Raw genomic sequence first — 141,696 nt, forward strand, 5'->3', positions numbered from 1 at the left:
TTACCTCGAGGAAACGGCTGAGTTTTGGTCTTCACGTAGGTATAGAGAATGGCAGCATCAGCTCCCAACGCGGCCTTGGAAGCACCATGTTTTAGTAGAGAAAACCCCATTTCTTCCCAGAGCCAAGCCTACAGTTTCCACAGAGCCGTGAACAGTATGCCTCTCCGGGAAATTCAAGGCCCCGTGAATAGAACTTTCAAAATGGGAAACACGCCTTGTGCCATCAGCCCCGTATTTGCAGGCAGACACGCAGTACGCTTACCTGTAAATTTAAGATGCCCAAAGACACAGAAGGTTCACAATGGGCCCTGACGTGAATCGACTTCTTTCGGAGAGACTTCTGCGTGTAGCAAACTGCCTCCAACAAGACAGGCTCTAGTTAGGCCTATAAGCATTTCCTCTCGCAAAACACTGCAGTGTTACACGGAGAAGTCTCCTATAGTTGCAGGTGGAACACAAGCAGCCTTTCTCCCTCGAGGAACACAATGGGTCCTTCCCTGAATGAACTTCTATTCGCAGGGTGTCCTGCGTTTAGCGAACTGCGTCAACCAAGGCAGGCTCAAGTTAGGCCTATAATCATGTGCCGCTCCTAAACAGGCTACGGTAGCACCCTGTATATTTAGCGAAAATTCCTTTGTTCCCCGTGTGCTGCCTACACGTACTACAGGCCCGTTAGAAACCTGTACTTTAGGAAGGTTCCAGGCAGCATGAATGGACCTTTCAAAATGGGCAAGCGGGGTTTCCCTGGTGGCGCAGTGGTTGAGAGTCTGCCTGCCGAAGCGGGGTACACAGGTTCGTGGCCCGGTCCGGGAAGATCGCACAGGACGCAGAGCGGCTGGGCCCGTGAGCCATGGCCGCTGGGCCTGCACTTCTGGAGCCTGTGATCCGCAACGGGAGAGGCCACAACAGTTAGAGGCCCGCATACTCCAAAAAAAGCGGGAAAATAAAAGGGCAAGGAAGATTTCTGCGACCTGGCCTCCGTCTCCAGTGAACATGCAGCCTACATCCTTGTGTTTTCTCACAAGTCAAAGGAGGCTCTAGCTACACACTAGTACCCTCCCTGAATCAACTTTTCTTCACAGGGTGTTCAACATGCAGGGAACTCCCTCATCCCGGAACTCTCTAAGTAGGCTCTCGGTCCTTAGTCTCTTCTTAAATGCTGCAGTTTAAAGGAAGAGCTCTGCTTTAGTTACAGTAGGAATGCATGCCGGCTATGACCTCATCATATGGTGTCTTCGAGTACGAGTTCTTAGAAGGAATGCGAAGCAGATGGTTTTTCCAGGTGCAGCTCAGATGAGGGCAATGAGGAAGACTTCTATGGCATGTACGACGTGAGAGAACACAGTTCCTGGAGCTGTTGGCATGCTGACGAAATCTAGCTGTCCCAAGGAAGAGTGGAGTGTGTTTCCCTACGCTCGGCACACACGGAGTGGGAATGGCTTCCGGGCCTGGATGTTTCTGAGCAGAATAGTGGAGCCTGCCGCTACTCAGTGTCCTTGCAGGGGATAAGGTGCCCACGCGAGTGTTCTAAGTGTCCGGCAACGTGTGCTCACGTTAAAGAAATGCAGAACTTCGGGCTCCCCTGGTGACGCTGTGTTTGAGTCTGCCTGCCGAAGCCGGGTACACAGGTTCGTGGCCCGGTCCGGCAAGATCACACATGACGCAGAGCGGTGGGGCCCCTGAGCCATGGCCGCTGGGCCTGCGCTTCTGGAGCCTGTGATCTGCAACGGGAGAGGCCCCAACTGTTAGAGGCCCGCATATTGCAAAAAAAGGGGGGAAAATAATTGGGCAGGGAAGATTTCTGCGATCTGGCCTCCGTCTCCAGGGAACATGCATATCCTTGTGTTTTCTCACAAGTCAAAGGTGGCTCTAGCTACACGCTTCTCCCCTCCCTGAATCAACTTTTCTTCACAGGGTGTGCAACACGGAGGGAACTCCTTCATCCTGGAACGCTCCAGGTAGCCTCTCAGTCCTCAGTCTCTTCTTAAATGCTGCAGTTTAACAAGAAGAGCTCTGCTTGAATTACAGTAGGAATGCATGCCGGCTATGTCCTCATGGTATGGTGTCTTCGAGTATGAGTTCTTAGAGGGAATGCGAAGCAGCTTGTTTTTCCAGGTGCAGCTCAGATGAGGGCAATGAGGAAGACTTCTATGGCATATAGGACGTGAGAGAACAGACTTCCTGGAGCTGTTGGCATGCTGAGGAAATCAAGCTGTCCCAAGGAAGAGTGCAGTGTGTTGCCCTACACTCGGCATACACAGAGTGACTGGGAATGGCTTCCGGGCCTGGATGTTTCTGAGCAGAACAGTAGAGCCTGCCGCTACTCAGTGTCCTTGCGGTGTATAGGGTGCCCACGCGAGTGTTCTCTGTGTCCGGAAATGTGTGCTAACGTTAAAATAATGCAGAATTTCGGGCTTCCCTGTTGGCGCAGTGGTGGAGGGTCTGCCTGCCGATGCAGGAGACACGAGTTCGTGCCCCGGACCGGGAAGTTCCAACATGCCCCGGAGTGAATAGGCCCGAGAGCCCAGGCCGCTGAGCCTGCGCGTCTGTAGTCTCTGCTCCGGATCGGGAGAGGCCACGACAGTGAGAGCCCCGTGTACAAAGAAAACAATTTAAAAAAGCCTTCCTGCACTGCGACGAAGTCCATTTTGAAACTGCTGCATGCCTCCGCTTCAGCAGGGCATTTCAGGGACTTACCTCGAGGAAACGGCTGAGTTTTGGTCTTCACGTAGGTATAGAGAATGGCAGCATCAGCTCCCAACCCGGCCTTGGAAGCACCATGTTTTAGTAGAGAAAACCCCATTTCTTCCCAGAGCCAAGCCTACAGTTTCCACAGAGCCGTGAACAGTATGCCTCTCCGGGAAATTCAAGGCCCCGTGAATAGAACTTCCAAAATGGGAAACACGCCTTGGGCCATCAGCCCCGTATTTGCAGGCAGACACGCAGTACGCTTACCTGTAAATTTAAGATGCCCAAAGACACAGAAGGTTCACAATGGGCCCTGACGTGAATCGACTTCTTTCGGAGAGACTTCTGCGTGTAGCAAACTGCCTCCAACAAGACAGGCTCTAGTTAGGCCTATAAGCATTTCCTCTCGCAAAACACTGCAGTGTTACACGGAGAAGTCTCCTATAGTTGCAGGTGGAACACAAGCAGCCTTTCTCCCTCAAGGAACACAATGGGTCCTTCCCTGAATGAACTTCTATTCGCAGGGTGTCCTGCGTTTAGCGAACTGCGTCAACCAAGGCAGGCTCAAGTTAGGCCTATAATCATGTGCCGCTCCCAAACAGGCTACGGTAGCACCCTGTATATTTAGCGAAAATTCCTTTGTTCCCCGAGTGCTGCCTACACGTACTACAGGCCCGTTAGAAACCTGTACTTTAGGAAGGTTCCAGGCAGCATGAATGGACCTTTCAAAATGGGCAAGCGGGGTTTCCCTGGTGGCGCAGTGGTTGAGAGTCTGCCTGCCGAAGCGGGGTACACAGGTTCGTGGCCCGGTCCGGGAAGATCGCACAGGACGCAGAGCGGCTGGGCCCGTGAGCCATGGCCGCTGGGCCTGCACTTCTGGAGCCTGTGATCCGCAACGGGAGAGGCCACAACAGTTAGAGGCCCGCATACTCCAAAAAAAGCGGGAAAATAAAAGGGCAAGGAAGATTTCTGCGACCTGGCCTCCGTCTCCAGTGAACATGCAGCCTACATCCTTGTGTTTTCTCACAAGTCAAAGGAGGCTCTAGCTACACACTAGTACCCTCCCTGAATCAACTTTTCTTCACAGGGTGTTCAACATGCAGGGAACTCCCTCATCCCGGAACTCTCTAAGTAGGCTCTCGGTCCTTAGTCTCTTCTTAAATGCTGCAGTTTAAAGGAAGAGCTCTGCTTTAGTTACAGTAGGAATGCATGCCGGCTATGACCTCATCATATGGTGTCTTCGAGCACGAGTTCTTAGAAGGAATGCGAAGCAGCTTGTTTTTCCAGGTGCAGCTCAGATGAGGGCAATGAGGAAGACTTCTATGGCATGTAGGACGTGAGAGAACAGAGTTCCTGGAGCTGTTGGCGTGCTGACGAAATCTAGCTATCCCAAGGAAGAGTGCAGTGTGTTTCCCTACACTCGGCATACACGGAGTGGGAATGGCTTCCGGGCCTGGATGTTTCTGAGCAGAATAGTGGAGCCTGCCGCTACTCAGTGTCCTTGAAGGGGATAAGGTGCCCACGCGAGTGTTCTAAGTGTCCGGCAACGTGTGCTCACGTTAAAGAAATGCAGAACTTCGGGCTCCCCTGGTGACGCTGTGTTTGAGTCTGCCTGCCGAAGCCGGGTACACAGGTTCGTGGCCCAGTCCGGGAAGATCACACATGACGCAGAGCGGTGGGGCCCCTGAGCCATGGCCGCTGGGCCTGCGCTTCTGGAGCCTGTGATCTGCAACGGGAGAGGCCCCAACTGTTAGAGGCCCGCATATTGCAAAAAAAGGGGGGAAAATAATTGGGCAGGGAAGATTTCTGCGATCTGGCCTCCGTCTCCAGGGAACATGCATATCCTTGTGTTTTCTCACAAGTCAAAGGTGGCTCTAGCTACACGCTTCTCCCCTCCCTGAATCAACTTTTCTTCACAGGGTGTGCAACACGGAGGGAACTCCTTCATCCTGGAACGCTCCAGGTAGCCTCTCAGTCCTCAGTCTCTTCTTAAATGCTGCAGTTTAACAAGAAGAGCTCTGCTTGAATTACAGTAGGAATGCATGCCGGCTATGTCCTCATGGTATGGTGTCTTCGAGTATGAGTTCTTAGAGGGAATGCGAAGCAGCTTGTTTTTCCAGGTGCAGCTCAGATGAGGGCAATGAGGAAGACTTCTATGGCATATAGGACGTGAGAGAACAGACTTCCTGGAGCTGTTGGCATGCTGAGGAAATCAAGCTGTCCCAAGGAAGAGTGCAGTGTGTTGCCCTACACTCGGCATACACAGAGTGACTGGGAATGGCTTCCGGGCCTGGATGTTTCTGAGCAGAACAGTAGAGCCTGCCGCTACTCAGTGTCCTTGCGGTGTATAGGGTGCCCACGCGAGTGTTCTCTGTGTCCGGAAATGTGTGCTAACGTTAAAATAATGCAGAATTTCGGGCTTCCCTGTTGGCGCAGTGGTGGAGGGTCTGCCTGCCGATGCAGGAGACACGAGTTCGTGCCCCGGACCGGGAAGTTCCAACATGCCCCGGAGTGAATAGACCCGAGAGCCCAGGCCGCTGAGCCTGCGCGTCTGTAGTCTCTGCTCCGGATCGGGAGAGGCCACGACAGTGAGAGCCCCGTGTACAAAGAAAAAAATTTAGAAAAGCCTTCCTGCACTGCGACGAAGTCCATTTTGAAACTGCTGCATGCCTCCGCTTCAGCAGGGCATTTCAGGCACTTACCTCGAGGAAACGGCTGAGTTTTGGTCTTCACGTAGGTATAGAGAATGGCAGCATCAGCTCCCAACCCGGCCTTGGAAGCACCATGTTTTAGTAGAGAAAACCCCATTTCTTCCCAGAGCCAAGCCTACAGTTTCCACAGAGCCGTGAACAGTATGCCTCTCCGGGAAATTCAAGGCCCCGTGAATAGAACTTTCAAAATGGGAAACACGCCTTGTGCCATCAGCCCCGTATTTGCAGGCAGACACGCAGTACGCTTACCTGTAAATTTAAGATGCCCAAAGACACAGAAGGTTCACAATGGGCCCTGACGTGAATCGACTTCTTTCGGAGAGACTTCTGCGTGTAGCAAACTGCCTCCAACAAGACAGGCTCTAGTTAGGCCTATAAGCATTTCCTCTCGCAAAACACTGCAGTGTTACACGGAGAAGTCTCCTGTAGTTGCAGGTGGAACACAAGCAGCCTTTCTCCCTCAAGGAACACAATGGGTCCTTCCCTGAATGAACTTCTATTCGCAGGGTGTCCTGCGTTTAGCGAACTGCGTCAACCAAGGCAGGCTCAAGTTAGGCCTATAATCATGTGCCGCTCCTAAACAGGCTACGGTAGCACCCTGTATATTTAGCGAAAATTCCTTTGTTCCCCGAGTGCTGCCTACACGTACTACAGGCCCGTTAGAAACCTGTACTTTAGGAAGGTTCCAGGCAGCATGAATGGACCTTTCAAAATGGGCAAGCGGGGTTTCCCTGGTGGCGCAGTGGTTGAGAGTCTGCCTGCCGAAGCGGGGTACACAGGTTCGTGGCCCGGTCCGGGAAGATCGCACAGGACGCAGAGCGGCTGGGCCCGTGAGCCATGGACGCTGGGCCTGCATTTCTGGAGCCTGTGATCCGCAACGGGAGAGGCCACAACAGTTAGAGGCCCGCATACTCAAAAAAAAGGGGGAAAATAAAAGGGCAAGGAAGATTTCTGCGACCTGGCCTCCGTCTCCAGTGAACATGCAGCCTACATCCTTGTGTTTTCTCACAAGTCAAAGGAGGCTCTAGCTACACACTAGTACCCTCCCTGAATCAACTTTTCTTCACAGGGTGTTCAACATGCAGGGAACTCCCTCATCCCGGAATTCTCTAAGTAGGCTCTCGGTCCTTAGTCTCTTCTTAAATGCTGCAGTTTAAAGGAAGAACTCTGCTTTAGTTACAGTAGGAATGCATGCCGGCTATGACCTCATCATATGGTGTCTTCGAGCACTAGTTCTTAGAAGGAATGCGAAGCAGCTTGTTTTTCCAGGTGCAGCTCAGATGAGGGCAATGAGGAAGACTTCTATGGCATGTAGGACGTGAGAGAACAGACTTCCTGGAGCTGTTGGCATGCTGAGGAAATCAAGCTGTCCCAAGGAAGAGTGCAGTGTGTTGCCCTACACTCGGCATACACAGAGTGACTGGGAATGGCTTCCGGGCCTGGATGTTTCTGAGCAGAACAGTAGAGCCTGCCGCTACTCAGTGTCCTTGCGGTGTATAGGGTGCCCACGCGAGTGTTCTCTGTGTCCGGAAATGTGTGCTAACGTTAAAATAATGCAGAATTTCGGGCTTCCCTGTTGGCGCAGTGGTGGAGGGTCTGCCTGCCGATGCAGGAGACACGAGTTCGTGCCCCGGACCGGGAAGTTCCAACATGCCCCGGAGTGAATAGGCCCGAGAGCCCAGGCCGCTGAGCCTGCGCGTCTGTAGTCTCTGCTCCGGATCGGGAGAGGCCACGACAGTGAGAGCCCCGTGTACAAAGAAAACAATTTAGAAAAGCCTTCCTGCACTGCGACGAAGTCCATTTTGAAACTGCTGCATGCCTCCGCTTCAGCAGGGCATTTCAGGGACTTACCTCGAGGAAACGGCTGAGTTTTGGTCTTCACGTAGGTATAGAGAATGGCAGCATCAGCTCCCAACCCGGCCTTGGAAGCACCATGTTTTAGTAGAGAAAACCCCATTTCTTCCCAGAGCCAAGCCTACAGTTTCCACAGAGCCGTGAACAGTATGCCTCTCCGGGAAATTCAAGGCCCCGTGAATAGAACTTTCAAAATGGGAAACACGCCTTGTGCCATCAGCCCCGTATTTGCAGGCAGACACGCAGTACGCTTACCTGTAAATTTAAGATGCCCAAAGACACAGAAGGTTCACAATGGGCCCTGACGTGAATCGACTTCTTTCGGAGAGACTTCTGCGTGTAGCAAACTGCCTCCAACAAGACAGGCTCTAGTTAGGCCTATAAGCATTTCCTCTCGCAAAACACTGCAGTGTTACACGGAGAAGTCTCCTGTAGTTGCAGGTGGAACACAAGCAGCCTTTCTCCCTCAAGGAACACAATGGGTCCTTCCCTGAATGAACTTCTATTCGCAGGGTGTCCTGCGTTTAGCGAACTGCGTCAACCAAGGCAGGCTCAAGTTAGGCCTATAATCATGTGCCGCTCCTAAACAGGCTACGGTAGCACCCTGTATATTTAGCGAAAATTCCTTTGTTCCCCGAGTGCTGCCTACACGTACTACAGGCCCGTTAGAAACCTGTACTTTAGGAAGGTTCCAGGCAGCATGAATGGACCTTTCAAAATGGGCAAGCGGGGTTTCCCTGGTGGCGCAGTGGTTGAGAGTCTGCCTGCCGAAGCGGGGTACACAGGTTCGTGGCCCGGTCCGGGAAGATCGCACAGGACGCAGAGCGGCTGGGCCCGTGAGCCATGGACGCTGGGCCTGCATTTCTGGAGCCTGTGATCCGCAACGGGAGAGGCCACAACAGTTAGAGGCCCGCATACTCAAAAAAAAGGGGGAAAATAAAAGGGCAAGGAAGATTTCTGCGACCTGGCCTCCGTCTCCAGTGAACATGCAGCCTACATCCTTGTGTTTTCTCACAAGTCAAAGGAGGCTCTAGCTACACACTAGTACCCTCCCTGAATCAACTTTTCTTCACAGGGTGTTCAACATGCAGGGAACTCCCTCATCCCGGAACTCTCTAAGTAGGCTCTCGGTCCTTAGTCTCTTCTTAAATGCTGCAGTTTAAAGGAAGAACTCTGCTTTAGTTACAGTAGGAATGCATGCCGGCTATGACCTCATCATATGGTGTCTTCGAGCACGAGTTCTTAGAAGGAATGCGAAGCAGCTTGTTTTTCCAGGTGCAGCTCAGATGAGGGCAATGAGGAAGACTTCTATGGCATGTAGGACGTGAGAGAACAGACTTCCTGGAGCTGTTGGCATGCTGAGGAAATCAAGCTGTCCCAAGGAAGAGTGCAGTGTGTTGCCCTACACTCGGCATACACAGAGTGACTGGGAATGGCTTCCGGGCCTGGATGTTTCTGAGCAGAACAGTAGAGCCTGCCGCTACTCAGTGTCCTTGCGGTGTATAGGGTGCCCACGCGAGTGTTCTCTGTGTCCGGAAATGTGTGCTAACGTTAAAATAATGCAGAATTTCGGGCTTCCCTGTTGGCGCAGTGGTGGAGGGTCTGCCTGCCGATGCAGGAGACACGAGTTCGTGCCCCGGACCGGGAAGTTCCAACATGCCCCGGAGTGAATAGGCCCGAGAGCCCAGGCCGCTGAGCCTGCGCGTCTGTAGTCTCTGCTCCGGATCGGGAGAGGCCACGACAGTGAGAGCCCCGTGTACAAAGAAAACAATTTAAAAAAGCCTTCCTGCACTGCGACGAAGTCCATTTTGAAACTGCTGCATGCCTCCGCTTCAGCAGGGCATTTCAGGGACTTACCTCGAGGAAACGGCTGAGTTTTGGTCTTCACGTAGGTATAGAGAATGGCAGCATCAGCTCCCAACCCGGCCTTGGAAGCACCATGTTTTAGTAGAGAAAACCCCATTTCTTCCCAGAGCCAAGCCTACAGTTTCCACAGAGCCGTGAACAGTATGCCTCTCCGGGAAATTCAAGGCCCCGTGAATAGAACTTTCAAAATGGGAAACACGCCTTGTGCCATCAGCCCCGTATTTGCAGGCAGACACACAGTACGCTTACCTGTAAATTTAGGATGCCCAAAGACACAGAAGGTTCACAATGGGCCCTGACGTGAATCGACTTCTTTCGGAGAGACTTCTGCGTGTAGCAAACTGCCTCCAACAAGACAGGCTCTAGTTAGGCCTATAAGCATTTCCTCTCGCAAAACACTGCAGTGTTACACGGAGAAGTCTCCTGTAGTTGCAGGTGGAACACAAGCAGCCTTTCTCCCTCGAGGAACACAATGGGTCCTTCCCTGAATGAACTTCTATTCGCAGGGTGTCCTGCGTTTAGCGAACTGCGTCAACCAAGGCAGGCTCAAGTTAGGCCTATAATCATGTGCCGCTCCTAAACAGGCTACGGTAGCACCCTGTATATTTAGCGAAAATTCCTTTGTTCCCCGAGTGCTGCCTACACGTACTACAGGCCCGTTAGAAACCTGTACTTTAGGAAGGTTCCAGGCAGCATGAATGGACCTTTCAAAATGGGCAAGCGGGGTTTCCCTGGTGGCGCAGTGGTTGAGAGTCTGCCTGCCGAAGCGGGGTACACAGGTTCGTGGCCCGGTCCGGGAAGATCGCACAGGACGCAGAGCGGCTGGGCCCGTGAGCCATGGCCGCTGGGCCTGCACTTCTGGAGCCTGTGATCCGCAACGGGAGAGGCCACAACAGTTAGAGGCCCGCATACTCAAAAAAAAGCGGGAAAATAAAAGGGCAAGGAAGATTTCTGCGACCTGGCCTCCGTCTCCAGTGAACATGCAGCCTACATCCTTGTGTTTTCTCACAAGTCAAAGGAGGCTCTAGCTACACACTAGTACCCTCCCTGAATCAACTTTTCTTCACAGGGTGTTCAACATGCAGGGAACTCCCTCATCCCAGAACTCTCTAAGTAGGCTCTCGGTCCTTAGTCTCTTCTTAAATGCTGCAGTTTAAAGGAAGAACTCTGCTTTAGTTACAGTAGGAATGCATGCCGGCTATGACCTCATCATATGGTGTCTTCGAGCACGAGTTGTTAGAAGGAATGCAAAGCAGATGGTTTTTCCAGGTGCAGCTCAGATGAGGGCAATGACGAAGACTTCTATGACATGTAGGACATGAGAGAACAGAGTTCCTGGAGCTGTTGGCGTGCTGACGAAATCTAGCTGTCCCAAGGAAGAGTGCAGTGTGTTTCCCTACACTCGGCATACACGGAGTGGGAATGGCTTCCGGGCCTGGATGTTTCTGAGCAGAATATTGGAGCCTGCCGCTACTCAGTGTCCTTGAAGGGGATAAGGTGCCCACGCGAGTGTTCTAAGTGTCCGGCAACGTGTGTTCACGTTAAAGAAATGCAGAACTTCGGGCTCCCCTGGTGACGCTGTGTTTGAGTCTGCCTGCCGAAGCCGGGTACACAGGTTCGTGGCCCGGTCCGGGAAGATCACACATGACGCAGAGCGGTGGGGCCCCTGAGCCATGGCCGCTGGGCCTGCGCTTCTGGAGCCTGTGATCTGCAACGGGAGAGGCCCCAACTGTTAGAGGCCCGCATATTGCAAAAAAAGGGGGGAAAATAATTGGGCAGGGAAGATTTCTGCGATCTGGCCTCCGTCTCCAGGGAACATGCATATCCTTGTGTTTTCTCACAAGTCAAAGGTGGCTCTAGCTACACGCTTCTCCCCTCCCTGAATCAACTTTTCTTCACAGGGTGTGCAACACGGAGGGAACTCCTTCATCCTGGAACGCTCCAGGTAGCCTCTCAGTCCTCAGTCTCTTCTTAAATGCTGCAGTTTAACAAGAAGAGCTCTGCTTGAATTACAGTAGGAATGCATGCCGGCTATGTCCTCATGGTATGGTGTCTTCGAATATGAGTTCTTAGAGGGAATGCGAAGCAGCTTGTGTTTCCAGGTGCAGCTCAGATGAGGGCAATGAGGAAGTCTTCTATGGCATATAGGACGTGAGAGAACAGACTTCCTGGAGCTGTTGGCATGCTGAGGAAATCAAGCTGTCCCAAGGAAGAGTGCAGTGTGTTGCCCTACACTCGGCATACACAGAGTGACTGGGAATGGCTTCCGGGCCTGGATGTTTCTGAGCAGAACAGTAGAGCCTGCTGCTACTCAGTGTCCTTGCGGTGTATAGGGTGCCCACGCGAGTGTTCTCTGTGTCCGGAAATGTGTGCTAACGTTAAAATAATGCAGAATTTCGGGCTTCCCTGTTGGCGCAGTGGTGGGGGGTCTGCCTGCCGATGCAGGAGACACGAGTTCGTGCCCCGGACCGGGAAGTTCCAACATGCCCCGGAGTGAATAGGCCCGAGAGCCCAGGCCGCTGAGCCTGCGCGTCTGTAGTCTCTGCTCCGGATCGGGAGAGGCCACGACAGTGAGAGCCCCGTGTACAAAGAAAACAATTTAGAAAAGCCTTCCTGCACTGCGACGAAGTCCATTTTGAAACTGCTGCATGCCTCCGCTTCAGCAGGGCATTTCAGGGACTTACCTCGAGGAAACGGCTGAGTTTTGGTCTTCACGTAGGTATAGAGAATGGCAGCATCAGCTCCCAACCCGGCCTTGGAAGCACCATGTTTTAGTAGAGAAAACCCCATTTCTTCCCAGAGCCAAGCCTACAGTTTCCACAGAGCCGTGAACAGTATGCCTCTCCGGGAAATTCAAGGCCCCGTGAATAGAACTTTCAAAATGGGAAACACGCCTTGTGCCTTCAGCCCCTTATTTGCAGGCAGACACCCAGTACGCTTACCTGTAAATTTAAGATCCCCAAAGACACAGAAGGTTCACAATGGGCCCTGACGTGAATCGACTTCTTGCGGAGAGACTTCTGCGTGTAGCAAACTGCCTCCAACAAGACAGGCTCTAGTTAGGCCTATAAGCATTTCCTCTCGCAAAACACTGCAGTGTTACACGGAGAAGTCTCCTATAGTTGCAGGTGGAACACAAGCAGCCGTTCTCCCTCAAGGAACACAATGGGTCCTTCCCTGAATGAACTTGTATTCGCAGGGTGTCCTGCGTTTAGCGAACTGCGTCAACCAAGGCAGGCTCAAGTTAGGCCTATAATCATGTGCCGCTCCTAAACAGGCTACGGTAGCACCCTGTATATTTAGCGAAAATTCCTTTGTTCCCCGAGTGCTGCCTACACGTACTACAGGCCCGTTAGAAACCTGTACTTTAGGAAGGTTCCAGGCAGCATGAATGGACCTTTCAAACTGGGCAAGCGGGGTTTCCCTGGTGGCGCAGTGGTTGAGAGTCTGCCTGCCGAAGCGGGGTACACAGGTTCGTGGCCCGGTCCGGGAAGATCGCACAGGACGCAGAGCGGCTGGGCCCGTGAGCCATGGCCGCTGGGCCTGCACTTCTGGAGCCTGTGATCCGCAACGGGAGAGGCCACAACAGTTAGAGGCCCGCATACTCAAAAAAAAGCGGGAAAATAAAAGGGCAAGGAAGATTTCTGCGACCTGGCCTCCGTCTCCAGTGAACATGCAGCCTACATCCTTGTGTTTTCTCACAAGTCAAAGGAGGCTCTAGCTACACACTAGTACCCTCCCTGAATCAACTTTTCTTCACAGGGTGTTCAACATGCAGGGAACTCCCTCATCCCGGAACTCTCTAAGTAGGCTCTCGGTCCTTAGTCTCTTCTTAAATGCTGCAGTTTAAAGGAAGAGCTCTGCTTTAGTTACAGTAGGAATGCATGCCGGCTATGACCTCATCATATGGTGTCTTCGAGCACGAGTTCTTAGAAGGAATGCGAAGCAGCTTGTTTTTCCAGGTGCAGCTCAGATGAGGGCAATGAGGAAGACTTCTATGGCATGTAGGACGTGAGAGAACAGAGTTCCTGGAGCTGTTGGCGTGCTGACGAAATCTAGCTGTCCCAAGGAAGAGTACAGTGTGTTTCCCTACACTCGGCATACACGGAGTGGGAATGGCTTCTGGGCCTGGATGTTTCTGAGCAGAATAGTGGAGCCTGCCGCTACTCAGTGTCCTTGCAGGGGATAAGGTGCCCACGCGAGTGTTCTAAGTGTCCGGCAACGTGTGCTCACGTTAAAGAAATGCAGAACTTCGGGCTCCCCTGGTGACGCTGTGTTTGAGCCTGCCTGCCGAAGCCGGGTACACAGGTTCGTGGCCCGGTCCGGGAAGATCACACATGACGCAGAGCGGTGGGGCCCCTGAGCCATGGCCGCTGGGCCTGCGCTTCTGGAGCCTGTGATCTGCAACGGCAGAGGCCCCAACTGTTAGAGGCCCGCATATTGCAAAAAAAGGGGGGAAAATAATTGGGCAGGGAAGATTTCTGCGATCTGGCCTCCATCTCCAGGGAACATGCATATCCTTGTGTTTTCTCACAAGTCAAAGGTGGCTCTAGCTACACGCTTCTCCCCTCCCTGAATCAACTTTTCTTCACAGGGTGTGCAACACGGAGGGAACTCCTTCATCCTGGAATGCTCCAGGTAGCCTCTCAGTCCTCAGTCTCTTCTTAAATGCTGCAGTTTAACAAGAAGAACTCTGCTTGAATTACAGTAGGAATGCATGCCGGCAATGTCCTCATGGTATGGTGTCTTCGAGTATGAGTTCTTAGAGGGAATGCGAAGCAGCTTGTTTTTCCAGGTGCAGCTCAGATGAGGGCAATGAGGAAGACTTCTATGGCATATAGGACGTGAGAGAACAGACTTCCTGGAGCTGTTGGCATGCTGAGGAAATCAAGCTGTCCCAAGGAAGAGTGCAGTGTGTTGCCCTACACTCGGCATACACAGAGTGACTGGGAATGGCTTCCGGGCCTGGATGTTTCTGAGCAGAACAGTAGAGCCTGCCGCTACTCAGTGTCCTTGCGGTGTATAGGGTGCCCACGCGAGAGTTCTCTGTGTCCGGAAATGTGTGCTAACGTTAAAATAATGCAGAATTTCGGGCTTCCTTGTTGGCGCAGTGGTGGAGGGTCTGCCTGCCGATGCAGGAGACACGAGTTCGTGCCCCGGACCGGGAAGTTCCAACATGCCCCGGAGTGAATAGGCCCGAGAGCCCAGGCCGCTGAGCCTGCGCGTCTGTAGTCTCTGCTCCGGATCGGGAGAGGCCACGACAGTGAGAGCCCCGTGTACAAAGAAAAAAATTTTAAAAAGCCTTCCTGCACTGCGACGAAGTCCATTTTGAAACTGCTGCATGCCTCCGCTTCAGCAGGGCATTTCAGGCACTTACCTGGAGGAAACGGCTGAGTTTTGGTCTTCACGTAGGTATAGAGAATGGCAGCATCAGCTCCCAACCCGGCCTTGGAAGCACCATGTTTTAGTAGAGAAAAACCCATTTCTTCCCAGAGCCAAGCCTACAGTTTCCACAGAGCCGTGAACAGTATGCCTCTCCGGGAAATTCAAGGCCCCGTGAATAGAACTTTCAAAATGGGAAACACGCCTTGTGCCATCAGCCCCGTATTTGCAGGCAGACACACAGTACGCTTACCTGTAAATTTAGGATGCCCAAAGACACAGAAGGTTCACAATGGGCCCTGACGTGAATCGACTTCTTTCGGAGAGACTTCTGCGTGTAGCAAACTGCCTCCAACAAGACAGGCTCTAGTTAGGCCTATAAGCATTTCCTCTCGCAAAACACTGCAGTGTTACACGGAGAAGTCTCCTGTAGTTGCAGGTGGAACACAAGCAGCCTTTCTCCCTCGAGGAACACAATGGGTCCTTCCCTGAATGAACTTCTATTCGCAGGGTGTCCTGCGTTTAGCGAACTGCGTCAACCAAGGCAGGCTCAAGTTAGGCCTATAATCATGTGCCGCTCCTAAACAGGCTACGGTAGCACCCTGTATATTTAGCGAAAATTCCTTTGTTCCCCGAGTGCTGCCTACACGTACTACAGGCCCGTTAGAAACCTGTACTTTAGGAAGGTTCCAGGCAGCATGAATGGACCTTTCAAAATGGGCAAGCGGGGTTTCCCTGGTGGCGCAGTGGTTGAGAGTCTGCCTGCCGAAGCGGGGTACACAGGTTCGTGGCCCGGTCCGGGAAGATCGCACAGGACGCAGAGCGGCTGGGCCCGTGAGCCATGGCCGCTGGGCCTGCACTTCTGGAGCCTGTGATCCGCAACGGGAGAGGCCACAACAGTTAGAGGCCCGCATACTCAAAAAAAAGCGGGAAAATAAAAGGGCAAGGAAGATTTCTGCGACCTGGCCTCCGTCTCCAGTGAACATGCAGCCTACATCCTTGTGTTTTCTCACAAGTCAAAGGAGGCTCTAGCTACACACTAGTACCCTCCCTGAATCAACTTTTCTTCACAGGGTGTTCAACATGTAGGGAACTCCCTCATCCCGGAACTCTCTAAGTAGGCTCTCGGTCCTTAGTCTCTTCTTAAATGCTGCAGTTTAAAGGAAGAGCTCTGCTTTAGTTACAGTAGGAATGCATGCCGGCTATGACCTCATCATATGGTGTCTTCGAGCACGAGTTCTTAGAAGGAATGCGAAGCAGTTGATTTTTCCAGGTGCAGCTCAGATGAGGGCAATGAGGAAGACTTCTATGGCATGTAGGACGTGAGAGGACAGAGTTCCTGGAGCTGTTGGCGTGCTGACGAAATCTAGCTGTCCCAAGGAAGAGTGCAGTGTGTTTCCCTACGCTCGGCATACACGGAGTGGGAATGGCTTCCGGGCCTGGATGTTTCTGAGCAGAATAGTGGAGCCTGCCGCTACTCAGTGTCCTTGCAGGGGATAAGGTGCCCACGCGAGTGTTCTAAGTGTCCGGCAACGTGTGCTCACGTTAAAGAAATGCAGAACTTCGGGCTCCCCTGGTGACGCTGTGTTTGAGCCTGCCTGCCGAAGCCGGGTACACAGGTTCGTGGCCCGGTCCGGGAAGATCACACATGACGCAGAGCGGTGGGGCCCCTGAGCCATGGCCGCTGGGCCTGCGCTTCTGGAGCCTGTGATCTGCAACGGGAGAGGCCCCAACTGTTAGAGGCCCGCATATTGCAAAAAAAGGGGGGAAAATAATTGGACAGGGAAGATTTCTGCGATCTGGCCTCCGTCTCCAGGGAACATGCATATCCTTGTGTTTTCTCACAAGTCAAAGGTGGCTCTAGCTACACGCTTCTCCCCTCCCTGAATCAACTTTTCTTCACAGGGTGTGCAACACGGAGGGAACTCCTTCATCCTGGAACGCTCCAGGTAGCCTCTCAGTCCTCAGTCTCTTCTTAAATGCTGCAGTTTAACAAGAAGAGCTCTGCTTGAATTACAGTAGGAATGCATGCCGGCTATGTCCTCATGGTATGGTGTCTTCGAGTATGAGTTCTTAGAGGGAATGCGAAGCAGCTTGTTTTTCCAGGTGCAGCTCAGATGAGGGCAATGAGGAAGACTTCTATGGCATATAGGACGTGAGAGAACAGACTTCCTGGAGCTGTTGGCATGCTGAGGAAATCAAGCTGTCCCAAGGAAGAGTGCAGTGTGTTGCCCTACACTCGGCATACACAGAGTGACTGGGAATGGCTTCCGGGCCTGGATGTTTCTGAGCAGAACAGTAGAGCCTGCCGCTACTCAGTGTCCTTGCGGTGTATAGGGTGCCCACGCGAGTGTTCTCTGTGTCCGGAAATGTGTGCTAACGTTAAAATAATGCAGAATTTCGGGCTTCCCTGTTGGCGCAGTGGTGGAGGGTCTGCCTGCCGATGCAGGAGACACGAGTTCGTGCCCCGGACCGGGAAGTTCCAACATGCCCCGGAGTGAATAGGCCCGAGAGCCCAGGCCGCTGAGCCTGCGCGTCTGTAGTCTCTGCTCCGGATCGGGAGAGGCCACGACAGTGAGAGCCCCGTGTACAAAGAAAACAATTTAAAAAAGCCTTCCTGCACTGCGACGAAGTCCATTTTGAAACTGCTGCATGCCTCCGCTTCAGCAGGGCATTTCAGGGACTTACCTCGAGGAAACGGCTGAGTTTTGGTCTTCACGTAGGTATAGAGAATGGCAGCATCAGCTCCCAACCCGGCCTTGGAAGCACCATGTTTTAGTAGAGAAAACCCCATTTCTTCCCAGAGCCAAGCCTACAGTTTCCACAGAGCCGTGAACAGTATGCCTCTCCGGGAAATTCAAGGCCCCGTGAATAGAACTTTCAAAATGGGAAACACGCCTTGTGCCATCAGCCCCGTATTTGCAGGCAGACACGCAGTACGCTTACCTGTAAATTTAAGATGCCCAAAGACACAGAAGGTTCACAATGGGCCCTGACGTGAATCGACTTCTTTCGGAGAGACTTCTGCGTGTAGCAAACTGCCTCCAACAAGACAGGCTCTAGTTAGGCCTATAAGCATTTCCTCTCGCAAAACACTGCAGTGTTACACGGAGAAGTCTCCTGTAGTTGCAGGTGGAACACAAGCAGCCTTTCTCCCTCGAGGAACACAATGGGTCCTTCCCTGAATGAACTTCTATTCGCAGGGTGTCCTGCGTTTAGCGAACTGCGTCAACCAAGGCAGGCTCAAGTTAGGCCTATAATCATGTGCCGCTCCTAAACAGGCTACGGTAGCACCCTGTATATTTAGCGAAAATTCCTTTGTTCCCCGAGTGCTGCCTACACGTACTACAGGCCCGTTAGAAACCTGTACTTTAGGAAGGTTCCAGGCAGCATGAATGGACCTTTCAAAATGGGCAAGCGGGGTTTCCCTGGTGGCGCAGTGGTTGAGAGTCTGCCTGCCGAAGCGGGGTACACAGGTTCGTGGCCCGGTCCGGGAAGATCGCACAGGACGCAGAGCGGCTGGGCCCGTGAGCCATGGCCGCTGGGCCTGCACTTCTGGAGCCTGTGATCCGCAACGGGAGAGGCCACAACAGTTAGAGGCCCGCATACTCAAAAAAAAGGGGGAAAATAAAAGGGCAAGGAAGATTTCTGCGACCTGGCCTCCGTCTCCAGTGAACATGCAGCCTACATCCTTGTGTTTTCTCACAAGTCAAAGGAGGCTCTAGCTACACACTAGTACCCTCCCTGAATCAACTTTTCTTCACAGGGTGTTCAACATGCAGGGAACTCCCTCATCCCGGAACTCTCTAAGTAGGCTCTCGGTCCTTAGTCTCTTCTTAAATGCTGCAGTTTAAAGGAAGAGCTCTGCTTTAGTTACAGTAGGAATGCATGCCGGCTATGACCTCATCATATTGTGTCTTCGAGCACGAGTTCTTAGAAGGAATGCGAAGCAGATGGTTTTTCCAGGTGCAGCTCAGATGAGGGCAATGAGGAAGACTTCTATGGCATGTAGGACGTGAGAGAACAGAGTTCCTGGAGCTGTTGGCGTGCTGACGAAATCTAGCTGTCCCAAGGAAGAGTGCAGTGTGTTTCCCTACACTCGGCATACACGGAGTGGGAATGGCTTCCGGGCCTGGATGTTTCTGAGCAGAATAGTGGAGCCTGCCGCTACTCAGTGTCCTTGCAGGGGATAAGGTGCCCACGCGAGTGTTCTAAGTGTCCGGCAACGTGTGCTCACGTTAAAGAAATGCAGAACTTCGGGCTCCCCTGGTGACGCTGTGTTTGAGCCTGCCTGCCGAAGCCGGGTACACAGGTTCGTGGCCCGGTCCGGCAAGATCACACATGACGCAGAGCGGTGGGGCCCCTGAGCCATGGCCGCTGGGCCTGCGCTTCTGGAGCCTGTGATCTGCAACGGGAGAGGCCCCAACTGTTAGAGGCCCGCATATTGCAAAAAAAGGGGGGAAAATAATTGGGCAGGGAAGATTTCTGCGATCTGGCCTCCGTCTCCAGGGAACATGCATATCCTTGTGTTTTCTCACAAGTCAAAGGTGGCTCTAGCTACACGCTTCTCCCCTCCCTGAATCAACTTTTCTTCACAGGGTGTGCAACACGGAGGGAACTCCTTCATCCTGGAACGCTCCAGGTAGCCTCTCAGTCCTCAGTCTCTTCTTAAATGCTGCAGTTTAACAAGAAGAGCTCTGCTTGAATTACAGTAGGAATGCATGCCGGCTATGTCCTCATGGTATGGTGTCTTCGAGTATGAGTTCTTAGAGGGAATGCGAAGCAGCTTGTTTTTCCAGGTGCAGCTCAGATGAGGGCAATGAGGAAGACTTCTATGGCATATAGGACGTGAGAGAACAGACTTCCTGGAGCTGTTGGCATGCTGAGGAAATCAAGCTGTCCCAAGGAAGAGTGCAGTGTGTTGCCCTACACTCGGCATACACAGAGTGACTGGCAATGGCTTCCGGGCCTGGATGTTTCTGAGCAGAACAGTAGAGCCTGCCGCTACTCAGTGTCCTTGCGGTGTATAGGTGCCCACGCGAGTGTTCTCTGTGTCCGGAAATGTGTGCTAACGTTAAAATAATGCAGAATTTCGGGCTTCCCTGTTGGCACAGTGGTGGAGGGTCTGCCTGCCGATGCAGGAGACACGAGTTCGTGCCCCGGACCGGGAAGTTCCAACATGCCCCGGAGTGAATAGGCCCGAGAGCCCAGGCCGCTGAGCCTGCGCGTCTGTAGTCTCTGCTCCGGATCGGGAGAGGCCACGACAGTGAGAGCCCCGTGTACAAAGAAAACAATTTAAAAAAGCCTTCCTGCACTGCGACGAAGTCCATTTTGAAACTGCTGCATGCCTCCGCTTCAGCAGGGCATTTCAGGGACTTACCTCGAGGAAACGGCTGAGTTTTGGTCTTCACGTAGGTATAGAGAATGGCAGCATCAGCTCCCAACCCGGCCTTGGAAGCACCATGTTTTAGTAGAGAAAACCCCATTTCTTCCCAGAGCCAAGCCTACAGTTTCCACAGAGCCGTGAACAGTATGCCTCTCCGGGAAATTCAAGGCCCCGTGAATAGAACTTTCAAAATGGGAAACACGCCTTGTGCCATCAGCCCCGTATTTGCAGGCAGACACGCAGTACGCTTACCTGTAAATTTAAGATGCCCAAAGACACAGAAGGTTCACAATGGGCCCTGACGTGAATCGACTTCTTTCGGAGAGACTTCTGCGTGTAGCAAACTGCCTCCAACAAGACAGGCTCTAGTTAGGCCTATAAGCATTTCCTCTCGCAAAACACTGCAGTGTTACACGGAGAAGTCTCCTGTAGTTGCAGGTGGAACACAAGCAGCCTTTCTCCCTCGAGGAACACAATGGGTCCTTCCCTGAATGAACTTCTATTCGCAGGGTGTCCTGCGTTTAGCGAACTGCGTCAACCAAGGCAGGCTCAAGTTAGGCCTATAATCATGTGCCGCTCCTAAACAGGCTACGGTAGCACCCTGTATATTTAGCGAAAATTCCTTTGTTCCCCGAGTGCTGCCTACACGTACTACAGGCCCGTTAGAAACCTGTACTTTAGGAAGGTTCCAGGCAGCATGAATGGACCTTTCAAAATGGGCAAGCGGGGTTTCCCTGGTGGCGCAGTGGTTGAGAGTCTGCCTGCCGAAGCGGGGTACACAGGTTCGTGGCCCGGTCCGGGAAGATCGCACAGGACGCAGAGCGGCTGGGCCCGTGAGCCATGGCCGCTGGGCCTGCACTTCTGGAGCCTGTGATCCGCAACGGGAGAGGCCACAACAGTTAGAGGCCCGCATACTCAAAAAAAAGCGGGAAAATAAAAGGGCAAGGAAGATTTCTGCGACCTGGCCTCCGTCTCCAGTGAACATGCAGCCTACATCCTTGTGTTTTCTCACAAGTCAAAGGAGGCTCTAGCTACACACTAGTACCCTCCCTGAATCAACTTTTCTTCACAGGGTGTTCAACATGCAGGGAACTCCCTCATCCCGGAACTCTCTAAGTAGGCTCTCGGTCCTTAGTCTCTTCTTAAATGCTGCAGTTTAAAGGAAGAGCTCTGCTTTAGTTACAGTAGGAATGCATGCCGGCTATGACCTCATCATATGGTGTCTTCGAGCACGAGTTCTTAGAAGGAATGCGAAGCAGCTTGTTTTTCCAGGTGCAGCTCAGATGAGGGCAATGAGGAAGACTTCTATGGCATGTAGGACGTGAGAGAACAGAGTTCCTGGAGCTGTTGGCGTGCTGACGAAATCTAGCAGTCCCAAGGAAGAGTGCAGTGTGTTTCCCTACACTCGGCATACACGGAGTGGGAATGGCTTCCGGGCCTGGATGTTTCTGAGCAGAATAGTGGAGCCTGCCGCTACTCAGTGTCCTTGCAGGGGATAAGGTGCCCACGCGAGTGTTCTAAGTGTCCGGCAACGTGTGCTCACGTTAAAGAAATGCAGAACTTCGGGCTCCCCTGGTGACGCTGTGTTTGAGTCTGCCTGCCGAAGCCGGGTACACAGGTTCGTGGCCCGGTCCGGCAAGATCACACATGACGCAGAGCGGTGGGGCCCCTGAGCCATGGCCGCTGGGCCTGCGCTTCTGGAGCCTGTGATCTGCAACGGGAGAGGCCCCAACTGTTAGAGGCCCGCATATTGCAAAAAAAGGGGGGAAAATAATTGGGCAGGGAAGATTTCTGCGATCTGGCCTCCGTCTCCAGGGAACATGCATATCCTTGTGTTTTCTCACAAGTCAAAGGTGGCTCTAGCTACACGCTTCTCCCCTCCCTGAATCAACTTTTCTTCACAGGGTGTGCAACACGGAGGGAACTCCTTCATCCTGGAACGCTCCAGGTAGCCTCTCAGTCCTCAGTCTCTTCTTAAATGCTGCAGTTTAACAAGAAGAGCTCTGCTTGAATTACAGTAGGAATGCATGCCGGCTATGTCCTCATGGTATGGTGTCTTCGAGTATGAGTTCTTAGAGGGAATGCGAAGCAGCTTGTTTTTCCAGGTGCAGCTCAGATGAGGGCAATGAGGAAGACTTCTACGGCATATAGGACGTGAGAGAACAGACTTCCTGGAGCTGTTGGCATGCTGAGGAAATCAAGCTGTCCCAAGGAAGAGTGCAGTGTGTTGCCCTACACTCGGCATACACAGAGTGACTGGGAATGGCTTCCGGGCCTGGATGTTTCTGAGCAGAACAGTAGAGCCTGCCGCTACTCAGTGTCCTTGCGGTGTATAGGGTGCCCACGCGAGTGTTCTCTGTGTCCGGAAATGTGTGCTAACGTTAAAATAATGCAGAATTTCGGGCTTCCCTGTTGGCGCAGTGGTGGAGGGTCTGCCTGCCGATGCAGGAGACACGAGTTCGTGCCCCGGACCGGGAAGTTCCAACATGCCCCGGAGTGAATAGGCCCGAGAGCCCAGGCCGCTGAGCCTGCGCGTCTGTAGTCTCTGCTCCGGATCGGGAGAGGCCACGACAGTGAGAGCCCCGTGTACAAAGAAAAAAATTTTAAAAAGCCTTCCTGCACTGCGACGAAGTCCATTTTGAAACTGCTGCATGCCTCCGCTTCAGCAGGGCATTTCAGGGACTTACCTCGAGGAAACGGCTGAGTTTTGGTCTTCACGTAGGTATAGAGAATGGCAGCATCAGCTCCCAACCCGGCCTTGGAAGCACCATGTTTTAGTAGAGAAAACCCCATTTCTTCCCAGAGCCAAGCCTACAGTTTCCACAGAGCCGTGAACAGTATGCCTCTCCGGGAAATTCAAGGCCCCGTGAATAGAACTTTCAAAATGGGAAACACGCCTTGTGCCATCAGCCCCGTATTTGCAGGCAGACACGCAGTACGCTTACCTGTAAATTTAAGATGCCCAAAGACACAGAAGGTTCACAATGGGCCCTGACGTGAATCGACTTCTTTCGGAGAGACTTCTGCGTGTAGCAAACTGCCTCCAACAAGACAGGCTCTAGTTAGGCCTATAAGCATTTCCTCTCGCAAAACACTGCAGTGTTACACGGAGAAGTCTCCTGTAGTTGCAGGTGGAACACAAGCAGCCTTTCTCCCTCGAGGAACACAATGGGTCCTTCCCTGAATGAACTTCTATTCGCAGGGTGTCCTGCGTTTAGCGAACTGCGTCAACCAAGGCAGGCTCAAGTTAGGCCTATAATCATGTGCCGCTCCTAAACAGGCTACGGTAGCACCCTGTATATTTAGCGAAAATTCCTTTGTTCCCCGAGTGCTGCCTACACGTACTACAGGCCCGTTGGAAACCTGTACTTTAGGAAGGTTCCAGGCAGCATGAATGGACCTTTCAAAATGGGCAAGCGGGGTTTCCCTGGTGGCGCAGTGGTTGAGAGTCTGCCTGCCGAAGCGGGGTACACAGGTTCGTGGCCCGGTCCGGGAAGATCGCACAGGACGCAGAGCGGCTGGGCCCGTGAGCCATGGCCGCTGGGCCTGCACTTCTGGAGCCTGTGATCCGCAACGGGAGAGGCCACAACAGTTAGAGGCCCGCATACTCAAAAAAAAGCGGGAAAATAAAAGGGCAAGGAAGATTTCTGCGACCTGGCCTCCGTCTCCAGTGAACATGCAGCCTACATCCTTGTGTTTTCTCACAAGTCAAAGGAGGCTCTAGCTACACACTAGTACCCTCCCTGAATCAACTTTTCTTCACAGGGTGTTCAACATGCAGGGAACTCCCTCATCCCGGAACTCTCTAAGTAGGCTCTCGGTCCTTAGTCTCTTCTTAAATGCTGCAGTTTAAAGGAAGAGCTCTGCTTTAGTTACAGTAGGAATGCATGCCGGCTATGACCTCATCATATGGTGTCTTCGAGCACGAGTTCTTAGAAGGAATGCGAAGCAGATGGTTTTTCCAGGTGCAGCTCAGATGAGGGCAATGAGGAAGACTTCTATGGCATGTAGGACGTGAGAGAACAGAGTTCCTGGAGCTGTTGGCGTGCTGACGAAATCTAGCAGTCCCAAGGAAGAGTGCAGTGTGTTTCCCTACACTCGGCATACACGGAGTGGGAATGGCTTCCGGGCCTGGATGTTTCTGAGCAGAATAGTGGAGCCTGCCGCTACTCAGTGTCCTTGCAGGGGATAAGGTGCCCACGCGAGTGTTCTAAGTGTCCGGCAACGTGTGCTCACGTTAAAGAAATGCAGAACTTCGGGCTCCCCTGGTGACGCTGTGTTTGAGTCTGCCTGCCGAAGCCGGGTACACAGGTTCGTGGCCCGGTCCGGCAAGATCACACATGACGCAGAGCGGTGGGGCCCCTGAGCCATGGCCGCTGGGCCTGCGCTTCTGGAGCCTGTGATCTGCAACGGGAGAGGCCCCAACTGTTAGAGGCCCGCATATTGCAAAAAAAGGGGGGAAAATAATTGGGCAGGGAAGATTTCTGCGATCTGGCCTCCGTCTCCAGGGAACATGCATATCCTTGTGTTTTCTCACAAGTCAAAGGTGGCTCTAGCTACACGCTTCTCCCCTCCCTGAATCAACTTTTCTTCACAGGGTGTGCAACACGGAGGGAACTCCTTCATCCTGGAACGCTCCAGGTAGCCTCTCAGTCCTCAGTCTCTTCTTAAATGCTGCAGTTTAACAAGAAGAGCTCTGCTTGAATTACAGTAGGAATGCATGCCGGCTATGTCCTCATGGTATGGTGTCTTCGAGTATGAGTTCTTAGAGGGAATGCGAAGCAGCTTGTTTTTCCAGGTGCAGCTCAGATGAGGGCAATGAGGAAGACTTCTACGGCATATAGGACGTGAGAGAACAGACTTCCTGGAGCTGTTGGCATGCTGAGGAAATCAAGCTGTCCCAAGGAAGAGTGCAGTGTGTTGCCCTACACTCGGCATACACAGAGTGACTGGGAATGGCTTCCGGGCCTGGATGTTTCTGAGCAGAACAGTAGAGCCTGCCGCTACTCAGTGTCCTTGCGGTGTATAGGGTGCCCACGCGAGTGTTCTCTGTGTCCGGAAATGTGTGCTAACGTTAAAATAATGCAGAATTTCGGGCTTCCCTGTTGGCGCAGTGGTGGAGGGTCTGCCTGCCGATGCAGGAGACACAAGTTCGTGCCCCGGACCGGGAAGTTCCAACATGCCCCGGAGTGAATAGGCCCGAGAGCCCAGGCCGCTGAGCCTGCGCGTCTGTAGTCTCTGCTCCGGATCGGGAGAGGCCACGACAGTGAGAGCCCCGTGTACAAAGAAAAAAATTTTAAAAAGCCTTCCTGCACTGTGACGAAGTCCATTTTGAAACTGCTGCATGCCTCCGCTTCAGCAGGGCATTTCAGGGACTTACCTCGAGGAAACGGCTGAGTTTTGGTCTTCACGTAGGTATAGAGAATGGCAGCATCAGCTCCCAACCCGGCCTTGGAAGCACCATGTTTTAGTAGAGAAAACCCCATTTCTTCCCAGAGCCAAGCCTACAGTTTCCACAGAGCCGTGAACAGTATGCCTCTCCGGGAAATTCAAGGCCCCGTGAATAGAACTTTCAAAATGGGAAACACGCCTTGTGCCATCAGCCCCGTATTTGCAGGCAGACACGCAGTACGCTTACCTGTAAATTTAAGATGCCCAAAGACACAGAAGGTTCACAATGGGCCCTGACGTGAATCGACTTCTTTCGGAGAGACTTCTGCGTGTAGCAAACTGCCTCCAACAAGACAGGCTCTAGTTAGGCCTATAAGCATTTCCTCTCGCAAAACACTGCAGTGTTACACGGAGAAGTCTCCTGTAGTTGCAGGTGGAACACAAGCAGCCTTTCTCCCTCGAGGAACACAATGGGTCCTTCCCTGAATGAACTTCTATTCGCAGGGTGTCCTGCGTTTAGCGAACTGCGTCAACCAAGGCAGGCTCAAGTTAGGCCTATAATCATGTGCCGCTCCTAAACAGGCTACGGTAGCACCCTGTATATTTAGCGAAAATTCCTTTGTTCCCCGAGTGCTGCCTACACGTACTACAGGCCCGTTGGAAACCTGTACTTTAGGAAGGTTCCAGGCAGCATGAATGGACCTTTCAAAATGGGCAAGCGGGGTTTCCCTGGTGGCGCAGTGGTTGAGAGTCTGCCTGCCGAAGCGGGGTACACAGGTTCGTGGCCCGGTCCGGGAAGATCGCACAGGACGCAGAGCGGCTGGGCCCGTGAGCCATGGCCGCTGGGCCTGCACTTCTGGAGCCTGTGATCCGCAACGGGAGAGGCCACAACAGTTAGAGGCCCGCATACTCAAAAAAAAGCGGGAAAATAAAAGGGCAAGGAAGATTTCTGCGAACTGGCCTCCGTCTCCAGTGAACATGCAGCCTACATCCTTGTGTTTTCTCACAAGTCAAAGGAGGCTCTAGCTACACACTAGTACCCTCCCTGAATCAACTTTTCTTCACAGGGTGTTCAACATGCAGGGAACTCCCTCATGCCGGAACTCTCTAAGTAGGCTCTCGGTCCTTAGTCTCTTCTTAAATGCTGCATTTTAAAGGAAGAGCTCTGCTTTAGTTACAGTAGGAATGCATGCCGGCTATGACCTCATCATATGGTGTCTTCGAGCACGAGTTCTTAGAAGGAATGCGAAGCAGATGGTTTTTCCAGGTGCAGCTCAGATGAGGGCAATGAGGAAGACTTCTATGACATGTAGGACATGAGAGAACAGAGTTCCTGGAGCTGTTGGCGTGCTGACGAAATCTAGCTGTCCCAAGGAAGAGTGCAGTGTGTTTCCCTACACTCGGCATACACGGAGTGGGAATGGCTTCCGGGCCTGGATGTTTCTGAGCAGAATATTGGAGCCTGCCGCTACTCAGTGTCCTTGAAGGGGATAAGGTGCCCACGCGAGTGTTCTAAGTGTCCGGCAACGTGTGTTCACGTTAAAGAAATGCAGAACTTCGGGCTCCCCTGGTGACGCTGTGTTTGAGCCTGCCTGCCGAAGCCGGGTACACAGGTTCGTGGCCCGGTCCGGGAAGATCACACATGACGCAGAGCGGTGGGGCCCCTGAGCCATGGCCGCTGGGCCTGCGCTTCTGGAGCCTGTGATCTGCAACGGGAGAGGCCCCAACTGTTAGAGGCCCGCATATTGCAAAAAAAGGGGGGAAAATAATTGGGCAGGGAAGATTTCTGCGATCTGGCCTCCATCTCCAGGGAACATGCATATCCTTGTGTTTTCTCACAAGTCAAAGGTGGCTCTAGCTACACGCTTCTCCCCTCCCTGAATCAACTTTTCTTCACAGGGTGTGCAACACGGAGGGAACTCCTTCATCCTGGAATGCTCCAGGTAGCCTCTCAGTCCTCAGTCTCTTCTTAAATGCTGCAGTTTAACAAGAAGAACTCTGCTTGAATTACAGTAGGAATGCATGCCGGCTATGTCCTCATGGTATGGTGTCTTCGAGTATGAGTTCTTAGAGGGAATGCGAAGCAGCTTGTTTTTCCAGGTGCAGCTCAGATGAGGGCAATGAGGAAGACTTCTATGGCATATAGGACGTGAGAGAACAGACTTCCTGGAGCTGTTGGCATGCTGAGGAAATCAAGCTGTCCCAAGGAAGAGTGCAGTGTGTTGCCCTACACTCGGCATACACAGAGTGACTGGGAATGGCTTCCGGGCCTGGATGTTTCTGAGCAGAACAGTAGAGCCTGCCGCTACTCAGTGTCCTTGCGGTGTATAGGGTGCCCACGCGAGAGTTCTCTGTGTCCGGAAATGTGTGCTAACGTTAAAATAATGCAGAATTTCGGGCTTCCTTGTTGGCGCAGTGGTGGAGGGTCTGCCTGCCGATGCAGGAGACACGAGTTCGTGCCCCGGACCGGGAAGTTCCAACATGCCCCGGAGTGAATAGGCCCGAGAGCCCAGGCCGCTGAGCCTGCGCGTCTGTAGTCTCTGCTCCGGATCAGGAGAGGCCACGACAGTGAGAGCCCCGTGTACAAAGAAAAAAATTTTAAAAAGCCTTCCTGCACTGCGACGAAGTCCATTTTGAAACTGCTGCATGCCTCCGCTTCAGCAGGGCATTTCAGGCACTTACCTGGAGGAAACGGCTGAGTTTTGGTCTTCACGTAGGTATAGAGAATGGCAGCATCAGCTCCCAACCCGGCCTTGGAAGCACCATGTTTTAGTAGAGAAAACCCCATTTCTTCCCAGAGCCAAGCCTACAGTTTCCACAGAGCCGTGAACAGTATGCCTCTCCGGGAAATTCAAGGCCCCGTGAATAGAACTTTCAAAATGGGAAACACGCCTTGTGCCATCAGCCCCGTATTTGCAGGCAGACACACAGTACGCTTACCTGTAAATTTAGGATGCCCAAAGACACAGAAGGTTCACAATGGGCCCTGACGTGAATCGACTTCTTTCGGAGAGACTTCTGCGTGTAGCAAACTGCCTCCAACAAGACAGGCTCTAGTTAGGCCTATAAGCATTTCCTCTCGCAAAACACTGCAGTGTTACACGGAGAAGTCTCCTGTAGTTGCAGGTGGAACACAAGCAGCCTTTCTCCCTCGAGGAACACAATGGGTCCTTCCCTGAATGAACTTCTATTCGCAGGGTGTCCTGCGTTTAGCGAACTGCGTCAACCAAGGCAGGCTCAAGTTAGGCCTATAATCATGTGCCGCTCCTAAACAGGCTACGGTAGCACCCTGTATATTTAGCGAAAATTCCTTTGTTCCCCGAGTGCTGCCTACACGTACTACAGGCCCGTTAGAAACCTGTACTTTAGGAAGGTTCCAGGCAGCATGAATGGACCTTTCAAAATGGGCAAGCGGGGTTTCCCTGGTGGCGCAGTGGTTGAGAGTCTGCCTGCCGAAGCGGGGTACACAGGTTCGTGGCCCGGTCCGGGAAGATCGCACAGGACGCAGAGCGGCTGGGCCCGTGAGCCATGGCCGCTGGGCCTGCACTTCTGGAGCCTGTGATCCGCAACGGGAGAGGCCACAACAGTTAGAGGCCCGCATACTCAAAAAAAAGCGGGAAAATAAAAGGGCAAGGAAGATTTCTGCGAACTGGCCTCCATCTCCAGTGAACATGCAGCCTACATCCTTGTGTTTTCTCACAAGTCAAAGGAGGCTCTAGCTACACACTAGTACCCTCCCTGAATCAACTTTTCTTCACAGGGTGTTCAACATGTAGGGAACTCCCTCATCCCGGAACTCTCTAAGTAGGCTCTCGGTCCTTAGTCTCTTCTTAAATGCTGCAGTTTAAAGGAAGAGCTCTGCTTTAGTTACAGTAGGAATGCATGCCGGCTATGACCTCATCATATGGTGTCTTCGAGCACGAGTTCTTAGAAGGAATGCGAAGCAGATGGTTTTTCCAGGTGCAGCTCAGATGAGGGCAATGAGGAAGACTTCTATGGCATGTAGGACGTGAGAGAACAGAGTTCCTGGAGCTGTTGGCGTGCTGACGAAATCTAGCTGTCCCAAGTAAGAGTGCAGTGTGTTTCCCTACGCTCGGCATACACGGAGTGGGAATGGCTTCCGGGCCTGGATGTTTCTGAGCAGAATAGTGGAGCCTGCCGCTACTCAGTGTCCTTGCAGGGGATAAGGTGCCCACGCGAGTGTTCTAAGTGTCCGGCAACGTGTGCTCACGTTAAAGAAATGCAGAACTTCGGGCTCCCCTGGTGACGCTGTGTTTGAGCCTGCCTGCCGAAGCCGGGTACACAGGTTCGTGGCCCGGTCCGGGAAGATCACACATGACGCAGAGCGGTGGGGCCCCTGAGCCATGGCCGCTGGGCCTGCGCTTCTGGAGCCTGTGATCTGCAACGGGAGAGGCCCCAACTGTTAGAGGCCCGCATATTGCAAAAAAAGGGGGGAAAATAATTGGGCAGGGAAGATTTCTGCGATCTGGCCTCCGTCTCCAGGGAACATGCATATCCTTGTGTTTTCTCACAAGTCAAAGGTGGCTCTAGCTACACGCTTCTCCCCTCCCTGAATCAACTTTTCTTCACAGGGTGTGCAACACGGAGGGAACTCCTTCATCCTGGAACGCTCCAGGTAGCCTCTCAGTCCTCAGTCTCTTCTTAAATGCTGCAGTTTAACAAGAAGAGCTCTGCTTGAATTACAGTAGGAATGCATGCCGGCTATGTCCTCATGGTATGGTGTCTTCGAGTATGAGTTCTTAGAGGGAATGCGAAGCAGCTTGTTTTTCCAGGTGCAGCTCAGATGAGGGCAATGAGGAAGACTTCTATGGCATATAGGACGTGAGAGAACAGACTTCCTGGAGCTGTTGGCATGCTGAGGAAATCAAGCTGTCCCAAGGAAGAGTGCAGTGTGTTGCCCTACACTCGGCATACACAGAGTGACTGGGAATGGCTTCCGGGCCTGGATGTTTCTGAGCAGAACAGTAGAGCCTGCCGCTACTCAGTGTCCTTGCGGTGTATAGGGTGCCCACGCGAGTGTTCTCTGTGTCCGGAAATGTGTGCTAACGTTAAAATAATGCAGAATTTCGGGCTTCCCTGTTGGCGCAGTGGTGGAGGGTCTGCCTGCCGATGCAGGAGACACGAGTTCGTGCCCCGGACCGGGAAGTTCCAACATGCCCCGGAGTGAATAGGCCCGAGAGCCCAGGCCGCTGAGCCTGCGCGTCTGTAGTCTCTGCTCCGGATCGGGAGAGGCCACGACAGTGAGAGCCCCGTGTACAAAGAAAACAATTTAAAAAAGCCTTCCTGCACTGCGACGAAGTCCATTTTGAAACTGCTGCATGCCTCCGCTTCAGCAGGGCATTTCAGGGACTTACCTCGAGGAAACGGCTGAGTTTTGGTCTTCACGTAGGTATAGAGAATGGCAGCATCAGCTCCCAACCCGGCCTTGGAAGCACCATGTTTTAGTAGAGAAAACCCCATTTCTTCCCAGAGCCAAGCCTACAGTTTCCACAGAGCCGTGAACAGTATGCCTCTCCGGGAAATTCAAGGCCCCGTGAATAGAACTTTCAAAATGGGAAACACGCCTTGTGCCATCAGCCCCGTATTTGCAGGCAGACACGCAGTACGCTTACCTGTAAATTTAAGATGCCCAAAGACACAGAAGGTTCACAATGGGCCCTGACGTGAATCGAATTCTTTCGGAGAGACTTCTGCGTGTAGCAAACTGCCTCCAACAAGACAGGCTCTAGTTAGGCCTATAAGCATTTCCTCTCGCAAAACACTGCAGTGTTACACGGAGAAGTCTCCTGTAGTTGCAGGTGGAACACAAGCAGCCTTTCTCCCTCGAGGAACACAATGGGTCCTTCCCTGAATGAACTTCTATTCGCAGGGTGTCCTGCGTTTAGCGAACTGCGTCAACCAAGGCAGGCTCAAGTTAGGCCTATAATCATGTGCCGCTCCTAAACAGGCTACGGTAGCACCCTGTATATTTAGCGAAAATTCCTTTGTTCCCCGAGTGCTGCCTACACGTACTACAGGCCCGTTAGAAACCTGTACTTTAGGAAGGTTCCAGGCAGCATGAATGGACCTTTCAAAATGGGCAAGCGGGGTTTCCCTGGTGGCGCAGTGGTTGAGAGTCTGCCTGCCGAAGCGGGGTACACAGGTTCGTGGCCCGGTCCGGGAAGATCGCACAGGACGCAGAGCGGCTGGGCCCGTGAGCCATGGCCGCTGGGCCTGCACTTCTGGAGCCTGTGATCCGCAACGAGAGAGGCCACAACAGTTAGAGGCCCGCATACTCAAAAAAAAGCGGGAAAATAAAAGGGCAAGGAAGATTTCTGCGACCTGGCCTCCGTCTCCAGTGAACATGCAGCCTACATCCTTGTGTTTTCTCACAAGTCAAAGGAGGCTCTAGCTACACACTAGTACCCTCCCTGAATCAACTTTTCTTCACAGGGTGTTCAACATGCAGGGAACTCCCTCATCCCGGAACTCTCTAAGTAGGCTCTCGGTCCTTAGTCTCTTCTTAAATGCTGCAGTTTAAAGGAAGAGCTCTGCTTTAGTTACAGTAGGAATGCATGCCGGCTATGACCTCATCATATGGTGTCTTCGAGCACGAGTTCTTAGAAGGAATGCGAAGCAGATGGTTTTTCCAGGTGCAGCTCAGATGAGGGCAATGAGGAAGACTTCTATGGCATGTAGGACGTGAGATAACAGAGTTCCTGGAGCTGTTGGCGTGCTGACGAAATCTAGCTGTCCCAAGGAAGAGTGCAGTGTGTTTCCCTACACTCGGCATACACGGAGTGGGAATGGCTTCCGGGCCTGGATGTTTCTGAGCAGAATAGTGGAGCCTGCCGCTACTCAGTGTCCTTGCAGGGGATAAGGTGCCCACGCGAGTGTTCTAAGTGTCCGGCAACGTGTGCTCACGTTAAAGAAATGCAGAACTTCGGGCTCCCCTGGTGACGCTGTGTTTGAGCCTGCCTGCCGAAGCCGGGTACACAGGTTCGTGGCCCGGTCCGGCAAGATCACACATGACGCAGAGCGGTGGGGCCCCTGAGCCATGGCCGCTGGGCCTGCGCTTCTGGAGCCTGTGATCTGCAACGGGAGAGGCCCCAACTGTTAGAGGCCCGCATATTGCAAAAAAAGGGGGGAAAATAATTGGGCAGGGAAGATTTCTGCGATCTGGCCTCCGTCTCCAGGGAACATGCATATCCTTGTGTTTTCTCACAAGTCAAAGGTGGCTCTAGCTACACGCTTCTCCCCTCCCTGAATCAACTTTTCTTCACAGGGTGTGCAACACGGAGGGAACTCCTTCATCCTGGAACGCTCCAGGTAGCCTCTCAGTCCTCAGTCTCTTCTTAAATGCTGCAGTTTAACAAGAAGAGCTCTGCTTGAATTACAGTAGGAATGCATGCCGGCTATGTCCTCATGGTATGGTGTCTTCGAGTATGAGTTCTTAGAGGGAATGCGAAGCAGCTTGTTTTTCCAGGTGCAGCTCAGATGAGGGCAATGAGGAAGACTTCTATGGCATATAGGACGTGAGAGAACACACTTCCTGGAGCTGTTGGCATGCTGAGGAAATCAAGCTGTCCCAAGGAAGAGTGCAGTGTGTTGCCCTACACTCGGCATACACAGAGTGACTGGCAATGGCTTCCGGGCCTGGATGTTTCTGAGCAGAACAGTAGAGCCTGCCGCTACTCAGTGTCCTTGCGGTGTATAGGGTGCCCACGCGAGTGTTCTCTGTGTCCGGAAATGTGTGCTAACGTTAAAATAATGCAGAATTTCGGGCTTCCCTGTTGGCGCAGTGGTGGAGGGTCTGCCTGCCGATGCAGGAGACACGAGTTCGTGCCCCGGACCGGGAAGTTCCAACATGCCCCGGAGTGAATAGGCCCGAGAGCCCAGGCCGCTGAGCCTGCGCGTCTGTAGTCTCTGCTCCGGATCGGGAGAGGCCACGACAGTGAGAGCCCCGTGTACAAAGAAAACAATTTAAAAAAGCCTTCCTGCACTGCGACGAAGTCCATTTTGAAACTGCTGCATGCCTCCGCTTCAGCAGGGCATTTCAGGGACTTACCTCGAGGAAACGGCTGAGTTTTGGTCTTCACGTAGGTATAGAGAATGGCAGCATCAGCTCCCAACCCGGCCTTGGAAGCACCATGTTTTAGTAGAGAAAACCCCATTTCTTCCCAGAGCCAAGCCTACAGTTTCCACAGAGCCGTGAACAGTATGCCTCTCCGGGAAATTCAAGGCCCCGTGAATAGAACTTTCAAAATGGGAAACACGCCTTGTGCCATCAGCCCCGTATTTGCAGGCAGACACGCAGTACGCTTACCTGTAAATTTAAGATGCCCAAAGACACAGAAGGTTCACAATGGGCCCTGACGTGAATCGACTTCTTTCGGAGAGACTTCTGCGTGTAGCAAACTGCCTCCAACAAGACAGGCTCTAGTTAGGCCTATAAGCATTTCCTCTCGCAAAACACTGCAGTGTTACACGGAGAAGTCTCCTGTAGTTGCAGGTGGAACACAAGCAGCCTTTCTCCCTCGAGGAACACAATGGGTCCTTCCCTGAATGAACTTCTATTCGCAGGGTGTCCTGCGTTTAGCGAACTGCGTCAACCAAGGCAGGCTCAAGTTAGGCCTATAATCATGTGCCGCTCCTAAACAGGCTACGGTAGCACCCTGTATATTTAGCGAAAATTCCTTTGTTCCCCGAGTGCTGCCTACACGTACTACAGGCCCGTTAGAAACCTGTACTTTAGGAAGGTTCCAGGCAGCATGAATGGACCTTTCAAACTGGGCAAGCGGGGTTTCCCTGGTGGCGCAGTGGTTGAGAGTCTGCCTGCCGAAGCGGGGTACACAGGTTCGTGGCCCGGTCCGGGAAGATCGCACAGGACGCAGAGCGGCTGGGCCCGTGAGCCATGGCCGCTGGGCCTGCACTTCTGGAGCCTGTGATCCGCAACGGGAGAGGCCACAACAGTTAGAGGCCCGCATACTCAAAAAAAAGCGGGAAAATAAAAGGGCAAGGAAGATTTCTGCGACCTGGCCTCCGTCTCCAGTGAACATGCAGCCTACATCCTTGTGTTTTCTCACAAGTCAAAGGAGGCTCTAGCTACACACTAGTACCCTCCCTGAATCAACTTTTCTTCACAGGGTGTTCAACATGCAGGGAACTCCCTCATCCCGGAACTCTCTAAGTAGGCTCTCGGTCCTTAGTCTCTTCTTAAATGCTGCAGTTTAAAGGAAGAGCTCTGCTTTAGTTACAGTAGGAATGCATGCCGGCTATGACCTCATCATATGGTGTCTTCGAGCACGAGTTCTTAGAAGGAATGCGAAGCAGATGGTTTTTCCAGGTGCAGCTCAGATGAGGGCAATGAGGAAGACTTCTATGGCATGTAGGACGTGAGAGAACAGAGTTCCTGGAGCTGTTGGTGTGCTGACGAAATCTAGCAGTCCCAAGGAAGAGTGCAGTGTGTTTCCCTACACTCGGCATACACGGAGTGGGAATGGCTTCCGGGCCTGGATGTTTCTGAGCAGAATAGTGGAGCCTGCCGCTACTCAGTGTCCTTGCAGGGGATAAGGTGCCCACGCGAGTGTTCTAAGTGTCCGGCAACGTGTGCTCACGTTAAAGAAATGCAGAACTTCGGGCTCCCCTGGTGACGCTGTGTTTGAGTCTGCCTGCCGAAGCCGGGTACACAGGTTCGTGGCCCGGTCCGGCAAGATCACACATGACGCAGAGCGGTGGGGTCCCTGAGCCATGGCCGCTGGGCCTGCGCTTCTGGAGCCTGTGATCTGCAACGGGAGAGGCCCCAACGGTTAGAGGCCCGCATATTGCAAAAAAAGGGGGGAAAATAATTGGGCAGGGAAGATTTCTGCGATCTGGCCTCCGTCTCCAGGGAACATGCATATCCTTGTGTTTTCTCACAAGTCAAAGGTGGCTCTAGCTACACGCTTCTCCCCTCCCTGAATCAACTTTTCTTCACAGGGTGTGCAACACGGAGGGAACTCCTTCATCCTGGAACGCTCCAGGTAGCCTCTCAGTCCTCAGTCTCTTCTTAAATGCTGCAGTTTAACAAGAAGAGCTCTGCTTGAATTACAGTAGGAATGCATGCCGGCTATGTCCTCATGGTATGGTGTCTTCGAGTATGAGTTCTTAGAGGGAATGCGAAGCAGCTTGTTTTTCCAGGTGCAGCTCAGATGAGGGCAATGAGGAAGACTTCTATGGCATATAGGACGTGAGAGAACAGACTTCCTGGAGCTGTTGGCATGCTGAGGAAATCAAGCTGTCCCAAGGAAGAGTGCAGTGTGTTGCCCTACACTCGGCATACACAGAGTGACTGGGAATGGCTTCCGGGCCTGGATGTTTCTGAGCAGAACAGTAGAGCCTGCCGCTACTCAGTGTCCTTGCGGTGTATAGGGTGCCCACGCGAGTGTTCTCTGTGTCCGGAAATGTGTGCTAACGTTAAAATAATGCAGAATTTCGGGCTTCCCTGTTGGCGCAGTGGTGGAGGGTCTGCCTGCCGATGCAGGAGACACGAGTTCGTGCCCCGGACCGGGAAGTTCCAACATGCCCCGGAGTGAATAGGCCCGAGAGCCCAGGCCGCTGAGCCTGCGCGTCTGTAGTCTCTGCTCCGGATCGGGAGAGGCCACGACAGTGAGAGCCCCGTGTACAAAGAAAACAATTTAAAAAAGCCTTCCTGCACTGCGACGAAGTCCATTTTGAAACTGCTGCATGCCTCCGCTTCAGCAGGGCATTTCAGGGACTTACCTCGAGGAAACGGCTGAGTTTTGGTCTTCACGTAGGTATAGAGAATGGCAGCATCAGCTCCCAACCCGGCCTTGGAAGCACCATGTTTTAGTAGAGAAAACCCCATTTCTTCCCAGAGCCAAGCCTACAGTTTCCACAGAGCCGTGAACAGTATGCCTCTCCGGGAAATTCAAGGCCCCGTGAATAGAACTTTCAAAATGGGAAACACGCCTTGTGCCATCAGCCCCGTATTTGCAGGCAGACACGCAGTACGCTTACCTGTAAATTTAAGATGCCCAAAGACACAGAAGGTTCACAATGGGCCCTGACGTGAATCGACTTCTTTCGGAGAGACTTCTGCGTGTAGCAAACTGCCTCCAACAAGACAGGCTCTAGTTAGGCCTATAAGCATTTCCTCTCGCAAAACACTGCAGTGTTACACGGAGAAGTCTCCTGTAGTTGCAGGTGGAACACAAGCAGCCTTTCTCCCTCGAGGAACACAATGGGTCCTTCCCTGAATGAACTTCTATTCGCAGGGTGTCCTGCGTTTAGCGAACTGCGTCAACCAAGGCAGGCTCAAGTTAGGCCTATAATCATGTGCCGCTCCTAAACAGGCTACGGTAGCACCCTGTATATTTAGCGAAAATTCCTTTGTTCCCCGAGTGCTGCCTACACGTACTACAGGCCCGTTAGAAACCTGTACTTTAGGAAGGTTCCAGGCAGCATGAATGGACCTTTCAAAATGGGCAAGCGGGGTTTCCCTGGTGGCGCAGTGGTTGAGAGTCTGCCTGCCGAAGCGGGGTACACAGGTTCGTGGCCCGGTCCGGGAAGATCGCACAGGACGCAGAGCGGCTGGGCCCGTGAGCCATGGCCGCTGGGCCTGCACTTCTGGAGCCTGTGATCCGCAACGGGAGAGGCCACAACAGTTAGAGGCCCGCATACTCAAAAAAAAGCGGGAAAATAAAAGGGCAAGGAAGATTTCTGCGACCTGGCCTCCGTCTCCAGTGAACATGCAGCCTACATCCTTGTGTTTTCTCACAAGTCAAAGGAGGCTCTAGCTACACACTAGTACCCTCCCTGAATCAACTTTTCTTCACAGGGTGTTCAACATGTAGGGAACTCCCTCATCCCGGAACTCTCTAAGTAGGCTCTCGGTCCTTAGTCTCTTCTTAAATGCTGCAGTTTAAAGGAAGAGCTCTGCTTTAGTTACAGTAGGAATGCATGCCGGCTATGACCTCATCATATGGTGTCTTCGAGCACGAGTTCTTAGAAGGAATGCGAAGCAGATGGTTTTTCCAGGTGCAGCTCAGATGAGGGCAATGAGGAAGACTTCTATGGCATGTAGGACGTGAGAGAACAGAGTTCCTGGAGCTGTTGGCGTGCTGACGAAATCTAGCTGTCCCAAGGAAGAGTGCAGTGTGTTTCCCTACGCTCGGCATACACGGAGTGGGAATGGCTTCCGGGCCTGGATGTTTCTGAGCAGAATAGTGGAGCCTGCCGCTACTCAGTGTCCTTGCAGGGGATAAGGTGCCCACGCGAGTGTTCTAAGTGTCCGGCAACGTGTGCTCACGTTAAAGAAATGCAGAACTTCGGGCTCCCCTGGTGACGCTGTGTTTGAGCCTGCCTGCCGAAGCCGGGTACACAGGTTCGTGGCCCGGTCCGGGAAGATCACACATGACGCAGAGCGGTGGGGCCCCTGAGCCATGGCCGCTGGGCCTGCGCTTCTGGAGCCTGTGATCTGCAACGGGAGAGGCCCCAACTGTTAGAGGCCCGCATATTGCAAAAAAAGGGGGGAAAATAATTGGGTAGGGAAGATTTCTGCGATCTGGCCTCCGTCTCCAGGGAACATGCATATCCTTGTGTTTTCTCACAAGTCAAAGGTGGCTCTAGCTACACGCTTCTCCCCTCCCTGAATCAACTTTTCTTCACAGGGTGTGCAACACGGAGGGAACTCCTTCATCCTGGAACGCTCCAGGTAGCCTCTCAGTCCTCAGTCTCTTCTTAAATGCTGCAGTTTAACAAGAAGAGCTCTGCTTGAATTACAGTAGGAATGCATGCCGGCTATGTCCTCATGGTATGGTGTCTTCGAGTATGAGTTCTTAGAGGGAATGCGAAGCAGCTTGTTTTTCCAGGTGCAGCTCAGATGAGGGCAATGAGGAAGACTTCTATGGCATATAGGACGTGAGAGAACAGACTTCCTGGAGCTGTTGGCATGCTGAGGAAATCAAGCTGTCCCAAGGAAGAGTGCAGTGTGTTGCCCTACACTCGGCATACACAGAGTGACTGGGAATGGCTTCCGGGCCTGGATGTTTCTGAGCAGAACAGTAGAGCCTGCCGCTACTCAGTGTCCTTGCGGTGTATAGGGTGCCCACGCGAGTGTTCTCTGTGTCCGGAAATGTGTGCTAACGTTAAAATAATGCAGAATTTCGGGCTTCCCTGTTGGCGCAGTGGTGGAGGGTCTGCCTGCCGATGCAGGAGACACGAGTTCGTGCCCCGGACCGGGAAGTTCCAACATGCCCCGGAGTGAATAGGCCCGAGAGCCCAGGCCGCTGAGCCTGCGCGTCTGTAGTCTCTGCTCCGGATCGGGAGAGGCCACGACAGTGAGAGCCCCGTGTACAAAGAAAAAAATTTTAAAAAGCCTTCCTGCACTGCGACGAAGTCCATTTTGAAACTGCTGCATGCCTCCGCTTCAGCAGGGCATTTCAGGGACTTACCTCGAGGAAACGGCTGAGTTTTGGTCTTCACGTAGGTGTAGAGAATGGCAGCATCAGCTCCCAACCCGGCCTTGGAAGCACCATGTTTTAGTAGAGAAAACCCCATTTCTTCCCAGAGCCAAGCCTACAGTTTCCACAGAGCCGTGAACAGTATGCCTCTCCGGGAAATTCAAGGCCCCGTGAATAGAACTTTCAAAATGGGAAACACGCCTTGTGCCATCAGCCCCGTATTTGCAGGCAGACACGCAGTACGCTTACCTGTAAATTTAAGATGCCCAAAGACACAGAAGGTTCACAATGGGCCCTGACGTGAATCGACTTCTTTCGGAGAGACTTCTGCGTGTAGCAAACTGCCTCCAACAAGACAGGCTCTAGTTAGGCCTATAAGCATTTCCTCTCGCAAAACACTGCAGTGTTACACGGAGAAGTCTCCTGTAGTTGCAGGTGGAACACAAGCAGCCTTTCTCCCTCGAGGAACACAATGGGTCCTTCCCTGAATGAACTTCTATTCGCAGGGTGTCCTGCGTTTAGCGAACTGCGTCAACCAAGGCAGGCTCAAGTTAGGCCTATAATCATGTGCCGCTCCTAAACAGGCTACGGTAGCACCCTGTATATTTAGCGAAAATTCCTTTGTTCCCCGAGTGCTGCCTACACGTACTACAGGCCCGTTAGAAACCTGTACTTTAGGAAGGTTCCAGGCAGCATGAATGGACCTTTCAAAATGGGCAAGCGGGGTTTCCCTGGTGGCGCAGTGGTTGAGAGTCTGCCTGCCGAAGCGGGGTACACAGGTTCGTGGCCCGGTCCGGGAAGATCGCACAGGACGCAGAGCGGCTGGGCCCGTGAGCCATGGCCGCTGGGCCTGCACTTCTGGAGCCTGTGATCCGCAACGGGAGAGGCCACAACAGTTAGAGGCCCGCATACTCAAAAAAAAGCGGGAAAATAAAAGGGCAAGGAAGATTTCTGCGACCTGGCCTCCGTCTCCAGTGAACATGCAGCCTACATCCTTGTGTTTTCTCACAAGTCAAAGGAGGCTCTAGCTACACACTAGTACCCTCCCTGAATCAACTTTTCTTCACAGGGTGTTCAACATGCAGGGAATTCCCTCATCCCGGAACTCTCTAAGTAGGCTCTCGGTCCTTAGTCTCTTCTTAAATGCTGCAGTTTAAAGGAAGAGCTCTGCTTTAGTTACAGTAGGAATGCATGCCGGCTATGACCTCATCATATGGTGTCTTCGAGCACGAGTTCTTAGAAGGAATGCGAAGCAGATGGTTTTTCCAGGTGCAGCTCAGATGAGGGCAATGAGGAAGACTTCTATGGCATGTAGGACGTGAGAGAACAGAGTTCCTGGAGCTGTTGGCGTGCTGACGAAATCTAGCAGTCCCAAGGAAGAGTGCAGTGTGTTTCCCTACACTCGGCATACACGGAGTGGGAATGGCTTCCGGGCCTGGATGTTTCTGAGCAGAATAGTGGAGCCTGCCGCTACTCAGTGTCCTTGCAGGGGATAAGGTGCCCACGCGAGTGTTCTAAGTGTCCGGCAACGTGTGCTCACGTTAAAGAAATGCAGAACTTCGGGCTCCCCTGGTGACGCTGTGTTTGAGCCTGCCTGCCGAAGCCGGGTACACAGGTTCGTGGCCCGGTCCGGCAAGATCACACATGACGCAGAGCGGTGGGGCCCCTGAGCCATGGCCGCTGGGCCTGCGCTTCTGGAGCCTGTGATCTGCAACGGGAGAGGCCCCAACTGTTAGAGGCCCGCATATTGCAAAAAAAGGGGGGAAAATAATTGGGCAGGGAAGATTTCTGCGATCTGGCCTCCGTCTCCAGGGAACATGCATATCCTTGTGTTTTCTCACAAGTCAAAGGTGGCTCTAGCTACACGCTTCTCCCCTCCCTGAATCAACTTTTCTTCACAGGGTGTGCAACACGGAGGGAACTCCTTCATCCTGGAACGCTCCAGGTAGCCTCTCAGTCCTCAGTCTCTTCTTAAATGCTGCAGTTTAACAAGAAGAGCTCTGCTTGAATTACAGTAGGAATGCATGCCGGCTATGTCCTCATGGTATGGTGTCTTCGAGTATGAGTTCTTAGAGGGAATGCGAAGCAGCTTGTTTTTCCAGGTGCAGCTCAGATGAGGGCAATGAGGAAGACTTCTATGGCATATAGGACGTGAGAGAACAGACTTCCTGGAGCTGTTGGCATGCTGAGGAAATCAAGCTGTCCCAAGGAAGAGTGCAGTGTGTTGCCCTACACTCGGCATACACAGAGTGACTGGCAATGGCTTCCGGGCCTGGATGTTTCTGAGCAGAACAGTAGAGCCTGCCGCTACTCAGTGTCCTTGCGGTGTATAGGGTGCCCACGCGAGTGTTCTCTGTGTCCGGAAATGTGTGCTAACGTTAAAATAATGCAGAATTTCGGGCTTCCCTGTTGGCGCAGTGGTGGAGGGTCTGCCTGCCGATGCAGGAGACACGAGTTCGTGCCCCGGACCGGGAAGTTCCAACATGCCCCGGAGTGAATAGGCCCGAGAGCCCAGGCCGCTGAGCCTGCGCGTCTGTAGTCTCTGCTCCGGATCGGGAGAGGCCACGACAGTGAGAGCCCCGTGTACAAAGAAAACAATTTAAAAAAGCCTTCCTGCACTGCGACGAAGTCCATTTTGAAACTGCTGCATGCCTCCGCTTCAGCAGGGCATTTCAGGGACTTACCTCGAGGAAACGGCTGAGTTTTGGTCTTCACGTAGGTATAGAGAATGGCAGCATCAGCTCCCAACCCGGCCTTGGAAGCACCATGTTTTAGTAGAGAAAACCCCATTTCTTCCCAGAGCCAAGCCTACAGTTTCCACAGAGCCGTGAACAGTATGCCTCTCCGGGAAATTCAAGGCCCCGTGAATAGAACTTTCAAAATGGGAAACACGCCTTGTGCCATCAGCCCCGTATTTGCAGGCAGACACGCAGTACGCTTACCTGTAAATTTAAGATGCCCAAAGACACAGAAGGTTCACAATGGGCCCTGACGTGAATCGACTTCTTTCGGAGAGACTTCTGCGTGTAGCAAACTGCCTCCAACAAGACAGGCTCTAGTTAGGCCTATAAGCATTTCCTCTCGCAAAACACTGCAGTGTTACACGGAGAAGTCTCCTGTAGTTGCAGGTGGAACACAAGCAGCCTTTCTCCCTCGAGGAACACAATGGGTCCTTCCCTGAATGAACTTCTATTCGCAGGGTGTCCTGCGTTTAGCGAACTGCGTCAACCAAGGCAGGCTCAAGTTAGGCCTATAATCATGTGCCGCTCCTAAACAGGCTACGGTAGCACCCTGTATATTTAGCGAAAATTCCTTTGTTCCCCGAGTGCTGCCTACACGTACTACAGGCCCGTTGGAAACCTGTACTTTAGGAAGGTTCCAGGCAGCATGAATGGACCTTTCAAACTGGGCAAGCGGGGTTTCCCTGGTGGCGCAGTGGTTGAGAGTCTGCCTGCCGAAGCGGGGTACACAGGTTCGTGGCCCGGTCCGGGAAGATCGCACAGGACGCAGAGCGGCTGGGCCCGTGAGCCATGGCCGCTGGGCCTGCACTTCTGGAGCCTGTGATCCGCAACGGGAGAGGCCACAACAGTTAGAGGCCCGCATACTCAAAAAAAAGCGGGAAAATAAAAGGGCAAGGAAGATTTCTGCGACCTGGCCTCCGTCTCCAGTGAACATGCAGCCTACATCCTTGTGTTTTCTCACAAGTCAAAGGAGGCTCTAGCTACACACTAGTACCCTCCCTGAATCAACTTTTCTTCACAGGGTGTTCAACATGCAGGGAACTCCCTCATCCCGGAACTCTCTAAGTAGGCTCTCGGTCCTTAGTCTCTTCTTAAATGCTGCAGTTTAAAGGAAGAGCTCTGCTTTAGTTACAGTAGGAATGCATGCCGGCTATGACCTCATCATATGGTGTCTTCGAGCACGAGTTCTTAGAAGGAATGCGAAGCAGATGGTTTTTCCAGGTGCAGCTCAGATGAGGGCAATGAGGAAGACTTCTATGGCATGTGGGACGTGAGAGAACAGAGTTCCTGGAGCTGTTGGCGTGCTGACGAAATCTAGCTGTCCCAAGGAAGAGTGCAGTGTGTTTCCCTACACTCGGCATACACGGAGTGGGAATGGCTTCCGGGCCTGGATGTTTCTGAGCAGAATAGTGGAGCCTGCCGCTACTCAGTGTCCTTGCAGGGGATAAGGTGCCCACGCGAGTGTTCTAAGTGTCCGGCAACGTGTGCTCACGTTAAAGAAATGCAGAACTTCGGGCTCCCCTGGTGACGCTGTGTTTGAGTCTGCCTGCCGAAGCCGGGTACACAGGTTCGTGGCCCGGTCCGGCAAGATCACACATGACGCAGAGCGGTGGGGCCCCTGAGCCATGGCCGCTGGGCCTGCGCTTCTGGAGCCTGTGATCTGCAACGGGAGAGGCCCCAACTGTTAGAGGCCCGCATATTGCAAAAAAAGGGGGGAAAATAATTGGGCAGGGAAGATTTCTGCGATCTGGCCTCCGTCTCCAGGGAACATGCATATCCTTGTGTTTTCTCACAAGTCAAAGGTGGCTCTAGCTACACGCTTCTCCCCTCCCTGAATCAACTTTTCTTCACAGGGTGTGCAACACGGAGGGAACTCCTTCATCCTGGAACGCTCCAGGTAGCCTCTCAGTCCTCAGTCTCTTCTTAAATGCTGCAGTTTAACAAGAAGAGCTCTGCTTGAATTACAGTAGGAATGCATGCCGGCTATGTCCTCATGGTATGGTGTCTTCGAGTATGAGTTCTTAGAGGGAATGCGAAGCAGCTTGTTTTTCCAGGTGCAGCTCAGATGAGGGCAATGAGGAAGACTTCTATGGCATATAGGACGTGAGAGAACAGACTTCCTGGAGCTGTTGGCATGCTGAGGAAATCAAGCTGTCCCAAGGAAGAGTGCAGTGTGTTGCCCTACACTCGGCATACACAGAGTGACTGGGAATGGCTTCCGGGCCTGGATGTTTCTGAGCAGAACAGTAGAGCCTGCCGCTACTCAGTGTCCTTGCGGTGTATAGGGTGCCCACGCGAGTGTTCTCTGTGTCCGGAAATGTGTGCTAACGTTAAAATAATGCAGAATTTCGGGCTTCCCTGTTGGCGCAGTGGTGGAGGGTCTGCCTGCCGATGCAGGAGACACGAGTTCGTGCCCCGGACCGGGAAGTTCCAACATGCCCCGGAGTGAATAGGCCCGAGAGCCCAGGCCGCTGAGCCTGCGCGTCTGTAGTCTCTGCTCCGGATCGGGAGAGGCCACGACAGTGAGAGCCCCGTGTACAAAGAAAACAATTTAAAAAAGCCTTCCTGCACTGCGACGAAGTCCATTTTGAAACTGCTGCATGCCTCCGCTTCAGCAGGGCATTTCAGGGACTTACCTCGAGGAAACGGCTGAGTTTTGGTCTTCACGTAGGTATAGAGAATGGCAGCATCAGCTCCCAACCCGGCCTTGGAAGCACCATGTTTTAGTAGAGAAAACCCCATTTCTTCCCAGAGCCAAGCCTACAGTTTCCACAGAGCCGTGAACAGTATGCCTCTCCGGGAAATTCAAGGCCCCGTGAATAGAACTTTCAAAATGGGAAACACGCCTTGTGCCATCAGCCCCGTATTTGCAGGCAGACACGCAGTACGCTTACCTGTAAATTTAAGATGCCCAAAGACACAGAAGGTTCACAATGGGCCCTGACGTGAATCGACTTCTTTCGGAGAGACTTCTGCGTGTAGCAAACTGCCTCCAACAAGACAGGCTCTAGTTAGGCCTATAAGCATTTCCTCTCGCAAAACACTGCAGTGTTACACGGAGAAGTCTCCTGTAGTTGCAGGTGGAACACAAGCAGCCTTTCTCCCTCGAGGAACACAATGGGTCCTTCCCTGAATGAACTTCTATTCGCAGGGTGTCCTGCGTTTAGCGAACTGCGTCAACCAAGGCAGGCTCAAGTTAGGCCTATAATCATGTGCCGCTCCTAAACAGGCTACGGTAGCACCCTGTATATTTAGCGAAAATTCCTTTGTTCCCCGAGTGCTGCCTACACGTACTACAGGCCCGTTGGAAACCTGTACTTTAGGAAGGTTCCAGGCAGCATGAATGGACCTTTCAAAATGGGCAAGCGGGGTTTCCCTGGTGGCGCAGTGGTTGAGAGTCTGCCTGCCGAAGCGGGGTACACAGGTTCGTGGCCCGGTCCGGGAAGATCGCACAGGACGCAGAGCGGCTGGGCCCGTGAGCCATGGCCGCTGGGCCTGCACTTCTGGAGCCTGTGATCCGCAACGGGAGAGGCCACAACAGTTAGAGGCCCGCATACTCAAAAAAAAGCGGGAAAATAAAAGGGCAAGGAAGATTTCTGTGACCTGGCCTCCGTCTCCAGTGAACATGCAGCCTACATCCTTGTGTTTTCTCACAAGTCAAAGGAGGCTCTAGCTACACACTAGTACCTTCCCTGAATCAACTTTTCTTCACAGGGTGTTCAACATGCAGGGAACTCCCTCATCCCGGAACTCTCTAAGTAGGCTCTCGGTCCTTAGTCTCTTCTTAAATGCTGCAGTTTAAAGGAAGAGCTCTGCTTTAGTTACAGTAGGAATGCATGCCGGCTATGACCTCATCATATGGTGTCTTCGAGCACGAGTTCTTAGAAGGAATGCGAAGCAGATGGTTTTTCCAGGTGCAGCTCAGATGAGGGCAATGAGGAAGACTTCTATGGCATGTGGGACGTGAGAGAACAGGGTTCTTGGAGCTGTTGGCGTGCTGACGAAATCTAGCTGTCCCAAGGTAGAGTGCAGTGTGTTTCCCTACACTCGGCATACACGGAGTGGGAATGGCTTCCGGTCCTGGATGTTTCTGAGCAGAATAGTGGAGCCTGCTGCTACTCAGTGTCCTTGCAGGGGATAAGGTGCCCACGCGAGTGTTCTAAGTGTCCGGCAACGTGTGCTCACGTTAAAGAAATGCAGAACTTCGGGCTCCCCTGGTGACGCTGTGTTTGAGTCTGCCTGCCGAAGCCGGGTACACAGGTTCGTGGCCCGGTCCGGCAAGATCACACATGACGCAGAGCGCTGGGGCCCCTGAGCCATGGCCGCTGGGCCTGCGCTTCTGGAACCTGTGATCTGCAACGGGAGAGGCCCCAACTGTTAGAGGCCCGCATATTGTAAAAAAAGGGGGGAAAATAATTGGGCAGGGAAGATTTCTGCGATCTGGCCTCCGTCTCCAGGGAACATGCATATCCTTGTGTTTTCTCACAAGTCAAAGGTGGCTCTAGCTACACGCTTCTCCCCTCCCTGAATCAACTTTTCTTCACAGGGTGTGCAACACGGAGGGAACTCCTTCATCCTGGAACGCTCCAGGTAGCCTCTCAGTCCTCAGTCTCTTCTTAAATGCTGCAGTTTAACAAGAAGAGCTCTGCTTGAATTACAGTAGGAATGCATGCCGGCTATGTCCTCATGGTATGGTGTCTTCGAGTATGAGTTCTTAGAGGGAATGCGAAGCAGCTTGTTTTTCCAGGTGCAGCTCAGATGAGGGCAATGAGGAAGACTTCTATGGCATATAGGACGTGAGAGAACAGACTTCCTGGAGCTGTTGGCATGCTGAGGAAATCAAGCTGTCCCAAGGAAGAGTGCAGTGTGTTACCCTACACTCGGCATACACAGAGTGACTGGGAATGGCTTCCGGGCCTGGATGTTTCTGAGCAGAACAGTAGAGCCTGCCGCTACTCAGTGTCCTTGCGGTGTATAGGGTGCCCACGCGAGTGTTCTCTGTGTCCGGAAATGTGTGCTAACGTTAAAATAATGCAGAATTTCGGGCTTCCCTGTTGGCGCAGTGGTGGAGGGTCTGCCTGCCGATGCAGGAGACACGAGTTCGTGCCCCGGACCGGGAAGTTCCAACATGCTCCGGAGTGAATAGGCCCGAGAGCCCAGGCCGCTGAGCCTGCGCGTCTGTAGTCTCTGCTCCGGATCGGGAGAGGCCACGACAGTGAGAGCCCCGTGTACAAAGAAAACAATTTAAAAAAGCCTTCCTGCACTGCGACGAAGTCCATTTTGAAACTGCTGCATGCCTCCGCTTCAGCAGGGCATTTCAGGGACTTACCTCGAGGAAACGGCTGAGTTTTGGTCTTCACGTAGGTATAGAGAATGGCAGCATCAGCTCCCAACCCGGCCTTGGAAGCACCATGTTTTAGTAGAGAAAACCCCATTTCTTCCCAGAGCCAAGCCTACAGTTTCCACAGAGCCGTGAACAGTATGCCTCTCCGGGAAATTCAAGGCCCCGTGAATAGAACTTTCAAAATGGGAAACACGCCTTGTGCCATCAGCCCCGTATTTGCAGGCAGACACGCAGTACGCTTACCTGTAAATTTAAGATGCCCAAAGACACAGAAGGTTCACAATGGGCCCTGACGTGAATCGACTTCTTTCGGAGAGACTTCTGCGTGTAGCAAACTGCCTCCAACAAGACAGGCTCTAGTTAGGCCTATAAGCATTTCCTCTCGCAAAACACTGCAGTGTTACACGGAGAAGTCTCCTGTAGTTGCAGGTGGAACACAAGCAGCCTTTCTCCCTCGAGGAACACAATGGGTCCTTCCCTGAATGAACTTCTATTCGCAGGGTGTCCTGCGTTTAGCAAACTGCGTCAACCAAGGCAGGCTCAAGTTAGGCCTATAATCATGTGCCGCTCCTAAACAGGCTACGGTAGCACCCTGTATATTTAGCGAAAATTCCTTTGTTCCCCGAGTGCTGCCTACACGTACTACAGGCCCGTTAGAAACCTGTACTTTAGGAAGGTTCCAGGCAGCATGAATGGACCTTTCAAAATGGGCAAGCGGGGTTTCCCTGGTGGCGCAGTGGTTGAGAGTCTGCCTGCCGAAGCGGGGAACACAGGTTCGTGGCCCGGTCCGGGAAGATCGCACAGGACGCAGAGCGGCTGGGCCCGTGAGCCATGGCCGCTGGGCCTGCACTTCTGGAGCCTGTGATCCGCAACGGGAGAGGCCACAACAGTTAGAGGCCCGCATACTCAAAAAAAAGCGGGAAAATAAAAGGGCAAGGAAGATTTCTGCGACCTGGCCTCCGTCTCCAGTGAACATGCAGCCTACATCCTTGTGTTTTCTCACAAGTCAAAGGAGGCTCTAGCTACACACTAGTACCCTCCCTGAATCAACTTTTCTTCACAGGGTGTTCAACATGCAGGGAACTCCCTCATCCCGGAATTCTCTAAGTAGGCTCTCGGTCCTTAGTCTCTTCTTAAATGCTGCAGTTTAAAGGAAGAGCTCTGCTTTAGTTACAGTAGGAATGCATGCCGGCTATGACCTTATCATATGGTGTCTTCGAGCACGAGTTCTTAGAAGGAATGCGAAGCAGATGGTTTTTCCAGGTGCAGCTCAGATGAGGGCAATGAGGAAGACTTCTATGGCATGTGGGACGTGAGAGAACAGAGTTCCTGGAGCTGTTGGCGTGCTGACGAAATCTAGCTGTCCCAAGGAAGAGTGCAGTGTGTTTCCCTACACTCGGCATACACGGAGTGGGAATGGCTTCCGGGCCTGGATGTTTCTGAGCAGAATAGTGGAGCCTGCTGCTACTCAGTGTCCTTGCAGGGGATAAGGTGCCCACGCGAGTGTTCTAAGTGTCCGGCAACGTGTGCTCACGTTAAAGAAATGCAGAACTTCGGGCTCCCCTGGTGACGCTGTGTTTGAGTCTGCCTGCCGAAGCCGGGTACACAGGTTCGTGGCCCGGTCCGGCAAGATCACACATGACGCAGAGCGGTGGGGCCCCTGAGCCATGGCCGCTGGGCCTGCGCTTCTGGAGCCTGTGATCTGCAACGGGAGAGGCCCCAACTGTTAGAGGCCCGCATATTGCAAAAAAAGGGGGGAAAATAATTGGGCAGGGAAGATTTCTGCGATCTGGCCTCCGTCTCCAGGGAACATGCATATCCTTGTGTTTTCTCACAAGTCAAAGGTGGCTCTAGCTACACGCTTCTCCCCTCCCTGAATCAACTTTTCTTCACAGGGTGTGCAACACGGAGGGAACTCCTTCATCCTGGAACGCTCCAGGTAGCCTCTCAGTCCTCAGTCTCTTCTTAAATGCTGCAGTTTAACAAGAAGAGCTCTGCTTGAATTACAGTAGGAATGCATGCCGGCTATGTCCTCATGGTATGGTGTCTTCGAGTATGAGTTCTTAGAGGGAATGCGAAGCAGCTTGTTTTTCCAGGTGCAGCTCAGATGAGGGCAATGAGGAAGACTTCTATGGCATATAGGACGTGAGAGAACAGACTTCCTGGAGCTGTTGGCATGCTGAGGAAATCAAGCTGTCCCAAGGAAGAGTGCAGTGTGTTGCCCTACACTCGGCATACACAGAGTGACTGGGAATGGCTTCCGGGCCTGGATGTTTCTGAGCAGAACAGTAGAGCCTGCCGCTACTCAGTGTCCTTGCGGTGTATAGGGTGCCCACGCGAGTGTTCTCTGTGTCCGGAAATGTGTGCTAACGTTAAAATAATGCAGAATTTCGGGCTTCCCTGTTGGCGCAGTGGTGGAGGGTCTGCCTGCCGATGCAGGAGACACGAGTTCGTGCCCCGGACCGGGAAGTTCCAACATGCCCCGGAGTGAATAGGCCCGAGAGCCCAGGCCGCTGAGCCTGCGCGTCTGTAGTCTCTGCTCCGGATCGGGAGAGGCCACGACAGTGAGAGCCCCGTGTACAAAGAAAACAATTTAAAAAAGCCTTCCTGCACTGCGACGAAGTCCATTTTGAAACTGCTGCATGCCTCCGCTTCAGCAGGGCATTTCAGGGACTTACCTCGAGGAAACGGCTGAGTTTTGGTCTTCACGTAGGTATAGAGAATGGCAGCATCAGCTCCCAACCCGGCCTTGGAAGCACCATGTTTTAGTAGAGAAAAACCCATTTCTTCCCAGAGCCAAGCCTACAGTTTCCACAGAGCCGTGAACAGTATGCCTCTCCGGGAAATTCAAGGCCCCGTGAATAGAACTTTCAAAATGGGAAACACGCCTTGTGCCATCAGCCCCGTATTTGCAGGCAGACACGCAGTACGCTTACCTGTAAATTTAAGATGCCCAAAGACACAGAAGGTTCACAATGGGCCCTGACGTGAATCGACTTCTTTCGGAGAGACTTCTGCGTGTAGCAAACTGCCTCCAACAAGACAGGCTCTAGTTAGGCCTATAAGCATTTCCTCTGGCAAAACACTGCAGTGTTACACGGAGAAGTCTCCTATAGTTGCAGGTGGAACACAAGCAGCCTTTCTCCCTCGAGGAACACAATGGGTCCTTCCCTGAATGAACTTCTATTCGCAGGGTGTCCTGCGTTTAGCGAACTGCGTCAACCAAGGCAGGCTCAAGTTAGGCCTATAATCATGTGCCGCTCCTAAACAGGCTACGGTAGCACCCTGTATATTTAGCGAAAATTCCTTTGTTCCCCGAGTGCTGCCTACACGTACTACAGGCCCGTTAGAAACCTGTACTTTAGGAAGGTTCCAGGCAGCATGAATGGACCTTTCAAAATGGGCAAGCGGGGTTTCCCTGGTGGCGCAGTGGTTGAGAGTCTGCCTGCCGAAGCGGGGTACACAGGTTCGTGGCCCGGTCCGGGAAGATCGCACAGGACGCAGAGCGGCTGGGCCCGTGAGCCATGGCCGCTGGGCCTGCACTTCTGGAGCCTGTGATCCGCAACGGGAGAGGCCACAACAGTTAGAGGCCCGCATACTCAAAAAAAAGCGGGAAAATAAAAGGGCAAGGAAGATTTCTGCAACCTGGCCTCCGTCTCCAGTGAACATGCAGCCTACATCCTTGTGTTTTCTCACAAGTCAAAGGAGGCTCTAGCTACACACTAGTACCCTCCCTGAATCAACTTTTCTTCACAGGGTGTTCAACATGCAGGGAACTCCCTCATCCCGGAACTCTCTAAGTAAGCTCTCGGTCCTTAGTCTCTTCTTAAATGCTGCAGTTTAAAGGAAGAACTCTGCTTTAGTTACAGTAGGAATGCATGCCGGCTATGACCTCATCATATGGTGTCTTCGAGCACGAGTTCTTAGAAGGAATGCAAAGCAGATGGTTTTTCCAGGTGCAGCTCAGATGAGGGCAATGAGGAAGACTTCTATGGCATGTGGGACGTGAGAGAACAGAGTTCCTGGAGCTGTTGGCGTGCTGACGAAATCTAGCTGTCCCAAGGAAGAGTGCAGTGTGTTTCCCTACGCTCGGCATACACGGAGTGGGAATGGCTTCCGGGCCTGGATGTTTCTGAGCAGAATAGTGGAGCCTGCCGCTACTCAGTGTCCTTGCAGGGAATAAGGTGCCCACGCGAGTGTTCTAAGTGTCTGGAACGTGTGCTCACGTTAAAGAAATGCAGAACTTCGGGCTTCGCTGCTGACGCTGTGTTTGAGTCTGCCTGCCGAAGCCGGGTACGCAGGTTCGTGGCCCGGTCCGGCAAGATCACACATGACGCAGAGCGCTGGGGCCCCTGAGCCATGGCCGCTGGGCCTGCGCTTCTGGAGCCTGTGATCTGCAACGGGAGAGGCCCCAACTGTTAGAGGCCCGCATATTGCAAAAAAAGGGGGGAAAATAATTGGGCAGGGAATATTTCTGCGATCTGGCCTCCGTCTCCAGGGAACATGCATATCCTTGTGTTTTCTCACAAGTCAAAGGTGGCTCTAGCTACATGCTTCTCCCCTCCCTGAATCAACTTTTCTTCACAGGGTGTGCAACACGGATTGAACTCCTTCATCCTGGAACACTCCAGGTAGCCTCTCAGTCCTCAGTCTCTTCTTAAATGCTGCAGTTTAACAAGAAGAGCTCTGCTTGAATTACAGTAGGAATGCATGCCGGCTATGTCCTCATGGTATGGTGTCTTCGAGTATGAGTTCTTAGAGGGAACGTGAAGCAGCTTGTTTTTCCAGGTGCAGCTCAGATGAGGGCAATGAGGAAGACTTCTATGGCATATAGGACGTGAGAGAACAGACTTCCTGGAGCTGTTGGCATGCTGAGGAAATCAAGCTGTCCCAAGGAAGAGTGCAGTGTGTTGCCCTACACTCGGCATACACAGAGTGACTGGGAATGGCTTCCGGGCCTGGATGTTTCTGAGCAGAACAGTAGAGCCTGCCGCTACTCAGTGTCCTTGCGGTGTATAGGGTGCCCACGCGAGTGTTCTCTGTGTCCGGAAATGTGTGCTAACGTTAAAATAATGCAGAATTTCGGGCTTCCCTGTTGGCGCAGTGGTGGAGGGTCTGCCTGCCGATGCAGGAGACACGAGTTCGTGCCCCGGACCGGGAAGTTCCAACATGCCCCGGAGTGAATAGGCCCGAGAGCCCAGGCCGCTGAGCCTGCGCGTCTGTAGTCTCTGCTCCGGATCGGGAGAGGCCACGACAGTGAGAGCCCCGTGTACAAAGAAAAAAATTTTAAAAAGCCTTCCTGCACTGCGACGAAGTCCATTTTGAAACTGCTGCATGCCTCCGCTTCAGCAGGACATTTCAGGGACTTACCTCGAGGAAACGGCTGAGTTTTGGTCTTCACGTAGGTGTAGAGAATGGCAGCATCAGCTCCGAACCCGGCCTTGGAAGCACCATGTTTTAGTAGAGAAAACCCCATTTCTTCCCAGAGCCAAGCCTACAGTTTCCACAGAGCCGTGAACAGTATGCCTCTCCGGGAAATTCAAGGCCCCGTGAATAGAACTTTCAAAATGGGAAACACGCCTTGTGCCATCAGCCCCGTATTTGCAGGCAGACACGCAGTACGCTTACCTGTAAATTTAAGATGCCCAAAGACACAGAAGGTTCACAATGGGCCCTGACGTGAATCGACTTCTTTCGGAGAGACTTCTGCGTGTAGCAAACTGCCTCCAACAAGACAGGCTCTAGTTAGGCCTATAAGCATTTCCTCTCGCAAAACACTGCAGTGTTACACGGAGAAGTCTCCTGTAGTTGCAGGTGGAACACAAGCAGCCTTTCTCCCTCGAGGAACACAATGGGTCCTTCCCTGAATGAACTTCTATTCGCAGGGTGTCCTGCGTTTAGCGAACTGCGTCAACCAAGGCAGGCTCAAGTTAGGCCTATAATCATGTGCCGCTCCTAAACAGGCTACGGTAGCACCCTGTATATTTAGCGAAAATTCCTTTGTTCCCCGAGTGCTGCCTACACGTACTACAGGCCCGTTGGAAACCTGTACTTTAGGAAGGTTCCAGGCAGCATGAATGGACCTTTCAAAATGTGCAAGCGGGGTTTCCCTGGTGGCGCAGTGGTTGAGAGTCTGCCTGCCGAAGCGGGGTACACAGGTTCGTGGCCCGGTCCGGGAAGATCGCACAGGACGCAGAGCGGCTGGGCCCGTGAGCCATGGCCGCTGGGCCTGCACTTCTGGAGCCTGTGATCCGCAACGGGAGAGGCCACAACAGTTAGAGGCCCGCATACTCAAAAAAAAGCGGGAAAATAAAAGGGCAAGGAAGATTTCTGTGACCTGGCCTCCGTCTCCAGTGAACATGCAGCCTACATCCTTGTGTTTTCTCACAAGTCAAAGGAGGCTCTAGCTACACACTAGTACCTTCCCTGAATCAACTTTTCTTCACAGGGTGTTCAACATGCAGGGAACTCCCTCATCCCGGAACTCTCTAAGTAGGCTCTCGGTCCTTAGTCTCTTCTTAAATGCTGCAGTTTAAAGGAAGAGCTCTGCTTTAGTTACAGTAGGAATGCATGCCGGCTATGACCTCATCATATGGTGTCTTCGAGCACGAGTTCTTAGAAGGAATGCGAAGCAGATGGTTTTTCCAGGTGCAGCTCAGATGAGGGCAATGAGGAAGACTTCTATGGCATGTGGGACGTGAGAGAACAGGGTTCTTGGAGCTGTTGGCGTGCTGACGAAATCTAGCTGTCCCAAGGTAGAGTGCAGTGTGTTTCCCTACACTCGGCATACACGGAGTGGGAATGGCTTCCGGTCCTGGATGTTTCTGAGCAGAATAGTGGAGCCTGCTGCTACTCAGTGTCCTTGCAGGGGATAAGGTGCCCACGCGAGTGTTCTAAGTGTCCGGCAACGTGTGCTCATGTTAAAGAAATGCAGAACTTCGGGCTCCCCTGGTGACGCTGTGTTTGAGTCTGCCTGCCGAAGCCGGGTACACAGGTTCGTGGCCCGGTCCGGCAAGATCACACATGACGCAGAGCGCTGGGGCCCCTGAGCCATGGCCGCTGGGCCTGCGCTTCTGGAACCTGTGATCTGCAACGGGAGAGGCCCCAACTGTTAGAGGCCCGCATATTGTAAAAAAAGGGGGGAAAATAATTGGGCAGGGAAGATTTCTGCGATCTGGCCTCCGTCTCCAGGGAACATGCATATCCTTGTGTTTTCTCACAAGTCAAAGGTGGCTCTAGCTACACGCTTCTCCCCTCCCTGAATCAACTTTTCTTCACAGGGTGTGCAACACGGAGGGAACTCCTTCATCCTGGAACGCTCCAGGTAGCCTCTCAGTCCTCAGTCTCTTCTTAAATGCTGCAGTTTAACAAGAAGAGCTCTGCTTGAATTACAGTAGGAATGCATGCCGGCTATGTCCTCATGGTATGGTGTCTTCGAGTATGAGTTCTTAGAGGGAATGCGAAGCAGCTTGTTTTTCCAGGTGCAGCTCAGATGAGGGCAATGAGGAAGACTTCTATGGCATATAGGACGTGAGAGAACAGACTTCCTGGAGCTGTTGGCATGCTGAGGAAATCAAGCTGTCCCAAGGAAGAGTGCAGTGTGTTACCCTACACTCGGCATACACAGAGTGACTGGGAATGGCTTCCGGGCCTGGATGTTTCTGAGCAGAACAGTAGAGCCTGCCGCTACTCAGTGTCCTTGCGGTGTATAGGGTGCCCACGCGAGTGTTCTCTGTGTCCGGAAATGTGTGCTAACGTTAAAATAATGCAGAATTTCGGGCTTCCCTGTTGGCGCAGTGGTGGAGGGTCTGCCTGCCGATGCAGGAGACACGAGTTCGTGCCCCGGACCGGGAAGTTCCAACATGCTCCGGAGTGAATAGGCCCGAGAGCCCAGGCCGCTGAGCCTGCGCGTCTGTAGTCTCTGCTCCGGATCGGGAGAGGCCACGACAGTGAGAGCCCCGTGTACAAAGAAAACAATTTAAAAAAGCCTTCCTGCACTGCGACGAAGTCCATTTTGAAACTGCTGCATGCCTCCGCTTCAGCAGGGCATTTCAGGGACTTACCTCGAGGAAACGGCTGAGTTTTGGTCTTCACGTAGGTATAGAGAATGGCAGCATCAGCTCCCAACCCGGCCTTGGAAGCACCATGTTTTAGTAGAGAAAACCCCATTTCTTCCCAGAGCCAAGCCTACAGTTTCCACAGAGCCGTGAACAGTATGCCTCTCCGGGAAATTCAAGGCCCCGTGAATAGAACTTTCAAAATGGGAAACACGCCTTGTGCCATCAGCCCCGTATTTGCAGGCAGACACGCAGTACGCTTACCTGTAAATTTAAGATGCCCAAAGACACAGAAGGTTCACAATGGGCCCTGACGTGAATCGACTTCTTTCGGAGAGACTTCTGCGTGTAGCAAACTGCCTCCAACAAGACAGGCTCTAGTTAGGCCTATAAGCATTTCCTCTCGCAAAACACTGCAGTGTTACACGGAGAAGTCTCCTGTAGTTGCAGGTGGAACACAAGCAGCCTTTCTCCCTCGAGGAACACAATGGGTCCTTCCCTGAATGAACTTCTATTCGCAGGGTGTCCTGCGTTTAGCAAACTGCGTCAACCAAGGCAGGCTCAAGTTAGGCCTATAATCATGTGCCGCTCCTAAACAGGCTACGGTAGCACCCTGTATATTTAGCGAAAATTCCTTTGTTCCCCGAGTGCTGCCTACACGTACTACAGGCCCGTTAGAAACCTGTACTTTAGGAAGGTTCCAGGCAGCATGAATGGACCTTTCAAAATGGGCAAGCGGGGTTTCCCTGGTGGCGCAGTGGTTGAGAGTCTGCCTGCCGAAGCGGGGAACACAGGTTCGTGGCCCGGTCCGGGAAGATCGCACAGGACGCAGAGCGGCTGGGCCCGTGAGCCATGGCCGCTGGGCCTGCACTTCTGGAGCCTGTGATCCGCAACGGGAGAGGCCACAACAGTTAGAGGCCCGCATACTCAAAAAAAAGCGGGAAAATAAAAGGGCAAGGAAGATTTCTGCGACCTGGCCTCCGTCTCCAGTGAACATGCAGCCTACATCCTTGTGTTTTCTCACAAGTCAAAGGAGGCTCTAGCTACACACTAGTACCCTCCCTGAATCAACTTTTCTTCACAGGGTGTTCAACATGCAGGGAACTCCCTCATCCCGGAATTCTCTAAGTAGGCTCTCGGTCCTTAGTCTCTTCTTAAATGCTGCAGTTTAAAGGAAGAGCTCTGCTTTAGTTACAGTAGGAATGCATGCCGGCTATGACCTTATCATATGGTGTCTTCGAGCACGAGTTCTTAGAAGGAATGCGAAGCAGATGGTTTTTCCAGGTGCAGCTCAGATGAGGGCAATGAGGAAGACTTCTATGGCATGTGGGACGTGAGAGAACAGAGTTCCTGGAGCTGTTGGCGTGCTGACGAAATCTAGCTGTCCCAAGGAAGAGTGCAGTGTGTTTCCCTACACTCGGCATACACGGAGTGGGAATGGCTTCCGGGCCTGGATGTTTCTGAGCAGAATAGTGGAGCCTGCTGCTACTCAGTGTCCTTGCAGGGGATAAGGTGCCCACGCGAGTGTTCTAAGTGTCCGGCAACGTGTGCTCACGTTAAAGAAATGCAGAACTTCGGGCTCCCCTGGTGACGCTGTGTTTGAGTCTGCCTGCCGAAGCCGGGTACACAGGTTCGTGGCCCGGTCCGGCAAGATCACACATGACGCAGAGCGCTGGGGCCCCTGAGCCATGGCCGCTGGGCCTGCGCTTCTGGAGCCTGTGATCTGCAACGGGAGAGGCCCCAACTGTTAGAGGCCCGCATATTGCAAAAAAAGGGGGGAAAATAATTGGGCAGGGAAGATTTCTGCGATCTGGCCTCCGTCTCCAGGGAACATGCATATCCTTGTGTTTTCTCACAAGTCAAAGGTGGCTCTAGCTACACGCTTCTCCCCTCCCTGAATCAACTTTTCTTCACAGGGTGTGCAACACGGAGGGAACTCCTTCATCCTGGAACGCTCCAGGTAGCCTCTCAGTCCTCAGTCTCTTCTTAAATGCTGCAGTTTAACAAGAAGAGCTCTGCTTGAATTACAGTAGGAATGCATGCCGGCTATGTCCTCATGGTATGGTGTCTTCGAGTATGAGTTCTTAGAGGGAATGCGAAGCAGCTTGTTTTTCCAGGTGCAGCTCAGATGAGGGCAATGAGGAAGACTTCTATGGCATATAGGACGTGAGAGAACAGACTTCCTGGAGCTGTTGGCATGCTGAGGAAATCAAGCTGTCCCAAGGAAGAGTGCAGTGTGTTGCCCTACACTCGGCATACACAGAGTGACTGGGAATGGCTTCCGGGCCTGGATGTTTCTGAGCAGAACAGTAGAGCCTGCCGCTACTCAGTGTCCTTGCGGTGTATAGGGTGCCCACGCGAGTGTTCTCTGTGTCCGGAAATGTGTGCTAACGTTAAAATAATGCAGAATTTCGGGCTTCCCTGTTGGCGCAGTGGTGGAGGGTCTGCCTGCCGATGCAGGAGACACGAGTTCGTGCCCCGGACCGGGAAGTTCCAACATGCCCCGGAGTGAATAGGCCCGAGAGCCCAGGCCGCTGAGCCTGCGCGTCTGTAGTCTCTGCTCCGGATCGGGAGAGGCCACGACAGTGAGAGCCCCGTGTACAAAGAAAACAATTTAAAAAAGCCTTCCTGCACTGCGACGAAGTCCATTTTGAAACTGCTGCATGCCTCCGCTTCAGCAGGGCATTTCAGGGACTTACCTCGAGGAAACGGCTGAGTTTTGGTCTTCACGTAGGTATAGAGAATGGCAGCATCAGCTCCCAACCCGGCCTTGGAAGCACCATGTTTTAGTAGAGAAAAACCCATTTCTTCCCAGAGCCAAGCCTACAGTTTCCACAGAGCCGTGAACAGTATGCCTCTCCGGGAAATTCAAGGCCCCGTGAATAGAACTTTCAAAATGGGAAACACGCCTTGTGCCATCAGCTCCGTATTTGCAGGCAGACACGCAGTACGCTTACCTGTAAATTTAAGATGCCCAAAGACACAGAAGGTTCACAATGGGCCCTGACGTGAATCGACTTCTTTCGGAGAGACTTCTGCGTGTAGCAAACTGCCTCCAACAAGACAGGCTCTAGTTAGGCCTATAAGCATTTCCTCTGGCAAAACACTGCAGTGTTACACGGAGAAGTCTCCTATAGTTGCAGGTGGAACACAAGCAGCCTTTCTCCCTCGAGGAACACAATGGGTCCTTCCCTGAATGAACTTCTATTCGCAGGGTGTCCTGCGTTTAGCGAACTGCGTCAACCAAGGCAGGCTCAAGTTAGGCCTATAATCATGTGCCGCTCCTAAACAGGCTACGGTAGCACCCTGTATATTTAGCGAAAATTCCTTTGTTCCCCGAGTGCTGCCTACACGTACTACAGGCCCGTTAGAAACCTGTACTTTAGGAAGGTTCCAGGCAGCATGAATGGACCTTTCAAAATGGGCAAGCGGGGTTTCCCTGGTGGCGCAGTGGTTGAGAGTCTGCCTGCCGAAGCGGGGTACACAGGTTCGTGGCCCGGTCCGGGAAGATCGCACAGGACGCAGAGCGGCTGGGCCCGTGAGCCATGGCCGCTGGGCCTGCACTTCTGGAGCCTGTGATCCGCAACGGGAGAGGCCACAACAGTTAGAGGCCCGCATACTCAAAAAAAAGCGGGAAAATAAAAGGGCAAGGAAGATTTCTGCAACCTGGCCTCCGTCTCCAGTGAACATGCAGCCTACATCCTTGTGTTTTCTCACAAGTCAAAGGAGGCTCTAGCTACACACTAGTACCCTCCCTGAATCAACTTTTCTTCACAGGGTGTTCAACATGCAGGGAACTCCCTCATCCCGGAACTCTCTAAGTAAGCTCTCGGTCCTTAGTCTCTTCTTAAATGCTGCAGTTTAAAGGAAGAACTCTGCTTTAGTTACAGTAGGAATGCATGCCGGCTATGACCTCATCATATGGTGTCTTCGAGCACGAGTTCTTAGAAGGAATGCAAAGCAGATGGTTTTTCCAGGTGCAGCTCAGATGAGGGCAATGAGGAAGATTTCTATGGCATGTAGGACGTGAGAGAACAGAGTTCCTGGAGCTGTTGGCGTGCTGACGAAATCTAGCTGTCCCAAGGAAGAGTGCAGTGTGTTTCCCTACGCTCGGCATACACGGAGTGGGAATGGCTTCCGGGCCTGGATGTTTCTGAGCAGAATAGTGGAGCCTGCCGCTACTCAGTGTCCTTGCAGGGAATAAGGTGCCCACGCGAGTGTTCTAAGTGTCCGGAACGTGTGCTCACGTTAAAGAAATGCAGAACTTCGGGCTTCGCTGCTGACGCTGTGTTTGAGTCTGCCTGCCGAAGCCGGGTACGCAGGTTCGTGGCCCGGTCCGGCAAGATCACACATGACGCAGAGCGCTGGGGCCCCTGAGCCATGGCCGCTGGGCCTGCGCTTCTGGAGCCTGTGATCTGCAACGGGAGAGGCCCCAACTGTTAGAGGCCCGCATATTGCAAAAAAAGGGGGGAAAATAATTGGGCAGGGAATATTTCTGCGATCTGGCCTCCGTCTCCAGGGAACATGCATATCCTTGTGTTTTCTCACAAGTCAAAGGTGGCTCTAGCTACATGCTTCTCCCCTCCCTGAATCAACTTTTCTTCACAGGGTGTGCAACACGGATTGAACTCCTTCATCCTGGAACACTCCAGGTAGCCTCTCAGTCCTCAGTCTCTTCTTAAATGCTGCAGTTTAACAAGAAGAGCTCTGCTTGAATTACAGTAGGAATGCATGCCGGCTATGTCCTCATGGTATGGTGTCTTCGAGTATGAGTTCTTAGAGGGAACGTGAAGCAGCTTGTTTTTCCAGGTGCAGCTCAGATGAGGGCAATGAGGAAGACTTCTATGGCATATAGGACGTGAGAGAACAGACTTCCTGGAGCTGTTGGCATGCTGAGGAAATCAAGCTGTCCCAAGGAAGAGTGCAGTGTGTTGCCCTACACTCGGCATACACAGAGTGACTGGGAATGGCTTCCGGGCCTGGATGTTTCTGAGCAGAACAGTAGAGCCTGCCGCTACTCAGTGTCCTTGCGGTGTATAGGGTGCCCACGCGAGTGTTCTCTGTGTCCGGAAATGTGTGCTAACGTTAAAATAATGCAGAATTTCGGGCTTCCCTGTTGGCGCAGTGGTGGAGGGTCTGCCTGCCGATGCAGGAGACACGAGTTCGTGCCCCGGACCGGGAAGTTCCAACATGCCCCGGAGTGAATAGGCCCGAGAGCCCAGGCCGCTGAGCCTGCGCGTCTGTAGTCTCTGCTCCGGATCGGGAGAGGCCACGACAGTGAGAGCCCCGTGTACAAAGAAAAAAATTTTAAAAAGCCTTCCTGCACTGCGACGAAGTCCATTTTGAAACTGCTGCATGCCTCCGCTTCAGCAGGACATTTCAGGGACTTACCTCGAGGAAACGGCTGAGTTTTGGTCTTCACGTAGGTGTAGAGAATGGCAGCATCAGCTCCGAACCCGGCCTTGGAAGCACCATGTTTTAGTAGAGAAAACCCCATTTCTTCCCAGAGCCAAGCCTACAGTTTCCACAGAGCCGTGAACAGTATGCCTCTCCGGGAAATTCAAGGCCCCGTGAATAGAACTTTCAAAATGGGAAACACGCCTTGTGCCATCAGCCCCGTATTTGCAGGCAGACACGCAGTACGCTTACCTGTAAATTTAAGATGTCCAAAGACACAGAAGGTTCACAATGGGCCCTGACGTGAATCGACTTCTTTCGGAGAGACTTCTGCGTGTAGCAAACTGCCTCCAACAAGACAGGCTCTAGTTAGGCCTATAAGCATTTCCTCTCGCAAAACACTGCAGTGTTACACGGAGAAGTCTCCTATAGTTGCAGGTGGAACACAAGCAGCCTTTCTCCCTCAAGGAACACAATGGGTCCTTCCCTGAATGAACTTCTATTCGCAGGGTGTCCTGCGTTTAGCGAACTGCGTCAACCAAGGCAGGCTCAAGTTAGGCCTATAATCATGTGCCGCTCCTAAACAGGCTACGGTAGCACCCTGTATATTTAGCGAAAATTCCTTTGTTCCCCGAGTGCTGCCTACACGTACTACAGGCCCGTTAGAAACCTGTACTTTAGGAAGGTTCCAGGCAGCATGAATGGACCTTTCAAAATGGGCAAGCGGGGTTTCCCCGGTGGCCCAGTGGTTGAGAGTCTGCCTGCCGAAGCGGGGTACACAGGTTCGTGGCCCGGTCCGGGAAGATCACACAGGACGCAGAGCGGCTGGGCCCGTGAGCCATGGCGGCTGGGCCTGCACTTCTGTAGCCTGTGATCCGCAACGGGAGAGGCCACAACAGTGAGAGGCCCGCATACTCAAAGAAAAGCGGGAAAATAAAAGGGCAAGGAAGATTTCTGCGACCTGGCCTCCGTCTCCAGTGAACATGCAGCCTACATCCTTGTGTTTTCTCACAAGTCAAAGGAGGCTCTAGCTACACACTAGTACCCTCCCTGAATCAACTTTTCTTCACAGGGTGTTCAACATGCAGGGAACTCCCTCATCCCGAAACTCTCTAAGTAGGCTCTCGGTCCTTAGTCTCTTCTTAAATGCTGCAGTTTAAAGGAAGAACTCTGCTTTAGTTACAGTAGGAATGCATGCCGGCTATGACCTCATCATATGGTGTCTTCGAGCACGAGTTCTTAGAAGGAATGCGAAGCAGATGGTTTTTCCAGGTGCAGCTCAGATGAGGGCAATGAGGAAGACTTCTATGGCATGTAGGACGTGAGAGAACAGAGTTCCTGGAGCTGTTGGCGTGCTGACGAAATCTAGCTGTCCCAAGGAAGAGTGCAGTGTGTTTCCCTACGCTCGGCATACACGGAGTGGGAATGGCTTCCGGGCCTGGATGTTTCTGAGCAGAATAGTGGAGCCTGCCACTACTCAGTGTCCTTGCAGGGAATAAGGTGCCCACGCGAGTGTTCTAAGTGTCCGGCAACGTGTGCTCACGTTAAAGAAATGCAGAACTTCGGGCTCCCCTGGTGACGCTGTGTTTGAGTCTGCCTGCCGAAGCCGGGCACACAGGTTCGTGGCCCGGTCCGGGAAGATCACACATGACGCAGAGCGGTGGGGCCCCTGAGCCATGGCCGCTGGGCCTGCGCTTCTGGAGCCTGTGATCTGCAACGGGAGAGGCCCCAACTGTTAGAGGCCCGCATATTGCAAAAAAAGGGGGGAAAATAATTGGGCAGGGAAGATTTCTGCGATCTGGCCTCCGTCTTCAGGGAACATGCATATCCTTGTGTTTTCTCACAAGTCAAAGGTGGCTCTAGCTACACGCTTCTCCCCTCCCTGAATCAACTTTTCTTCACAGGGTGTGCAACACGGAGGGAACTCCTTCATCCTGGAATGCTCCCGGTAGCCTCTCAGTCCTCAGTCTCTTCTTAAATGCTGCAGTTTAACAAGAAGAGCTCTGCTTGAATTACAGTAGGAATGCATGCCGGCTATGTCCTCATGGTATGGTGTCTTCGAGTACGAGTTCTTAGAGGGAATGCGAAGCAGCTTGTTTTTCCAGGTGCAGCTCAGATGAGGGCAATGAGGAAGACTTCTATGGCATATAGGACGTGAGGGAACAGACTTCCTGGAGCTGTTGGCATGCTGAGGAAATCAAGCTGTCCCAAGGAAGAGTGCAGTGTGTTGCCCTACACTCGGCATACACAGAGTGACTGGGAATGGCTTCCGGGCCTGGATGTTTCTGAGCAGAACAGTAGAGCCTGCCGCTACTCAGTGTCCTTGCGGTGTATAGGGTGCCCACGCGAGTGTTCTCTGTGTCCGGAAATGTGTGCTAACGTTAAAATAATGCAGAATTTCGGGCTTCCCTGTTGGCGCAGTGGTGGAGGGTCTGCCTGCCGATGCAGGAGACACGAGTTCGTGCCCCGGACCGGGAAGTTCCAACATGCCCCGGAGTGAATAGGCCCGAGAGCCCAGGCCGCTGAGCCTGCGCGTCTGTAGTCTCTGCTCCGGATCGGGAGAGGCCACGACAGTGAGAGCCCCGTGTACAAAGAAAACAATTAAAAAAGCCTTCCTGCACTGCGACGAAGTCCATTTTGAAACTGCTGCATGCCTCCGCTTCAGCAGGGCATTTCAGGGACTTACCTCGAGGAAACGGCTGAGTTTTGGTCTTCACGTAGGTATAGAGAATGGCAGCATCAGCTCCCAACCCGGCCTTGGAAGCACCATGTTTTAGTAGAGAAAACCCCATTTCTTCCCAGAGCCAAGCCTACAGTTTCCACAGAGCCGTGAACAGTATGCCTCTCCGGGAAATTCAAGGCCCCGTGAATAGAACTTTCAAAATGGGAAACACGCCTTGTGCCATCAGCCCCGTATTTGCAGGCAGACACGCAGTACGCTTACCTGTAAATTTAAGATGCCCAAAGACACAGAAGGTTCACAATGGGCCCTGACGTGAATCGACTTCTTTCGGAGAGACTTCTGCGTGTAGCAAACTGCCTCCAACAAGACAGGCTCTAGTTAGGCCTATAAGCATTTCCTCTCGCAAAACACTGCAGTGTTACACGGAGAAGTCTCCTATAGTTGCAGGTGGAACACAAGCAGCCTTTCTCCCTCAAGGAACACAATGGGTCCTTCCCTGAATGAACTTCTATTCGCAGGGTGTCCTGCGTTTAGCGAACTGCGTCAACCAAGGCAGGCTCAAGTTAGGCCTATAATCATGTGCCGCTCCGAAACAGGCTACGGTAGCACCCTGTATATTTAGCGAAAATTCCTTTGTTCCCCGAGTGCTGCCTACACGTACTACAGGCCCATTAGAAACCTGTACTTTAGGAAGGTACCAGGCAGCATGAATGGACCTTTCAAAATGGGCAAGCGGGGTTTCCCTGGTGGCGCAGTGGTTGAGAGTCTGCCTGCCGAAGCGGGGTACACAGGTTCGTGGCCCGGTCTGGGAAGATCGCACAGGACGCAGAGCGGCTGGGCCCGTGAGCCATGGCCGCTGGGCCTGCACTTCTGGAGCCTGTGATCCGCAACGGGAGAGGCCACAACAGTGAGAGGCCCGCATACTCAAAAAAAAGCGGGAAAATAAAAGGGCAAGGAAGATTTCTGCGACCTGGCCTCCGTCTCCAGTGAACATGCAGCCTACATCCTTGTGTTTTCTCACAAGTCAAAGGAGGCTCTAGCTACACACTAGTACCCTCCCTGAATCAACTTTTCTTCACAGGGTGTTCAACATGCAGGGAACTCCCTCATCCCGGAACTCTCTAAGTAGGCTCTCGGTCCTTAGTCTCTTCTTAAATGCTGCAGTTTAAAGGAAGAACTCTGCTTTAGTTACAGTAGGAATGCATGCCAGCTATGACCTCATCATATGGTGTCTTCGAGCACGAGTTCTTAGAAGGAATGCGAAGCAGATGGTTTTTCCAGGTGCAGCTCAGATGAGGGCAATGAGGAAGACTTCTATGGCATGTAGGACGTGAGAGAACAGAGTTCCTGGAGCTGTTGGCGTGCTGATGAAATCTAGCTGTCCCAAGGAAGAGTGCAGTGTGTTTCCCTACACTCGGCATACACGGAGTGGGAATGGCTTCCGGGCCTGGATGTTTCTGAGCAGAATAGTGGAGCCTGCCGCTACTCAGTGTCCTTGCAGGGGATAAGGTGCCCACGCGAGTGTTCTAAGTGTCCGGAACGTGTGCTCACGTTAAAGAAATGCAGAACTTCGGACTTCGCTGGTGACGCTGTGTTTGAGTCTGCCTGCCGAAGCCGGGTACGCAGGTTCGTGGCCCGGTCCGGGAAGATCACACATGACGCAGAGCGGTGGGGCCCCTGAGCCATGGCCGCTGGGCCTGCGCTTCTGGAGCCTGTGATCTGCAACGGGAGAGGCCCCAACTGTTAGAGGCCCGCATATTGCAAAAAAAGGGGGGAAAATAATTGGGCAGGGAATATTTCTGCGATCTGGCCTCCGTCTCCAGGGAACATGCATATCCTTGTGTTTTCTCACAAGTCAAAGGTGGCTCTAGCTACACGCTTCTCCCCTCCCTGAATCAACTTTTCTTCACAGGGTGTGCAAAACGGAGGGAACTCCTTCATCCTGGAACGCTTCAGGTAGCCTCTCAGTCCTCAGTCTCTTCTTAAATGCTGCAGTTTAACAAGAAGATCTCTGCTTGAATTACAGTAGGAATGCATGCCAGCTACGTCCTCATGGTGTGGTGTCTTCGAGTACGAGTTCTTAGAGGGAATGCGAAGCAGCTTGTTTTTCCAGGTGCAGCTCAGATGAGGGCAATGAGGAAGACTTCTATGGCATATAGGACGTGAGAGAACAGACTTCCTGGAGCTGTTGGCATGCTGAGGAAATCAAGCTGTCCCAAGGAAGAGTGCAGTGTGTTGCCCTACACTCGGCATACACAGAGTGACTGGGAATGGCTTCCGGGCCTGGATGTTTCTGAGCAGAACAGTAGAGCCTGCCGCTACTCAGTGTCCTTGCGGTGTATAGGGTGCCCACGCGAGTGTTCTCTGTGTCCGGAAATGTGTGCTAACGTTAAAATAATGCAGAATTTCGGGCTTCCCTGTTGGCGCAGTGGTGGAGGGTCTGCCTGCCGATGCAGGAGACACGAGTTCGTGCCCCGGACCGGGAAGTTCCAACATGCCCCGGAGTGAATAGGCCCGAGAGCCCAGGCCGCTGAGCCTGCGCGTCTGTAGTCTCTGCTCCGGATCGGGAGAGGCCACGACAGTGAGAGCCCCGTGTACAAAGAAAAAAATTTTAAAAAGCCTTCCTGCACTGCGACGAAGTCCATTTTGAAACTGCTGCATGCCTCCGCTTCAGCAGGGCATTTCAGGGACTTACCTCGAGGAAACGGCTGAGTTTTGGTCTTCACGTAGGTGTAGAGAATGGCAGCATCAGCTCCCAACCCGGCCTTGGAAGCACCATGTTTTAGTAGAGAAAACCCCATTTCTTCCCAGAGCCAAGCCTACAGTTTCCACAGAGCCGTGAACAGTATGCCTCTCCGGGAAATTCAAGGCCCCGTGAATAGAAGTTTCAAAATGGGAAACACGCCTTGTGCCATCAGCCCCGTATTTGCAGGCAGACACGCAGTACGCTTACCTGTAAATTTAATATGCCCAAAGACACAGAAGGTTCACAATGGGCCCTGACGTGAATCGACTTCTTTCGGAGAGACTTCTGCTTGTAGCAAACTGCCTCCAACAAGACAGGCTCTAGTTAGGCCTATAAGCATTTCCTCTCGCAAAACACTGCAGTGTTACACGGAGAAGTCTCCTATAGTTGCAGGTGGAACACAAGCAGCCTTTCTCCCTCAAGGAACACAATGGGTCCTTCCCTGAATGAACTTCTATTCGCAGGGTGTCCTGCGTTTAGCGAACTGCGTCAACCAAGGCAGGCTCAAGTTAGGCCTATAATCATGTGCCGCTCCTAAACAGGTTACGGTAGCACCCTGTATATTTAGCGAAAATTCCTTTGTTCCCCGAGTGCTGCCTACACGTACTACAGGCCCGTTAGAAACCTGTACTTTAGGAAGGTTCCAGGCAGCATGAATGGACCTTTCAAAATGGGCAAGCGGGGTTTCCCCGGTGGCGCAGTGGTTGAGAGTCTGCCTGCCGAAGCGGGGTACACAGGTTCGTGGCCCGGTCCGGGAAGATCACACAGGACGCAGAGCGGCTGGGCCCGTGAGCCATGGCCGCTGGGCCTGCACTTCTGGAGCCTGTGATCCGCAACGGGAGAGGCCACAACAGTGAGAGGCCCGCATACTCAAAGAAAAGCGGGAAAATAAAAGGGCAAGGAAGATTTCTGCGACCTGGCCTCCGTCTCCAGTGAACATGCAGCCTACATCCTTGTGTTTTCTCACAAGTCAAAGGAGGCTCTAGCTACACACTAGTACCCTCCCTGAATCAACTTTTCTTCACAGGGTGTTCAACATGCAGGGAACTCCCTCATCCCGAAACTATCTAAGTAGGCTCTCGGTCCTTAGTCTCTTCTTAAATGCTGCAGTTTAAAGGAAGAACTCTGCTTTAGTTACAATAGGAATGCATGCCGGCTATGACCTCATCATATGGTGTCTTCGAGCACGAGTTCTTAGAAGGAATGCGAAGCAGATGGTTTTTCCAGGTGCAGCTCAGATGAGGGCAATGAGGAACACTTCTATGGCATGTAGGACGTGAGAGAACAGAGTTCCTGGAGCTGTTGGCGTGCTGACGAAATCTAGCTGTCCCAAGGAAGAGTGCAGTGTGTTTCCCTACGCTCGGCATACACGTAGTGGGAATTGCTTCCGGGCCTGAATGTTTCTGAGCAGAATAGTGGAGCGTGCCACTACTCAGTGTCCTTGCAGGGAATAAGGTGCCCACGCGAGTGTTCTAAGTGTCCGGCAACGTGTGCTCACGTTAAAGAAATGCAGAACTTCGGGCTTCCCTGGTGACGCTGTGTTTGAGTCTGCCTGCCGAAGCCGGGTACACAGGTTCGTGGCCCGGTCCGGCAAGATCACACATGACGCAGAGCGGGGGGGCCCCTGAGCCATGGCCGCTGGGCCTGCGCTTCTGGAGCCTGTGATCTGCAACGGGAGAGGCCCCAACTGTTAGAGGCCCGCATATTGCAAAAAAAGGGGGGAAAATAATTGGGCAGGGAAGATTTCTGCGATCTGGCCTCCGTCTCCAGGGAACATGCATATCCTTGTGTTTTCTCACAAGTCAAAGGTGGCTCTATCTACACGCTTCTCCCCTCCCTGAATCAACTTTTCTTCACAGGGTGTGGAAAACGGAGGGAACTCCTTCATCCTGGAACGCTTCAGGTAGCCTCTCAGTCCTCAGTCTCTTCTTAAATGCTGCAGTTTAACAAGAAGATCTCTGCTTGAATTACAGTAGGAATGCATGCCAGCTACGTCCTCATGGTGTGGTGTCTTCGAGTACGAGTTCTTAGAGGGAATGCGAAGCAGCTTGTTTTTCCAGGTGCAGCTCAGATGAGGGCAATGAGGAAGACTTCTATGGCATATAGGACGTGAGAGAACAGACTTCCTGGAGCTGTTGGCATGCTGAGGAAATCAAGCTGTCCCAAGGAAGAGTGCAGTGTGTTGCCCTACACTCGGCATACACAGAGTGACTGGGAATGGCTTCCGGGCCTGGATGTTTCTGAGCAGAACAGTAGAGCCTGCCGCTACTCAGTGTCCTTGCGGTGTATAGGGTGCCCACGCGAGTGTTCTCTGTGTCCGGAAATGTGTGCTAACGTTAAAATAATGCAGAATTTCGGGCTTCCCTGTTGGCGCAGTGGTGGAGGGTCTGCCTGCCGATGCAGGAGACACGAGTTCGTGCCCCGGACCGGGAAGTTCCAACATGCCCCGGAGTGAATAGGCCCGAGAGCCCAGGCCGCTGAGCCTGCGCGTCTGTAGTCTCTGCTCCGGATCGGGAGAGGCCACGACAGAGAGAGCCCCGTGTACAAACAAAAAAATTTAAAAAAGCCTTCCTGCACTGCGACGAAGTCCATTTTGAAACTGCTGCATGCCTCCGCTTCAGCAGGGCATTTCAGGGACTTACCTCGAGGAAACGGCTGAGTTTTGGTCTTCACGTAGGTATAGAGAATGGCAGCATCAGCTCCCAACCTGGCCTTGGAAGGACCATGTTTTAGTAGAGAAAACCCCATTTCTTCCCAGAGCCAAGCCTACAGTTTCCACAGAGCCGTGAACAGTATGCCTCTCCGGGAAATTCAAGGCCCCGTGAATAGAACTTTCAAAATGGGAAACATGCCTTGTGCCATCAGCCCCGTATTTGCAGGCAGACACGCAGTACACTTACCTGTAAATTTAAGATGCCCAAAGACACAGAAGGTTCACAATGGGCCCTGACGTGAATCGACTTCTTTCGGAGAGACTTCTGCGTGTAGCAAACTGCCTCCAACAAGACAGGCTCTAGTTAGGCCTATAAGCATTTCCTCTCGCAAAACACTGCAGTGTTACACGGAGAAGTCTCCTATAGTTGCAGGTGGAACACAAGCAGCCTTTCTCCCTCAAGGAACACAATGGGTCCTTCCCTGAATGAACTTCTATTCGCAGGGTGTCCTGCGTTTAGCGAACTGCGTCAACCAAGGCAGGCTCAAGTTAGGCCTATAATCATGTGCCGCTCCTAAACAGGCTACGGTAGCACCCTGTATATTTAGCGAAAATTCCTTTGTTCCCCGAGTGCTGCCTACACGTACTACAGGCCCGTTAGAAACCTGTACTTTAGGAAGGTTCCAGGCAGCATGAATGGACCTTTCAAAATGGGCAAGCGGGGTTTCCCTGGTGGCGCAGTGGTTGAGAGTCTGCCTGCCGAAGCGGGGTACACAGGTTCGTGGCCCGGTCCGGGAAGATCGCACAGGATGCAGAGCGGCTGGGCCCGTGAGCCATGGCCGCTGGGCCTGCCCTTCTGGAGCCTGTGATCCGCAACGGGAGAGGCCACAACAGTTAGAGGCCCGCATACTCAAAAAAAAGCGGGAAAATAAAAGGGCAAGGAAGATTTCTGCGACCTGGCCTCCGTCTCCAGTGAACATGCAGCCTACATCCTTGTGTTTTCTCACAAGTCAAAGGAGGCTCTAGCTACACACTAGTACCCTCCCTGAATCAACTTTTCTTCACAGGGTGTTCAACATGCAGGGAACTCCCTCATCCCGGAACTCTCTAAGTAGGCTCTCGGTCCTTAGTCTCTTCTTAAATGCTGCAGTTTAAAGGAAGAACTCTGCTTTAGTTACAGTAGGAATGCATGCCGGCTATGACCTCATCATATGGTGTCTTCGAGCACGAGTTCTTAGAAGGAATGCGAAGCAGATGGTTTTTCCAGGCGCAGCTCAGATGAGGGCAATGAGGAAGACTTCTATGGCATGCAGGACGTGAGAGAACAGAGTTCCTGGAGCTGTTGGCGTGCTGACGAAATCTAGCTGTCCCAAGGAAGAGTGCAGTGTGTTTTCCTACGCTCGGCACACACGGAGTGGGAATGGCTTCCGGGCCTGGATGTTTCTGAGCAGAATAGTGGAGCCTGCCGCTACTCAGTGTCCTTGCAGGGGATAAGGTGCCCACGCGAGTGTTCTAAGTGTCCGGCAACGTGTGCTCACGTTAAAGAAATGCAGAATTTTGGGCTCCCCTGGTGACGCTGTGTTTGAGTCTGCCTGCCGAAGCCGGGCACACAGGTTCGTGGCCCGGTCCGGGAAGATCACACATGACGCAGAGCGGTGGGGCCCCTGAGCCATGGCCGCTGGGCCTGCGCTTCTGGAGCCTGTGATCTGCAACGGGAGAGGCCCCAACTGTTAGAGGCCCGCATATTGCAAAAAAAGGGGGGAAATAATTGGGCAGGGAAGCTTTCTGCGATCTGGCCTCCGTCTCCAGGGAACATGCATATCCTTGTGTTTTCTCACAAGTCAAAGGTGGCTCTAGCTACACGCTTCTCCCCTCCCTGAATCAACTTTTCTTCACAGGGTGTGCAACACGGAGGGAACTCCTTCATCCTGGAACGCTCCAGGTAGCCTCTCAGTCCTCAGTCTCTTCTTAAATGCTGCAGTTTAACAAGAAGAGCTCTGCTTGAATTACAGTAGGAATGCATGCCAGCTACGTCCTCATGGTATGGTGTCTTCGAGTACGAGTTCTTAGAGGGAATGCGAAGCAGCTTGTTTTTCCAGGTGCAGCTCAGATGAGGGCAATGAGGAAGACTTCTATGGCATATACGATGTGAGAGAACAGACTTCCTGGAGCTGTTGGCATGCTGAGGAAATCAAGCTGTCCCAAGGAAGAGTGCAGTGTGTTGCCCTACACTCGGCATACACAGAGTGACTGGGAATGGCTTCCGGGCCTGGATGTTTCTGAGCAGATCAGTAGAGCCTGCCGCTACTCAGTGTCCTTGCGGTGTATAGGGTGCCCACGCGAGTGTTCTCTGTGTCCGGAAATGTGTGCTAACGTTAAAATAATGCAGAATTTCGGGCTTCCCTGTTGGCGCAGTGGTGGAGGGTCTGCCTGCCGATGCAGGAGACACGAGTTCGTGCCCCGGACCGGGAAGTTCCAACATGCCCCGGAGTGAATAGGCCCGAGAGCCCAGGCCGCTGAGCCTGCGCGTCTGTAGTCTCTGCTCCGGATCGGGAGAGGCCACGACAGTGAGAGCCCCGTGTACAAAAAAAAAATTTAAAAAAGCCTTCCTGCACTGCGACGAAGTCCATTTTGAAACTGCTGCATGCCTCTGCTTCAGCAGGGCATTTCAGGGACTTACCTCGAGGAAACGCCTGAGTTTTGGTCTTCACGTAGGTATAGAGAATGGCAGCATCAGCTCCCAACCCGGCCTTGGAAGCACCATGTTTTAGTAGAGAAAACCCCATTTCTTCCCAGAGCCAAGCCTACAGTTTCCACAGAGCCGTGAATAGTATGCCTCTCCGGGAAATTCAAGGCCCCGTGAATAGAACTTTCAAAATGGGAAACACGCCTTGTGCCATCAGCCCCGTATTTGCAGGCAGACACGCAGTACGCTTACCTGTAAATTTAAGATGCCCAAAGACACAGAAGGTTCACAATGGGCCCTGACGTGAATCGACTTCTTTCGGAGAGACTTCTGCGTGTAGCAAACTGCCTCCAACAAGACAGGCTCTAGTTAGGCCTATAAGCATTTCCTCTCGCAAAACACTGCAGTGTTACACGGAGAAGTCTCCTATAGTTGCAGGTGGAACACAAGCAGCCTTTCTCCCTCAAGGAACACAATGGGTCCTTCCCTGAATGAACTTCTATTCGCAGGGTGTCCTGCGTTTAGCGAACTGCGTCAACCAAGGCAGGCTCAAGTTAGGCCTATAATCATGTGCCGCTCCTAAACAGGCTACGGTAGCACCCTGTATATTTAGCGAAAATTCCTTTGTTCCCCGAGTGCTGCCTACACGTACTACAGGCCCGTTAGAAACCTGTACTTTAGGAAGGTTCCAGGCAGCATGAATGGACCTTTCAAAATGGGCAAGCGGGGTTTCCCTGGTGGCGCAGTGGTTGAGAGTCTGCCTGCCGAAGCGGGGTACACAGGTTCGTGGCCCGGTCTGGGAAGATCGCACAGGACGCAGAGCGGCTGGGCCCGTGAGCCATGGCCGCTGGGCCTGCACTTCTGTAGCCTGTGATCCGCAACGGGAGAGGCCACAACAGTTAGAGGCCCGCATACTCATAAACAAGCGGGAAAATAAAAGGGCAAGGAAGATTTCTGCGACCTGGCCTCCGTCTCCAGTGAACATGCAGCCTACATCCTTGTGTTTTCTCGCAAGTCAAAGGAGGCTCTAGCTACACACTAGTACCCTCCCTGAATCAACTTTTCTTCACAGGGTGTTCAACATGCAGGGAACTCCCTCATCCCGGAACTCTCTAAGTAGGCTCTCGGTCCTTAGTCTCTTCTTAAATGCTGCAGTTTAAAGGAAGAACTCTGCTTTAGTTACAGTAGGAATGCATGCCGGCTATGACCTCATCATATGGTGTCTTCGAGCACGAGTTCTTAGAAGGAATGCGAAGCAGATGGTTTTTCCAGGTGCAGCTCAGATGAGGGCAATGAGGAAGACTTCTATGGCATGCAGGACGTGAGAGAACAGAGTTCCTGGAGCTGTTGGCGTGCTGACGAAATCTAGCTGTCCCAAGGAAGAGTGCAGTGTGTTTCCCTACGCTCGGCATACACGGAGTGGGAATGGCTTCTGGGCCTGGATGTTTCTGAGCAGAATAGTGGAGCCTGCCGCTACTCAGTGTCCTTGCAGGGGATAAGGTGCCCACGCGAGTGTTCTAAGTGTCCGGCAACGTGTGCTCACGTTAAAGAAATGCAGAACTTCGGGCTCCCCTGGTGACGCTGTGTTTGAGTCTGCCTGCCGAAGCCGGGCACACAGGTTCGTGGCCCGGTCCGGGAAGATCACACATGACGCAGAGCGGTGGGGCCCCTGAGCCATGGCCGCTGGGCCTGCGCTTCTGGAGCCTGTGATCTGCAACGGGAGAGGCCCCAACTGTTAGAGGCCCGCATATTGCAAAAAAGGGGGGGAAAATAATTGGGCAGGGAAGATTTCTGCGATCTGGCCTCCGTCTCCAGGGAACATGCATATCCTTGTGTTTTCTCACAAGTCAAAGGTGGCTCTAGCTACACGCTTCTCCCCTCCCTGAATCAACTTTTCTTCACAGGGTGTGCAACACGGAGGGAACTCCTTCATCCTGGAACGCTCCAGGTAGCCTCTCAGTCCTCAGTCTCTTCTTAAATGCTGCAGTTTAACAAGAAGAGCTCTGCTTGAATTACAGTAGGAATGCATGCCGGCTATGTCCTCATGGTATGGTGTCTTCGAGTATGAGTTCTTAGAGGGAATGCGAAGCAGCTTGTTTTTCCAGGTGCAGCTCAGATGAGGGCAATGAGGAAGACTTCTATGGCATATAGGACGTGAGAGAACAGACTTCCTGGAGCTGTTGGCATGCTGAGGAAATCAAGCTGTCCCAAGGAAGAGTGCAGTGTGTTGCCCTACACTCGGCATACACAGAGTGACTGGGAATGGCTTCCGGGCCTGGATGTTTCTGAGCAGAACAGTAGAGCCTGCCGCTACTCAGTGTCCTTGCGGTGTATAGGGTGCCCACGCGAGTGTTCTCTGTGTCCGGAAATGTGTGCTAACGTTAAAATAATGCAGAATTTCGGGCTTCCCTGTTGGCGCAGTGGTGGAGGGTCTGCCTGCCGATGCAGGAGACACGAGTTCGTGCCCCGGACCGGGAAGTTCCAACATGCCCCGGAGTGAATAGGCCCGAGAGCCCAGGCCGCTGAGCCTGCGCGTCTGTAGTCTCTGCTCCGGATCGGGAGAGGCCACGACAGTGAGAGCCCCGTGTACAAAGAAAACAATTTAAAAAAGCCTTCCTGCACTGCGACGAAGTCCATTTTGAAACTGCTGCATGCCTCCGCTTCAGCAGGGCATTTCAGGGACTTACCTCGAGGAAACGGCTGAGTTTTGGTCTTCACGTAGGTATAGAGAATGGCAGCATCAGCTCCCAACCCGGCCTTGGAAGCACCATGTTTTAGTAGAGAAAACCCCATTTCTTCCCAGAGCCAAGCCTACAGTTTCCACAGAGCCGTGAACAGTATGCCTCTCCGGGAAATTCAAGGCCCCGTGAATAGAACTTTCAAAATGGGAAACACGCCTTGTGCCATCAGCCCCGTATATGCAGGCAGACACGCAGTACGCTTACCTGTAAATTTAAGATGCCCAAAGACACAGAAGGTTCACAATGGGCCCTGACGTGAATCGACTTCTTTCGGAGAGACTTCTGCGTGTAGCAAACTGCCTCCAACAAGACAGGCTCTAGTTAGGCCTATAAGCATTTCCTCTCGCAAAACACTGCAGTGTTACACGGAGAAGTCTCCTATAGTTGCAGGTGGAACACAAGCAGCCTTTCTCCCTCGAGGAACACAATGGGTCCTTCCCTGAATGAACTTCTATTCGCAGGGTGTCCTGCGTTTAGCGAACTGCGTCAACAAAGTCAGGCTCAAGTTAGGCCTATAATCATGTGCCGCTCCTAAACAGGCTACGGTAGCACCCTGTATATTTAGCGAAAATTCCTTTGTTCCCCGAGTGCTGCCTACACGTACTACAGGCCCGTTAGAAACCTGTACTTTAGGAAGGTTCCAGGCAGCATGAATGGACCTTTCAAAATGGGCAAGCGGGGTTTCCCTGGTGGTGCAGTGGTTGAGAGTCTGCCTGCCGAAGCGGGGTACACAGGTTCGTGGCCCGGTCCGGGAAGATCGCACAGGACGCAGAGCGGCTGGGCCCGTGAGCTATGGCCGCTGGGCCTGCACTTCTGGAGCCTGTGATCCGCAACGGGAGAGGCCACAGCAGTTAGAGGTCCGCATACTCAAAAAAAAGCGGGAAAATAAAAGGGCAAGGAAGATTTCTGCGACCTGGCCTCCGTCTCCAGTGAACATGCAGCCTACATCCTTGTGTTTTCTCGCAAGTCAAAGGAGGCTCTAGCTACACACTAGTACCCTCCCTGAATCAACTTTTCTTCACAGGGTGTTCAACATGCAGGGAACTCCCTCATCCCGGAACTCTCTAAGTAGGCTCTCGGTCCTTAGTCTCTTCTTAAATGCTGCAGTTTAAAGGAAGAACTCTGCTTTAGTTACAGTAGGAATGCATGCCGGCTATGACCTCATCATATGGTGTCTTCGAGCACGAGTTCTTAGAAGGAATGCGAAGCAGATGGTTTTTCCAGGCGCAGCTCAGATGAGGGCAATGAGGAAGACTTTTATGGCATGCAGGACGTGAGAGAACAGAGTTCCTGGAGCTGTTGGCGTGCTGACGAAATCTAGCTGTCCCAAGGAAGAGTGCAGTGTGTTTTCCTACGCTCGGCACACACGGAGTGGGAATGGCTTCCGGGCCTGGATGTTTCTGAGCAGAATAGTGGAGCCTGCCGCTACTCAGTGTCCTTGCAGGGGAAAAGGTGCCCACGCGAGTGTTCTAAGTGTCCGACAACGTGTGCTCACGTTAAAGAAATGCAGAACTTCGGGCTCCCCTGGTGACGCTGTGTTTGAGTCTGCCTGCCGAAGCCGGGCACACAGGTTCGTGGCCCGGTCCGGGAAGATCACACATGACGCAGAGCGGTGGGGCCCCTGAGCCATGGCCGCTGGGCCTGCGCTTCTGGAGCCTGTGATCTGCAACGGGAGAGGCCCCAACTGTTAGAGGCCCGCATATTGCAAAAAAAGGGGGGAAAATAATTGGGCAGGGAAGATTTCTGCGATCTGGCCTCCGTCTCCAGGGAACATGCATATCCTTGTGTTTTCTCACAAGTCAAAGGTGGCTCTAGCTACACGCTTCTCCCCTCCCTGAATCAACTTTTCTTCACAGGGTGTGCAACACGGAGGGAACTCCTTCATCCTGGAACGCTCCAGGTAGCCTCTCAGTCCTCAGTCTCTTCTTAAATGCTGCAGTTTAACAAGAAGAGCTCTGCTTGAATTACAGTAGGAATGCATGCCGGCTATGTCCTCATGGTATGGTGTCTTCGAGTATGAGTTCTTAGAGGGAATGCGAAGCAGCTTGTTTTTCCAGGTGCAGCTCAGATGAGGGCAATGAGGAAGACTTCTATGGCATATAGGACGTGAGAGAACAGACTTCCTGGAGCTGTTGGCATGCTGAGGAAATCAAGCTGTCCCAAGGAAGAGTGCAGTGTGTTGCCCTACACTCGGCATACACAGAGTGACTGGGAATGGCTTCCGGGCCTGGATGTTTCTGAGCAGAACAGTAGAGCCTGCCGCTACTCAGTGTCCTTGCGGTGTATAGGGTGCCCACGCGAGTGTTCTCTGTGTCCGGAAATGTGTGCTAACGTTAAAATAATGCAGAATTTCGGGCTTCCCTGTTGGCGCAGTGGTGGAGGGTCTGCCTGCCGATGCAGGAGACACGAGTTCGTGCCCCGGACCGGGAAGTTCCAACATGCCCCGGAGTGAATAGGCCCGAGAGCCCAGGCCGCTGAGCCTGCGCGTCTGTAGTCTCTGCTCCGGATCGGGAGAGGCCACGACAGTGAGAGCCCCGTGTACAAAGAAAACAATTTAAAAAAGCCTTCCTGCACTGCGACGAAGTCCATTTTGAAACTGCTGCATGCCTCCGCTTCAGCAGGGCATTTCAGGGACTTACCTCGAGGGAACGGCTGAGTTTTGGTCTTCACGTAGGTATAGAGAATGGCAGCATCAGCTCCCAACCCGGCCTTGGAAGCACCATGTTTTAGTAGAGAAAACCCCATTTCTTCCCAGAGCCAAGCCTACAGTTTCCACAGAGCCGTGAACAGTATGCCTCTCCGGGAAATTCAAGGCCCCGTGAATAGAACTTTCAAAATGGGAAACACGCCTTGTGCCATCAGCCCCGTATTTGCAGGCAGACACGCAGTACGCTTACCTGTAAATTTAAGATGCCCAAAGACACAGAAGGTTCACAATGGGCCCTGACGTGAATCGACTTCTTTCGGAGAGACTTCTGCGTGTAGCAAACTGCCTCCAACAAGACAGGCTCTAGTTAGGCCTATAAGCATTTCCTCTCGCAAAACACTGCAGTGTTACACGGAGAAGTCTCCTATAGTTGCAGGTGGAACACAAGCAGCATTTCTCCCTCGAGGAACACAATGGGTCCTTCCCTGAATGAACTTCTATTCGCAGGGTGTCCTGCGTTTAGCGAACTGCGTCAACCAAGGCAGGCTCAAGTTAGGCCTATAATCATGTGCCGCTCCTAAACAGGCTACGGTAGCACCCTGTATATTTAGCGAAAATTCCTTTGTTCCCCGAGTGCTGCCTACACGTACTACAGGCCCATTAGAAACCTGTACTTTAGGAAGGTTCCAGGCAGCATGAATGGACCTTTCAAAATGGGCAAGCGGGGTTTCCCTGGTGGCGCAGTGGTTGAGAGTCTGCCTGCCGAAGCGGGGTACACAGGTTCGTGGCCCGGTCCGGGAAGATCGCACAGGACGCAGAGCGGCTGGGCCCGTGAGCCATGGCCGCTGGGCCTGCACTTCTGGAGCCTGTGATCCGCAACGGGAGAGGCCACAACAGTTAGAGGCCCGCATACTCAAAAAAAAGCGGGAAAATAAAAGGGCAAGGAAGATTTCTGCGACCTGGCCTCCGTCTCCAGTGAACATGCAGCCTACATCCTTGTGTTTTCTCACAAGTCAAAGGAGGCTCTAGCTACACACTAGTACCCTCCCTGAATCAACTTTTCTTCACAGGGTGTTCAACATGCAGGGAACTCCCTCATCCTGGAACTCTCTAAGTAGGCTCTCGGTCCTTAGTCTCTTCTTAAATGCTGCAGTTTAAAGGAAGAACTCTGCTTTAGTTACAGTAGGAATGCATGCCGGCTATGACCTCATCATATGGTGTCTTCAAGCACGAGTTCTTAGAAGGAATGCGACGCAGATGGTTTTTCCAGGTGCAGCTCAGATGAGGGCAATGAGGAAGACTTCTATGGCATGTAGGACGTGAGAGAACAGAGTTCCTGGAGCTGTTGGCGTGCTGACGAAATCTAGCTGTCCCAAGGAAGAGTGCAGTGTGTTTCCCTACGCTCGGCACACACGGAGTGGGAATGGCTTCCGGGCCTGGATGTTTCTGAGCAGAATAGTGGAGCCTGCCGCTACTCAGTGTCCTTGCAGGGGATAAGGTGCCCACGCGAGTGTTCTAAGTGTCCGGCAACGTGTGCTCACGTTAAAGAAATGCAGAACTTCGGGCTTCCCTGGTGACGCTGTGTTTGAGTCTGCCTGCCGAAGCCGGGCACACAGGTTCGCGCCCCGGTCCGGGAAGATCACACATGACGCAGAGCGGTGGGGCCCTTGAGCCATGGCCGCTGGGCCTGCGCTTCTGGAGCCTGTGATCTGCAACGGGAGAGGCCCCAACTGTTAGAGGCCCGCATATTGCAAAAAAGGGGGGGAAAATAATTGGGCAGGGAAGATTTCTGCGATCTGGCCTCCGTCTCCAGGGAACATGCATATCCTTGTGTTTTCTCACAAGTCAAAGGTGGCTCTAGCTACACGCTTCTCCCCTCCCTGAATCAACTTTTCTTCACAGGGTGTGCAACACGGAGGGAACTCCTTCATCCTGGAACGCTCCAGGTAGCCTCTCAGTCCTCAGTCTCTTCTTAAATGCTGCAGTTTAACAAGAAGAGCTCTGCTTGAATTACAGTAGGAATGCATGCCGGCTATGTCCTCATGGTATGGTGTCTTCGAGTATGAGTTCTTAGAGGGAATGCGAAGCAGCTTGTTTTTCCAGGTGCAGCTCAGATGAGGGCAATGAGGAAGACTTCTATGGCATATAGGACGTGAGAGAACAGACTTCCTGGAGCTGTTGGCATGCTGAGGAAATCAAGCTGTCCCAAGGAAGAGTGCAGTGTGTTGCCCTACACTCGGCATACACAGAGTGACTGGGAATGGCTTCCGGGCCTGGATGTTTCTGAGCAGAACAGTAGAGCCTGCCGCTACTCAGTGTCCTTGCGGTGTATAGGGTGCCCACGCGAGTGTTCTCTGTGTCCGGAAATGTGTGCTAACGTTAAAATAATGCAGAATTTCGGGCTTCCCTGTTGGCGCAGTGGTGGAGGGTCTGCCTGCCGATGCAGGAGACACGAGTTCGTGCCCCGGACCGGGAAGTTCCAACATGCCCCGGAGTGAATAGGCCCGAGAGCCCAGGCCGCTGAGCCTGCGCGTCTGTAGTCTCTGCTCCGGATCGGGAGAGGCCACGACAGTGAGAGCCCCGTGTACAAAGAAAACAATTTAAAAAAGCCTTCCTGCACTGCGACGAAGTCCATTTTGAAACTGCTGCATGCCTCCGCTTCAGCAGGGCATTTCAGGGACTTACCTCGAGGAAACGGCTGAGTTTTGGTCTTCACGTAGGTATAGAGAATGGCAGCATCAGCTCCCAACCCGGCCTTGGAAGCACCATGTTTTAGTAGAGAAAACCCCATTTCTTCCCAGAGCCAAGCCTACAGTTTCCACAGAGCCGTGAACAGTATGCCTCTCCGGGAAATTCAGGGCCCCGTGAATAGAACGTTCAAAATGGGAAACACGCCTTGTGCCATCAGCCCCGTATTTGCAGGCAGACACGCAGTACGCTTACCTGTAAATTTAAGATGCCCAAAGACACAGAAGGTTCACAATGGGCCCTGACGTGAATCGACTTCTTTCGGAGAGACTTCTGCGTGTAGCAAACTGCCTCCAACAAGACAGGCTCTAGTTAGGCCTATAAGCATTTCCTCTCGCAAAACACTGCAGTGTTACACGGAGAAGTCTCCTGTAGTTGCAGGTGGAACACAAGCAGCCTTTCTCCCTCGAGGAACACAATGGGTCCTTCCCTGAATGAACTTCTATTCGCAGGGTGTCCTGCGTTTAGCGAACTGCGTCAACCAAGGCAGGCTCAAGTTAGGCCTATAATCATGTGCTGCTCCTAAACAGGCTACGGTAGCACCCTGTATATTTAGCGAAAATTCCTTTGTTCCCCGAGTGCTGCCTACACGTACTACAGGCCCGTTAGAAACCTGTACTTTAGGAAGGTTCCAGGCAGCATGAATGGACCTTTCAAAATGGGCAAGCGGGGTTTCCCTGGTGGCGCAGTGGTTGAGAGTCTGCCTGCCGAAGCGGGGTACACAGGTTCGTGGCCCGGTCCGGGAAGATCGCACAGGACGCAGAGCGGCTGGGCCCGTGAGCCATGGCCGCTGGGCCTGCACTTCTGGAGCCTGTGATCCGCAACGGGAGAGGCCACAACAGTTAGAGGCCCGCATACTCAAAAAAAAGCGGGAAAATAAAAGGGCAAGGAAGATTTCTGCGACCTGGCCTCCGTCTCCAGTGAACATGCAGCCTACATCCTTGTGTTTTCTCACAAGTCAAAGGAGGCTCTAGCTACACACTAGTACCCTCCCTGAATCAACTTTTCTTCACAGGGTGTTCAACATGCAGGGAACTCCCTCATCCCGGAACTCTCTAAGTAGGCTCTCGGTCCTTAGTCTCTTCTTAAATGCTGCAGTTTAAAGGAAGAGCTCTGCTTTAGTTACAGTAGGAATGCATGCCGGCTATGACCTCATCATATGGTGTCTTCGAGCACGAGTTCTTAGAAGGAATGCGAAGCAGATGGTTTTTCCAGGTGCAGCTCAGATGAGGGCAATGAGGAAGACTTCTATGGCATGTAGGACGTGAGAGAACAGAGTTCCTGGAGCTGTTGGCGTGCTGACGAAATCTAGCTGTCCCAAGGAAGAGTGCAGTGTGTTTCCCTACACTCGGCATACACGGAGTGGGAATGGCTTCCGGGCCTGGATGTTTCTGAGCAGAATAGTGGAGCCTGCCGCTACTCAGTGTCCTTGCAGGGGATAAGGTGCCCACGCGAGTGTTCTAAGTGTCCGGCAACGTGTGCTCACGTTAAAGAAATGCAGAACTTCGGGCTCCCCTGGAGACGCTGTGTTTGAGTCTGCCTGCCGAAGCCGGGCACACAGGTTCGTGGCCCGGTCCGGGAAGCTCACACATGACGCAGAGCGGTGGGGCCCCTGAGCCATGGCCGCTGGGCCTGCGCTTCTGGAGCCTGTGATCTGCAACGGGAGAGGCCCCAACTGTTAGAGGCCCGCATATTGCAAAAAAAGGGGGGAAAATAATTGGGCAGGGAAGATTTCTGCGATCTGGCCTCCGTCTCCAGGGAACATGCATATCCTTGTGTTTTCTCACAAGTCAAAGGTGGCTCTAGCTACACGCTTCTCCCCTCCCTTAATCAACTTTTCTTCACAGGGTGTGCAACACGGAGGGAACTCCTTCATCCTGGAACGCTCCAGGTAGCCTCTCAGTCCTCAGTCTCTTCTTAAATGCTGCAGTTTAACAAGAAGAGCTCTGCTTGAATTACAGTAGGAATGCATGCCGGCTATGTCCTCATGGTATGGTGTCTTCGAGTATGAGTTCTTAGAGGGAATGCGAAGCAGCTTGTTTTTCCAGGTGCAGCTCAGATGAGGGCAATGAGGAAGACTTCTATGGCATATAGGACGTGAGAGAACAGACTTCCTGGAGCTGTTGGCATGCTGAGGAAATCAAGCTGTCCCAAGGAAGAGTGCAGTGTGTTGCCCTACACTCGGCATACACAGAGTGACTGGCAATGGCTTCCGGGCCTGGATGTTTCTGAGCAGAACAGTAGAGCCTGCCGCTACTCAGTGTCCTTGCGGTGTATAGGGTGCCCACGCGAGTGTTCTCTGTGTCCGGAAATGTGTGCTAACGTTAAAATAATGCAGAATTTCGGGCTTCCCTGTTGGCGCAGTGGTGGAGGGTCTGCCTGCCGATGCAGGAGACACGAGTTCGTGCCCCGGACCGGGAAGTTCCAACATGCTCCGGAGTGAATAGGCCCGAGAGCCCAGGCCGCTGAGCCTGCGCGTCTGTAGTCTCTGCTCCGGATCGGGAGAGGCCACGACAGTGAGAGCCCCGTGTACAAAGAAAACAATTTAAAAAAGCCTTCCTGCACTGCGACGAAGTCCATTTTGAAACTGCTGCATGCCTCCGCTTCAGCAGGGCATTTCAGGGACTTACCTCGAGGAAACGGCTGAGTTTTGGTCTTCACGTAGGTATAGAGAATGGCAGCATCAGCTCCCAACCCGGCCTTGGAAGCACCATGTTTTAGTAGAGAAAACCCCATTTCTTCCCAGAGCCAAGCCTACAGTTTCCACAGAGCCGTGAACAGTATGCCTCTCCGGGAAATTCAAGGCCCCGTGAATAGAACTTTCAAAATGGGAAACACGCCTTGTGCCATCAGCCCCGTATTTGCAGGCAGACACGCAGTACGCTTACCTGTAAATTTAAGATGCCCAAAGACACAGAAGGTTCACAATGGGCCCTGACGTGAATCGACTTCTTTCGGAGAGACTTCTGCGTGTAGCAAACTGCCTCCAACAAGACAGGCTCTAGTTAGGCCTATAAGCATTTCCTCTCGCAAAACACTGCAGTGTTACACGGAGAAGTCTCCTGTAGTTGCAGGTGGAACACAAGCAGCCTTTCTCCCTCGAGGAACACAATGGGTCCTTCCCTGAATGAACTTCTATTCACAGGGTGTCCTGCGTTTAGCGAACTGCGTCAACCAAGGCAGGCTCAAGTTAGGCCTATAATCATGTGCTGCTCCTAAACAGGCTACGGTAGCACCCTGTATATTTAGCGAAAATTCCTTTGTTCCCCGAGTGCTGCCTACACGTACTACAGGCCCGTTAGAAACCTGTACTTTAGGAAGGTTCCAGGCAGCATGAATGGACCTTTCAAAATGGGCAAGCGGGGTTTCCCTGGTGGCGCAGTGGTTGAGAGTCTGCCTGCCGAAGCGGGGTACACAGGTTCGTGGCCCGGTCCGGGAAGATCGCACAGGACGCAGAGCGGCTGGGCCCGTGAGCCATGGCCGCTGGGCCTGCACTTCTGGAGCCTGTGATCCGCAACGGGAGAGGCCACAACAGTTAGAGGCCCGCATACTCAAAAAAAAGCGGGAAAATAAAAGGGCAAGGAAGATTTCTGCGACCTGGCCTCCGTCTCCAGTGAACATGCAGCCTACATCCTTGTGTTTTCTCACAAGTCAAAGGAGGCTCTAGCTACACACTAGTACCCTCCCTGAATCAACTTTTCTTCACAGGGTGTTCAACATGCAGGGAACTCCCTCATCCCGGAACTCTCTAAGTAGGCTCTCGGTCCTTAGTCTCTTCTTAAATGCTGCAGTTTAAAGGAAGAGCTCTGCTTTAGTTACAGTAGGAATGCATGCCGGCTATGACCTCATCATATGGTGTCTTCGAGCACGAGTTCTTAGAAGGAATGCGAAGCAGATGGTTTTTCCAGGTGCAGCTCAGATGAGGGCAATGAGGAAGACTTCTATGGCATGTAGGACGTGAGAGAACAGAGTTCCTGGAGCTGTTGGCGTGCTGACGAAATCTAGCTGTCCCAAGGTAGAGTGCAGTGTGTTTCCCTACACTCGGCATACACGGAGTGGGAATGGCTTCCGGGCCTGGATGTTTCTGAGCAGAATAGTGGAGCCTGCCGCTACTCAGTGTCCTTGCAGGGGATAAGGTGCCCACGCGAGTGTTCTAAGTGTCCGGCAACGTGTGCTCACGTTAAAGAAATGCAGAACTTCGGGCTCCCCTGGTGACGGTGTGTTTGAGCCTGCCTGCCGAAGCCGGGTACACAGGTTCGTGGCCCGGTCCGGGAAGATCGCACAGGACGCAGAGCGGCTGGGCCCGTGAGCCATGGCCGCTGGGCCTGCACTTCTGGAGCCTGTGATCCGCAACGGGAGAGGCCACAACAGTTAGAGGCCCGCATACTCAAAAAAAAGCGGGAAAATAAAAGGGCAAGGAAGATTTCTGCGACCTGGCCTCCGTCTCCAGTGAACATGCAGCCTACATCCTTGTGTTTTCTCACAAGTCAAAGGAGGCTCTAGCTACACACTAGTACCCTCCCTGAATCAACTTTTCTTCACAGGGTGTTCAACATGCAGGGAACTCCCTCATCCCGGAACTCTCTAAGTAGGCTCTCGGTCCTTAGTCTCTTCTTAAATGCTGCAGTTTAAAGGAAGAGCTCTGCTTCAGTTACAGTAGGAATGCATGCCGGCTATGACCTCATCATATGGTGTCTTCGAGCACGAGTTCTTAGAAGGAATGCGAAGCAGATGGTTTTTCCAGGTGCAGCTCAGATGAGGGCAATGAGGAAGACTTCTATGGCATGCAGGACGTGAGAGAACAGAGTTCCTGGAGCTGTTGGCGTGCTGACGAAATCTAGCTGTCCCAAGGAAGAGTGCAGTGTGTTTCCCTACGCTCGGCACACACGGAGTGGGAATGGCTTCCGGGCCTGGATGTTTCTGAGCAGAATAGTGGAGCCTGCCGCTACTCAGTGTCCTTGCAGGGGATAAGGTGCCCACGCGAGTGTTCTAAGTGTCCGGCAACGTGTGCTCACGTTAAAGAAATGCAGAACTTCGGGCTCCCCTGGAGACGCTGTGTTTGAGTCTGCCTGCCGAAGCCGGGCACACAGGTTCGTGGCCCGGTCCGGGAAGCTCACACATGACGCAGAGCGGTGGGGCCCCTGAGCCATGGCCGCTGGGCCTGCGCTTCTGGAGCCTGTGATCTGCAACGGGAGAGGCCCCAACTGTTAGAGGCCCGCATATTGCAAAAAAAGGGGGGGAAATAATTGGGCAGGGAAGATTTCTGCGATCTGGCCTCCGTCTCCAGGGAACATGCATATCCTTGTGTTTTCTCACAAGTCAAAGGTGGCTCTAGCTACACGCTTCTCCCCTCCCTGAATCAACTTTTCTTCACAGGGTGTGCAACACGGAGGGAACTCCTTCATCCTGGAACGCTCCAGGTAGCCTCTCAGTCCTCAGTCTCTTCTTAAATGCTGCAGTTTAACAAGAAGAGCTCTGCTTGAATTACAGTAGGAATGCATGCCGGCTATGTCCTCATGGTATGGTGTCTTCGAGTATGAGTTCTTAGAGGGAATGCGAAGCAGCTTGTTTTTCCAGGTGCAGCTCAGATGAGGGCAATGAGGAAGACTTCTATGGCATATAGGACGTGAGAGAACAGACTTCCTGGAGCTGTTGGCATGCTGAGGAAATCAAGCTGTCCCAAGGAAGAGTGCAGTGTGTTGCCCTACACTCGGCATACACAGAGTGACTGGGAATGGCTTCCGGGCCTGGATGTTTCTGAGCAGAACAGTAGAGCCTGCCGCTACTCAGTGTCCTTGCGGTGTATAGGGTGCCCACGCGAGTGTTCTCTGTGTCCGGAAATGTGTGCTAACGTTAAAATAATGCAGAATTTCGGGCTTCCCTGTTGGCGCAGTGGTGGAGGGTCTGCCTGCCGATGCAGGAGACACGAGTTCGTGCCCCGGACCGGGAAGTTCCAACATGCCCCGGAGTGAATAGGCCCGAGAGCCCAGGCCGCTGAGCCTGCGCGTCTGTAGTCTCTGCTCCGGATCGGGAGAGGCCACGACAGTGAGAGCCCCGTGTACAAAGAAAACAATTTAAAAAAGCCTTCCTGCACTGCGACGAAGTCCATTTTGAAACTGCTGCATGCCTCCGCTTCAGCAGGGCATTTCAGGCACTTACCTCGAGGAAACGGCTGAGTTTTGGTCTTCACGTAGGTATAGAGAATGGCAGCATCAGCTCCCAACCCGGCCTTGGAAGCACCATGTTTTAGTAGAGAAAACCCCATTTCTTCCCAGAGCCAAGCCTACAGTTTCCACAGAGCCGTGAACAGTATGCCTCTCCGGGAAATTCAAGGCCCCGTGAATAGAACTTTCAAAATGGGAAACACGCCTTGTGCCATCAGCCCCGTATTTGCAGGCAGACACGCAGTACGCTTACCTGTAAATTTAAGATGCCCAAAGACACAGAAGGTTCACAATGGGCCCTGACGTGAATCGACTTCTTTCGGAGAGACTTCTGCGTGTAGCAAACTGCCTCCAACAAGACAGGCTCTAGTTAGGCCTATAAGCATTTCCTCTCGCAAAACACTGCAGTGTTACACGGAGAAGTCTCCTATAGTTGCAGGTGGAACACAAGCAGCCTTTCTCCCTCAAGGAACACAATGGGTCCTTCCCTGAATGAACTTCTATTCGCAGGGTGTCCTGCGTTTAGCGAACTGCGTCAACCAAGGCAGGCTCAAGTTAGGCCTATAATCATGTGCCGCTCCTAAACAGGCTACGGTAGCACCCTGTATATTTAGCGAAAATTCCTTTGTTCCCCGAGTGCTGCCTACACGTACTACAGGCCCGTTAGAAACCTGTACTTTAGGAAGGTTCCAGGCAGCATGAATGGACCTTTCAAAATGGGCAAGCGGGGTTTCCCTGGTGGCGCAGTGGTTGAGAGTCTGCCTGCCGAAGCGGGGTACACAGGTTCGTGGCCCGGTCCGGGAAGATCGCACAGGACGCAGAGCGGCTGGGCCCGTGAGCCATGGCCGCTGGGCCTGCACTTCTGGAGCCTGTGATCCGCAACGGGAGAGGCCACAACAGTTAGAGGCCCGCATACTCAAAAAAAAGCGGGAAAATAAAAGGGCAAGGAAGATTTCTGCGACCTGGCCTCCGTCTCCAGTGAACATGCAGCCTACATCCTTGTGTTTTCTCACAAGTCAAAGGAGGCTCTAGCTACACACTAGTACCCTCCCTGAATCAACTTTTCTTCACAGGGTGTTCAACATGCAGGGAACTCCCTCATCCCGGAACTCTCTAAGTAGGCTCTCGGTCCTTAGTCTCTTCTTAAATGCTGCAGTTTAAAGGAAGAGCTCTGCTTTAGTTACAGTAGGAATGCATGCCGGCTATGACCTCATCATATGGTGTCTTCGAGCACGAGTTCTTAGAAGGAATGCGAAGCAGATGGTTTTTCCAGGTGCAGCTCAGATGAGGACAATGAGGAAGACTTCTATGGCATGTAGGACGTGAGAGAACAGAGTTCCTGGAGCTGTTGGCGTGCTGACGAAATCTAGCTGTCCCAAGGAAGAGTGCAGTGTGTTTCCCTACGCTCGGCATACACGGAGTGGGAATGGCTTCCGGGCCTGGATGTTTCTGAGCAGAATAGTGGAGCCTGCCGCTACTCAGTGTCCTTGCAGGGGATAAGGTGCCCACGCGAGTGTTCTAAGTGTCCGGCAACGTGTGCTCACGTTAAAGAAATGCAGAACTTCGGGCTCCCCTGGTGACGCTGTGTTTGAGCCTGCCTGCCGAAGCCGGGTACACAGGTTCGTGGCCCGGTCCGGGAAGATCACACATGACGCAGAGCGGTGGGGCCCCTGTGCCATGGCCGCTGGGCCTGCGCTTCTGGAGCCTGTGATCTGCAACGGGAGAGGCCCCAACTGTTAGAGGCCCGCATATTGCAAAAAAAGGGGGGAAAATAATTGGGCAGGGAAGATTTCTGCGACCTGGCCTCCGTCTCCAGGGAACATGCATATCCTTGTGTTTTCTCACAAGTCAAAGGTGGCTCTAGCTACACGCTTCTCCCCTCCCTGAATCAACTTTTCTTCACAGGGTGTGCAACACGGAGGGAACTCCTTCATCCTGGAACGCTCCAGGTAGCCTCTCAGTCCTCAGTCTCTTCTTAAATGCTGCAGTTTAACAAGAAGAGCTCTGCTTGAATTACAGTAGGAATGCATGCCGGCTATGTCCTCATGGTATGGTGTCTTCGAGTATGAGTTCTTAGAGGGAATGCGAAGCAGCTTGTTTTTCCAGGTGCAGCTCAGATGAGGGCAATGAGGAAGACTTCTATGGCATATAGGACGTGAGAGAACAGACTTCCTGGAGCTGTTGGCATGCTGAGGAAATCAAGCTGTCCCAAGGAAGAGTGCAGTGTGTTGCCCTACACTCGGCATACACAGAGTGACTGGGAATGGCTTCCGGGCCTGGATGTTTCTGAGCAGAACAGTAGAGCCTGCCGCTACTCAGTGTCCTTGCGGTGTATAGGGTGCCCACGCGAGTGTTCTCTGTGTCCGGAAATGTGTGCTAACGTTAAAATAATGCAGAATTTCGGGCTTCCCTGTTGGCGCAGTGGTGGAGGGTCTGCCTGCCGATGCAGGAGACACGAGTTCGTGCCCCGGACCGGGAAGTTCCAACATGCCCCGGAGTGAATAGGCCCGAGAGCCCAGGCCGCTGAGCCTGCGCGTCTGTAGTCTCTGCTCCGGATCGGGAGAGGCCACGACAGTGAGAGCCCCGTGTACAAAGAAAACAATTTAAAAAAGCCTTCCTGCACTGCGACGAAGTCCATTTTGAAACTGCTGCATGCCTCCGCTTCAGCAGGGCATTTCAGGGACTTACCTCGAGGAAACGGCTGAGTTTTGGTCTTCACGTAGGTATAGAGAATGGCAGCATCAGCTCCCAACCCGGCCTTGGAAGCACCATGTTTTAGTAGAGAAAACCCCATTTCTTCCCAGAGCCAAGCCTACAGTTTCCACAGAGCCGTGAACAGTATGCCTCTCCGGGAAATTCAAGGCCCCGTGAATAGAACTTTCAAAATGGGAAACACGCCTTGTGCCATCAGCCCCGTATTTGCAGGCAGACACGCAGTACGCTTACCTGTAAATTTAAGATGCCCAAAGACACAGAAGGTTCACAATGGGCCCTGACGTGAATCGACTTCTTTCGGAGAGACTTCTGCGTGTAGCAAACTGCCTCCAACAAGACAGGCTCTAGTTAGGCCTATAAGCATTTCCTCTCGCAAAACACTGCAGTGTTACACGGAGAAGTCTCCTATAGTTGCAGGTGGAACACAAGCAGCCTTTCTCCCTCAAGGAACACAATGGGTCCTTCCCTGAATGAACTTCTATTCGCAGGGTGTCCTGCGTTTAGCGAACTGCGTCAACCAAGGCAGGCTCAAGTTAGGCCTATAATCATGTGCCGCTCCTAAACAGGCTACGGTAGCACCCTGTATATTTAGCGAAAATTCCTTTGTTCCCCGAGTGCTGCCTACACGTACTACAGGCCCGTTAGAAACCTGTACTTTAGGAAGGTTCCAGGCAGCATGAATGGACCTTTCAAAATGGGCAAGCGGGGTTTCCCTGGTGGCGCAGTGGTTGAGAGTCTGCCTGCCGAAGCGGGGTACACAGGTTCGTGGCCCGGTCCGGGAAGATCGCACAGGACGCAGAGCGGCTGGGCCCGTGAGCCATGGCCGCTGGGCCTGCACTTCTGGAGCCTGTGATCCGCAACGGGAGAGGCCACAACAGTTAGAGGCCCGCATACTCAAAAAAAAGCGGGAAAATAAAAGGGCAAGGAAGATTTCTGCGACCTGGCCTCCGTCTCCAGTGAACATGCAGCCTACATCCTTGTGTTTTCTCACAAGTCAAAGGAGGCTCTAGCTACACACTAGTACCCTCCCTGAATCAACTTTTCTTCACAGGGTGTTCAACATGCAGGGAACTCCCTCATCCCGGAACTCTCTAAGTAGGCTCTCGGTCCTTAGTCTCTTCTTAAATGCTGCAGTTTAAAGGAAGAGCTCTGCTTTAGTTACAGTAGGAATGCATGCCGGCTATGACCTCATCATATGGTGTCTTCGAGCACGAGTTCTTAGAAGGAATGCGAAGCAGATGGTTTTTCCAGGTGCAGCTCAGATGAGGACAATGAGGAAGACTTCTATGGCATGTAGGACGTGAGAGAACAGAGTTCCTGGAGCTGTTGGCGTGCTGACGAAATCTAGCTGTCCCAAGGAAGAGTGCAGTGTGTTTCCCTACGCTCGGCATACACGGAGTGGGAATGGCTTCCGGGCCTGGATGTTTCTGAGCAGAATAGTGGAGCCTGCCGCTACTCAGTGTCCTTGCAGGGGATAAGGTGCCCACGCGAGTGTTCTAAGTGTCCGGCAACGTGTGCTCACGTTAAAGAAATGCAGAACTTCGGGCTCCCCTGGTGACGCTGTGTTTGAGCCTGCCTGCCGAAGCCGGGTACACAGGTTCGTGGCCCGGTCCGGGAAGATCACACATGACGCAGAGCGGTGGGGCCCCTGTGCCATGGCCGCTGGGCCTGCGCTTCTGGAGCCTGTGATCTGCAACGGGAGAGGCCCCAACTGTTAGAGGCCCGCATATTGCAAAAAAAGGGGGGAAAATAATTGGGCAGGGAAGATTTCTGCGACCTGGCCTCCGTCTCCAGGGAACATGCATATCCTTGTGTTTTCTCACAAGTCAAAGGTGGCTCTAGCTACACGCTTCTCCCCTCCCTGAATCAACTTTTCTTCACAGGGTGTGCAACACGGAGGGAACCCCTTCATCCTGGAACGCTCCAGGTAGCCTCTCAGTCCTCAGTCTCTTCTTAAATGCTGCAGTTTAACAAGAAGAGCTCTGCTTGAATTACAGTAGGAATGCATGCCGGCTATGTCCTCATGGTATGGTGTCTTCGAGTATGAGTTCTTAGAGGGAATGCGAAGCAGCTTGTTTTTCCAGGTGCAGCTCAGATGAGGGCAATGAGGAAGACTTCTATGGCATATAGGACGTGAGAGAACAGACTTCCTGGAGCTGTTGGCATGCTGAGGAAATCAAGCTGTCCCAAGGAAGAGTGCAGTGTGTTGCCCTACACTCGGCATACACAGAGTGACTGGGAATGGCTTCCGGGCCTGGATGTTTCTGAGCAGAACAGTAGAGCCTGCCGCTACTCAGTGTCCTTGCGGTGTATAGGGTGCCCACGCGAGTGTTCTCTGTGTCCGGAAATGTGTGCTAACGTTAAAATAATGCAGAATTTCGGGCTTCCCTGTTGGCGCAGTGGTGGAGGGTCTGCCTGCCGATGCAGGAGACACGAGTTCGTGCCCCGGACCGGGAAGTTCCAACATGCCCCGGAGTGAATAGGCCCGAGAGCCCAGGCCGCTGAGCCTGCGCGTCTGTAGTCTCTGCTCCGGATCGGGAGAGGCCACGACAGTGAGAGCCCCGTGTACAAAGAAAACAATTTAAAAAAGCCTTCCTGCACTGCGACGAAGTCCATTTTGAAACTGCTGCATGCCTCCGCTTCAGCAGGGCATTTCAGGGACTTACCTCGAGGAAACGGCTGAGTTTTGGTCTTCACGTAGGTATAGAGAATGGCAGCATCAGCTCCCAACCCGGCCTTGGAAGCACCATGTTTTAGTAGAGAAAACCCCATTTCTTCCCAGAGCCAAGCCTACAGTTTCCACAGAGCCGTGAACAGTATGCCTCTCCGGGAAATTCAAGGCCCCGTGAATAGAACTTTCAAAATGGGAAACACGCCTTGTGCCATCAGCCCCGTATTTGCAGGCAGACACGCAGTACGCTTACCTGTAAATTTAAGATGCCCAAAGACACAGAAGGTTCACAATGGGCCCTGACGTGAATCGACTTCTTTCGGAGAGACTTCTGCGTGTAGCAAACTGCCTCCAACAAGACAGGCTCTAGTTAGGCCTATAAGCATTTCCTCTCGCAAAACACTGCAGTGTTACACGGAGAAGTCTCCTATAGTTGCAGGTGGAACACAAGCAGCCTTTCTCCCTCAAGGAACACAATGGGTCCTTCCCTGAATGAACTTCTATTCGCAGGGTGTCCTGCGTTTAGCGAACTGCGTCAACCAAGGCAGGCTCAAGTTAGGCCTATAATCATGTGCCGCTCCTAAACAGGCTACGGTAGCACCCTGTATATTTAGCGAAAATTCCTTTGTTCCCCGAGTGCTGCCTACACGTACTACAGGCCCGTTAGAAACCTGTACTTTAGGAAGGTTCCAGGCAGCATGAATGGACCTTTCAAAATGGGCAAGCGGGGTTTCCCTGGTGGCGCAGTGGTTGAGAGTCTGCCTGCCGAAGCGGGGTACACAGGTTCGTGGCCCGGTCCGGGAAGATCGCACAGGACGCAGAGCGGCTGGGCCCGTGAGCCATGGCCGCTGGGCCTGCACTTCTGGAGCCTGTGATCCGCAACGGGAGAGGCCACAACAGTTAGAGGCCCGCATACTCAAAAAAAAGCGGGAAAATAAAAGGGCAAGGAAGATTTCTGCGACCTGGCCTCCGTCTCCAGTGAACATGCAGCCTACATCCTTGTGTTTTCTCACAAGTCAAAGGAGGCTCTAGCTACACACTAGTACCCTCCCTGAATCAACTTTTCTTCACAGGGTGTTCAACATGCAGGGAACTCCCTCATCCCGGAACTCTCTAAGTAGGCTCTCGGTCCTTAGTCTCTTCTTAAATGCTGCAGTTTAAAGGAAGAGCTCTGCTTTAGTTACAGTAGGAATGCATGCCGGCTATGACCTCATCATATGGTGTCTTCGAGCACGAGTTCTTAGAAGGAATGCGAAGCAGATGGTTTTTCCAGGTGCAGCTCAGATGAGGACAATGAGGAAGACTTCTATGGCATGTAGGACGTGAGAGAACAGAGTTCCTGGAGCTGTTGGCGTGCTGACGAAATCTAGCTGTCCCAAGGAAGAGTGCAGTGTGTTTCCCTACGCTCGGCATACACGGAGTGGGAATGGCTTCCGGGCCTGGATGTTTCTGAGCAGAATAGTGGAGCCTGCCGCTACTCAGTGTCCTTGCAGGGGATAAGGTGCCCACGCGAGTGTTCTAAGTGTCCGGCAACGTGTGCTCACGTTAAAGAAATGCAGAACTTCGGGCTCCCCTGGTGACGCTGTGTTTGAGCCTGCCTGCCGAAGCCGGGTACACAGGTTCGTGGCCCGGTCCGGGAAGATCACACATGACGCAGAGCGGTGGGGCCCCTGTGCCATGGCCGCTGGGCCTGCGCTTCTGGAGCCTGTGATCTGCAACGGGAGAGGCCCCAACTGTTAGAGGCCCGCATATTGCAAAAAAAGGGGGGAAAATAATTGGGCAGGGAAGATTTCTGCGACCTGGCCTCCGTCTCCAGGGAACATGCATATCCTTGTGTTTTCTCACAAGTCAAAGGTGGCTCTAGCTACACGCTTCTCCCCTCCCTGAATCAACTTTTCTTCACAGGGTGTGCAACACGGAGGGAACCCCTTCATCCTGGAACGCTCCAGGTAGCCTCTCAGTCCTCAGTCTCTTCTTAAATGCTGCAGTTTAACAAGAAGAGCTCTGCTTGAATTACAGTAGGAATGCATGCCGGCTATGTCCTCATGGTATGGTGTCTTCGAGTATGAGTTCTTAGAGGGAATGCGAAGCAGCTTGTTTTTCCAGGTGCAGCTCAGATGAGGGCAATGAGGAAGACTTCTATGGCATATAGGACGTGAGAGAACAGACTTCCTGGAGCTGTTGGCATGCTGAGGAAATCAAGCTGTCCCAAGGAAGAGTGCAGTGTGTTGCCCTACACTCGGCATACACAGAGTGACTGGGAATGGCTTCCGGGCCTGGATGTTTCTGAGCAGAACAGTAGAGCCTGCCGCTACTCAGTGTCCTTGCGGTGTATAGGGTGCCCACGCGAGTGTTCTCTGTGTCCGGAAATGTGTGCTAACGTTAAAATAATGCAGAATTTCGGGCTTCCCTGTTGGCGCAGTGGTGGAGGGTCTGCCTGCCGATGCAGGAGACACGAGTTCGTGCCCCGGACCGGGAAGTTCCAACATGCCCCGGAGTGAATAGGCCCGAGAGCCCAGGCCGCTGAGCCTGCGCGTCTGTAGTCTCTGCTCCGGATCGGGAGAGGCCACGACAGTGAGAGCCCCGTGTACAAAGAAAACAATTTAAAAAAGCCTTCCTGCACTGCGACGAAGTCCATTTTGAAACTGCTGCATGCCTCCGCTTCAGCAGGGCATTTCAGGGACTTACCTCGAGGAAACGGCTGAGTTTTGGTCTTCACGTAGGTATAGAGAATGGCAGCATCAGCTCCCAACCCGGCCTTGGAAGCACCATGTTTTAGTAGAGAAAACCCCATTTCTTCCCAGAGCCAAGCCTACAGTTTCCACAGAGCCGTGAACAGTATGCCTCTCCGGGAAATTCAAGGCCCCGTGAATAGAACTTTCAAAATGGGAAACACGCCTTGTGCCATCAGCCCCGTATTTGCAGGCAGACACGCAGTACGCTTACCTGTAAATTTAAGATGCCCAAAGACACAGAAGGTTCACAATGGGCCCTGACGTGAATCGACTTCTTTCGGAGAGACTTCTGCGTGTAGCAAACTGCCTCCAACAAGACAGGCTCTAGTTAGGCCTATAAGCATTTCCTCTCGCAAAACACTGCAGTGTTACACGGAGAAGTCTCCTATAGTTGCAGGTGGAACACAAGCAGCCTTTCTCCCTCAAGGAACACAATGGGTCCTTCCCTGAATGAACTTCTATTCGCAGGGTGTCCTGCGTTTAGCGAACTGCGTCAACCAAGGCAGGCTCAAGTTAGGCCTATAATCATGTGCCGCTCCTAAACAGGCTACGGTAGCACCCTGTATATTTAGCGAAAATTCCTTTGTTCCCCGAGTGCTGCCTACACGTACTACAGGCCCGTTAGAAACCTGTACTTTAGGAAGGTTCCAGGCAGCATGAATGGACCTTTCAAAATGGGCAAGCGGGGTTTCCCTGGTGGCGCAGTGGTTGAGAGTCTGCCTGCCGAAGCGGGGTACACAGGTTCGTGGCCCGGTCCGGGAAGATCGCACAGGACGCAGAGCGGCTGGGCCCGTGAGCCATGGCCGCTGGGCCTGCACTTCTGGAGCCTGTGATCCGCAACGGGAGAGGCCACAACAGTTAGAGGCCCGCATACTCAAAAAAAAGCGGGAAAATAAAAGGGCAAGGAAGATTTCTGCGACCTGGCCTCCGTCTCCAGTGAACATGCAGCCTACATCCTTGTGTTTTCTCACAAGTCAAAGGAGGCTCTAGCTACACACTAGTACCCTCCCTGAATCAACTTTTCTTCACAGGGTGTTCAACATGCAGGGAACTCCCTCATCCCGGAACTCTCTAAGTAGGCTCTCGGTCCTTAGTCTCTTCTTAAATGCTGCAGTTTAAAGGAAGAGCTCTGCTTTAGTTACAGTAGGAATGCATGCCGGCTATGACCTCATCATATGGTGTCTTCGAGCACGAGTTCTTAGAAGGAATGCGAAGCAGATGGTTTTTCCAGGTGCAGCTCAGATGAGGACAATGAGGAAGACTTCTATGGCATGTAGGACGTGAGAGAACAGAGTTCCTGGAGCTGTTGGCGTGCTGACGAAATCTAGCTGTCCCAAGGAAGAGTGCAGTGTGTTTCCCTACGCTCGGCATACACGGAGTGGGAATGGCTTCCGGGCCTGGATGTTTCTGAGCAGAATAGTGGAGCCTGCCGCTACTCAGTGTCCTTGCAGGGGATAAGGTGCCCACGCGAGTGTTCTAAGTGTCCGGCAACGTGTGCTCACGTTAAAGAAATGCAGAACTTCGGGCTCCCCTGGTGACGCTGTGTTTGAGCCTGCCTGCCGAAGCCGGGTACACAGGTTCGTGGCCCGGTCCGGGAAGATCACACATGACGCAGAGCGGTGGGGCCCCTGTGCCATGGCCGCTGGGCCTGCGCTTCTGGAGCCTGTGATCTGCAACGGGAGAGGCCCCAACTGTTAGAGGCCCGCATATTGCAAAAAAAGGGGGGAAAATAATTGGGCAGGGAAGATTTCTGCGACCTGGCCTCCGTCTCCAGGGAACATGCATATCCTTGTGTTTTCTCACAAGTCAAAGGTGGCTCTAGCTACACGCTTCTCCCCTCCCTGAATCAACTTTTCTTCACAGGGTGTGCAACACGGAGGGAACCCCTTCATCCTGGAACGCTCCAGGTAGCCTCTCAGTCCTCAGTCTCTTCTTAAATGCTGCAGTTTAACAAGAAGAGCTCTGCTTGAATTACAGTAGGAATGCATGCCGGCTATGTCCTCATGGTATGGTGTCTTCGAGTATGAGTTCTTAGAGGGAATGCGAAGCAGCTTGTTTTTCCAGGTGCAGCTCAGATGAGGGCAATGAGGAAGACTTCTATGGCATATAGGACGTGAGAGAACAGACTTCCTGGAGCTGTTGGCATGCTGAGGAAATCAAGCTGTCCCAAGGAAGAGTGCAGTGTGTTGCCCTACACTCGGCATACACAGAGTGACTGGGAATGGCTTCCGGGCCTGGATGTTTCTGAGCAGAACAGTAGAGCCTGCCGCTACTCAGTGTCCTTGCGGTGTATAGGGTGCCCACGCGAGTGTTCTCTGTGTCCGGAAATGTGTGCTAACGTTAAAATAATGCAGAATTTCGGGCTTCCCTGTTGGCGCAGTGGTGGAGGGTCTGCCTGCCGATGCAGGAGACACGAGTTCGTGCCCCGGACCGGGAAGTTCCAACATGCCCCGGAGTGAATAGGCCCGAGAGCCCAGGCCGCTGAGCCTGCGCGTCTGTAGTCTCTGCTCCGGATCGGGAGAGGCCACGACAGTGAGAGCCCCGTGTACAAAGAAAACAATTTAAAAAAGCCTTCCTGCACTGCGACGAAGTCCATTTTGAAACTGCTGCATGCCTCCGCTTCAGCAGGGCATTTCAGGGACTTACCTCGAGGAAACGGCTGAGTTTTGGTCTTCACGTAGGTATAGAGAATGGCAGCATCAGCTCCCAACCCGGCCTTGGAAGCACCATGTTTTAGTAGAGAAAACCCCATTTCTTCCCAGAGCCAAGCCTACAGTTTCCACAGAGCCGTGAACAGTATGCCTCTCCGGGAAATTCAAGGCCCCGTGAATAGAACTTTCAAAATGGGAAACACGCCTTGTGCCATCAGCCCCGTATTTGCAGGCAGACACGCAGTACGCTTACCTGTAAATTTAAGATGCCCAAAGACACAGAAGGTTCACAATGGGCCCTGACGTGAATCGACTTCTTTCGGAGAGACTTCTGCGTGTAGCAAACTGCCTCCAACAAGACAGGCTCTAGTTAGGCCTATAAGCATTTCCTCTCGCAAAACACTGCAGTGTTACACGGAGAAGTCTCCTATAGTTGCAGGTGGAACACAAGCAGCCTTTCTCCCTCAAGGAACACAATGGGTCCTTCCCTGAATGAACTTCTATTCGCAGGGTGTCCTGCGTTTAGCGAACTGCGTCAACCAAGGCAGGCTCAAGTTAGGCCTATAATCATGTGCCGCTCCTAAACAGGCTACGGTAGCACCCTGTATATTTAGCGAAAATTCCTTTGTTCCCCGAGTGCTGCCTACACGTACTACAGGCCCGTTAGAAACCTGTACTTTAGGAAGGTTCCAGGCAGCATGAATGGACCTTTCAAAATGGGCAAGCGGGGTTTCCCTGGTGGCGCAGTGGTTGAGAGTCTGCCTGCCGAAGCGGGGTACACAGGTTCGTGGCCCGGTCCGGGAAGATCGCACAGGACGCAGAGCGGCTGGGCCCGTGAGCCATGGCCGCTGGGCCTGCACTTCTGGAGCCTGTGATCCGCAACGGGAGAGGCCACAACAGTTAGAGGCCCGCATACTCAAAAAAAAGCGGGAAAATAAAAGGGCAAGGAAGATTTCTGCGACCTGGCCTCCGTCTCCAGTGAACATGCAGCCTACATCCTTGTGTTTTCTCACAAGTCAAAGGAGGCTCTAGCTACACACTAGTACCCTCCCTGAATCAACTTTTCTTCACAGGGTGTTCAACATGCAGGGAACTCCCTCATCCCGGAACTCTCTAAGTAGGCTCTCGGTCCTTAGTCTCTTCTTAAATGCTGCAGTTTAAAGGAAGAGCTCTGCTTTAGTTACAGTAGGAATGCATGCCGGCTATGACCTCATCATATGGTGTCTTCGAGCACGAGTTCTTAGAAGGAATGCGAAGCAGATGGTTTTTCCAGGTGCAGCTCAGATGAGGACAATGAGGAAGACTTCTATGGCATGTAGGACGTGAGAGAACAGAGTTCCTGGAGCTGTTGGCGTGCTGACGAAATCTAGCTGTCCCAAGGAAGAGTGCAGTGTGTTTCCCTACGCTCGGCATACACGGAGTGGGAATGGCTTCCGGGCCTGGATGTTTCTGAGCAGAATAGTGGAGCCTGCCGCTACTCAGTGTCCTTGCAGGGGATAAGGTGCCCACGCGAGTGTTCTAAGTGTCCGGCAACGTGTGCTCACGTTAAAGAAATGCAGAACTTCGGGCTCCCCTGGTGACGCTGTGTTTGAGCCTGCCTGCCGAAGCCGGGTACACAGGTTCGTGGCCCGGTCCGGGAAGATCACACATGACGCAGAGCGGTGGGGCCCCTGTGCCATGGCCGCTGGGCCTGCGCTTCTGGAGCCTGTGATCTGCAACGGGAGAGGCCCCAACTGTTAGAGGCCCGCATATTGCAAAAAAAGGGGGGAAAATAATTGGGCAGGGAAGATTTCTGCGACCTGGCCTCCGTCTCCAGGGAACATGCATATCCTTGTGTTTTCTCACAAGTCAAAGGTGGCTCTAGCTACACGCTTCTCCCCTCCCTGAATCAACTTTTCTTCACAGGGTGTGCAACACGGAGGGAACTCCTTCATCCTGGAACGCTCCAGGTAGCCTCTCAGTCCTCAGTCTCTTCTTAAATGCTGCAGTTTAACAAGAAGAGCTCTGCTTGAATTACAGTAGGAATGCATGCCGGCTATGTCCTCATGGTATGGTGTCTTCGAGTATGAGTTCTTAGAGGGAATGCGAAGCAGCTTGTTTTTCCAGGTGCAGCTCAGATGAGGGCAATGAGGAAGACTTCTATGGCATATAGGACGTGAGAGAACAGACTTCCTGGAGCTGTTGGCATGCTGAGGAAATCAAGCTGTCCCAAGGAAGAGTGCAGTGTGTTGCCCTACACTCGGCATACACAGAGTGACTGGGAATGGCTTCCGGGCCTGGATGTTTCTGAGCAGAACAGTAGAGCCTGCCGCTACTCAGTGTCCTTGCGGTGTATAGGGTGCCCACGCGAGTGTTCTCTGTGTCCGGAAATGTGTGCTAACGTTAAAATAATGCAGAATTTCGGGCTTCCCTGTTGGCGCAGTGGTGGAGGGTCTGCCTGCCGATGCAGGAGACACGAGTTCGTGCCCCGGACCGGGAAGTTCCAACATGCCCCGGAGTGAATAGGCCCGAGAGCCCAGGCCGCTGAGCCTGCGCGTCTGTAGTCTCTGCTCCGGATCGGGAGAGGCCACGACAGTGAGAGCCCCGTGTACAAAGAAAACAATTTAAAAAAGCCTTCCTGCACTGCGACGAAGTCCATTTTGAAACTGCTGCATGCCTCCGCTTCAGCAGGGCATTTCAGGGACTTACCTCGAGGAAACGGCTGAGTTTTGGTCTTCACGTAGGTATAGAGAATGGCAGCATCAGCTCCCAACCCGGCCTTGGAAGCACCATGTTTTAGTAGAGAAAACCCCATTTCTTCCCAGAGCCAAGCCTACAGTTTCCACAGAGCCGTGAACAGTATGCCTCTCCGGGAAATTCAAGGCCCCGTGAATAGAACTTTCAAAATGGGAAACACGCCTTGTGCCATCAGCCCCGTATTTGCAGGCAGACACGCAGTACGCTTACCTGTAAATTTAAGATGCCCAAAGACACAGAAGGTTCACAATGGGCCCTGACGTGAATCGACTTCTTTCGGAGAGACTTCTGCGTGTAGCAAACTGCCTCCAACAAGACAGGCTCTAGTTAGGCCTATAAGCATTTCCTCTCGCAAAACACTGCAGTGTTACACGGAGAAGTCTCCTATAGTTGCAGGTGGAACACAAGCAGCCTTTCTCCCTCAAGGAACACAATGGGTCCTTCCCTGAATGAACTTCTATTCGCAGGGTGTCCTGCGTTTAGCGAACTGCGTCAACCAAGGCAGGCTCAAGTTAGGCCTATAATCATGTGCCGCTCCTAAACAGGCTACGGTAGCACCCTGTATATTTAGCGAAAATTCCTTTGTTCCCCGAGTGCTGCCTACACGTACTACAGGCCCGTTAGAAACCTGTACTTTAGGAAGGTTCCAGGCAGCATGAATGGACCTTTCAAAATGGGCAAGCGGGGTTTCCCTGGTGGCGCAGTGGTTGAGAGTCTGCCTGCCGAAGCGGGGTACACAGGTTCGTGGCCCGGTCCGGGAAGATCGCACAGGACGCAGAGCGGCTGGGCCCGTGAGCCATGGCCGCTGGGCCTGCACTTCTGGAGCCTGTGATCCGCAACGGGAGAGGCCACAACAGTTAGAGGCCCGCATACTCAAAAAAAAGCGGGAAAATAAAAGGGCAAGGAAGATTTCTGCGACCTGGCCTCCGTCTCCAGTGAACATGCAGCCTACATCCTTGTGTTTTCTCACAAGTCAAAGGAGGCTCTAGCTACACACTAGTACCCTCCCTGAATCAACTTTTCTTCACAGGGTGTTCAACATGCAGGGAACTCCCTCATCCCGGAACTCTCTAAGTAGGCTCTCGGTCCTTAGTCTCTTCTTAAATGCTGCAGTTTAAAGGAAGAGCTCTGCTTTAGTTACAGTAGGAATGCATGCCGGCTATGACCTCATCATATGGTGTCTTCGAGCACGAGTTCTTAGAAGGAATGCGAAGCAGATGGTTTTTCCAGGTGCAGCTCAGATGAGGACAATGAGGAAGACTTCTATGGCATGTAGGACGTGAGAGAACAGAGTTCCTGGAGCTGTTGGCGTGCTGACGAAATCTAGCTGTCCCAAGGAAGAGTGCAGTGTGTTTCCCTACGCTCGGCATACACGGAGTGGGAATGGCTTCCGGGCCTGGATGTTTCTGAGCAGAATAGTGGAGCCTGCCGCTACTCAGTGTCCTTGCAGGGGATAAGGTGCCCACGCGAGTGTTCTAAGTGTCCGGCAACGTGTGCTCACGTTAAAGAAATGCAGAACTTCGGGCTCCCCTGGTGACGCTGTGTTTGAGCCTGCCTGCCGAAGCCGGGTACACAGGTTCGTGGCCCGGTCCGGCAAGATCACACATGACGCAGAGCGGTGGGGCCCCTGAGCCATGGCCGCTGGGCCTGCGCTTCTGGAGCCTGTGATCTGCAACGGGAGAGGCCCCAACTGTTAGAGGCCCGCATATTGCAAAAAAAGGGGGGAAAATAATTGGGCAGGGAAGATTTCTGCGATCTGGCCTCCGTCTCCAGGGAACATGCATATCCTTGTGTTTTCTCACAAGTCAAAGGTGGCTCTAGCTACACGCTTCTCCCCTCCCTGAATCAACTTTTCTTCACAGGGTGTGCAACACGGAGGGAACCCCTTCATCCTGGAACGCTCCAGGTAGCCTCTCAGTCCTCAGTCTCTTCTTAAATGCTGCAGTTTAACAAGAAGAGCTCTGCTTGAATTACAGTAGGAATGCATGCCGGCTATGTCCTCATGGTATGGTGTCTTCGAGTATGAGTTCTTAGAGGGAATGCGAAGCAGCTTGTTTTTCCAGGTGCAGCTCAGATGAGGGCAATGAGGAAGACTTCTATGGCATATAGGACGTGAGAGAACAGACTTCCTGGAGCTGTTGGCATGCTGAGGAAATCAAGCTGTCCCAAGGAAGAGTGCAGTGTGTTGCCCTACACTCGGCATACACAGAGTGACTGGGAATGGCTTCCGGGCCTGGATGTTTCTGAGCAGAACAGTAGAGCCTGCCGCTACTCAGTGTCCTTGCGGTGTATAGGGTGCCCACGCGAGTGTTCTCTGTGTCCGGAAATGTGTGCTAACGTTAAAATAATGCAGAATTTCGGGCTTCCCTGTTGGCGCAGTGGTGGAGGGTCTGCCTGCCGATGCAGGAGACACGAGTTCGTGCCCCGGACCGGGAAGTTCCAACATGCCCCGGAGTGAATAGGCCCGAGAGCCCAGGCCGCTGAGCCTGCGCGTCTGTAGTCTCTGCTCCGGATCGGGAGAGGCCACGACAGTGAGAGCCCCGTGTACAAAGAAAACAATTTAAAAAAGCCTTCCTGCACTGCGACGAAGTCCATTTTGAAACTGCTGCATGCCTCCGCTTCAGCAGGGCATTTCAGGGACTTACCTCGAGGAAACGGCTGAGTTTTGGTCTTCACGTAGGTATAGAGAATGGCAGCATCAGCTCCCAACCCGGCCTTGGAAGCACCATGTTTTAGTAGAGAAAACCCCATTTCTTCCCAGAGCCAAGCCTACAGTTTCCACAGAGCCGTGAACAGTATGCCTCTCCGGGAAATTCAAGGCCCCGTGAATAGAACTTTCAAAATGGGAAACACGCCTTGTGCCATCAGCCCCGTATTTGCAGGCAGACACGCAGTACGCTTACCTGTAAATTTAAGATGCCCAAAGACACAGAAGGTTCACAATGGGCCCTGACGTGAATCGACTTCTTTCGGAGAGACTTCTGCGTGTAGCAAACTGCCTCCAACAAGACAGGCTCTAGTTAGGCCTATAAGCATTTCCTCTCGCAAAACACTGCAGTGTTACACGGAGAAGTCTCCTATAGTTGCAGGTGGAACACAAGCAGCCTTTCTCCCTCAAGGAACACAATGGGTCCTTCCCTGAATGAACTTCTATTCGCAGGGTGTCCTGCGTTTAGCGAACTGCGTCAACCAAGGCAGGCTCAAGTTAGGCCTATAATCATGTGCCGCTCCTAAACAGGCTACGGTAGCACCCTGTATATTTAGCGAAAATTCCTTTGTTCCCCGAGTGCTGCCTACACGTACTACAGGCCCGTTAGAAACCTGTACTTTAGGAAGGTTCCAGGCAGCATGAATGGACCTTTCAAAATGGGCAAGCGGGGTTTCCCTGGTGGCGCAGTGGTTGAGAGTCTGCCTGCCGAAGCGGGGTACACAGGTTCGTGGCCCGGTCCGGGAAGATCGCACAGGACGCAGAGCGGCTGGGCCCGTGAGCCATGGCCGCTGGGCCTGCACTTCTGGAGCCTGTGATCCGCAACGGGAGAGGCCACAACAGTTAGAGGCCCGCATACTCAAAAAAAAGCGGGAAAATAAAAGGGCAAGGAAGATTTCTGCGACCTGGCCTCCGTCTCCAGTGAACATGCAGCCTACATCCTTGTGTTTTCTCACAAGTCAAAGGAGGCTCTAGCTACACACTAGTACCCTCCCTGAATCAACTTTTCTTCACAGGGTGTTCAACATGCAGGGAACTCCCTCATCCCGGAACTCTCTAAGTAGGCTCTCGGTCCTTAGTCTCTTCTTAAATGCTGCAGTTTAAAGGAAGAGCTCTGCTTTAGTTACAGTAGGAATGCATGCCGGCTATGACCTCATCATATGGTGTCTTCGAGCACGAGTTCTTAGAAGGAATGCGAAGCAGATGGTTTTTCCAGGTGCAGCTCAGATGAGGACAATGAGGAAGACTTCTATGGCATGTAGGACGTGAGAGAACAGAGTTCCTGGAGCTGTTGGCGTGCTGACGAAATCTAGCTGTCCCAAGGAAGAGTGCAGTGTGTTTCCCTACGCTCGGCATACACGGAGTGGGAATGGCTTCCGGGCCTGGATGTTTCTGAGCAGAATAGTGGAGCCTGCCGCTACTCAGTGTCCTTGCAGGGGATAAGGTGCCCACGCGAGTGTTCTAAGTGTCCGGCAACGTGTGCTCACGTTAAAGAAATGCAGAACTTCGGGCTCCCCTGGTGACGCTGTGTTTGAGCCTGCCTGCCGAAGCCGGGTACACAGGTTCGTGGCCCGGTCCGGGAAGATCACACATGACGCAGAGCGGTGGGGCCCCTGTGCCATGGCCGCTGGGCCTGCGCTTCTGGAGCCTGTGATCTGCAACGGGAGAGGCCCCAACTGTTAGAGGCCCGCATATTGCAAAAAAAGGGGGGAAAATAATTGGGCAGGGAAGATTTCTGCGACCTGGCCTCCGTCTCCAGGGAACATGCATATCCTTGTGTTTTCTCACAAGTCAAAGGTGGCTCTAGCTACACGCTTCTCCCCTCCCTGAATCAACTTTTCTTCACAGGGTGTGCAACACGGAGGGAACTCCTTCATCCTGGAACGCTCCAGGTAGCCTCTCAGTCCTCAGTCTCTTCTTAAATGCTGCAGTTTAACAAGAAGAGCTCTGCTTGAATTACAGTAGGAATGCATGCCGGCTATGTCCTCATGGTATGGTGTCTTCGAGTATGAGTTCTTAGAGGGAATGCGAAGCAGCTTGTTTTTCCAGGTGCAGCTCAGATGAGGGCAATGAGGAAGACTTCTATGGCATATAGGACGTGAGAGAACAGACTTCCTGGAGCTGTTGGCATGCTGAGGAAATCAAGCTGTCCCAAGGAAGAGTGCAGTGTGTTGCCCTACACTCGGCATACACAGAGTGACTGGGAATGGCTTCCGGGCCTGGATGTTTCTGAGCAGAACAGTAGAGCCTGCCGCTACTCAGTGTCCTTGCGGTGTATAGGGTGCCCACGCGAGTGTTCTCTGTGTCCGGAAATGTGTGCTAACGTTAAAATAATGCAGAATTTCGGGCTTCCCTGTTGGCGCAGTGGTGGAGGGTCTGCCTGCCGATGCAGGAGACACGAGTTCGTGCCCCGGACCGGGAAGTTCCAACATGCCCCGGAGTGAATAGGCCCGAGAGCCCAGGCCGCTGAGCCTGCGCGTCTGTAGTCTCTGCTCCGGATCGGGAGAGGCCACGACAGTGAGAGCCCCGTGTACAAAGAAAACAATTTAAAAAAGCCTTCCTGCACTGCGACGAAGTCCATTTTGAAACTGCTGCATGCCTCCGCTTCAGCAGGGCATTTCAGGGACTTACCTCGAGGAAACGGCTGAGTTTTGGTCTTCACGTAGGTATAGAGAATGGCAGCATCAGCTCCCAACCCGGCCTTGGAAGCACCATGTTTTAGTAGAGAAAACCCCATTTCTTCCCAGAGCCAAGCCTACAGTTTCCACAGAGCCGTGAACAGTATGCCTCTCCGGGAAATTCAAGGCCCCGTGAATAGAACTTTCAAAATGGGAAACACGCCTTGTGCCATCAGCCCCGTATTTGCAGGCAGACACGCAGTACGCTTACCTGTAAATTTAAGATGCCCAAAGACACAGAAGGTTCACAATGGGCCCTGACGTGAATCGACTTCTTTCGGAGAGACTTCTGCGTGTAGCAAACTGCCTCCAACAAGACAGGCTCTAGTTAGGCCTATAAGCATTTCCTCTCGCAAAACACTGCAGTGTTACACGGAGAAGTCTCCTATAGTTGCAGGTGGAACACAAGCAGCCTTTCTCCCTCAAGGAACACAATGGGTCCTTCCCTGAATGAACTTCTATTCGCAGGGTGTCCTGCGTTTAGCGAACTGCGTCAACCAAGGCAGGCTCAAGTTAGGCCTATAATCATGTGCCGCTCCTAAACAGGCTACGGTAGCACCCTGTATATTTAGCGAAAATTCCTTTGTTCCCCGAGTGCTGCCTACACGTACTACAGGCCCGTTAGAAACCTGTACTTTAGGAAGGTTCCAGGCAGCATGAATGGACCTTTCAAAATGGGCAAGCGGGGTTTCCCTGGTGGCGCAGTGGTTGAGAGTCTGCCTGCCGAAGCGGGGTACACAGGTTCGTGGCCCGGTCCGGGAAGATCGCACAGGACGCAGAGCGGCTGGGCCCGTGAGCCATGGCCGCTGGGCCTGCACTTCTGGAGCCTGTGATCCGCAACGGGAGAGGCCACAACAGTTAGAGGCCCGCATACTCAAAAAAAAGCGGGAAAATAAAAGGGCAAGGAAGATTTCTGCGACCTGGCCTCCGTCTCCAGTGAACATGCAGCCTACATCCTTGTGTTTTCTCACAAGTCAAAGGAGGCTCTAGCTACACACTAGTACCCTCCCTGAATCAACTTTTCTTCACAGGGTGTTCAACATGCAGGGAACTCCCTCATCCCGGAACTCTCTAAGTAGGCTCTCGGTCCTTAGTCTCTTCTTAAATGCTGCAGTTTAAAGGAAGAGCTCTGCTTTAGTTACAGTAGGAATGCATGCCGGCTATGACCTCATCATATGGTGTCTTCGAGCACGAGTTCTTAGAAGGAATGCGAAGCAGATGGTTTTTCCAGGTGCAGCTCAGATGAGGACAATGAGGAAGACTTCTATGGCATGTAGGACGTGAGAGAACAGAGTTCCTGGAGCTGTTGGCGTGCTGACGAAATCTAGCTGTCCCAAGGAAGAGTGCAGTGTGTTTCCCTACGCTCGGCATACACGGAGTGGGAATGGCTTCCGGGCCTGGATGTTTCTGAGCAGAATAGTGGAGCCTGCCGCTACTCAGTGTCCTTGCAGGGGATAAGGTGCCCACGCGAGTGTTCTAAGTGTCCGGCAACGTGTGCTCACGTTAAAGAAATGCAGAACTTCGGGCTCCCCTGGTGACGCTGTGTTTGAGCCTGCCTGCCGAAGCCGGGTACACAGGTTCGTGGCCCGGTCCGGCAAGATCACACATGACGCAGAGCGGTGGGGCCCCTGAGCCATGGCCGCTGGGCCTGCGCTTCTGGAGCCTGTGATCTGCAACGGGAGAGGCCCCAACTGTTAGAGGCCCGCATATTGCAAAAAAAGGGGGGAAAATAATTGGGCAGGGAAGATTTCTGCGATCTGGCCTCCGTCTCCAGGGAACATGCATATCCTTGTGTTTTCTCACAAGTCAAAGGTGGCTCTAGCTACACGCTTCTCCCCTCCCTGAATCAACTTTTCTTCACAGGGTGTGCAACACGGAGGGAACTCCTTCATCCTGGAACGCTCCAGGTAGCCTCTCAGTCCTCAGTCTCTTCTTAAATGCTGCAGTTTAACAAGAAGAGCTCTGCTTGAATTACAGTAGGAATGCATGCCGGCTATGTCCTCATGGTATGGTGTCTTCGAGTATGAGTTCTTAGAGGGAATGCGAAGCAGCTTGTTTTTCCAGGTGCAGCTCAGATGAGGGCAATGAGGAAGACTTCTATGGCATATAGGACGTGAGAGAACAGACTTCCTGGAGCTGTTGGCATGCTGAGGAAATCAAGCTGTCCCAAGGAAGAGTGCAGTGTGTTGCCCTACACTCGGCATACACAGAGTGACTGGGAATGGCTTCCGGGCCTGGATGTTTCTGAGCAGAACAGTAGAGCCTGCCGCTACTCAGTGTCCTTGCGGTGTATAGGGTGCCCACGCGAGTGTTCTCTGTGTCCGGAAATGTGTGCTAACGTTAAAATAATGCAGAATTTCGGGCTTCCCTGTTGGCGCAGTGGTGGAGGGTCTGCCTGCCGATGCAGGAGACACGAGTTCGTGCCCCGGACCGGGAAGTTCCAACATGCCCCGGAGTGAATAGGCCCGAGAGCCCAGGACGCGGAGCCTGCGCATCTGTATTCTCTGCTCCGGATCGGGAGAGGCCACGACAGTGAGAGCCCCGTGTACAAAGAAAACAATTTACAAAAGCCTTCCTGCACTGCGACGAAGTCCATTTTGAAACTGCTGCATGCCTCCGCTTCAGCAGGGCATTTCAGGGACTTACCTCGAGGAAACGGCTGAGTTTTGGTCTTCACGTAGGTATAGAGAATGGCAGCATCAGCTCCCAACGCGGCCTTGGAAGCACCATGTTTTAGTAGAGAAAACCCCATTTCTTCCCAGAGCCAAGCCTACAGTTTCCACAGAGCCGTGAACAGTATGCCTCTCCGGGAAATTCAAGGCCCCGTGAATAGAACTTTCAAAATGGGAAACACGCCTTGTGCCATCAGCCCCGTATTTGCAGGCAGACACGCAGTACGCTTACCTGTAAATTTAAGATGCCCAAAGACACAGAAGGTTCACAATGGGCCCTGACGTGAATCGACTTCTTTCGGAGAGACTTCTGCGTGTAGCAAACTGCCTCCAACAAGACAGGCTCTAGTTAGGCCTATAAGCATTTCCTCTCGCAAAACACTGCAGTGTTACACGGAGAAGTCTCCTATAGTTGCAGGTGGAACACAAGCAGCCTTTCTCCCTCAAGGAACACAATGGGTCCTTCCCTGAATGAACTTCTATTCGCAGGGTGTCCTGCGTTTAGCGAACTGCGTCAACCAAGGCAGGCTCAAGTTAGGCCTATAATCATGTGCCGCTCCCAAACAGGCTACGGTAGCACCCTGTATATTTAGCGAAAATTCCTTTGTTCCCCGAGTGCTGCCTACACGTACTACAGGCCCGTTAGAAACCTGTACTTTAGGAAGGTTCCAGGCAGCATGAATGGACCTTTCAAAATGGGCAAGCGGGGTTTCCCTGGTGGCGCAGTGGTTGAGAGTCTGCATGCCGAAGCGGGGTACACAGGTTCGTGGCCCGGTCCGGGAAGATCGCACAGGACGCAGAGCGGCTGGGCCCGTGAGCCATGGCCGCTGGGCCTGCACTTCTGGAGCCTGTGATCCGCAACGGGAGAGGCCACAACAGTTAGAGGCCCGCATACTCAAAAAAAAGCGGGAAAATAAAAGGGCAAGGAAGATTTCTGCGACCTGGCCTCCGTCTCCAGTGAACATGCAGCCTACATCCTTGTGTTTTCTCACAAGTCAAAGGAGGCTCTAGCTACACACTAGTACCCTCCCTGAATCAACTTTTCTTCACAGGGTGTTCAACATGCAGGGAACTCCCTCATCCCGGAACTCTCTAAGTAGGCTCTCGGTCCTTAGTCTCTTCTTAAATGCTGCAGTTTAAAGGAAGAACTCTGCTTTAGTTACAGTAGGAATGCATGCCGGCTATGACCTCATCATATGGTGTCTTCGAGCACGAGTTCTTAGAAGGAATGCGAAGCAGATGGTTTTTCCAGGTGCAGCTCAGATGAGGGCAATGAGGAAGACTTCTATGGCATGTAGGACGTGAGAGAACAGAGTTCCTGGAGCTGTTGGCGTGCTGACGAAATCTAGCTGTCCCAAGGAAGAGTGCAGTGTGTTTCCCTACACTCGGCATACACGGAGTGGGAATGGCTTCCGGGCCTGGATGTTTCTGAGCAGAATAGTGGAGCCTGCCGCTACTCAGTGTCCTTGCAGGGGATAAGGTGCCCACGCGAGTGTTCTAAGTGTCCGGCAACGTGTGCTCACGTTAAAGAAATGCAGAACTTCGGGCTCCCCTGGTGACGCTGTGTTTGAGCCTGCCTGCCGAAGCCGGGTACACAGGTTCGTGGCCCGGTCCGGGAAGCTCACACATGACGCAGAGCGGTGGGGCCCCTGAGCCATGGCCGCTGGGCCTGCGCTTCTGGAGCCTGTGATCTGCAACGGGAGAGGCCCCAACTGTTAGAGGCCCGCATATTGCAAAAAAAGGGGGGAAAATAATTGGGCAGGGAAGATTTCTGCGATCTGGCCTCCGTCTCCAGGGAACATGCATATCCTTGTGTTTTCTCACAAGTCAAAGGTGGCTCTAGCTACACGCTTCTCCCCTCCCTGAATCAACTTTTCTTCACAGGGTGTGCAACACGGAGGGAACTCCTTCATCCTGGAACGCTCCAGGTAGCCTCTCAGTCCTCAGTCTCTTCTTAAATGCTGCAGTTTAACAAGAAGAGCTCTGCTTGAATTACAGTAGGAATGCATGCCGGCTATGTCCTCATGGTATGGTGTCTTCGAGTATGAGTTCTTAGAGGGAATGCGAAGCAGCTTGTTTTTCCAGGTGCAGCTCAGATGAGGGCAATGAGGAAGACTTCTATGGCATATAGGACGTGAGAGAACAGACTTCCTGGAGCTGTTGGCATGCTGAGGAAATCAAGCTGTCCCAAGGAAGAGTGCAGTGTGTTGCCCTACACTCGGCATACACAGAGTGACTGGGAATGGCTTCCGGGCCTGGATGTTTCTGAGCAGAACAGTAGAGCCTGCCGCTACTCAGTGTCCTTGCGGTGTATAGGGTGCCCACGCGAGTGTTCTCTGTGTCCGGAAATGTGTGCTAACGTTAAAATAATGCAGAATTTCGGGCTTCCCTGTTGGCGCAGTGGTGGAGGGTCTGCCTGCCGATGCAGGAGACACGAGTTCGTGCCCCGGACCGGGAAGTTCCAACATGCCCCGGAGTGAATAGGCCCGAGAGCCCAGGCCGCTGAGCCTGCGCGTCTGTAGTCTCTGCTCCGGATCGGGAGAGGCCACGACAGTGAGAGCCCCGTGTACAAAGAAAACAATTTAAAAAAGCCTTCCTGCACTGCGACGAAGTCCATTTTGAAACTGCTGCATGCCTCCGCTTCAGCACGGCATTTCAGGGACTTACCTCGAGGAAACGGCTGAGTTTTGGTCTTCACGTAGGTATAGAGAATGGCAGCATCAGCTCCCAACCCGGCCTTGGAAGCACCATGTTTTAGTAGAGAAAACCCCATTTCTTCCCAGAGCCAAGCCTACAGTTTCCACAGAGCCGTGAACAGTATGCCTCTCCGGGAAATTCAAGGCCCCGTGAATAGAACTTTCAAAATGGGAAACACGCCTTGTGCCATCAGCCCCGTATTTGCAGGCAGACACGCAGTACGCTTACCTGTAAATTTAAGATGCCCAAAGACACAGAAGGTTCACAATGGGCCCTGACGTGAATCGACTTCTTTCGGAGAGACTTCTGCGTGTAGCAAACTGCCTCCAACAAGACAGGCTCTAGTTAGGCCTATAAGCATTTCCTCTCGCAAAACACTGCAGTGTTACACGGAGAAGTCTCCTATAGTTGCAGGTGGAACACAAGCAGCCTTTCTCCCTCGAGGAACACAATGGGTCCTTCCCTGAATGAACTTCTATTCGCAGGGTGTCCTGCGTTTAGCGAACTGCGTCAACCAAGGCAGGCTCAAGTTAGGCCTATAATCATGTGCCGCTCCTAAACAGGCTACGGTAGCACCCTGTATATTTAGCGAAAATTCCTTTGTTCCCCGAGTGCTGCCTACACGTACTACAGGCCCGTTAGAAACCTGTACTTTAGGAAGGTTCCAGGCAGCATGAATGGACCTTTCAAAATGGGCAAGCGGGGTTTCCATGGTGGCGCAGTGGTTGAGAGTCTGCCTGCCGAAGCGGGGTACACAGGTTCGTGGCCCGGTCCGGGAAGATCGCACAGGACGCAGAGCGGCTGGGCCCGTGAGCCATGGCCGCTGGGCCTGCACTTCTGGAGCCTGTGATCCGCAACGGGAGAGGCCACAACAGTTAGAGGCCCGCATACTCAAAAAAAAGCGGGAAAATAAAAGGGCAAGGAAGATTTCTGCGACCTGGCCTCCGTCTCCAGTGAACATGCAGCCTACATCCTTGTGTTTTCTCACAAGTCAAACGAGGCTCTAGCTACACACTAGTACCCTCCCTGAATCAACTTTTCTTCACAGGGTGTCCAACATGCAGGGAACTCCCTCATCCCGGAACTCTCTAAGTAGGCTCTCGGTCCTTAGTCTCTTCTTAAATGCTGCAGTTTAAAGGAAGAGCTCTGCTTTAGTTACAGTAGGAATGCATGCCGGCTATGACCTCATCATATGGTGTCTTCGAGCACGAGTTCTTAGAAGGAATGCGAAGCAGATGGTTTTTCCAGGTGCAGCTCAGATGAGGGCAATGAGGAAGACTTCTATGGCATGTAGGACGTGAGAGAACAGAGTTCCTGGAGCTGTCGGCGTGCTGACGAAATCTAGCTGTCCCAAGGAAGAGTGCAGTGTGTTTCCCTACACTCGGCATACACGGAGTGGGAATGGCTTCCGGGCCTGGATGTTTCTGAGCAGAATAGTGGAGCCTGCCGCTACTCAGTGTCCTTGCAGTGGATAAGGTGCCCACGCGAGTGTTCTAAGTGTCCGGCAACGTGTGCTCACGTTAAAGAAATGCAGAACTTCGGGCTCCCCTGGTGACGCTGTGTTTGAGCCTGCCTGCCGAAGCCGGGTACACAGGTTCGTGGCCCGGTCCGGGAAGATCACACATGACGCAGAGCGGTGGGGCCCCTGAGCCATGGCCGCTGGGCCTGCGCTTCTGGAGCCTGTGATCTGCAACGGGAGAGGCCCCAACTGTTAGAGGCCCGCATATTGCAAAAAAAGGGGGGAAAATAATTGGGCAGGGAAGATTTCTGCGATCTGGCCTCCGTCTCCAGGGAACATGCATATCCTTGTGTTTTCTCACAAGTCAAAGGTGGCTCTAGCTACACGCTTCTCCCCTCCCTGAATCAACTTTTCTTCACAGGGTGTGCAACACGGAGGGAACTCCTTCATCCTGGAATGCTCCAGGTAGCCTCTCAGTCCTCAGTCTCTTCTTAAATGCTGCAGTTTAACAAGAAGAGCTCTGCTTGAATTACAGTAGGAATGCATGCCGGCTATGTCCTCATGGTATGGTGTCTTCGAGTATGAGTTCTTAGAGGGAATGCGAAGCAGCTTGTTTTTCCAGGTGCAGCTCAGATGAGGGCAATGAGGAAGTCTTCTATGGCATATAGGACGTGAGAGAACAGACTTCCTGGAGCTGTTGGCATGCCGAGGAAATCAAGCTGTCCCAAGGAAGAGTGTAGTGTGTTGCCCTACACTCGGCATACACAGAGTGACTGGGAATGGCTTCCGGGCCTGGATGTTTCTGAGCAGAACAGTAGAGCCTGCCGCTACTCAGTGTCCTTGCGGTGTATAGGGTGCCCACGCGAGTGTTCTCTGTGTCCGGAAATGTGTGCTAACGTTAAAATAATGCAGAATTTCGGGCTTCCCTGTTGGCGCAGTGGTGGAGGGTCTGCCTGCCGATGCAGGAGACACGAGTTCGTGCCCCGGACCGGGAAGTTCCAACATGCCCCGGAGTGAATAGGCCCGAGAGCCCAGGCCGCTGAGCCTGCGCGTCTGTAGTCTCTGCTCCGGATCGGGAGAGGCCACGACAGTGAGAGCCCCGTGTACAAAGAAAACAATTTAGAAAAGCCTTCCTGCACTGCGACGAAGTCCATTTTGAAACTGCTGCATGCCTCCGCTTCAGCAGGGCATTTCAGGGACTTACCTCGAGGAAACGGCTGAGTTTTGGTCTTCACGTAGGTATAGAGAATGGCAGCATCAGCTCCCAACCCGGCCTTGGAAGCACCATGTATTAGTAGAGAAAACCCCATTTCTTCCCAGAGCCAAGCCTACAGTTTCCACAGAGCCGTGAACAGTATGCCTCTCCGGGAAATTCAAGGCCCCGTGAATAGAACTTTCAAAATGGGAAACACGCCTTGTGCCATCAGCCCCATATTTGCAGGCAGACACGCAGTACGCTTACCTGTAAATTTAAGATGCCCAAAGACACAGAAGGTTCACAATGGGCCCTGACGTGAATCGACTTCTTTCGGAGAGACTTCTGCGTGTAGCAAACTGCCTCCAACAAGACAGGCTCTAGTTAGACCTATAAGCATTTCCTCTCGCAAAACACTGCAGTGTTACACGGAGAAGTCTCCTATAGTTGCAGGTGGAACACAAGCAGCCTTTCTCCCTCGAGGAACACAATGGGTCCTTCCCTGAATGAACTTCTATTCGCAGGGTGTCCTGCGTTTAGCGAACTGCGTCAACCAAGGCAGGCTCAAGTTAGGCCTATAATCATGTGCCGCTCCTAAACAGGCTACGGTAGCACCCTGTATATTTAGCGAAAATTCCTTTGTTCCCCGAGTGCTGCCTACACGTACTACAGGCCCGTTAGAAACCTGTACTTTAGGAAGGTTCCAGGCAGCATGAATGGACCTTTCAAAATGGGCAAGCGGGGTTTCCCTGGTGGCGCAGTGGTTGAGAGTCTGCCTGCCGAAGCGGGGTACACAGGTTCGTGGCCCGGTCCGGGAAGATCGCACAGGACGCAGAGCGGCTGGGCCCGTGAGCCATGGCCGCTGGGCCTGCACTTCTGGAGCCTGTGATCCGCAACGGGAGAGGCCACAACAGTTAGAGGCCCGCATACTCCAAAAAAAGCGGGAAAATAAAAGGGCAAGGAAGATTTCTGCGACCTGGCCTCCGTCTCCAGTGAACATGCAGCCTACATCCTTGTGTTTTCTCACAAGTCAAAGGAGGCTCTAGCTACACACTAGTACCCTCCCTGAATCAACTTTTCTTCACAGGGTGTCCAACATGCAGGGAACTCCCTCATCCCGGAACTCTCTAAGTAGGCTCTCGGTCCTTAGTCTCTTCTTAAATGCTGCAGTTTAAAGGAAGAGCTCTGCTTTAGTTACAGTAGGAATGCATGCCGGCTATGACCTCATCATATGGTGTCTTCGAGCACGAGTTCTTAGAAGGAATGCGAAGCAGATGGTTTTTCCAGGTGCAGCTCAGATGAGGGCAATGAGGAAGACTTCTATGGCATGTAGGACGTGAGAGAACAGAGTTCCTGGAGCTGTTGGCGTGCTGACGAAATCTAGCTGTCCCAAGGAAGAGTGCAGTGTGTTTCCCTACACTCGGCATACACGGAGTGGGAATGGCTTCCGGGCCTGGATGTTTCTGAGCAGAATAGTGGAGCCTGCCGCTACTCAGTGTCCTTGCAGTGGATAAGGTGCCCACGCGAGTGTTCTAAGTGTCCGGCAACGTGTGCTCACGTTAAAGAAATGCAGAACTTCGGGCTCCCCTGGTGACGCTGTGTTTGAGCCTGCCTGCCGAAGCCGGGTACACAGGTTCGTGGCCCGGTCCGGGAAGATCACACATGACGCAGAGCGGTGGGGCCCCTGAGCCATGGCCGCTGGGCCTGCGCTTCTGGAGCCTGTGATCTGCAACGGGAGAGGCCCCAACTGTTAGAGGCCCGCATATTGCAAAAAAAGGGGGGAAAATAATTGGACAGGGAAGATTTCTGCGATCTGGCCTCCGTCTCCAGGGAACATGCATATCCTTGTGTTTTCTCACAAGTCAAAGGTGGCTCTAGCTACACGCTTCTCCCCTCCCTGAATCAACTTTTCTTCACAGGGTGTGCAACACGGAGGGAACTCCTTCATCCTGGAATGCTCCAGGTAGCCTCTCAGTCCTCAGTCTCTTCTTAAATGCTGCAGTTTAACAAGAAGAGCTCTGCTTGAATTACAGTAGGAATGCATGCCGGCTATGTCCTCATGGTATGGTGTCTTCGAGTATGAGTTCTTAGAGGGAATGCGAAGCAGCTTGTTTTTCCAGGTGCAGCTCAGATGAGGGCAATGAGGAAGACTTCTATGGCATATAGGACGTGAGAGAACAGACTTCCTGGAGCTGTTGGCATGCTGAGGAAATCAAGCTGTCCCAAGGAAGAGTGCAGTGTGTTGCCCTACACTCGGCATACACAGAGTGACTGGGAATGGCTTCCGGGCCTGGATGTTTCTGAGCAGAACAGTAGAGCCTGCCGCTACTCAGTGTCCTTGCGGTGTATAGGGTGCCCACGCGAGTGTTCTCTGTGTCCGGAAATGTGTGCTAACGTTAAAATAATGCAGACTTTCGGGCTTCCCTGTTGGCGCAGTGGTGGAGGGTCTGCCTGCCGATGCAGGAGACACGAGTTCGTGCCCCGGACCGGGAAGTTCCAACATGCCCCGGAGTGAATAGGCCCGAGAGCCCAGGCCGCTGAGCCTGCGCGTCTGTAGTCTCTGCTCCGGATCGGGAGAGGCCACGACAGTGAGAGCCCCGTGTACAAAGAAAAAAATTTTAAAAAGCCTTCCTGCACTGCGACGAAGTCCATTTTGAAACTGCTGCATGCCTCCGCTTCAGCACGGCATTTCAGGGACTTACCTCGAGGAAACGGCTGAGTTTTGGTCTTCACGTAGGTATAGAGAATGGCAGCATCAGCTCCCAACCCGGCCTTGGAAGCACCATGTTTTAGTAGAGAAAACCCCATTTCTTCCCAGAGCCAAGCCTACAGTTTCCACAGAGCCGTGAACAGTATGCCTCTCCGGGAAATTCAAGGCCCCGTGAATAGAACTTTCAAAATGGGAAACACGCCTTGTGCCATCAGCCCCGTATTTGCAGGCAGACACGCAGTACGCTTACCTGTAAATTTAAGATGCCCAAAGACACAGAAGGTTCACTATGGGCCCTGACGTGAATCGACTTCTTTCGGAGAGACTTCTGCGTGTAGCAAACTGCCTCCAACAAGACAGGCTCTAGTTAGGCCTATAAGCATTTCCTCTCGCAAAACACTGCAGTGTTACACGGAGAAGTCTCCTATAGTTGCAGGTGGAACACAAGCAGCCTTTCTCCCTCAAGGAACACAATGGGTCCTTCCCTGAATGAACTTCTATTCGCAGGGTGTCCTGCGTTTAGCGAACTGCGTCAACCAAGGCAGGCTCAAGTTAGGCCTATAATCATGTGCCGCTCCTAAACAGGCTACGGTAGCACCCTGTATATTTAGCGAAAATTCCTTTGTTCCCCGAGTGCTGCCTACACGTACTACAGGCCCGTTAGAAACCTGTACTTTAGGAAGGTTCCAGGCAGCATGAATGGACCTTTCAAAATGGGCAAGCGGGGTTTCCCTGGTGGCGCAGTGGTTGAGAGTCTGCCTGCCGAAGCGGGGTACACAGGTTCGTGGCCCGGTCCGGGAAGATCGCACAGGACGCAGAGCGGCTGGGCCCGTGAGCCATGGCCGCTGGGCCTGCACTTCTGGAGCCTGTGATCCGCAACGGGAGAGGCCACAACAGTTAGAGGCCCGCATACTCAAAAAAAAGCGGGAAAATAAAAGGGCAAGGAAGATTTCTGCGACCTGGCCTCCGTCTCCAGTGAACATGCAGCCTACATCCTTGTGTTTTCTCACAAGTCAAAGGAGGCTCTAGCTACACACTAGTACCCTCCCTGAATCAACTTTTCTTCACAGGGTGTTCAACATGCAGGGAACTCCCTCATCCCGGAACTCTCTAAGTAGGCTCTCGGTCCTTAGTCTCTTCTTAAATGCTGCAGTTTAAAGGAAGAACTCTGCTTTAGTTACAGTAGGAATGCATGCCGGCTATGACCTCATCATATGGTGTCTTCGAGCACGAGTTCTTAGAAGGAATGCGAAGCAGATGGTTTTTCCAGGTGCAGCTCAGATGAGGGCAATGAGGAAGACTTCTATGGCATGCAGGACGTGAGAGAACAGAGTTCCTGGAGCTGTTGGCGTGCTGACGAAATCTAGCTGTCCCAAGGAAGAGTGCAGTGTGTTTCCCTACACTCAGCATACACGGAGTGGGAATGGCTTCCGGGCCTGGATGTTTCTGAGCAGAATAGTGGAGCCTGCCGCTACTCAGTGTCCTTGCAGGGGATAAGGTGCCCACGCGAGTGTTCTAAGTGTCCGGCAACGTGTGCTCACGTTAAAGAAATGCAGAACTTCGGGCTCCCCTGGTGACGCTGTGTTTGAGCCTGCCTGCCGAAGCCGGGTACACAGGTTCGTGGCCCGGTCCGGGAAGATCACACATGACGCAGAGCGGTGGGGCCCCTGAGCCATGGCCGCTGGGCCTGCGCTTCTGGAGCCTGTGATCTGCAACGGGAGAGGCCCCAACTGTTAGAGGCCCGCATATTGCAAAAAAAGGGGGGAAAATAATTGGGCAGGGAAGATTTCTGCGATCTGGCCTCCGTCTCCAGGGAACATGCATATCCTTGTGTTTTCTCACAAGTCAAAGGTGGCTCTATCTACACGCTTCTCCCCTCCCTGAATCAACTTTTCTTCACAGGGTGTGCAACACGGAGGGAACTCCTTCATCCTGGAACGCTCCAGGTAGCCTCTCAGTCCTCAGTCTCTTCTTAAATGCTGCAGTTTAACAAGAAGAGCTCTGCTTGAATTACAGTAGGAATGCATGCCGGCTATGTCCTCATGGTATGGTGTCTTCGAGTATGAGTTCTTAGAGGGAATGCGAAGCAGCTTGTTTTTCCAGGTGCAGCTCAGATGAGGGCAATGAGGAAGACTTCTATGGCATATAGGACGTGAGAGAACAGACTTCCTGGAGCTGTTGGCATGCTGAGGAAATCAAGCTGTCCCAAGGAAGAGTGCAGTGTGTTGCCCTACACTCGGCATACACAGAGTGACTGGGAATGGCTTCCGGGCCTGGATGTTTCTGAGCAGAACAGTAGAGCCTGCCGCTACTCAGTGTACTTGCGGTGTATAGGGTGCCCACGCGAGTGTTCTCTGTGTCCGGAAATGTGTGCTAACGTTAAAATAATGCAGAATTTCGGGCTTCCCTGTTGGCGCAGTGGTGGAGGGTCTGCCTGCCGATGCAGGAGACACGAGTTCGTGCCCCGGACCGGGAAGTTCCAACATGCCCCGGAGTGAATAGGCCCGAGAGCCCAGGCCGCTGAGCCTGCGCGTCTGTAGTCTCTGCTCCGGATCGGGAGAGGCCACGACAGTGAGAGCCCCGTGTACAAAGAAAACAATTTAGAAAAGCCTTCCTGCACTGCGACGAAGTCCATTTTGAAACTGCTGCATGCCTCCGCTTCAGCAGGGCATTTCAGGGACTTACCTCGAGGAAACGGCTGAGTTTTGGTCTTCACGTAGGTATAGAGAATGGCAGCATCAGCTCCCAACCCGGCCTTGGAAGCACCATGTTTTAGTAGAGAAAACCCCATTTCTTCCCAGAGCCAAGCCTACAGTTTCCACAGAGCCGTGAACAGTATGCCTCTCCGGGAAATTCAAGGCCCCGTGAATAGAACTTTCAAAATGGGAAACAGGCCTTGTGCCATCAGCCCCGTATTTGCAGGCAGACACGCAGTACGCTTACCTGTAAATTTAAGATGCCCAAAGACACAGAAGGTTCACAATGGGCCCTAACGTGAATCGACTTCTTTCGGAGAGACTTCTGCGTGTAGCAAACTGCCTCCAACAAGACAGGCTCTAGTTAGGCCTATAAGCATTTCCTCTCGCAAAACACTGCAGTGTTACACGGAGAAGTCTCCTATAGTTGCAGGTGGAACACAAGCAGCCTTTCTCCCTCGAGGAACACAATGGGTCCTTCCCTGAATGAACTTCTATTCGCAGGGTGTCCTGCGTTTAGCGAACTGCGTCAACCAAGGCAGGCTCAAGTTAGGCCTATAATCATGTGCCGCTCCTAAACAGGCTACGGTAGCACCCTGTATATTTAGCGAAAATTCCTTTGTTCCCCGAGTGCTGCCTACACGTACTACAGGCCCGTTAGAAACCTGTACTTTAGGAAGGTTCCAGGCAGCATGAATGGACCTTTCAAAATGGGCAAGCGGGGTTTCCATGGTGGCGCAGCGGTTGAGAGTCTGCCTGCCGAAGCGGGGTACACAGGTTCGTGGCCCGGTCCGGGAAGATCGCACAGGACGCAGAGCGGCTGGGCCCGTGAGCCATGGCCGCTGGGCCTGCACTTCTGGAGCCTGTGATCCGCAACGGGAGAGGCCACAACAGTTAGAGGCCCGCATACTGAAAAAAAAGCGGGAAAATAAAAGGGCAAGGAAGATTTCTGCGACCTGGCCTCCGTCTCCAGTGAACATGCAGCCTACATCCTTGTGTTTTCTCACAAGTCAAAGGAGGCTCTAGCTACACACTAGTACCCTCCCTGAATCAACTTTTCTTCACAGGGTGTCCAACATGCAGGGAACTCCCTCATCCCGGAACTCTCTAAGTAGGCTCTCGGTCCTTAGTCTCTTCTTAAATGCTGCAGTTTAAAGGAAGAGCTCTGCTTTAGTTACAGTAGGAATGCATGCCGGCTATGACCTCATCATATGGTGTCTTCGAGCACGAGTTCTTAGAAGGAATGCGAAGCAGATGGTTTTTCCAGGTGCAGCTCAGATGAGGGCAATGAGGAAGACTTCTATGGCATGCAGGACGTGAGAGAACAGAGTTCCTGGAGCTGTTGGCGTGCTGACGAAATCTAGCTGTCCCAAGGAAGAGTGCAGTGTGTTTCCCTACACTCGGCATACACGGAGTGGGAATGGCTTCCGGGCCTGGATGTTTCTGAGCAGAATAGTGGAGCCTGCCGCTACTCAGTGTCCTTGCAGTGGATAAGGTGCCCACGCGAGTGTTCTAAGTGTCCGGCAACGTGTGCTCACGTTAAAGAAATGCAGAACTTCGGGCTCCCCTGGTGACGCTGTGTTTGAGCCTGCCTGCCGAAGCCGGGTACACAGGTTCGTGGCCCGGTCCGGGAAGATCACACATGACGCAGAGCGGTGGGGCCCCTGAGCCATGGCCGCTGGGCCTGCGCTTCTGGAGCCTGTGATCTGCAACGGGAGAGGCCCCAACTGTTAGAGGCCCGCATATTGCAAAAAAAGGGGGGAAAATAATTGGACAGGGAAGATTTCTGCGATCTGGCCTCCGTCTCCAGGGAACATGCATATCCTTGTGTTTTCTCACAAGTCAAAGGTGGCTCTAGCTACACGCTTCTCCCCTCCCTGAATCAACTTTTCTTCACAGGGTGTGCAACACGGAGGGAACTCCTTCATCCTGGAATGCTCCAGGTAGCCTCTCAGTCCTCAGTCTCTTCTTAAATGCTGCAGTTTAACAAGAAGAGCTCTGCTTGAATTACAGTAGGAATGCATGCCGGCTATGTCCTCATGGTATGGTGTCTTCGAGTATGAGTTCTTAGAGGGAATGCGAAGCAGCTTGTTTTTCCAGGTGCAGCTCAGATGAGGGCAATGAGGAAGTCTTCTATGGCATATAGGACGTGAGAGAACAGACTTCCTGGAGCTGTTGGCATGCTGAGGAAATCAAGCTGTCCCAAGGAAGAGTGCAGTGTGTTGCCCTACACTCGGCATACACAGAGTGACTGGGAATGGCTTCCGGGCCTGGATGTTTCTGAGCAGAACAGTAGAGCCTGCCGCTACTCAGTGTCCTTGCGGTGTATAGGGTGCCCACGCGAGTGTTCTCTGTGTCCGGAAATGTGTGCTAATGTTAAAATAATGCAGAATTTCGGGCTTCCCTGTTGGCGCAGTGGTGGAGGGTCTGCCTGCCGATGCAGGAGACACGAGTTCGTGCCCCGGACCGGGAAGTTCCAACATGCCCCAGAGTGAATAGGCCCGAGAGCCCAGGCCGCTGAGCCTGCGCGTCTGTAGTCTCTGCTCCGGATCGGGAGAGGCCAAGACAGTGAGAGCCCCGTGTACAAAGAAAACAATTTAGAAAAGCCTTCCTGCACTGCGACGAAGTCCATTTTGAAACTGCTGCATGCCTCCGCTTCAGCAGGGCATTTCAGGGACTTACCTCGAGGAAACGGCTGAGTTTTGGTCTTCACGTAGGTATAGAGAATGGCAGCATCAGCTCCCAACCCGGCCTTGGAAGCACCATGTTTTAGTAGAGAAAACCCCATTTCTTCCCAGAGCCAAGCCTACAGTTTCCACAGAGCCGTGAACAGTATGCCTCTCCGGGAAATTCAAGGCCCCGTGAATAGAACTTTCAAAATGGGAAACACGCCTTGGGCCATCAGCCCCGTATTTGCAGGCAGACACGCAGTACGCTTACCTGTAAATTTAAGATGCCCAAAGACACAGAAGGTTCACAATGGGCCCTGACGTGAATCGACTTCTTTCGGAGAGACTTCTGCGTGTAGCAAACTGCCTCCAACAAGACAGGCTCTAGTTAGGCCTATAAGCATTTCCTCTCGCAAAACACTGCAGTGTTACACGGAGAAGTCTCCTGTAGTTGCAGGTGGAACACAAGCAGCCTTTCTCCCTCGAGGAACACAATGGGTCCTTCCCTGAATGAACTTCTATTCGCAGGGTGTCCTGCGTTTAGCGAACTGCGTCAACCAAGGCAGGCTCAAGTTAGGCCTATAATCATGTGCCGCTCCTAAACAGGCTACGGTAGCACCCTGTATATTTAGCGAAAATTCCTTTGTTCCCCGAGTGCTGCCTACACGTACTACAGGCCCGTTAGAAACCTGTACTTTAGGAAGGTTCCATGCAGCATGAATGGACCTTTCAAAATGGGCAAGCGGGGTTTCCCTGGTGGCGCAGCGGTTGAGAGTCTGCCTGCCGAAGCGGGGTACACAGGTTCGTGGCCCGGTCCGGGAAGATCGCACAGGACGCAGAGCGGCTGGGCCCGTGAGCCATGGCCGCTGGGCCTGCACTTCTGGAGCCTGTGATCCGCAACGGGAGAGGCCACAACAGTTAGAGGCCCGCATACTCAAAAAAAAGCGGGAAAATAAAAGGGCAAGGAAGATTTCTGCGACCTGGCCTCCGTCTCCAGTGAACATGCAGCCTACATCCTTGTGTTTTCTCACAAGTCAAAGGACGCTCTAGCTACACACTAGTACCCTCCCTGAATCAACTTTTCTTCACAGGGTGTTCAACATGCAGGGAACTCCCTCATCCCGGAACTCTCTAAGTAGGCTCTCGGTCCTTAGTCTCTTCTTAAATGCTGCAGTTTAAAGGAAGAGCTCTGCTTTAGTTACAGTAGGAATGCATGCCGGCTATGACCTCATCATATGGTGTCTTCGAGCACGAGTTCTTAGAAGGAATGCGAAGCAGATGGTTTTTCCAGGTGCAGCTCAGATGAGGGCAATGAGGAAGACTTCTATGGCATGTAGGACGTGAGAGAACAGAGTTCCTGGAGCTGTTGGCGTGCTGACGAAATCTAGCTGTCCCAAGGAAGAGTGCAGTGTGTTTCCCTACACTCGGCATACACGGAGTGGGAATGGCTTCCGGGCCTGGATGTTTCTGAGCAGAATAGTGGAGCCTGCCGCTACTCAGTGTCCTTGCAGGGGATAAGGTGCCCACGCGAGTGTTCTAAGTGTCCGGCAACGTGTGCTCACGTTAAAGAAATGCAGAACTTCGGGCTCCCCTGGTGACGCTGTGTTTGAACCTGCCTGCCAAAGCCGGGTACACAGGTTCGTGGCCCGGTCCGGGAAGATCACACATGACGCAGAGCGGTGGGGCCCCTGAGCCATGGCCGCTGGGCCTGCGCTTCTGGAGCCTGTGATCTGCAACGGGAGAGGCCCCAACTGTTAGAGGCCCGCATATTGCAAAAAAAGGGGGGAAAATAATTGGGCAGGGAAGATTTCTGCGATCTGGCCTCCGTCTCCAGGGAACATGCATATCCTTGTGTTTTCTCACAAGTCAAAGGTGGCTCTAGCTACACGCTTCTCCCCTCCCTGAATCAACTTTTCTTCACAGGGTGTGCAACACGGAGGGAACTCCTTCATCCTGGAATGCTCCAGGTAGCCTCTCAGTCCTCAGTCTCTTCTTAAATGCTGCAGTTTAACAAGAAGAGCTCTGCTTGAATTACAGTAGGAATGCATGCCGGCTATGTCCTCATGGTATGGTGTCTTCGAGTATGAGTTCTTAGAGGGAATGCGAAGCAGCTTGTTTTTCCAGGTGCAGCTCAGATGAGGGCAATGAGGAAGTCTTCTATGGCATATAGGACGTGAGAGAACAGACTTCCTGGAGCTGTTGGCATGCTGAGGAAATCAAGCTGTCCCAAGGAAGAGTGCAGTGTGTTGCCCTACACTCGGCATACACAGAGTGACTGGGAATGGCTTCCGGGCCTGGATGTTTCTGAGCAGAACAGTAGAGCCTGCCGCTACTCAGTGTCCTTGCGGTGTATAGGGTGCCCACGCGAGTGTTCTCTGTGTCCGGAAATGTGTGCTAACGTTAAAATAATGCAGAATTTCGGGCTTCCCTGTTGGCGCAGTGGTGGAGGGTCTGCCTGCCGATGCAGGAGACACGAGTTCGTGCCCCGGACCGGGAAGTTCCAACATGCCCCAGAGTGAATAGGCCCGAGAGCCCAGGCCGCTGAGCCTGCGCGTCTGTAGTCTCTGCTCCGGATCGGGAGAGGCCAAGACAGTGAGAGCCCCGTGTACAAAGAAAACAATTTAGAAAAGCCTTCCTGCACTGCGACGAAGTCCATTTTGAAACTGCTGCATGCCTCCGCTTCAGCAGGGCATTTCAGGGACTTACCTCGAGGAAACGGCTGAGTTTTGGTCTTCACGTAGGTATAGAGAATGGCAGCATCAGCTCCCAACCCGGCCTTGGAAGCACCATGTTTTAGTAGAGAAAACCCCATTTCTTCCCAGAGCCAAGCCTACAGTTTCCACAGAGCCGTGAACAGTATGCCTCTCCGGGAAATTCAAGGCCCCGTGAATAGAACTTTCAAAATGGGAAACACGCCTTGGGCCATCAGCCCCGTATTTGCAGGCAGACACGCAGTACGCTTACCTGTAAATTTAAGATGCCCAAAGACACAGAAGGTTCACAATGGGCCCTGACGTGAATCGACTTCTTTCGGAGAGACTTCTGCGTGTAGCAAACTGCCTCCAACAAGACAGGCTCTAGTTAGGCCTATAAGCATTTCCTCTCGCAAAACACTGCAGTGTTACACGGAGAAGTCTCCTGTAGTTGCAGGTGGAACACAAGCAGCCTTTCTCCCTCGAGGAACACAATGGGTCCTTCCCTGAATGAACTTCTATTCGCAGGGTGTCCTGCGTTTAGCGAACTGCGTCAACCAAGGCAGGCTCAAGTTAGGCCTATAATCATGTGCCGCTCCTAAACAGGCTACGGTAGCACCCTGTATATTTAGCGAAAATTCCTTTGTTCCCCGAGTGCTGCCTACACGTACTACAGGCCCGTTAGAAACCTGTACTTTAGGAAGGTTCCATGCAGCATGAATGGACCTTTCAAAATGGGCAAGCGGGGTTTCCCTGGTGGCGCAGCGGTTGAGAGTCTGCCTGCCGAAGCGGGGTACACAGGTTCGTGGCCCGGTCCGGGAAGATCGCACAGGACGCAGAGCGGCTGGGCCCGTGAGCCATGGCCGCTGGGCCTGCACTTCTGGAGCCTGTGATCCGCAACGGGAGAGGCCACAACAGTTAGAGGCCCGCATACTCAAAAAAAAGCGGGAAAATAAAAGGGCAAGGAAGATTTCTGCGACCTGGCCTCCGTCTCCAGTGAACATGCAGCCTACATCCTTGTGTTTTCTCACAAGTCAAAGGACGCTCTAGCTACACACTAGTACCCTCCCTGAATCAACTTTTCTTCACAGGGTGTTCAACATGCAGGGAACTCCCTCATCCCGGAACTCTCTAAGTAGGCTCTCGGTCCTTAGTCTCTTCTTAAATGCTGCAGTTTAAAGGAAGAGCTCTGCTTTAGTTACAGTAGGAATGCATGCCGGCTATGACCTCATCATATGGTGTCTTCGAGCACGAGTTCTTAGAAGGAATGCGAAGCAGATGGTTTTTCCAGGTGCAGCTCAGATGAGGGCAATGAGGAAGACTTCTATGGCATGTAGGACGTGAGAGAACAGAGTTCCTGGAGCTGTTGGCGTGCTGACGAAATCTAGCTGTCCCAAGGAAGAGTGCAGTGTGTTTCCCTACACTCGGCATACACGGAGTGGGAATGGCTTCCGGGCCTGGATGTTTCTGAGCAGAATAGTGGAGCCTGCCGCTACTCAGTGTCCTTGCAGGGGATAAGGTGCCCACGCGAGTGTTCTAAGTGTCCGGCAACGTGTGCTCACGTTAAAGAAATGCAGAACTTCGGGCTCCCCTGGTGACGCTGTGTTTGAACCTGCCTGCCAAAGCCGGGTACACAGGTTCGTGGCCCGGTCCGGGAAGATCACACATGACGCAGAGCGGTGGGGCCCCTGAGCCATGGCCGCTGGGCCTGCGCTTCTGGAGCCTGTGATCTGCAACGGGAGAGGCCCCAACTGTTAGAGGCCCGCATATTGCAAAAAAAGGGGGGAAAATAATTGGGCAGGGAAGATTTCTGCGATCTGGCCTCCGTCTCCAGGGAACATGCATATCCTTGTGTTTTCTCACAAGTCAAAGGTGGCTCTAGCTACACGCTTCTCCCCTCCCTGAATCAACTTTTCTTCACAGGGTGTGCAACACGGAGGGAACTCCTTCATCCTGGAACGCTCCAGGTAGCCTCTCAGTCCTCAGTCTCTTCTTAAATGCTGCAGTTTAACAAGAAGAGCTCTGCTTGAATTACAGTAGGAATGCATGCCGGCTATGTCCTCATGGTATGGTGTCTTCGAGTATGAGTTCTTAGAGGGAATGCGAAGCAGCTTGTTTTTCCAGGTGCAGCTCAGATGAGGGCAATGAGGAAGACTTCTATGGCATATAGGACGTGAGAGAACAGACTTCCTGGAGCTGTTGGCATGCTGAGGAAATCAAGCTGTCCCAAGGAAGAGTGCAGTGTGTTGCCCTACACTCGGCATACACAGAGTGACTGGGAATGGCTTCCGGGCCTGGATGTTTCTGAGCAGAACAGTAGAGCCTGCCGCTACTCAGTGTCCTTGCGGTGTATAGGGTGCCCACGCGAGTGTTCTCTGTGTCCGGAAATGTGTGCTAACGTTAAAATAATGCAGAATTTCGGGCTTCCCTGTTGGCGCAGTGGTGGAGGGTCTGCCTGCCGATGCAGGAGACACGAGTTCGTGCCCCGGACCGGGAAGTTCCAACATGCCCCGGAGTGAATAGGCCCGAGAGCCCAGGCCGCTGAGCCTGCGCGTCTGTAGTCTCTGCTCCGGATCGGGAGAGGCCACGACAGTGAGAGCCCCGTGTACAAAGAAAACAATTTAAAAAAGCCTTCCTGCACTGCGACAAAGTCCATTTTGAAACTGCTGCATGCCTCCGCTTCAGCAGGGCATTTCAGGGACTTACCTCGAGGAAACGGCTGAGTTTTGGTCTTCACGTAGGTATAGAGAATGGCAGCATCAGCTCCCAACCCGGCCTTGGAAGCACCATGTTTTAGTAGAGAAAACCCCATTTCTTCCCAGAGCCAAGCCTACAGTTTCCACAGAGCCGTGAACAGTATGCCTCTCCGGGAAATTCAAGGCCCCGTGAATAGAACTTTCAAAATGGGAAACACGCCTTGTGCCATCAGCCCCGTATTTGCAGGCAGACACGCAGTATGCTTACCTGTAAATTTAAGATGCCCAAAGACACAGAAGGTTCACAATGGGCCCTGACGTGAATCGACTTCTTTCGGAGAGACTTCTGCGTGTAGCAAACTGCCTCCAACAAGACAGGCTCTAGTTAGGCCTATAAGCATTTCCTCTCGCAAAACACTGCAGTGTTACACGGAGAAGTCTCCTATAGTTGCAGGTGGAACACAAGCAGCCTTTCTCCCTCGAGGAACACAATGGGTCCTTCCCTGAATGAACTTCTATTCGCAGGGTGTCCTGCGTTTAGCGAACTGCGTCAACCAAGGCAGGCTCAAGTTAGGCCTATAATCATGTGCCGCTCCTAAACAGGCTACGGTAGCACCCTGTATATTTAGCGAAAATTCCTTTGTTCCCCGAGTGCTGCCTACACGTACTACAGGCCCGTTAGAAACCTGTACTTTAGGAAGGTTCCAGGCAGCATGAATGGACCTTTCAAAATGGGCAAGCGGGGTTTCCCTGGTGGCGCAGTGGTTGAGAGTCTGCCTGCCGAAGCGGGGTACACAGGTTCGTGGCCCGGTCCGGGAAGATCGCACAGGACGCAGAGCGGCTGGGCCCGTGAGCCATGGCCGCTGGGCCTGCACTTCTGGAGCCTGTGATCCGCAACGGGAGAGGCCACAACAGTTAGAGGCCCGCATACTCAAAAAAAAGCGGGAAAATAAAAGGGCAAGGAAGATTTCTGCGACCTGGCCTCCGTCTCCAGTGAACATGCAGCCTACATCCTTGTGTTTTCTCACAAGTCAAAGGAGGCTCTAGCTACACACTAGTACCCTCCCTGAATCAACTTTTCTTCACAGGGTGTTCAATATGCAGGGAACTCCCTCATCCCGGAACTCTCTAAGTAGGCTCTCGGTCCTTAGTCTCTTCTTAAATGCTGCAGTTTAAAGGAAGAGCTCTGCTTTAGTTACAGTAGGAATGCATGCCGGCTATGACCTCATCATATGGTGTCTTCGAGCACGAGTTCTTAGAAGGAATGCGAAGCAGATGGTTTTTCCAGGTGCAGCTCAGATGAGGGCAATGAGGAAGACTTCTATGGCATGTAGGACGTGAGAGAACAGAGTTCCTGGAGCTGTTGGCGTGCTGACGAAATCTAGCTGTCCCAAGGAAGAGTGCAGTGTGTTTCCCTACACTCGGCATACACGGAGTGGGAATGGCTTCCGGGCCTGGATGTTTCTGAGCAGAATAGTGGAGCCTGCCGCTACTCAGTGTCCTTGCAGGGGATAAGGTGCCCACGCGAGTGTTCTAAGTGTCCGGCAACGTGTGCTCACGTTAAAGAAATGCAGAACTTCGGGCTCCCCTGGTGACGCTGTGTTTGAGTCTGCCTGCCGAAGCCGAGTACAGAGGTTCGTGGCCCGGTCCGGCAAGATCACACATGACGCAGAGCGGTGGGGCCCCTGAGCCATGGCCGCTGGGCCTGCGCTTCTGGAGCCTGTGATCTGCAACGGGAGAGGCCCCAACTGTTAGAGGCCCGCATATTGCAAAAAAAGGGGGGAAAATAATTGGGCAGGGAAGATTTCTGCGATCTGGCCTCCGTCTCCAGGGAACATGCATATCCTTGTGTTTTCTCACAAGTCAAAGGTGGCTCTAGCTACACGCTTCTCCCCTCCCTGAATCAACTTTTCTTCACAGGGTGTGCAACACGGAGGGAACTCCTTCATCCTGGAACGCTCCAGGTAGCCTCTCAGTCCTCAGTCTCTTCTTAAATGCTGCAGTTTAACAAGAAGAGCTCTGCTTGAATTACAGTAGGAATGCATGCCGGCTATGTCCTCATGGTATGGTGTCTTCGAGTATGAGTTCTTAGAGGGAATGCGAAGCAGCTTGTTTTTCCAGGTGCAGCTCAGATGAGGGCAATGAGGAAGACTTCTATGGCATATAGGACGTGAGAGAACAGACTTCCTGGAGCTGTTGGCATGCTGAGGAAATCAAGCTGTCCCAAGGAAGAGTGCAGTGTGTTGCCCTACACTCGGCATACACAGAGTGACTGGGAATGGCTTCCGGGCCTGGATGTTTCTGAGCAGAACAGTAGAGCCTGCCGCTACTCAGTGTCCATGCGGTGTATAGGGTGCCCACGCGAGTGTTCTCTGTGTCCGGAAATGTGTGCTAACGTTAAAATAATGCAGAATTTCGGGCTTCCCTGTTGGCGCAGTGGTGGAGGGTCTGCCTGCCGATGCAGGAGACACGAGTTCGTGCCCCGGACCGGGAAGTTCCAACATGCCCCGGAGTGAATAGGCCCGAGAGCCCAGGCCGCTGAGCCTGCACGTCTGTAGTCTCTGCTCCGGATCGGGAGAGGCCACGACAGTGAGAGCCCCGTGTACAAAGAAAACAATTTAAAAAAGCCTTCCTGCACTGCGACGAAGTCCATTTTGAAACTGCTGCATGCCTCCGCTTCAGCAGGGCATTTCAGGGACTTACCTCGAGGAAACGGCTGAGTTTTGGTCTTCACGTAGGTATAGAGAATGGCAGCATCAGCTCCCAACCCGGCCTTGGAAGCACCATGTTTTAGTAGAGAAAACCCCATTTCTTCCCAGAGCCAAGCCTACAGTTTCCACAGAGCCGTGAACAGTATGCCTCTCCGGGAAATTCAAGGCCCCGTGAATAGAACTTTCAAAATGGGAAACACGCCTTGTGCCATCAGCCCCGTATTTGCAGGCAGACACGCAGTACGCTTACCTGTAAATTTAAGATGCCCAAAGACACAGAAGGTTCACAATGGGCCCTGACGTGAATCGACTTCTTTCGGAGAGACTTCTGCGTGTAGCAAACTGCCTCCAACAAGACAGGCTCTAGTTAGGCCTATAAGCATTTCCTCTCGCAAAACACTGCAGTGTTACACGGAGAAGTCTCCTGTAGTTGCAGGTGGAACACAAGCAGCCTTTCTCCCTCGAGGAACACAATGGGTCCTTCCCTGAATGAACTTCTATTCGCAGGGTGTCCTGCGTTTAGCGAACTGCGTCAACCAAGGCAGGCTCAAGTTAGGCCTATAATCATGTGCCGCTCCTAAACAGGCTACGGTAGCACCCTGTATATTTAGCGAAAATTCCTTTGTTCCCCGAGTGCTGCCTACACGTACTACAGGCCCGTTAGAAACCTGTACTTTAGGAAGGTTCCAGGCAGCATGAATGGACCTTTCAAAATGGGCAAGCGGGGTTTCCCTGGTGGCGCAGTGGTTGAGAGTCTGCCTGCCGAAGCGGGGTACACAGGTTCGTGGCCCGGTCCGGGAAGATCGCACAGGACGCAGAGCGGCTGGGCCCGTGAGCCATGGCCGCTGGGCCTGCACTTCTGGAGCCTGTGATCCGCAACGGGAGAGGCCACAACAGTTAGAGGCCCGCATACTCAAAAAAAAGCGGGAAAATAAAAGGGCAAGGAAGATTTCTGCGACCTGGCCTCCGTCTCCAGTGAACATGCAGCCTACATCCTTGTGTTTTCTCACAAGTCAAAGGAGGCTCTAGCTACACACTAGTACCCTCCCTGAATCAACTTTTCTTCACAGGGTGTTCAACATGCAGGGAACTCCCTCATCCCGGAACTCTCTAAGTAGGCTCTCGGTCCTTAGTCTCTTCTTAAATGCTGCAGTTTAAAGGAAGAGCTCTGCTTTAGTTACAGTAGGAATGCATGCCGGCTATGACCTCATCATATGGTGTCTTCGAGCACGAGTTCTTAGAAGGAATGCGAAGCAGATGGTTTTTCCAGGTGCAGCTCAGATGAGGGCAATGAGGAAGACTTCTATGGCATGTAGGACGTGAGAGAACAGAGTTCCTGGAGCTGTTGGCGTGCTGACGAAATCTAGCTGTCCCAAGGAAGAGTGCAGTGTGTTTCCCTACACTCGGCATACACGGAGTGGGAATGGCTTCCGGGCCTGGATGTTTCTGAGCAGAATAGTGGAGCCTGCCGCTACTCAGTGTCCTTGCAGGGGATAAGGTGCCCACGCGAGTGTTCTAAGTGTCTGGCAACGTGTGCTCACGTTAAAGAAATGCAGAACTTCGGGCTCCCCTGGTGACGCTGTGTTTGAGCCTGCCTGCCGAAGCCGGGCACACAGGTTCGTGGCCCGGTCCGGCAAGATCACACATGACGCAGAGCGGTGGGGCCCCTGAGCCATGGCCGCTGGGCCTGCGCTTCTGGAGCCTGTGATCTGCAACGGGAGAGGCTCCAACTGTTAGAGGCCCGCATATTGCAAAAAAAGGGGGGAAAATAATTGGGCAGGGAAGATTTCTGCGATCTGGCCTCCGTCTCCAGGGAACATGCATATCCTTGTGTTTTCTCACAAGTCAAGGTGGCTCTAGCTACACGCTTCTCCCCTCCCTGAATCAACTTTTCTTCACAGGGTGTGCAACACGGAGGGAACTCCTTCATCCTGGAACGCTCCAGGTAGCCTCTCAGTCCTCAGTCTCTTCTTAAATGCTGCAGTTTAACAAGAAGAGCTCTGCTTGAATTACAGTAGGAATGCATGCCGGCTATGTCCTCATGGTATGGTGTCTTCGAGTATGAGTTCTTAGAGGGAATGCGAAGCAGCTTGTTTTTCCAGGTGCAGCTCAGATGAGGGCAATGAGGAAGACTTCTATGGCATATAGGACGTGAGAGAACAGACTTCCTGGAGCTGTTGGCATGCTGAGGAAATCAAGCTGTCCCAAGGAAGAGTGCAGTGTGTTGCCCTACACTCGGCATACACAGAGTGACTGGGAATGGCTTCCGGGCCTGGATGTTTCTGAGCAGAACAGTAGAGCCTGCCGCTACTCAGTGTCCTTGCGGTGTATAGGGTGCCCACGCGAGTGTTCTCTGTGTCCGGAAATGTGTGCTAACGTTAAAATAATGCAGAATTTCGGGCTTCCCTGTTGGCGCAGTGGTGGAGGGTCTGCCTGCCGATGCAGGAGACACGAGTTCGTGCCCCGGACCGGGAAGTTCCAACATGCCCCGGAGTGAATAGGCCCGAGAGCCCAGGCCGCTGAGCCTGCGCGTCTGTAGTCTCTGCTCCGGATCGGGAGAGGCCACGACAGTGAGAGCCCCGTGTACAAAGAAAACAATTTAAAAAAGCCTTCCTGCACTGCGACGAAGTCCATTTTGAAACTGCTGCATGCCTCCGCTTCAGCAGGGCATTTCAGGGACTTACCTCGAGGAAACGGCTGAGTTTTGGTCTTCACGTAGGTATAGAGAATGGCAGCATCAGCTCCCAACCCGGCCTTGGAAGCACCATGTTTTAGTAGAGAAAACCCCATTTCTTCCCAGAGCCAAGCCTACAGTTTCCACAGAGCCGTGAACAGTATGCCTCTCCGGGAAATTCAAGGCCCCGTGAATAGAACTTTCAAAATGGGAAACACGCCTTGTGCCATCAGCCCCGTATTTGCAGGCAGACACGCAGTACGCTTACCTGTAAATTTAAGATGCCCAAAGACACAGAAGGTTCACAATGGGCCCTGACGTGAATCGACTTCTTTCGGAGAGACTTCTGCGTGTAGCAAACTGCCTCCAACAAGACAGGCTCTAGTTAGGCCTATAAGCATTTCCTCTCGCAAAACACTGCAGTGTTACACGGAGAAGTCTCCTGTAGTTGCAGGTGGAACACAAGCAGCCTTTCTCCCTCGAGGAACACAATGGGTCCTTCCCTGAATGAACTTCTATTCGCAGGGTGTCCTGCGTTTAGCGAACTGCGTCAACCAAGGCAGGCTCAAGTTAGGCCTATAATCATGTGCCGCTCCTAAACAGGCTACGGTAGCACCCTGTATATTTAGCGAAAATTCCTTTGTTCCCCGAGTGCTGCCTACACGTACTACAGGCCCGTTAGAAACCTGTACTTTAGGAAGGTTCCAGGCAGCATGAATGGACCTTTCAAAATGGGCAAGCGGGGTTTCCCTGGTGGCGCAGTGGTTGAGAGTCTGCCTGCCGAAGCGGGGTACACAGGTTCGTGGCCCGGTCCGGGAAGATCGCACAGGACGCAGAGCGGCTGGGCCCGTGAGCCATGGCCGCTGGGCCTGCACTTCTGGAGCCTGTGATCCGCAACGGGAGAGGCCACAACAGTTAGAGGCCCGCATACTCAAAAAAAAGCGGGAAAATAAAAGGGCAAGGAAGATTTCTGCGACCTGGCCTCCGTCTCCAGTGAACATGCAGCCTACATCCTTGTGTTTTCTCACAAGTCAAAGGAGGCTCTAGCTACACACTAGTACCCTCCCTGAATCAACTTTTCTTCACAGGGTGTTCAATATGCAGGGAACTCCCTCATCCCGGAACTCTCTAAGTAGGCTCTCGGTCCTTAGTCTCTTCTTAAATGCTGCAGTTTAAAGGAAGAGCTCTGCTTTAGTTACAGTAGGAATGCATGCCGGCTATGACCTCATCATATGGTGTCTTCGAGCACGAGTTCTTAGAAGGAATGCGAAGCAGATGGTTTTTCCAGGTGCAGCTCAGATGAGGGCAATGAGGAAGACTTCTATGGCATGTAGGACGTGAGAGAACAGAGTTCCTGGAGCTGTTGGCGTGCTGACGAAATCTAGCTGTCCCAAGGAAGAGTGCAGTGTGTTTCCCTACACTCGGCATACACGGAGTGGGAATGGCTTCCGGGCCTGGATGTTTCTGAGCAGAATAGTGGAGCCTGCCGCTACTCAGTGTCCTTGCAGGGGATAAGGTGCCCACGCGAGTGTTCTAAGTGTCCGGCAACGTGTGCTCACGTTAAAGAAATGCAGAACTTCGGGCTCCCCTGGTGACGCTGTGTTTGAGTCTGCCTGCCGAAGCCGAGTACAGAGGTTCGTGGCCCGGTCCGGCAAGATCACACATGACGCAGAGCGGTGGGGCCCCTGAGCCATGGCCGCTGGGCCTGCGCTTCTGGAGCCTGTGATCTGCAACGGGAGAGGCCCCAACTGTTAGAGGCCCGCATATTGCAAAAAAAGGGGGGAAAATAATTGGGCAGGGAAGATTTCTGCGATCTGGCCTCCGTCTCCAGGGAACATGCATATCCTTGTGTTTTCTCACAAGTCAAAGGTGGCTCTAGCTACACGCTTCTCCCCTCCCTGAATCAACTTTTCTTCACAGGGTGTGCAACACGGAGGGAACTCCTTCATCCTGGAACGCTCCAGGTAGCCTCTCAGTCCTCAGTCTCTTCTTAAATGCTGCAGTTTAACAAGAAGAGCTCTGCTTGAATTACAGTAGGAATGCATGCCGGCTATGTCCTCATGGTATGGTGTCTTCGAGTATGAGTTCTTAGAGGGAATGCGAAGCAGCTTGTTTTTCCAGGTGCAGCTCAGATGAGGGCAATGAGGAAGACTTCTATGGCATATAGGACGTGAGAGAACAGACTTCCTGGAGCTGTTGGCATGCTGAGGAAATCAAGCTGTCCCAAGGAAGAGTGCAGTGTGTTGCCCTACACTCGGCATACACAGAGTGACTGGGAATGGCTTCCGGGCCTGGATGTTTCTGAGCAGAACAGTAGAGCCTGCCGCTACTCAGTGTCCATGCGGTGTATAGGGTGCCCACGCGAGTGTTCTCTGTGTCCGGAAATGTGTGCTAACGTTAAAATAATGCAGAATTTCGGGCTTCCCTGTTGGCGCAGTGGTGGAGGGTCTGCCTGCCGATGCAGGAGACACGAGTTCGTGCCCCGGACCGGGAAGTTCCAACATGCCCCGGAGTGAATAGGCCCGAGAGCCCAGGCCGCTGAGCCTGCACGTCTGTAGTCTCTGCTCCGGATCGGGAGAGGCCACGACAGTGAGAGCCCCGTGTACAAAGAAAACAATTTAAAAAAGCCTTCCTGCACTGCGACGAAGTCCATTTTGAAACTGCTGCATGCCTCCGCTTCAGCAGGGCATTTCAGGGACTTACCTCGAGGAAACGGCTGAGTTTTGGTCTTCACGTAGGTATAGAGAATGGCAGCATCAGCTCCCAACCCGGCCTTGGAAGCACCATGTTTTAGTAGAGAAAACCCCATTTCTTCCCAGAGCCAAGCCTACAGTTTCCACAGAGCCGTGAACAGTATGCCTCTCCGGGAAATTCAAGGCCCCGTGAATAGAACTTTCAAAATGGGAAACACGCCTTGTGCCATCAGCCCCGTATTTGCAGGCAGACACGCAGTACGCTTACCTGTAAATTTAAGATGCCCAAAGACACAGAAGGTTCACAATGGGCCCTGACGTGAATCGACTTCTTTCGGAGAGACTTCTGCGTGTAGCAAACTGCCTCCAACAAGACAGGCTCTAGTTAGGCCTATAAGCATTTCCTCTCGCAAAACACTGCAGTGTTACACGGAGAAGTCTCCTGTAGTTGCAGGTGGAACACAAGCAGCCTTTCTCCCTCGAGGAACACAATGGGTCCTTCCCTGAATGAACTTCTATTCGCAGGGTGTCCTGCGTTTAGCGAACTGCGTCAACCAAGGCAGGCTCAAGTTAGGCCTATAATCATGTGCCGCTCCTAAACAGGCTACGGTAGCACCCTGTATATTTAGCGAAAATTCCTTTGTTCCCCGAGTGCTGCCTACACGTACTACAGGCCCGTTAGAAACCTGTACTTTAGGAAGGTTCCAGGCAGCATGAATGGACCTTTCAAAATGGGCAAGCGGGGTTTCCCTGGTGGCGCAGTGGTTGAGAGTCTGCCTGCCGAAGCGGGGTACACAGGTTCGTGGCCCGGTCCGGGAAGATCGCACAGGACGCAGAGCGGCTGGGCCCGTGAGCCATGGCCGCTGGGCCTGCACTTCTGGAGCCTGTGATCCGCAACGGGAGAGGCCACAACAGTTAGAGGCCCGCATACTCAAAAAAAAGCGGGAAAATAAAAGGGCAAGGAAGATTTCTGCGACCTGGCCTCCGTCTCCAGTGAACATGCAGCCTACATCCTTGTGTTTTCTCACAAGTCAAAGGAGGCTCTAGCTACACACTAGTACCCTCCCTGAATCAACTTTTCTTCACAGGGTGTTCAACATGCAGGGAACTCCCTCATCCCGGAACTCTCTAAGTAGGCTCTCGGTCCTTAGTCTCTTCTTAAATGCTGCAGTTTAAAGGAAGAGCTCTGCTTTAGTTACAGTAGGAATGCATGCCGGCTATGACCTCATCATATGGTGTCTTCGAGCACGAGTTCTTAGAAGGAATGCGAAGCAGATGGTTTTTCCAGGTGCAGCTCAGATGAGGGCAATGAGGAAGACTTCTATGGCATGTAGGACGTGAGAGAACAGAGTTCCTGGAGCTGTTGGCGTGCTGACGAAATCTAGCTGTCCCAAGGAAGAGTGCAGTGTGTTTCCCTACACTCGGCATACACGGAGTGGGAATGGCTTCCGGGCCTGGATGTTTCTGAGCAGAATAGTGGAGCCTGCCGCTACTCAGTGTCCTTGCAGGGGATAAGGTGCCCACGCGAGTGTTCTAAGTGTCTGGCAACGTGTGCTCACGTTAAAGAAATGCAGAACTTCGGGCTCCCCTGGTGACGCTGTGTTTGAGCCTGCCTGCCGAAGCCGGGCACACAGGTTCGTGGCCCGGTCCGGCAAGATCACACATGACGCAGAGCGGTGGGGCCCCTGAGCCATGGCCGCTGGGCCTGCGCTTCTGGAGCCTGTGATCTGCAACGGGAGAGGCTCCAACTGTTAGAGGCCCGCATATTGCAAAAAAAGGGGGGAAAATAATTGGGCAGGGAAGATTTCTGCGATCTGGCCTCCGTCTCCAGGGAACATGCATATCCTTGTGTTTTCTCACAAGTCAAGGTGGCTCTAGCTACACGCTTCTCCCCTCCCTGAATCAACTTTTCTTCACAGGGTGTGCAACACGGAGGGAACTCCTTCATCCTGGAACGCTCCAGGTAGCCTCTCAGTCCTCAGTCTCTTCTTAAATGCTGCAGTTTAACAAGAAGAGCTCTGCTTGAATTACAGTAGGAATGCATGCCGGCTATGTCCTCATGGTATGGTGTCTTCGAGTATGAGTTCTTAGAGGGAATGCGAAGCAGCTTGTTTTTCCAGGTGCAGCTCAGATGAGGGCAATGAGGAAGACTTCTATGGCATATAGGACGTGAGAGAACAGACTTCCTGGAGCTGTTGGCATGCTGAGGAAATCAAGCTGTCCCAAGGAAGAGTGCAGTGTGTTGCCCTACACTCGGCATACACAGAGTGACTGGGAATGGCTTCCGGGCCTGGATGTTTCTGAGCAGAACAGTAGAGCCTGCCGCTACTCAGTGTCCTTGCGGTGTATAGGGTGCCCACGCGAGTGTTCTCTGTGTCCGGAAATGTGTGCTAACGTTAAAATAATGCAGAATTTCGGGCTTCCCTGTTGGCGCAGTGGTGGAGGGTCTGCCTGCCGATGCAGGAGACACGAGTTCGTGCCCCGGACCGGGAAGTTCCAACATGCCCCGGAGTGAATAGGCCCGAGAGCCCAGGCCGCTGAGCCTGCGCGTCTGTAGTCTCTGCTCCGGATCGGGAGAGGCCACGACAGTGAGAGCCCCGTGTACAAAGAAAACAATTTAAAAAAGCCTTCCTGCACTGCGACGAAGTCCATTTTGAAACTGCTGCATGCCTCCGCTTCAGCAGGGCATTTCAGGGACTTACCTCGAGGAAACGGCTGAGTTTTGGTCTTCACGTAGGTATAGAGAATGGCAGCATCAGCTCCCAACCCGGCCTTGGAAGCACCATGTTTTAGTAGAGAAAACCCCATTTCTTCCCAGAGCCAAGCCTACAGTTTCCACAGAGCCGTGAACAGTATGCCTCTCCGGGAAATTCAAGGCCCCGTGAATAGAACTTTCAAAATGGGAAACACGCCTTGTGCCATCAGCCCCGTATTTGCAGGCAGACACGCAGTACGCTTACCTGTAAATTTAAGATGCCCAAAGACACAGAAGGTTCACAATGGGCCCTGACGTGAATCGACTTCTTTCGGAGAGACTTCTGCGTGTAGCAAACTGCCTCCAACAAGACAGGCTCTAGTTAGGCCTATAAGCATTTCCTCTCGCAAAACACTGCAGTGTTACACGGAGAAGTCTCCTGTAGTTGCAGGTGGAACACAAGCAGCCTTTCTCCCTCGAGGAACACAATGGGTCCTTCCCTGAATGAACTTCTATTCGCAGGGTGTCCTGCGTTTAGCGAACTGCGTCAACCAAGGCAGGCTCAAGTTAGGCCTATAATCATGTGCCGCTCCTAAACAGGCTACGGTAGCACCCTGTATATTTAGCGAAAATTCCTTTGTTCCCCGAGTGCTGCCTACACGTACTACAGGCCCGTTAGAAACCTGTACTTTAGGAAGGTTCCAGGCAGCATGAATGGACCTTTCAAAATGGGCAAGCGGGGTTTCCCTGGTGGCGCAGTGGTTGAGAGTCTGCCTGCCGAAGCGGGGTACACAGGTTCGTGGCCCGGTCCGGGAAGATCGCACAGGACGCAGAGCGGCTGGGCCCGTGAGCCATGGCCGCTGGGCCTGCACTTCTGGAGCCTGTGATCCGCAACGGGAGAGGCCACAACAGTTAGAGGCCCGCATACTCAAAAAAAAGCGGGAAAATAAAAGGGCAAGGAAGATTTCTGCGACCTGGCCTCCGTCTCCAGTGAACATGCAGCCTACATCCTTGTGTTTTCTCACAAGTCAAAGGAGGCTCTAGCTACACACTAGTACCCTCCCTGAATCAACTTTTCTTCACAGGGTGTTCAACATGCAGGGAACTCCCTCATCCCAGAACTCTCTAAGTAGGCTCTCGGTCCTTAGTCTCTTCTTAAATGCTGCAGTTTAAAGGAAGAGCTCTGCTTTAGTTACAGTAGGAATGCATGCCGGCTATGACCTCATCATATGGTGTCTTCGAGCACGAGTTCTTAGAAGGAATGCGAAGCAGATGGTTTTTCCAGGTGCAGCTCAGATGAGGGCAATGAGGAAGACTTCTATGGCATGTAGGACGTGAGAGAACAGAGTTCCTGGAGCTGTTGGCGTGCTGACGAAATCTAGCTGTCCCAAGGAAGAGTGCAGTGTGTTTCCCTACACTCGGCATACAGGGAGTGGGAATGGCTTCCGGGCCTGGATGTTTCTGAGCAGAATAGTGGAGCCTGCCGCTACTCAGTGTCCTTGCAGGGGATAAGGTGCCCACGCGAGTGTTCTAAGTGTCCGGCAACGTGTGCTCACGTTAAAGAAATGCAGAACTTCAGGCTCCCCTGGTGACGCTGTGTTTGAGCCTGCCTGCCGAAGCCGGGCACACAGGTTCGTGGCCCGGTCCGGCAAGATTACACATGACGCAGAGCGCTGGGGCCCCTGAGCCATGGCCGCTGGGCCTGCGCTTCTGGAGCCTGTGATCTGCAACGGGAGAGGCCCCAACTGTTAGAGGCCCGCATATTGCAAAAAAAGGGGGGAAAATAATTGGGCAGGGAAGATTTCTGCGATCTGGCCTCCGTCTCCAGGGAACATGCATATCCTTGTGTTTTCTCACAAGTCAAAGGTGGCTCTAGCTACACGCTTCTCCCCTCCCTGAATCAACTTTTCTTCACAGGGTGTGCAACACGGAGGGAACTCCTTCATCCTGGAACGCTCCAGGTAGCCTCTCAGTCCTCAGTCTCTTCTTAAATGCTGCAGTTTAACAAGAAGAGCTCTGCTTGAATTACAGTAGGAATGCATGCCGGCTATGTCCTCATGGTATGGTGTCTTCGAGTATGAGTTCTTAGAGGGAATGCGAAGCAGCTTGTTTTTCCAGGTTCAGCTCAGATGAGGGCAATGAGGAAGACTTCTATGGCATATAGGACGTGAGAGAACAGACTTCCTGGAGCTGTTGGCATGCTGAGGAAATCAATCTCTCCCAAGGAAGAGTGCAGTGTGTTGCCCTACACTCGGCATACACAGAGTGACTGGGAATGGCTTCCGGGCCTGGATGTTTCTGAGCAGAACAGTAGAGCCTGCCGCTACTCAGTGTCCTTGCGGTGTATAGGGTGCCCACGCGAGTGTTCTCTGTGTCCGGAAATGTGTGCTAACGTTAAAATAATGCAGAATTTCGGGCTTCCCTGTTGGCGCAGTGGTGGAGGGTCTGCCTGCCGATGCAGGAGACACGAGTTCGTGCCCCGGACCGGGAAGTTCCAACATGCCCCGGAGTGAATAGGCCCGAGAGCCCAGGCCGCTGAGCCTGCGCGTCTGTAGTCTCTGCTCCGGATCGGGAGAGGCCACGACAGTGAGAGCCCCGTGTACAAAGAAAACAATTTAAAAAAGCCTTCCTGCACTGCGACGAAGTCCATTTTGAAACTGCTGCATGCCTCCGCTTCAGCAGGGCATTTCAGGGACTTACCTCGAGGAAACGGCTGAGTTTTGGTCTTCACGTAGGTATAGAGAATGGCAGCATCAGCTCCCAACCCGGCCTTGGAAGCACCATGTTTTAGTAGAGAAAACCCCATTTCTTCCCAGAGCCAAGCCTACAGTTTCCACAGAGCCGTGAACAGTATGCCTCTCCGGGAAATTCAAGGCCCCGTGAATAGAACTTTCAAAATGGGAAACACGCCTTGTGCCATCAGCCCCGTATTTGCAGGCAGACACGCAGTACGCTTACCTGTAAATTTAAGATGCCCAAAGACACAGAAGGTTCACAATGGGCCCTGACGTGAATCGACTTCTTTCGGAGAGACTTCTGCGTGTAGCAAACTGCCTCCAACAAGACAGGCTCTAGTTAGGCCTATAAGCATTTCCTCTCGCAAAACACTGCAGTGTTACACGGAGAAGTCTCCTGTAGTTGCAGGTGGAACACAAGCAGCCTTTCTCCCTCGAGGAACACAATGGGTCCTTCCCTGAATGAACTTCTATTCGCAGGGTGTCCTGCGTTTAGCGAACTGCGTCAACCAAGGCAGGCTCAAGTTAGGCCTATAATCATGTGCCGCTCCTAAACAGGCTACGGTAGCACCCTGTATATTTCGCGAAATTTCCTTTGTTCCCCGAGTGCTGTCTACACGTACTACAGGCCCGTTAGAAACCTGTACTTTAGGAAGGTTCCAGGCAGCATGAATGGACCATTCAAAATGGGCAAGCGGGGTTTCCCTGGTGGCGCAGTGGTTGAGAGTCTGCCTGCCGAAGCGGGGTACACAGGTTCGTGGCCCGGTCCGGGAAGATCGCACAGGACGCAGAGCGGCTGGGCCCGTGAGCCATGGCCGCTGGGCCTGCACTTCTGGAGCCTGTGATCCGCAACGGGAGAGGCCACAACAGTTAGAGGCCCGCATACTCAAAAAAAAGCGGGAAAATAAAAGGGCAAGGAAGATTTCTGCGACCTGGCCTCCGTCTCCAGTGAACATGCAGCCTACATCCTTGTGTTTTCTCACAAGTCAAAGGACGCTCTAGCTACACACTAGTACCCTCCCTGAATCAACTTTTCTTCACAGGGTGTTCAACATGCAGGGAACTCCCTCATCCCGGAACTCTCTAAGTAGGCTCTCGGTCCTTAGTCTCTTCCTAAATGCTGCAGTTTAAAGGAAGAGCTCTGCTTTAGTTACAGTAGGAATGCATGCCGGCTATGACCTCATCATATGGTGTCTTCGAGCACGAGTTCTTAGAAGGAATGCGAAGCAGATGGTTTTTCCAGGTGCAGCTCAGATGAGGGCAATGAGGAAGACTTCTATGGCATGTAGGACGTGAGAGAACAGAGTTCCTGGAGCTGTTGGCGTGCTGACGAAATCTAGCTGTCCCAAGGAAGAGTGCAGTGTGTTTCCCTACACTCGGCATACACGGAGTGGGAATGGTTTCCGGGCCTGGATGTTTCTGAGCAGAATAGTGGAGCCTGCCGCTACTCAGTGTCCTTGCAGGGGATAAGGTGCCCACGCGAGTGTTCTAAGTGTCCGGCAACGTGTGCTCACGTTAAAGAAATGCAGAACTTCGGGCTCCCCTGGTGACGCTGTGTTTGAGCCTGCCTGCCGAAGCCGGGTACACAGGTTCGTGGCCCGGTCCGGCAAGATCACACATGACGCAGAGCGCTGGGGCCCCTGAGCCATGGCCGCTGGGCCTGCGCTTCTGGAGCCTGTGATCTGCAACGGGAGAGGCCCCAACTGTTAGAGGCCCGCATATTGCAAAAAAAGGGGGGAAAATAATTGGGCAGGGAAGATTTCTGCGATCTGGCCTCTGTCTCCAGGGAACATGCATATCCTTGTGTTTTCTCACAAGTCAAAGGTGGCTCTAGCTACACGCTTCTCCCCTCCCTGAATCAACTTTTCTTCACAGGGTGTGCAACACGGAGGGAACTCCTTCATCCTGGAACGCTCCAGGTAGCCTCTCAGTCCTCAGTCTCTTCTTAAATGCTGCAGTTTAACAAGAAGAGCTCTGCTTGAATTACAGTAGGAATGCATGCCGGCTATGTCCTCATGGTATGGTGTCTTCGAGTATGAGTTCTTAGAGGGAATGCGAAGCAGCTTGTTTTTCCAGGTGCAGCTCAGATGAGGGCAATGAGGAAGACTTCTATGGCATATAGGACGTGAGAGAACAGACTTCCTGGAGCTGTTGGCATGCTGAGGAAATCAAGCTGTCCCAAGGAAGAGTGCAGTGTGTTGCCCTACACTCGGCATACACAGAGTGACTGGGAATGGCTTCCGGGCCTGGATGTTTCTGAGCAGAACAGTAGAGCCTGCCGCTACTCAGTGTCCTTGCGGTGTATAGGGTGCCCACGCGAGTGTTCTCTGTGTCCGGAAATGTGTGCTAACGTTAAAATAATGCAGACTTTCGGGCTTCCCTGTTGGCGCAGTGGTGGAGGGTCTGCCTGACGATGCAGGAGACACGAGTTCGTGCCCCGGACCGGGAAGTTCCAACATG

Source organism: Delphinapterus leucas, chromosome 21 (genome assembly GCF_059928025.1).
Source record: "Delphinapterus leucas isolate spDelLeu-1000000601 "Yukka" chromosome 21, BTC_Dleu_Yukka2, whole genome shotgun sequence".
NCBI classification, from domain to species: domain Eukaryota; kingdom Metazoa; phylum Chordata; class Mammalia; order Artiodactyla; family Monodontidae; genus Delphinapterus; species Delphinapterus leucas.